General features: G+C 39.2%; 1 protein-coding gene across 1 annotated transcript; it reads right to left on the minus strand.

The window, feature by feature from the left end:
* Positions 1 to 4,306: 4,306 nt before the first annotated feature.
* On the minus strand, positions 4,307 to 104,126 carry PHEX (phosphate regulating endopeptidase X-linked). Its single transcript, XM_069874069.1, has 22 exons — positions 103,561 to 104,126; positions 99,344 to 99,412; positions 96,983 to 97,144; positions 81,520 to 81,606; positions 80,249 to 80,475; positions 77,151 to 77,219; positions 76,144 to 76,260; positions 70,900 to 70,983; positions 70,462 to 70,607; positions 63,339 to 63,432; positions 59,733 to 59,861; positions 56,256 to 56,357; positions 38,978 to 39,055; positions 37,290 to 37,393; positions 30,179 to 30,237; positions 18,035 to 18,089; positions 14,819 to 14,886; positions 12,955 to 13,085; positions 9,518 to 9,583; positions 9,297 to 9,401; positions 8,178 to 8,254; positions 4,307 to 4,635 (listed from the first exon to the last, which is right to left on the minus strand). Exons 1-22 carry the CDS (start codon positions 103,670 to 103,672, stop codon positions 4,533 to 4,535), a joined length of 2,244 nt encoding a protein of 747 aa, XP_069730170.1. The 5' UTR covers positions 103,673 to 104,126; the 3' UTR covers positions 4,307 to 4,532.
* Positions 104,127 to 118,939: the final 14,813 nt, after the last annotated feature.

Consider the following 118,939-nt stretch of genomic DNA (forward strand, 5'->3'; position numbering starts at 1 on the left):
TCAGCCATAGTCTCCACCAGGTACAAATGCTCCTTGCTGCTCACAGTCTTTATGCTGCCTTGGAGTGGGCCAGCACTGCTGCTTATGGGTGCCCAAGCAGTGTCAGGAGACTGGTCAGAGCCCAAAAAAATAGGGCACTTAGCCCAGAAAAGCCAAGCTGGTAATGCGTGAGGCCTTGGCACAGTCCCTGCGCCAGAACAGCCTTTGAGTAAATGCTCAGTTGGGCCCATGAAGTACACAGTGAGGAACAACAGCAAGATAAGCTAACTGCAGTCATACCTTACTCCTTTGTGCTGGCTCGGAAGAGATGTCGTTGAGCTGCCATTCAAACTCGGGCATGGCACTATGGTTATCCTATTAAAGTCACTTCTGGAAGCATTTGAAATGCAGATGAGGCTACAAAGGGTGGGCTGAGACAGGGGTGGACTGGGGCAAAAGGAGAAGTGTGAGTCTGACAAGCAGAGGTGGATCTTCTGCGACTCTGTCTTATGCTCTCATGACTTTGGTTGGGACAGCTCAGCCACCTGCCCTTCTGCAGTTTCTCCAGCCTCCAGGCATCGGCCACAGTAACCTGTCCTATGTTAATTTTAATTGCTTCCAGCAGACTAGTGGGGGCAAGTGGTTCTGGCTGAACTCTGGCTGAAGATGGCTAGACATCTCTAAAAGAGGAGGTCCTTCTAAGGCTGCAAAACAGTAATGGTAGCCTTGAGAAACTGGGGCCATGATGCTGTACTCTTTATTGCATTATATAAAGGTGATATTCTACAGAAGTAACATTGCGGAGTTTAACAGTGACAGGCCAAGCAACTTTTGCCATACTGCAACATAGGAAAATTCTTCATTACTTTAGCTTTTATTGGCTAACACAATGTTTTCCAAACAGTCAATCGACGTATTATGCAATGAGAAAAATTAAAATGTGCAATAGACTGACTAGCAAAATAAAACCCCAGATTAAAAAGATATAAACACAAACCACCTTTTAACTCATTATAGTTTTGCCTCTTATGCTGTCAGACTTTTAATATTTCTTTGGAGATATATACATATATATATATACACACACACATATATATGTATATAAAAGTCTGCTGTGAGATACACTTCTAAGCATGTTATTTGTTGAAAAATACTAAATGAAAAGTGATACACATAAACCCACTCAATTATCTTACAAATAATTCAAACATTTAGTGTCATGATAGGCTTCCTACCTAAAGAATGCTGAAATCCCTCTGCACAAGGCATGAGGCTAAGATTTATAATGCAACTGGGTTTTTTTAGGGTCTTCCAGCAGCAAGACCCAGCTTGGACATCATTTACATACCTAAGCAGTTTACACAGATGAATAGCACAGCTGCCTTTTCAGACAACTACTCGTGTGTAGAGCTAACTCTTTCAGCATATGATCTGCAGAAATACTCACAGTGTATAAGGTGGTTTAGCATTTTTGAAGATGGGCCGGAAAAAAAGAAGGTTTAGAATGGAACAAAACAGAACAGAAAATAAAAGAGAAGACAAAAAAGTTTACATATTTCCAGGACCAAAGGAAGGGGATGTAGGACAGGAGTAGAAATTTTTTCATTATGTCTACACAGTAGAAAAATAGCTGTTCAGATATTCACAGGTAAAAATGTTTTTTTTCATATGTCATCCTTCCCTTCTTGATTGCTGGAAAAGAAGGTTATTGAACCAACAAGAAGAAACATTTCACAATATGCTTAAAGGAAGAAGACTGTTGACATAATTACTGACAATTAAAGAAATACTAATTTAAAAGATCTAGAAGATTAATATACATTATGAAAGACCTGTTTGCATAGATACAATAAGTGAACCTGATATCAACACAGGAGGGTACGCCCCCTCTCAACTGGTAAATTCGGAGTCCAAAATTTGGCCATCTAAGGCCTAAGCCCAAGGCACTGAAAGCCTAAACCAACAGCAAGGATTTCCCAAACTTGAATGCTGCCAATGAATGTGCCACTCAGCCAATATCTTCCTCCCTCCTAGTGCATTGTCTCCAGACCCTCCAGCTCACCAATATATCCTCAGTCCAGGACCCAGCACTCTGCCTGCTCTAGGAGATGGGTGCTTGCTTTAGCAGGGATGAGACAGTTTTGCCGTGATTCCTGTGCCACTGGGAATATGCATACCACAATTCAAACATCCTTGGCATTAGTCATGAAAGACCTGAGCCTAGCAAGGAGCAGTAAGAGTGACATTTAAGGCAGTGAATATAAGACATTTGAGAAGGAATCGCTATCCAGTACAGAGAAACAACCCCATGAACAACAAAATGACAGAATCTGGAAAATAACAATGAGAGACAAGCTCTTGCAAATACATCTCTGACCAGAGAGATAAAATTAGATAATTCAGAACAGACTGTTGTGAAACCAGCTTTGGCTAGTCCAGTAATTTAGAAATCTGAGATAAGTGTTTGGGTTGTTGTCCTGACTTTTCTGAGGACAAGGACCGTATTGGTACTACCTTTAATGGGGTCAGGCTGACAGCCCTGAACTTAGTGCTGTTGATCCAAAGCAGCCAACACCAAGTCATGTCAGTGTTCATATAAGCACAGGAATGAACTTAGTAAAATACTTGATTTTGTAAGGAACTTTCCCATTAGTAGGCAAACAGTATCACTTTCCTCAAGATCCATACCTGCTTGTTTGAGGAAAGCCTCTATGAAAACAGCAATATCAACACTTAATGTGAAAAATATCTCCAGGAAAAAAAATTAGTAGTGGCAATTACAGTGACAAGCTGTAATCTATGGAACTCATGAACAGAGTGCTTTGTGAAAAGCATTAAGTGTTCTTCCTCTTAAGAAAACTTTGACTTTTTCAGGGAAAACTTGAAAAAGAAATACTTGGTCTTTTGTTTCTAGGAAGCATCAACAGTATCTTGAGTTCAGGAGACTCAGCTTCCTGGTCTCTGGAAGGTAGCTTCAGGTCCTGTCTCCCTCCACAAATTATGTTTCCATGATGTCTCCCTTCTTTACAAAGAAACATATGAAACTAACCCAACTGCAAAAGCTTAGCTTCAGTTGAACCTTTCTCTGCCTTGACTATTGGAAAACATTTGACCAATCCTTGGAAAAAAAGTTCATCTTACTAAAATTTCAATACCATAAAATAACATTTAAGTAAATAGAAGAACTTATATATTTTTGCATCTATCTATAGAAGTATATACACACAGAAGCATATAGATTTGCAGTAATTAAGTCAGTCTAAACAAACTCTCCATTTGGAACAATTCCACCACGTAAAGATGAATTTATGCATAAGGTATAAATAGAGACCAGTTAAATGTATCTATTTGTTGATGAAGGAAAGCTTGTTTTGATTTTTCCCCCTTAAGTACTAGTTATGTGTTAAAGATTTTGCTGCTGCAATAAAATATTTTTAATGAATATTCTTAGAAATCAAATGAAAAATTTAACTGGCTTTTGTGTATACTGTATTTAAAAGTCCTCTGCTCCTGAATTGCTCTTTTTATCCAGACAAGGCAAACGCTGCTGGTACTCTGTTTTTCAAAAAGATATTCTTTCCTTGAAATCACGAGTTACCTTGCCCTATTCAGAACATGAGAACAAGCATGCACACCATGAATATTCCTCTGTAAGACTGAGACATCCCTCAATTAAAACTGGAGTAGTGTTTCAGGCTTAAAAATAAATGTAGGTGAAGGTAAAAAATCTCCCTGTTGGAAAAAAAACTGCCCAAAATGTACACAGGAATAAATGTGATAATATTTCTGAGTATCACGGTGCAGGGAATTCCCTCTGCAAGCCTCCAATTTTCACCACACATTGAATTTATTGTAAGCTGTTCTAAAATTAGAAAAGGTCAGGATCTGACAAGTATCCTTCCTGTTTAGTCCTAGCAGATGGACACCATGAGGTGCTTTCTCATCTTGTAACTGTTCCAAAACCTGAGGCACTAATCTGACATACTAAACCAAATTTATATAAAGTCTCATTTCTTTACATCCTACAACGTCATTTATGTCATGCTGGGCAGTGACAGTTTAAGTTATGAAAATGCTGTATCATACAGCAAATCAGAGCTGGCTTTATAGCATGTCTTATTAATTTCTTCATCCAGAAAGAATGAATTTTGGGGGGGAGCATTCCGCATAGAACCCCCAAAGAGCAACAGATTAAAAATGGATTTTAGCATTTACCTCTTGCTCAACTATAAATCAGGAACTAGAATTGAATGTCAGCTGTCCATCAACAGTAATGCAACTGGAGATGAACAGAAGTAGTTTAATGGATAAAAGGTGTCCCTTTTTGTAATTATTAAAGAAAATTTGTCGTCTTCTCCTATTTCAAAAGTTTCTAGGCTCTGGATAGAGAGTGATTAGATCCACGTAGGTTATTAACATGGATAAGGAAGATGCGTTTGAAGTAACACATCTACAGATTGAGGAACATTATTCTGAAACTCTAACAGTGGACTTGAGTTCAGGCGCAGCAGTTCACATTGGAGATCCCTTTGACAGAAGACTGGAATGGATGTCTACCACAGCCGGCATGATTCTGCCCCTCGGTTCATTGTTGTATTTGTTGGGCAATTGAAAGCTTTACGAAACTCTTCAAAGTTGCTCATGGCACCAATGACTCTGCAAAGAGAGAAGAAAAGTGATTAATGTGCAGATTGTCTTCTGTTAAACACTACAAACCTGCAAGTATTTCAGTGTGTTCCCTTTAGGTTGAATTGTTCCATTTAGGTTGAATTTTCAGGTTTCCCATGTCCTTCTTTCACAAAACCCAAAAAGCTCAGGATAAGCACTCCCATTTAAAGTTAATGTGAAGATAATCTTGTTACACTCAGTGCTTTGAGGAGCATCGCACTTTCCTAGAAACTCAACCAGAAACAATTGCAGTTTGTGAATACAACGTCGTTTAGAACAATTTTCTAATCTGACCCTTGGCAGCAAAGGTGCAGCAAAGGATTGGCAATAGTCTTGCACAGTAAAATTCTTCCAGTAGCTGCCAAACCACTGCAGTCCAGCAGGCAGGAATGCATAGGCAGCTTGTTGTGCTGTACGTGATTTGATATGGCTCACCACCCATGAACACACACACATGCAGATTCCCTGAGAATTTGCAGCCTGAAGCTGCATGGGGGTCAAGCACAGCTTCTCTTACTGGCCAGCTCAGCATTACAACCATGAGTGTCTCAACTCCTCTGATAGTTCAGAAATATGTTTTCTGAGGCTTTTACCCTGAGTAGCTCCCAAGATCTTCTTCCTTCCACCACAGATGGAGTGATACTGAAAGAGCCTCACACAAGCTAGATTATGTGTCTACATTCCAGACTGGCACCTTCAGGCATAGGGAAAGAGCTCACTCTTTATATGTAGTCATCTTGGGCTCCTGCTTTCATGTCTGTATTGTTTCATGCTGTCAGAAATTATTATTCTACCATTGCTAGATTGGGATTGTGCTGTTTGCTGTTTTTTTGCTATGCTTTTAAGCATCTTGGAATTTACTAACCTGAAATTTGCAATGATATTAAAGAAAACAGCATCCTGAGTTAAAAGCAGAAAAGTGTCTACTGAGATATTAATTATATGCCTTTCCACGATCTTTGTTATGCAGTGGGAAGGCATTTTTCTCCATTGCAGACAATCAGTTTCTCAGCGTAGCTCAGTGTGGTAGAAAACTTTCTTATTATATTGATTAGACTTTCTGTGGGTAAGATAATTTGCAGTCGGTTGGCAGAAAAATGTCTAAAGGTCAGTTTTGTATGGAGAATTACAAAATGAGTTTAGGCTTCAAATAAGATATACAGCTTTACTGCGAAAACATTGCAAATACATGTTCAGGGACTGGAACATCAAGAACTGGTCATGCAGAACTGCTGCTGAAGCTGGTGGGAGTTCTGCCTGCCATGCCAGGGATTTCATTCTGAAATCAGCATTCAGTAATAACCAAGACACATACTAATACTGAAAACCTGCCAATCAAGAATAAATAAAACCAGAATCTAGCCAGCAAAAGATCATTATGTGTCCATGCATGTGACTTTTCTATCCATGGTTTGATATTGCTGAACGTTAACTGTGGAATGAGAGTGGGACATCTGGATGTCACCTCATCGAACTACAGTAGAGACACCTTCCCTGGGATCCCTTGGCAGTCAATAGGAAGACATACTTGCAAAGTCTAAGTAATCTGAATTTATTATTTAGGGAAGGATATACACTTTCAAAATTCCTGTTCTTTTTTGACTGTGTAAATAACCTGGAGGGATTAGCTCAGATATACACACCTACGCCCAGGTTGTGGGTTGCTCATTTCTATCATTTTTATAGTTACTTTTTATAATTACTTTTAAAGGTGCTGTTTGGGCTTTTTGGATAGCAAGAGCTGTCAAATTTGTAGCTAGTTTTACTGCTGTTATACTCATAATAGTCTTGGGACATAAAAGAAACAAAGTTAGGGGAAACAGGCAATATCATTTTTTAGCTCAGTTGATACAATTTGCAAGAAGAGGCAAGCACCACAGTTTCATTTCAGGTCTGAAACAGAAGCCTGTTTTAAGTATCCATACAAAAACAAAGGAAAAGGTTTGTCCATATTTTCTAGACCTCAAATTCATGTGATCTTTTCTGGAATTTTCTTTCTTAGCCTGATTTCTTCATGAGTTTCCCTCATGAATGCTCTGTCCTCAGACTTCCTTCTATATTTCGTGGTTTGCAGCGTCTGATGGGAATGTAGATATGTAATGATTCAAAACATGTCAATATACACATAGGTAAATAAATCTGAGGACTTTAAAAGGCAAGGAATGATTATTTTACAAAAATCTTAACAAGAGTAGGAAGTATTAAAAACATCACTCTTTAGGCCGAAGATCAGCATGATACTCCTGTCTTTATTACCATAATGTATTATCAATTGCTAAAAGGCATGTAGATTGGCATACTGCACTAGTTTTACCCAAGCTAGCAGGTGTAATAGGTATTGAAAAAGGTACAGTTGTATAGCTTTCAATGCAGAGTATAGAAGTCTACCAAGACCAAGCACATATAACTGCAGTGCTGGCTTATATTTGATTTGTGTTATCATGTTTTCAGCTATATTATTTCTTCATACATTCTGGTTAATATGCAAACCCAGGAGTGTTATGCATGCTGCGTTTATATCTTCAGCTTTGGTGTGGCTATGAGCAGGGAATATGTCATAGGGCCTGTGAAGCAACTTTACAGCTCCTTTGTGAAGATCATGTTGTTATTTTTACTTTCCCAAGAGAGAACTGAGGTAAAGGGGGCTCACATCACCTAAATTTAGCTATTGAAAAGGTGGGATCCCATCTCCATCTTTAGTCAGCAGAAAGCAGTAGGAATCTCCAGAAGACAACTAATCTAGTGTACCAGAAAATACAGGGGTAATGTAGTGCTTGACTGAGGACAAACACACAATTCTTAGTTAAGTAAATGCAATTGACATAACTCCCAACAGAAACAACTCGCTCTTGGTCACACAAACTCTGTGGAGAAGCAGAGCCATAAACTGTGGCTTCCTACTTCTTCTGTAGTCTTTAAACTTTCCCCCTTTTCCAGCTTCTCATTCTTTGAGTCCATGGGTGCCTGTGGTTAGGGGAGCCTGTGGGAGACTTTCTGGGCAATGATACAGACAGTCTATTATGGCTGGACTACCACAGCTCCTTCAACAAAAGTGCCTTTTGAAAGGCAACTGAAGAGTTTAATTTTAAACTGAACTTACAGGGCATTTTTTACTTTGCATTATCAATACAATTCAAGGTATTCACTTCAAAGCTTTTAATGAACTCAGGCAGATTAAATCAAGGACCCTCCTAATACACACTGTTTTCTAAATTAGAACTGTATAGGAGAAAAAGAAAGTGATAGGAGAGATATTTTAGATACTCAGACCATGATTAAAGGACATCACAGGGGTCAGAGTGTGTTCTGGTTCAACTGCTTTTGAAGGTACATGGAAGTCCCTCACCTTATCAGAAGAGTATTTTTAATAGCAAAAGTTAATAAAAACAGTTCTTTTTCAATCTAAGCCAAGAGCACCGTCCAATTTTGTGTTTGCTCTTAAACCCCTCTTAACGTGCTAAATTTCTACACTTGTGCACTACTGTAGTTGATTCTGTACGTGTACCAAGCAAACACATTATTTGCACTACCTGAACTGAGGAGGGCTGTGAGCTCCAACATATATTTGTTCTCTTGCAGACTCTGGTCTAAAGGAGTTGCATCTCACCTAATAAAAGATAAAAAGCAGAAATAAGTATGTTAACTGGGATGACTTTGTAAGTAAAGCAGAATGTTAAGTCACTGTTCTTAAGATGGCTATTACTTAAAGAATGCACAAAATGGAAAGACACCACAAACTCCTTTGTTTCACCTTTGCTAGCTTGCAGTTTTCTGTTAGTAAATTCTCTTGGTTTTCATATCCCTCAATGGATCTAGTCTCTTATTCTCCATCCACTCTTATTCTCCATCCACTCTTATTCTCCATCCATTCATTCCCACCACCTAATAATAGCCACTTTACTAATTCTTTTTTTGAAGCTCTCTGTAATGGTAGCTAGTATTTCAGCTTGTGCTGCAGCAACTCATGCCTTAATAGCAAGCATATTTCTTGGTCTCAGAACTAGGTAATTTGTATAAAAGGTACATGTAATGATGCTAAGCTCAAGGGCATCTGATATACACTGCTCTTAAGGTCCATGCATCTCCCCTCAGAGGGTTCACTGGACAAGTGATTCTCTCCCTTATTCTACTGATTTTCCTAAAACACTCATAATTCCTATTAAAGTTATCATACAGCTTATGTAGTGTAAAGCAAACATTGGAAAAAAATAAACTGAGATTATCTTCACTGCTTCTTATTTTCCTTGAACAACATGCACAGTAATGAGTGGTGGTGCTAAATTTGCAACAGGAGCCTGTGGTGGAAGCAGTCAGAAACAGCTGCATATTGCAAGACCAGAAGCTAAACTGGAAGGTGCTTAAGGAGTCAATACATGCAAGAAGGTCATTGTATCGGAGGGAAGCCATAAAACGAAAGCAAGGTGCAATACTGTGCAAAACCAAGAATAATTTCAGTAGTTCTGGCATGGATAGATGAGGACAAAGAGAAAAATAGAAAAGAAATAACAGTCCTGGGAAAAGGCTCTGCTTATACCTTGAGAAGTCCTGGTTTGGCTCATGTAGATTGTTTAAATAAAGCAGTCTCATCTCTGCACTGCACACTGTGCATGCTAATAGACGGATACTCAAATCGCATTTGTACTACTCACATGAGCATAACTCAGAAAGAAAAGCTGGTTGTGTGTGAACTCAAGGCCTGGCAGTAAAGGCTCCTCTTCTCCTGCCCTCTTTTCTGTAATCCATCTCCTGTATGCCTAATAAGAAAGAGATACTAAGTGCCTTTCAACAACAAGAAGCCTAACTACAGATTTCCTTTTATCTTTTTTTTTTTCAAACAATACTATGTTTCAGATGTTTTTCATCTACTTACCCTGAAAGCCTCTCGCAAACCTCCATTATCTGCAATGTTTTCTGCCAAAGTCCTCTTGCCTTTCACCTGGCAAAATGAAACATCATTTGACCCATTCCTGAACTTCCTTCTTAATCAATTTGAAGAAACAGGAGGAAAAATAAAACAAGGTGAGAACTGCCTCAGACATCATATATCTCTGGTCAAGAGAATTGGGTTTCACTGTGAAAACTATCAGTAAACAATTCACCATGGTGAGTTATCCTGGTTCTGGTCCTAGATCTCTCTAGCACAAAGTGTAATAGATAAAATGCACTCGAGAATCTAGTCTCTGATCTTCGATCTAAGCATCAATAATTTTCCCATGAAGATTGTTTTTATCTGGTTACATGTGAGATTCAGTGGTCCCTTTCTTAAACTTTAGATAAAAGGTTATATTTGTTTCTCAACATAACTTACTACACCACTGGGATACTAACTTTTAAGTCATAATATAATACAGCATAATTAAAAATAACTGTCAGAGACAGAATTTAAATTGATAGTATATTCAGTGCACTAAAAATATCTGCCAAGGAGATTCACATTGCTTTTCCCTAGTATTGATTCCAAGAGCAGGAGCCATAGCAATGAGAATATATTGCGCAAAGCAGCACTACATAAACTTTGTGAAACAGCCAGTCTCCTGGTATTACCAAGGGCAATATCATTATGAAGAAATCCTCATTTCTGCAAGTGAAGTATTATCTTTGATCTCCCAGCCTACTAAGGTCTTAGGTCTTAGAGTTACCAAACTCTCTTTGTAATTAAGCAGCTTTACACTCTACTATGCCTTGAATAAGCAAGATATGTGGGCACAGTTTTGAGCAGAGCTCTGAAGGTCAGTGCTGGCCTGCAGATCCTCCAATGAGAGGCTTTTTCATGCCGCAGGGATTAGTACAGGGATAGTGGTATCAGGACTCTCTTTGGATTCAGGATGGTAAAAGAGAGGAAAACAGAGGAGAAGAGGTAAAAGGACCTATGGGATATGGAGGTACGTGTGCACAGCGGTGCCACTGAGTGCAGATGAGCACCCAGAGATTGGAGTCAAGGCATCTTGCTTGATGCCTTGGGTCCACACTTACACCCAAGGGTGCAGTAAGGTGTACACTTTTCTTGCCAGCCCTCCTTCCCCTCAGGAGGCTGTAGATGGAGGTGGGAGAGAGATCATTAAGAGAAAAAGTGTTGGGAGAGCTGGGGTTGTTTAGCCTGGAGAAGAGGAGGCTGAGGGGAGACCTCATTGCTCTCTATAACTACTTGAAAGGAGGTTGTAGAGAGGAGGGTGCTGGCCTCTTCTCCCAGGTGACAGGGCCAGGACAAGAGGGAATGGCCTCAAGCTCCGCCAGGGGAGATTTAGGCTGGACATTAGGAAAAAATTCTTCACAGAAAGGGTCATTGAGAACTGGAACAGGCTGCCCAGGGAGGTGGTTGATTCACCTTCCCTGGAGGTGTTTAAGGCACGGGTGGATGAGGTGCTAAGGGGAATGGTTTAGTGTTTGATAGGAATGGTTGGACTCGATGATCTGGTGGGTCTCTTCCATCCTGGTGATTCTATGATTCTATGATTCTATGACACCAGGGAACGTGCAGACACACCAATTGCCTTTTTTTTGGCCTACATACTCATACAGTTTTCTTGTAGTGGGCTTGTGAACTTGACTGATTCAGAGCATAAGAAGAGCATAACCTAGCAGTGGCAGATGTGACATAGGTCATTTTAATAAGTGGAAGAAGTCTTTCTGCTGATCTCAGGCAGCAATGGGTCAGGTATCTGAAACTGCTCTGTACAGACAGTTCATGACAGGTCTCAGGGATGACAATAAGCACTTTATTTGATCAGATGACTTTATGTGATTACTGCAGTCTTGAAGCTATTTCTGTATCCGCTTTTTCTTTCATTATGCTTCTTTTCTGGAGACATTTTTATTGTGATGGAAAGAAAGAAGTAAATAAGTTTCTTGATCCATGAAAAATATCCATGTGGGGTGTAAAACCCACAGAATATTGATGTAAATAACAGACAAAAAAACCCCAAAAACCTCTTGGCGTGCTTTGCATGTATAGTTCTTTATACAGAAGGTAGAAAATATGGCATAATAATATGAAGATTCTTCTATAATCTAAAAAATGCTTTAGGTTATCCCATGGACATAGGAGGGTAAAGCCTTGCGGATGACAAGGCTGTTGGTAACAGGATCTCTCTAATAAGCCCATTTATGGACTTCAAAGGCAGTAGCTACACTGGAGAGGAAATTCAGATTTACTCCATATGAAGAGATACCATAGAAGGTAAAGGGAATGGCCAAGTCAATGGCAGAAGCATGGGAAACTCTCAGTCACATCCTTCGGGAAGGTTTGAATGACATTGTTTAAGTGGCATTTCAGTGTTGACAATTTTTATCCTACAGATATTCAAGAATGAGCCTGAGAGGTATTTATTTGTAAATAAGTTTATATGAAGTACTTAAGTCAGAGTAGCTGGCCTTCAGATTGGACTGCAGTATGGCTTTGTAATCTCTGAGACTAACACAAACAGCCAGGGGAAGTGTTAAAAATATTACTAAGCATTCAATGTGACCTCCCTATTCTCAAAAGGCAAAGGAATAATTGCATTTCTGATTTTAAAATGTAAGTAGAGGTCGTAGAATTGAATAAGCTGTGGTGTATGTGTTTTATCCTGAAAATTCATATTAAAATTGTGTCCCAGACAACATTACTTGAATTTTAGCTATTAATTTCTGAAGGTCTGGGATTTATCCTATTTATCCTTAATTTTGGACACATATAACACCCATATTTTCAGGGACACTCACAGCTCTGATAGACAATGAAACAGAAATCATTTCTCACACTTTCTTTCTCAATCCTTTTTTATGAGCTACTGCTATCATACTCCCTTCATTTGAGATACAAATTGGTTCTACATGCAGACAGAAAAAATAGCAAGAGCTGAATCTGAAATAAAGTAGAGTTTATGCATTCATTTTATAGCTGTAATAAATAACAGGTAGGATTGCTAAAGGAATCTATAAGACATGCTGTTATATTTTTCTCTTCAAAAAGAGTGACTGCTCAGTTTTCATTACAGACGTCATTTTCCAAAGACATTTAACATGCTCACAGCAATTAGGCCAGCCCAACTGAGTGGCTTCATCCTCTTCCTGTGATTCCAAAATTATGTGATGGGGAGAAGTGGTTTAACCCTGTCATCAGGGTGAGGGTTGTGGTATTTGACTGGCCTAATCAAATCTGACAGACAATTTTTATCACAATTATTCACTTCAAAAAGTGATTTGTTGTGAGAAATTAAGTTGGTAGCCTAATATCTCAATATCTTGGAATTTATAAAAAGATAACTTTCAAAAAAGCCCCAGAACTCCTAATGCACCACCATTTTCAATCACTGGTGTTTTACATACGTGTAAGCCAGCTCTTTTCCAGTAGTAATTGTTGTATTGATTAATCATGCATTTAGTCTTCTCTTTAAATTTCTCTTCAGAGTCATTTGTCCACCAGGGGTCTAAATTTCCATTTTTGTCATATTTTCGACCTTAAAAAGGAAAGAAAACAAACGTTTTTGTAGGAGAAAACCCCATACTTTTCCAGGTTTGGGATCACCTGCACGGAAAATAGAAGTGAATGCACTCATGCAAATGTGCGTGCAAAACGTGTGAGATTAGTGAGCAATATCTTGACCCCACTCAAGTCAGCGGTGAAAAGGTGGCATTCTATTTATTGTCATAATTTCCATTTTCAGAAAAAAAATTGCAAAGACTCATGGGTTCTATTGTACATTTTATAATTACCCATTGTAAGAGGCACATGAGATTTCTTGTAAGTATCATTATATTTTTCATCCTCAGCCCATATGTCTTTGACTCTGCAAACCTGATGATAACTAATTCATTATTAATTAATTTTTTGCTTGACCAGGAAAATATATCCATTTCATGGAAACTTCTGAAGTTTCCATTTTTTTTTTGGAGCAAACCCAGAACATTTGGATCCTATTCATGGAAGCAAGGAGAATATATACATTCCCAGGCTGATGATTACAGCAATGGCTTGTGGAAGATTCAGCCGTAAGTCACTGCTTCATCTCAGTTGTAGTAGACTACCTAATCTCCATAATGTTTCCAGCACAAGACATACTAGAACTACAGGAAGGAGAGGTAGGGAGCAACCAATAGAGATGATACCAAGTATTACAGATGTTTTCTTTAATCTTCTTATTTCCTATTTTTTTCACTGCATGTTGTCATGTTCAAGATGACAAATTCCCTAGAGTTGTGTTTATCACTATATTTTGAAGGTAAGAGCCTGGAAAAGACGTAGTGATTCACTTAGGGAATCAAATAAAATCCTCTCTGAGTGGCTGGATATACGATGGAGATTACATACTCTCCTGAAAATGAGATGGGAGTTTGTGAAGAAACATTTCTCCATTGTGGAGTGTTTACTGACACAAAATGTTTCAGAGTAGTGCTAATAGATACAAGGTTTGCCTTTTATTTTTTAAAGGGTATTCAAAGAAACACAACATAAGCAACCTAACTTTAGTTAGCCAGCCAGTTAGAAGCCTGCTTTTCCTTAAACTCCATGTATTTTCAGAGGAAAGAGGCTTCTCTAGACAGCGAGTCACAGTGGAATGTCTGTCAGACACTCACAATTTCTCCCTGAAGGAGGGGGCTTGCATTTCTTCCTCACACGTCTCCCTCTCAGGAGCCTGATTTTAAAAAGTATTTTCATGAGAAAGAAAAATTTAGATATTAGTAATGCCCCACTCTATCCAGTTTTTCAGGACAGTTGGTTTCACATTTTCAGATCACTTCTTTCTCGCTCTCTTTTTTCTTTTTTTAATATTTTGTAATACATGTTCTGTTCCACTTTTGTTCCATGGTTGTATTTTAATACTTTATGTAACTATCTTTCAAAAAAAAAAAGTGAAAACTGAAATGTAGAGTTTCCCTGGAAGTAATTTTTTTAATTCAGAAATTTTCCTTTTGCCCTTCTCTCTCTTCCCAGCCAGGACTTTCAGAATCTGTTGCTGATTTAGTTCCCATTCAAAATAAACAGAAAGCATCAAACTTTCGGCATTCCTTACCAAACAAAATCTAGTTCAGACAAGAAGAACTATGCATAAATAAATTTTTTAAATTACAATTCTTTCACAAAATTCACCATTGTTAAAAAACAAAACAATAAAACCCTAAAGCGTATAGAAGTCAGATAATTTGTCAAGTATGTAAAAAAAAAAGAAGTTAGCAACATATTGACACTTACCATTGCTATCAAATCCATGAGTAAACTCATGGCCAACAATTACTCCTATAGCACCGTAGCTTAATGACCTGTAACAGAAAGAAAGAGTTTCCTTAGAAAGCCCAGGCTCATGAATATTAAAGGACAGTTACACTCGGGAAATACCATCATTTATTTAGTTAAACTAGGGGATAATAGGTCTAACAGCCACACCTGCTTAATTTTGACTTAAAGTTGTCAAAAGTCTGAATGTTAAACTCTTAATTGTTTAAAAGTAACCTTTAATAGAAAACATTAAAAAGCATTGCAATGGTTTCCTCTTCTAATCAAATTCTTTAGCATCATATGAGCTCCAGAATGTCTCCTTCAGCTGACTCTGTTGTGGATATTCTAACTGAGAACAGGACAAAGTTATAGGTGAAATAATTCTTTTACGATTGTCATGAAAAATAAATGGATCAAAGGCTGCAATATCTTCTGTAATGCCAACTCCAACCATTTTTCACTGGCATGCAACAAAGAGACCTGGAAATGACTGACTCCAGTTTGTAAAGCATTAAACAGATCTCACTTCAGTTTTAAGAAACAGAAGTCATACAATTTCCTTGCACCTGCTCAGAAAAAGGACATGACCTACAGTCAGATCTAGTGCACTGCAGAAAAAGAATAGAAAGACATATCTTGTATTCCTAATTGACAATTAATTGTATTTTCTTTGTTATACCCAAATAAAACTGGGGGAAACAGGCATGAAAGAGGGAAAGGTCCAGGGCATTTTTTTTGTATCAAATGCAGTAGATATCATGATGCAAAACTGGTCTAGTAAATGCATCTTTCGTTTGTTAAGTTGTCATGTGATTTTAATTAGTTCAGTTATTGAGATGCCATACTTCGAAATAGCTTATGGTATTTCTAAGACATTGTATTGAAATGGGAGAAAGACAGAAGGTTTTGAGTAACATGTTATTACTGGACCAAATGATCCATAGCACACTAATTGCTCATCTCAGTCATGCCAAAAATGTATTACATCATTTCATTCCCCCTGCTCCCATGACAGTCCTTCACTTTGTTTTTTTCTTTCCTGAAAGGTAATTTGCATGTGATAAAATCTTCCCTACTGTTTTTTGGTTTGGTTTTTTTTTTTCCAGAGTGTTATTCCAAATCTTGACTAAAAATTTCTGGTTAAAATTATACATTTCAGCAATGGAAATATCATCCTTTTGTGTGACAAATTTTTAATCTTGTGTAGCACACAGTGATAATTATCCATACCAAATGTACTGTATTAGACTTGTTTTCCACATACAGGATCTGTTACAGTACGAGAAGTATAAGAGTAATGGCATAAAACCTTGCAATGGGTAAGAAGGACCAATAAGCTCTATTACTAAATTACTTATTTTCTTCTAAGGTTCTCAGTGACCACAAGTGGCAGAGACAAAGAACAGACCGGTGCCCAGTCAGTCCTAGGGCTTTCCCTGGCTCCAAAAGATGGAGTGAATTATGGGTTAAATTTTGGCTTTGGCTTCTGTGAAGACTCTTCAGCATTTTGTCCAGCTCAACAACATACTTCCAAAAAAATGCTCCCAGCTCTGTTTTTGCTCTTCACTCCTGGGGCACAGCTGGACAGAGATCGAGAAGATTAGGTGCAATTCAACAGGGACCATATTAGAAGGGAAATGGGACTGGAGAAGCTCAGAGCACTGTAAGGAAGCTACCAACTCAGGTAGTTTGAAGTCTCTATTACAATATATCTGGCACCAGAGACTCATAACTATGAATGATAGCTTTTGAAAGATAATTTCACATACCGAGATGTCAAGTGATAACTTAGCTTCCTCTTATGCAAAAAGATGCAGCTGTTTTATAATAGTTATGCTGAAACTGGACACTAAAACAGCAGTAAATGCTAAATATTTCCAAAATCAGTTTTCCAGCAAGTGCTGATGACTTTTTGATGATTTTTCTGTTCCCGTGCCATGTACTGTTTCTTTTAAGCAGACAGAAAACAGATCCAGACTATTTCAAGGACAAAAACAATCTGTTGTCTGTTATAAAACAGCTACATTTGTTTACTAAATTTCATTTTGATATGTACTCAAGCAAAACCAATTTAAGCAAAGGTAACCTTTAAAGAAGAGAAATGAGTAAAGTATAATTCTTTGAAAAAACACAATTTTGTCACTACGGCAGAAGGTCAGGGTACAGAGAAATCTATTCAGAAAGGAAGGATGGAAACAGGTCCACAATAACCACAGCAAAAAATAAGTTCACCTTAACAAGAAAGGATTTTCTTCTATCCCCAATTACCACTTACAGAGTCACCTGCCTTATAAGAATTCTCTTTGAATGTAAACCCATTTGTTCCTAAATTGAATTTATCTCTCTACAAATATTGCCAAATTTCCTGTTTACAAGGACACATCCAGTTTGGAAGACAGCAAACCCAAAATGTTTCAAAAGTTTGATTTTTTTTAACAGAGATCTATCAAGTAAACGTTTCATCAGTAACTGGCTTTATGTAACTGCAAAAGAACTTCCAGAAACTGCTGTCAGAATCTTCACACTGTCTTATCCCGCTCTAAAACAGAAAGTTATTGAACTGCACGAAAGCAGTGATTTTTTAAAAATTAAATAAGTGTGACCTATAATTACTCTTCTCCACCTGCTCAGGCAATCACTTATGCACACGGAGATATTCTCATGCACCTCCACAAGCACAGGAGAAAGCCCACAGTTAATCTTAGATATTAGCACAAAGTGAACAATAAACTGATAATAAACGGCTTCTCAGGGTATTCGCTTCTGTTCAGGAAGTGTTAGTTATCTGATTTACAGTTCCTTTTAATACCTGCCATGTGCACTCTGCTGCATCTGCACGCCGTAGCACTGAAACCCTTCCACCCAGGTGCACCTAATTAGCAACTCCAGTGAGAAATTAGTCATTGGTTTGGGACAACTGCAAAACATACAGCTCCCAAGGGTAAGAAAAGTTATTGCATAAAGCAGCAGTTTTCAAAGTCTGGTTTTTCAATAGTAAAAGCTGGACACAGTTAGGAAAAACGCACAATCCAAGGGCTAAGCTTTCCCTACAGAAGGACGACACAGTATTCCTGTGTGCTACTTGTTGGTCTTCCTCAGCAGAGTAGCCTTCTTCTCCAGGACCTCTTCTCTGTCCATGTGTATTTCCAGCACATTTCCCTGTTATTCCTCATTTCCAGGTGCAGTGCTTACCTAGGATATTCTGTTCCCCAAAAGAAAGGCTTTTGCAGTTCTCCTGCTGGGAATCCTGCAGTAGCAAAAACAGTAAGAGTGAGACCCCTAGTTCAACACAGCTAAGTAACAGTCACAAGGCTCATGCATTTGAAATTTATAACTTTTTTTAGTTTCAGTAGGTTTTGCTAGAGGAGCTTGCAAAGATGATAAGGTGCACGTGATTCATGTCAATTGATGTGGCAAGAAACATGTCCTCCTGGCTCACTCATCTGCTTTTTGCTGCTGCTCCTACCTTAGGCAAAGTGTGGTTTTCAAACTAATTTTCTGAGTGTTTTTTCTCTTACTTCTGCAGATGCTGCTTTGTTGTTTCAAGCATGCTATCAATCACTTGCTTTTCCAGTAGTACAATATAAAATTGTGCCAATGTCATAGACAAAGTTTTCCTGATCATACACTCTTTGTCTCCCAGCACGCACAGAAGACTGTTTTGTATTTATTATGTATGTTTTTAAACACCTTACACTAATGTTACAACCACAAAAACTGATAAAAACTGCTTGTTATTATACTAATTTAAGAGCTGCTGTTAAGAGCTGGAAATCTAGTCTGAACTACATTGCCTGGTTCTTTCCAAATACTGAACCTCAGGAAAGGTTTTTGGACATATCAAAGAGACCATTTGGTGAAGGAATCATTATGGCCCACTAACAGAATCACAGAAACACTAGGTTCGAAAAGACCCACAGGAACACTGAGTTCAACCATTCCCATCAACCACATGCCTCTCAGCACCTCATCCACTCATCTTTTAAACCCCTCCAGGGATGGTGACTCAACCACCTCCCTGGGCAGCCTGTTCCAGTGCCCAATGATCCTTTCTGTAAAAAAAATTTTTTCTGATGTCCAGAAACCCTGCATCTTCCTCTCTTCCCAATAGCAGATGACATGAACTGTGGCCAGAATGAAAAAATGAGCCTAGCTGAAGATGGTATGAACCAAGGTAGCTCAGTCACCCCTCCAAATCACATTTAGGGGTCACAAAGCCCTGTGTTCCTGTCACTGCACCAAGTGGCTACCAAGATCTTGTAAGAAGCTGCAATTATTTTGTCCATGTATAGACTTGTGTAGTGAATTTGCATTTATCTGTGTGCCAGGCAGAGGTAACAAATATTATTTACAGTGAACTAGTTGCAAGCTTTCACTCAGGTTCATCCATCTAAGAAAGAAAATCTGAAGTGTCTTCATAGGACACTGCTGAAACACAGTGAGATATGAGTTAAGCCATAAGACAAGGTTTTCACTGAACAAGTTACGTGAACACATGGGAAAAAGCTCCAATCCTGAGTCCATACAGTAGGTTGATAACTATTTTCCTCAAAGTCAGGATCCATTTTAGGTAAGATGTGCCTGAGCAGACAGCTTGCTAAAAGAGTGGTTTCTTCTTCTGGGCAGCTTTGTAATTTGAATATACTGAAGGAAGCTTAAGAAGTATTTTCCAGCCAAAGCAGAGTCAGAAGCCACTAGAAGGTAAGACACATTTAAGGAAGACTCAGGGAGCTGAAATGTATTACCCACAACAGGATTTTTTTGTTTCTTTTCTTTTTCATTCTAGGCTAGATAGTAAAGCAAAGTTGTCTTGTTCTGAAGAGATTAGTAGCACTAAATGAGTGTGGGTGTTTGGCCCCTTACTGCAACACTACGAAGGAGCAGATTTAGAATTAGCAACACAGAGCATCCCTCTGTATGCAATATCTCCCTCAGGCAAGCATCAACCAGATCATCCTTGGAGCGAATGATGATAACAGTGTCCTAGAACTAAAATCTCCTTGAAATTTTAACAGGAGATAGATCACCTGACAGTTTCCTATTTTGTGCTGTTTTGAATCCCCCAGTATAGGCCGTTCCCTTGTGAAATCTGTCTCTTTCTTGCTTGGCATATTGTAGCTAAAAAAATTAAAGACAAAACTCAGAGAGTTCCTAGCAGGCTGAGAAGCAATAAATACTAATGGGATTATATATATGTCACTGGATTTCAGGTGAGCAAATCACTGATCAAGAGAGGCAAGTCAGCCAGACTTCAGTTTCGTATCTTAGGGAATAGATATAGGCAATGGGAAAGTACTTTAAGCTAACTCTTCACCATAAATTATAGCCTGTAGTGTATCTATTCATGTTTACTCCCTCTACACAGCTCCAGAAGAGGGATATGGGCTGAAAGCCTCTCTCTATATACACTTTATTGCTAGTACAGGCTCAGAGCTTACACTCTAGGCCATTGCTCACCAACAGCACATGGAGAGCACTGTGTTGTCTTATTACAGACTCCCCACAGATCTATCTGCCGTATATAGGACCTGGACTTGAAGAAGCTGCCTTGTCTACCTTCTCACAACTTATTTACCTATGGAGCAATGTCATAGGACTGCAGCATCATTCTGAGATGGACACTGGTGTCACATGCCACAAGAGCACTGGAAGTCTGGAGACATCTGAGTTCAATCTGTCACAGAACAGCACTGGTATCTTGTATCCATGCATCATACAGATGGCCAAGAGGGATATCCAGGCTAGATCATCCCCCAGATGGAATTTGTGTCTTTGATCACACTTTAGAGTGAGCCCAGCAGTTCTGAACGCAGTCCTTTAAGCCCAGCAGTTCAACCAGTTTTCAGTCCACCTGACTATCCACTTGTCCACTTATCCATTTTTCAGACACTTGTATTTCAGAATGTTATGGGAGAGAGTGCTGAAAGTCTTGCTAAGGTCATTCACGGCTCTCCCTTCATTCACAGAGCTAGTCATCTCCTTGTAGAAGGCTGATCAAGAAAACCGTTTCTAGGATTTACTCCATCATGTACACGGGGACCAGCTGGTAGTTCCCTGGCTCTTCCTTCTTGAAGACAAGAATGACATCTGCCTTCTTCCAGTTCTCAGAAACCTCACCTAATCCCCACAGCCTTACAAAGATAACAAAGAGTGGCCTCATCATGACATAAGCGAGCTCCTTCAGCACTCATAGGTACACCCTGTCAGAGCCCATGGATTTGTGCCTGCCCAGTCTGATTAAATATTCCCTAACCTTTTCCTCCACAGAGGGTATAGCTCCTTGTTCCAGACTTCCCCTCCTGCTCTCAAGGGCCTGGGATTCCCGAAAGTCATACCAGTAAAGACTGAGGCAATGAAGGCGCTCAGTACCTTGGCTTTTCCCCTGTCATTTGTCATCAGGTCTCCTGACCCCGGTCAGCAGTGGGACTACATTTTCCCTAGACTTTCTTCTGTTGGTGCTACACTTGCAAAAATGTTTTTTTCACACCTCCAGGTGAACTTTGGTTTTTCAAAATCCTGTGTCTCGATCCTTGAACAGTGACTCTGCTGAACTATCCACTTACTCACCCTGCTGCTCTGGAATGCTTGGGCATTTCAAGCAGTGGATTAGATCTGGCTTATTTCAAATATTTTACTCCAAATTTATGCTGATCTTGAAGCTCTGACAGCACTCTTTACCTGCTTTTAACTTTCTTGAAGGTTTCTAGCTTAATTTTTCTGGTAAATAATTTTCAGCCTCTCTCCACAGTAAGGTGCTATAAAGCTGCTTAGAATGTATTTCAAATTTTAAACTTTTTTTTTCCAGTTTTACAGAGGCTTTACTGTCATTAGTGAATCCATTTACCAGCTAATACCTTCATGGTGTTATTATACACATTTTGCAAGTGAATGCTCTGACACTCGGAGTAATATTGTTACTTCACCAAGGAGACACAAGCAATCGCATTTCATTTGATGGTTCACTGAAACAAGGCAGGCTAATAATAGATGAAGTAAACTAAAAACATATGAGAGGGCTCATCAAATCATGAGGAAATTTGGAGTTGAAATATAAATATGAATTCAAACTCTATAGTTGAGTTACATTATACAGTTATATTGCATGACATTTTTAACAGATCTAGACAAGATCTAGTGAAGCCTTATTCCGAGTTAGCACATTTACAATTTCCAATAATTATTTGGTTTAGTTAAACCAACTTCTGACAGGCTAGTGAATCCAGTATATAAATTATGGACATGGAAACAGCTGTGCTAAACTGTGTGATACACAGGGTACTCTGCTGACTGTTGTACTGGCAATCCTTGGATGTGTTTAAAAGCTATAACTTGTTTTTCAATTGTCATTGAATGAAATCAGACAGAGTTTTAAAGGGGAAAGATATAAGCAGATTAACTGCTAGCCAGTAAACAAAAGCTATTAAATTCACATAAGGAAATATGATGACTGAAGATGACTAAGTTGTTGGTTATTGGCCTAAAAATAGCACGAAGGGAAAGATATATTTGTTTAAAATGGTTTCACAGACTTCAGTTTGGACATCTGAATCTACTCCTAGTGCCTCTTGAGATGGCTTTGCATGACCTGCTTGGGCTGTAGCTGCCAATCTCAATGAGCAAGGGTCTCCTGCTAGTTCTGTCTCAGATACATTGGACGTGAGGAAACATATCAGATGCTGTAGTGAATCCCAGACAGCTTTGAGCACCTATATGAGCTGATTAGGATCAAACTCTCTGTCATAACATGAACCTGAATCCTTAATTTTAAGTTCTATCCCGTGGACAAAGAGGATAGAAAGTATAAATTGTGTAAGGCACAGTAACTCTTATGTTTGTACAGGAATACAAAGCTTAACTTTCCAAGGAGTAGTAAATAAATTCATTAACAGATAAGTGATGGTCTTAAAGTAGAAAGCTCAGCAGCTTCTGGGTCAATTCTTGGCTCAGTTTCTGCTTCCCCTGACAAGAAGCTCTTTGCTGCTCATGAGAAAGAGAGAAATCAGCATTTCCCAACCTCAATGGGGCAACATGAGGAGAAACGTGAGATTGTTTGTGAGGTGTCAAGGAATACTCTGTGCTAAGGGACTAGGAACACTGTGAAAACACCTGTTTTTACAATAAACTTTAATCTTTATTAGGTAAACAAAAAAAGTATTAGATTCCCCAGAGAGGGGAAAAAAAAAGGAACACAGAATAAGCAGAATAATTTATATTTTTATATATATTTATGGATGAGAATTTTTGGAAGAAGAATTAAAGAATGGATGTAAGGATCATGGTAAGGGCCCTCCACCTGCTGCCCCAGGGCATGCCTGGGATGCTGCAACACAGTTGAAGGCCTGCAGAGATGAGCGGGAGGTTCCTGAGGTAGCAGGTGCCAGGAAGGATTTTTTAGTAGAATACCTTAAGGGAAATAAGGGGTTGTCCCCTAAGAAGGCAATGCAGCCAACAGCCCAGCTGAAGTGACTCTATACAAATGCAAGAAGCCTGGGCAACAAACAAGAGGAGCTGGAAGCTACCATGCTGCTAGAAAACTATAATCTGCTTGCCATTACTGAAACTCTGTGAGACAAATCCCATGATTGGAGCATGGCTATTGATGGCTACAGGCTGTTTAGAAAGGATAGACCGGGAAGGAGGGGTGGAGGTGTTACCCTCTATATCAAGAAATGGATAGGGTGTGAAGAGCTGTCTTTGAAGAGTAGCCATAAATAAGTTGAAAGCTTGTAGGTGAGAATAAATGACACGGGGAGAAAAAGGAACCTTTCTGGTAGAGTAGACTCCAGGTCACTTGATCAAGGAGAGCTTCTTCTTCCTTCAGCTACAGGAGGCTTCACACTCACAAACTCTCATCCTACTTGAGGACTTCAACCACTCTGACATATGATGGAAATGTAGCACAGCAAGCTGTAGGCAATCCAGAAGACTCCTACAATGCACTGAAGATATTTTTTTAATCCGGTTAATAGACACCCCCAACTAAGGGGATGCTATATTGACCTGATGATCACCCTCAGCATGTTTGCAGATGACACCAAGCTGAGTAGTGAGGTTGAGACCCCTGAGGGACAGGATGCCAACCAGAGGGACCTTGACAAGCTGGCAAAGTGGGCTTGTGAAAACCTCATGAGGTACAACAAGGCCAAGTGCAAGGTCCTACACCTTGTTTGGGGCAATTCATGTTTTCAATACAGGATGAGGGTTGATGTGATTGAGAGAAGACCTGTAGAGAAGGACTTGCGTTGCTGGTTGATAAGAAGCTTGGCATGAGCCAGCAATGAGTGCTTGCAGTCCAGAAGGCCAACCATATCCTGGGCTGCATCAAAAGAAACGTGGCCAGCAGATAGAGGGAGGTGATTCTGCCCCTCTATTCCTCTCTTGTGAGACCTCACCTGAAGTACTGTGTCCATTTCTGGAAGCCCAACATAAGAAGGACATGGAACTGTTTTAATGGGTCCAGAGGAGGGTCATGAAGATGATCAGAGGGCTGAAGCATTTCCCATATGAGGACAGGCTGAGAGAGTTGGGGTTGTTCAGCCTGGAGAAGACAAGGCTCCGAGGAGACCTTCTAGCAACCTTCCAGTACCTGAAGGGGGCCTACAAAAAAGCTGGGGAGGGACTTTTTACAAAGGCTTGTAGTGATAGGACTAGGGGGAATGACTATAAATTGGAGAGGGGAAGATTTAGACTCGATATTAGGAGGAAATTTTTCATGATGAGGGTGGTGAGGCACTGGCACAGGTTGCCCAGGGAAGTTGTGGGTGCCCCTTTCCTGGAAGAGTTCAAGGCCAGGTTGGATGGGGCCTTGAGCAGCCTTGTGTAGTGGGAGGTGCCCCTGCCCATGGCAGGGGGTTGGAATTAGATGATCTTAAAGATCCCTTCCAACCCAAACCATTCTATGATTCTATAATTCTATGATCATCTCACCTGTGACCATAATTAAATAAAAGAGAACACTGGTCATTAGTAAATTTGGAAAATTGAAAATTAGGGCTCACTTAAGAACTCTAAAAGCTAACTTAATAACAGGGCTCAGAAAGTGTTCAGTCCAAATCTGTTATGTTCATTAACCTCCTAGAAACTAATGGCGCACTTGAAACTACTTCATCAATAACCTTCCAATTAGTCTAGTTCTTAAGGGAAGAGAAAGTGCCCCTATGTGCAGTCCCCTCATCCTCCACCAGCTACAGCACCATGTGCTATTTGCCAGCACTTCCCTGGATCCTGGCAAGAAAAGAGTTCTCCTTTACAACTTACAGCATCAGCAAGCTGTCAGAATCAATATCTGCATGCTGCTTTCTATAAAGATGATACTTATTGGCTAATATGAGCTCTCATCTGTGGTTTTCTCAATGGATGCTAATTCACACATAATTTTAAAATTCTGGTTTAGATTATATCTTCTTCCTGTAATATGTAATGAAGCAGCTTTCTAAAGAAGCCTCTTGACTTTTACTAGAGAACTGCAGCAGAAGCGCAAATGACTTAGAAGGAGCATGGGTATAAATTTACAGAGATAATATCAACTGTAGTTAATTATCCAATACATCTATTCAAGCATACACCTCATGAATGTGTTGCTTATATTTGCCTCAGTTCACTGCAAATCTCCCTTTCACTGCTGTTCACAACCCACAAATGTTACTTTTTCGATATAGTCTACAGGCATACATATTTACAGTTGGAAAGAAAATTAAATACACCAAATGTCTAATGAGCAGTTTCCTTCTATTCTCAATATACTCAAGGGCTAATTTTTTAGTGTTGTAATGAAATAAAACCTTTTCTTCAACAGAAGTATGCTAGCATACTTTGATCATCACTTGTGTCTGCTTTCAGCACATATTTGTTGACTGCTGTAGAGCTCATTAAAATAAACACAGCCTTTCTGAAAGTAGTTTTGTGTTCCAACGATTGTAACTAAAAGATATTATTCATGCTACTTAGATTCTATGAAGTGCACTTCTTAGTTTCTTTTTCAGAAAGACAATGACATGTATCTGTTGTCCTTGTTAAGTACCTATAACTGAGAGTAAATTGACGGGTAAATGCCAACAAAACTGAATAATGGTCCAAACAGGGATTGAAAAATGATTAACAACCATTATAAATATGCATGGTTGTTAATTTAAGACACTATGAATTATGGAAAAAGAAGAAATAAATAAATAGAGCTCATGTAAAGAGAACATCAGGAGTAAGTTTGTATAATAAGATAAATTATATGTACCGTATTTTTTAATTCTGCTCTTTGCAACTCATCTTACCTTGATAGAACTACTTATTTCTCCTTTGGAGATATTAACAGAATCATTGACGATTCCAGTTATCTATAGTGTAGTAATGAAAATTAAATGAAGCGATAGCAAACATAAGGATGTTTTCACGCAAGAGCAGCAAAATTTGTTACAATCTTCTGTATATACAAGTTTTGCTATATTATCCCAAAACTAACAATTTTTAAATCATCTAGTTTTTACTCTCTATTAATTTTCACTTTTAGTAAAGAAAGACCTTTTCTTTCAAGTAATTGGGTACCCAAGTAGTTAAGTTAAAAACACTAACATTTTGCCCATGTATGAAGATTGTGTGGACTTGCATGCAGAACACAACAATTTTTTGTTGAATGTGACTGTCAGTGATACAGTCTACAGAGACAAAAGAAGTTGTAAGCCTTCCATCAGTAAGAGACTTCCCTGTGCTCTGAGCATGGAAAGCAAAAGCATCTTCCTTATGGTCAGAAGCGATCAGGTCTTCCATGTTCTCCTACACTTCTGCAGGTACAAAGCCTTCAGTGACTTATTAGGCTTGGAGTTGCTGTGGTTATGCTGATAACACCACACGGTACATTTTATTTCTAAACTGAATAGTCTTAATTTTTAGGAACAATTTTGGAACCAAGTATTTTCCAGTTAATGTAGAAGCTGCTTTCCAGAAACAATTTCTATTATGCATTTTAGAATTAACATTTCTCAAATTCTCCTTCCTCTTAAACTCATTTACTAAGAGCAAAAATAGATGGGCCTTGAACATAATAAAATCTAATTTGCTTGCTAAAGAGCAAGGACATTCAAGCAGATGAAGAACCTATCCAGTTCATTCTCCTATTTCCAGAAGTGATCAGTAATAGATGTGTAGGAAAATAGCTCCAGGCACCTATCTTTGAAGCAACTCTTCTACTAGTATTGCTTTCTACCTTCCAGTAATCAGTAGCAAAGGGACCTGTCCTTCTGGACTGAGTTTATATCTGTCTGGTTTTTCATTCAGAACAGAATGCCCTCTTTTTCAGAATATCTAATAGTGACCAGCACAGATCCTTATAACACAAACCTCCAATTATTTTGAAAACAGGTAATTTGTTCCTACCTCCTTTTCTTGTCTCTAATTAGTCATTAATTTATGAAAGGGGCTTCTTACTTGTCCCATGACAACTTCCAGTAAATAGCATTGGGAAAGAACCTCATCAAAAGTGTTCTATGGAACTGAATGTAACATGTAAAGCTTACTTGCTTTCTGAATTTCATAAAACTCTAACAGACTAACAAAGCATAGACTAAAAGAAAAAGAAAAAACTAAGTCACATTGACTCTTCTGCATTGTATCATATGCTTATTCACTCTTGCTTATTCACTCATGTTGTGGTCACAACCAGTTTCCTTCATATAGGGGCTAAAGTGACTTTCATGCTGATCTTTCTGGAAAAAGGGGATTCGACACTTGCCACAGCTATTATTCTTGAGCTAAGGCCACTAGAAGCAATAACCTGAACACCAAAGCTGGTTGTTTGGGAATTTCTTGTCTAAGACTTTTTGAAATATATGAGAGAATGTTATCTGGTCCTTATATTTGTCACAGTTCATTTTATGACTTTCTTCTAAAGTACTTTCTATTGACACTAAATTTGAAACACTTCTTGGGACTTACCTACTGTAAGAAAAAGCTCCACAATAAGAACGTCCCAAACTCTTCTAATGCAAAGAATTATCTTATTTTTATTCCTTAAAGACTCTTTTCTTTCAGTGTACTTGAAAAAGGGCATTATTATTAGTTATTATGCTCTTAGAAATTTGGTCCTCAAAATCTTTGTGGGTTTGCTGTATCACCACTTTACATTTAACTCACTAGAGTTCATGCTTACTTCTTATTCTCAAATGAATCTCGTTTGTAGAACTTCTTTTCTATTGTTTAACTCATCCCTTAAAAAGGTCACTGTATCACCAGCCCCCACAGAACTTTGTATGGATTGCTACTAAAAACATAACTGCAAAGCAGTAAGGTAATAACTGCTGAGCCTGAGATTTGCCCAGCACATACACTATACAATACAAGCATGCATAGGCTCACAAACTTAAGTCTCCTGCAGTGCAGTTCTTTCCCAGCAGCATTAATGGGAACTCAGTAGTGATGTGTCAAATATTTATCAGCAACTTCAGACATGAGCTTGTTCCTTCCCCATCTCACTGGGCCTCTTCCCCTGCATATCACAACAGCCAGCTTGAGAGACTGGTTGTACTGTGCCTTTGTTTGAATCTTTCCTCCTGCAGTCCATCATTTTGAGGGCATGATTGCATTGGTACCTTTCTCTCAGGTAGGAGAGGGTTTTGTTCAAAACCAGCCACCTAAATCCTTTTTGTCTTAGGAACGTACTACAATAACAGTGAGCAGTGCTATCCAACTTCAAGGTCAGATGCCAGTAGTACAACTGAAGGTCAACAGTTATAATAGAAAATACAATTGCTTCTACACCCATGACTGATTGGTTACATTTGACAGCTCTCTGCTTTGTGACACTGTTAGACACAGTGAATACAAAATTTAGCTTCAGTGACTCCAGCCTCTAGTTACAGTTTTCTTTAATGTGCCACAGCAGAGGGGCTGAGAGCTGAACACTGGAGAAACTTGAAAGGACCCAATATTAAAAAAGACATAACAGTGATGGTTCTCGTTTTGCAATGACTGATCTTCCTCTCCATTCACAGGGTATATCTGAAGCAGCAGTAGTGGCTGGTGCTTAGTTCAGCAGGAACACTAGCTATCATGTTTCATATGCACCTCAAGCTGTGATCAGCTCAGGGAAGTCTGCCTCAAGTGCTCCTTCAAATGATCAACAAATACATGGCTGCTTAATGATGGCAGCCTTCTAATTAAGATAGAGCTGTCCGGGCCAAGAACTAATTTTAATCAAAAGAACAGCCTAATTGTCACACATACTTTACAAATGAGCTCACTTAGACACAAAAGAATTTAAGTGAGTGGTTTGAAGGCAAAAACTGTTTACAGGAATTGGTAGGAGCAGGTACTGGCAGACCCAGATTATCACTCCTCTGCTGTAACCTCTTCAGTGTGATATATCCATTTTGTGTCTTTCAAAAACTACTTCCATCTGTGACCAAAAGAGATCCAGGAGAAGAAAGAAGAATCACTCAGGTATTTTTGACATGCCTGCCCTTGGGGACTGAGACCACAGAAGTCATGTCAGGCTCTGACAGCCCAGAACAAGAAAGTTGATTTAACTTGCAAAGATAATAACATCAAAGAGAAGTGTCAGGGTAAAGATAACACTGTTGTACACAGAAATACATGTATAAGCTTCTAAAACCAGTTAGAACTTTTCTGTGCAAAATCTCGTTAAAGCAAATGTGAATGAACATCAAAATCCATACACATCTTTAAAATTTGTGTCTTTTACCTCATATGCCTCCCAACCAGGATTTATGCCTCTAAAACCAATCAGTAACTAAAATTAGCATAATTTTGTGCTAATTAGGTTGTGCTGTACCTATAAGATAATTTCATAAAACTATACAGTTAAGAATTTTACGTTAACTACAGATAACACTCCTTGTCCTTGAAGGTATTGAACAAATCTGCTGGACATCCTTTCTTAGGTTTTCTGGTCTATATCACAATCTCCTCTGGTCATGTTTATTGCTACTTATTTATTAATACTAAGGACTGAGTTGCTATTATTTAAAGAGTTACTGTATATTTATGGATGTATGTGTACACATGTGTTTGCTACAGAAGACAGAAACAGTAAGCTTTAAGAAAAGTGATTAAAGGTAATATTTGCAATAGACAGAATACATACACAGCCAGTCACTGCAATTCAGCTGGCCCAGGATAACTCATTAAGAAACAGTGTTTCAAATTTTTGGGAGACTTTGATTTTCCAGAACTATCCTCTCACTTAAGATCTCTTACAGTTGAATTACCACGTTCAAGCTTCTGATTTTCAGTCACAAATACATAAACTGTACAGATATTATCAGAATATTGATATATTCATTTTCCAAACAGGCATTGTAAAAGGAGGCTCAGAAATAAGATACTCACTGATCTGGTTGGTAGATGCACTATAAAAAGCATTTACAGTAGTAGGGCTTGTAAACCACCTGTAGTAAGAGCAAAAGAAATCAGCTGTCAGTAAACTTTTACACAGCTTTATGAATAAAAAGAGCAAACCTAATAAGTGAATTAAGTGGAAGGAAGCAAAAATGTGAAAAAACTAGAATACATTAAAATTTAGGTGTTTCTTAATTTCAACACGTGCTACCTACATTTTCTAAAATGTTGAAATTTACTGTTTATTGGCTTTCTTTTAAGTGCATACAGTCAACGAATATTCAATAGGAGCTAAACTTCCTGTTACCCTACTCTGTTACCCTGTTACACTTCCTGCTACCCTAATTTTATTTCTGAGTGACCTTTGTGCTTGTGAGGTCTGCCATGCTGACAAAATGAAGTTCACCCAGCAGAGGCTCCAACAGTGATAGCAGCTGTGAAAACTCCCTTAGGTGCCTTTCAACTATGTGTGGAGAAACTTCCTCTCAAAATTATAAAATCATAGACTCATCAAGTTGGAAAAGACCTCTGAGATCATTGCATCCAACTGTACACACCTGAACCATATCTTTAAGAACCTTATCTACTCCTTTTTTAAATACCTCTAGGGATGGTGACTCAACCACCTCCCTGGGCAGCCTCTGCCAGTGCCTGATGACCCTTTCAATGAAAAATATTTTTTACTGTCCAATCTGAACCTCCCCTGATGCAGCTTGAGGCCATTCCCCCTTGTCCTGTCACCTGTCACTTGGGAGAAGAGACCAGCACCCACCCGACTACAACCTCCTTTCAAGTAGTTGTAGGCAGTGATAAGGTCTCCCCTCAGTCTCCTCTTCTCCAGGCTAAACAATCCCAGTTCCCTCAGCCACTCCTTGTAAGACTTGTTCTCCAACCCCTTCACCAGCTTTGTTGCTCTTCTCTGGACACATTCTAAAACCTCAACATCCTTCTTGTAGCAAGGGGCCCAGAACTGAACACAGTATTCGAGGTGCAGCCTCACTGATGCCAAATACAGGGGCCAAACCACATCCCCAGACCTGCTGGCCATGCTGTTTCTGATACAGGCCAAGATGCCATTGGCCTTCTTGGCCACCTGGGCAAACTGGGCACAATTAGAGGAGAGTCTTTTGAAATCAGTAAAATGGCTTCAGACCCTGCAGACCCTTCAGACCCAACTACTTGAACAATTAGGATGATGTCAGCAACATGGGCAGGTGCTTCCTGGGAACCTAAATTAAAAATAAACAGCTTCACATTGTCTACCCTACACAATGAATATAGCCATCAGTGTGCTTATAAACCAACTAACCTCTTAGAAGGCAAAACATTTTTTAAAAGGAACATTTCTTCTCATGGTTAGATTTCTCATACATACTGGAGATAAACTAGATTTGAATAGCAAATAGGATTTGTTATCTCCTTAGCCTAAGTTCATCTACATTTACAGTGGTTTCACCATGTGAGTGGAAAAATCTCAGCTGGTTTCAGCAAGATCCAGATCCCCTCAGATGAAACTTTGAGTTCAGTGAGTCCAAGATTTCACTTTATGATTTTATAGGGAAGAACTGATATAAAAGAAAAAGATTATGAGAATTAGTGGTTAATTCATAATAAATTCAAAGCAATTCTAGTAAACGCCCAAATGGGAATATCCTGATGTTTTCAGCAATGCATTAATTAGAAGCTTAGTAAAGCCAAAGGAGTGCAATGCAATTGCTTTGGAAAATTTCTTTCAAAGAAAAGAGATGGAAACTGCAAAATGAAAAGTAAAACAAAGGAAGTTCTACTAAAACATGGAAAATGTGTGATGTTGGTGAAATTTATGTACACAATCTGTACTTTAAGACAACACCATCAAATGAATAAGTTTTCTGCAGACTGACTTTTTCTGGCAACTGGTGTCCCCACATAAACCATGCAGCTAAAGGGGAGAGTTTTAGAATGGCAACATTCTGTCTCATACCAATAACTTTATCTGCTTCTCTCATCTTCAAAGCTGAGTAGCTTATTCTACAATGCAGCAACTAGAAAAAATAACCAGTGAAAGCAAAGGCTGATGTCATGTAAATATTTTAACTTTCCATCACTTTATAGGCTCTAATCACCACAAACAACACCCCCCGTTTTTTTCACTAGGAGATTCTGAAGGAGAGGAGCAGGGGGAAGCTGTTTCCTGGTGTGTTTCCTGCTTCTTCTATAATAAAGACAATAAATGTTAGAGGCAATGAAGGCACAGAAAAGTGAAGAAAGAGTGCTTATGGTGAGAGAATAAAGAAAAAATAGTGGTCTTAATTAACTACATTTCAATTTCAAGTTTTTTCACAGCAGCAGTCAGCTGAACTGTTTTGAAGGTTGCAAGCCAGCCACTTGTGCAGTGGGACCTTCTCTCTGGGACTAGCAGTAGCTCTGGTGGGCTGTCTTTTTTTTTTGACAAGGTGAGAACCCATCTGAAACGGACCCATCTGAAACACTCAACACTTTAATTTAGATTTTACTGTAAGTTTGAACAAAGACAAACAGTGCTGTGACTTCCCCCTCACTGTCAACTTGTTCTACTTAAGATGTGCCAAGTGACACCTCTTTAACAGTAGAAGTTTGCATCCTTTTTTATTGGGGAAGGACCTAACCAGTAGTGCACAGACTTTTCACCACAGGATCACCACAATCTGCCAAAAAGCAACTGCAAATACTGATGCCATTTGGTCCACAGCTACTGAGGGAGGACATCACACTGCTGCTGGCCACTGTTTTCATGCCTATGAACTCATAGACTCATAGTTTGTTGGCTAGCTGCTAAGACTTACCACAACATTCCCAACAGAGATTGGTTTGTTCTTCACAATCTACCACCACAATAACAGAGCCCAACCTTTTTCCTGAGCTTGGGATGAGCCAAAGACAAATAGCAGCCTTCATTTTCTTACTGTAAAACTGTCTTTCTAAGTCACTTTTTCATAACGAGGCCTTGAGAATGATCCCCATATGAAGTTTGTTATGTTTTTAAGCAGCTTGGAAGAGGAGACTTAGCAGCCATAGCGAGTAGCCAGGAAGAATAAGAGTTCTCTAGTGACAAGTAGAGTATATTGCTAGATTTCATATTTGACATTCAGACACTCAGCAAGGAGCATATTTATACTTCAGCATTCTGTTGTATCATTCTGAACCACTCTCAACAAGATTTAGGAAGCATTTTCCACAAAAGAGCAGAAATAACTGAGAATGCTTCCATTTAGATTAGTAGAACAACATCACCTCTCATCTGTCATCCTCTTTCGGTGGTCACTTTGAAATAACTGAGCCTTCAGTAACAGACCTTTACTAATAAGACATCAAATTGCTAGATGAAGGTCTGTAATAAATAGCAGTCACTGTTAAATTTTAAGGTGAAGTAAATTTAAAAATAGTGCTCTCATTCCTCTTTGAAGTCAGGTTCTGCTCTTCTGGTACAATTTCAGCGCATTTAATCTATTAGCAAAAGAACAGAAAAAAAGGCAGGCATAACAAACTCCTGGCTTTCTGTTTCTTTACAGTTTTCTCTAATCTTCCTTTAAAGTCAAGAGTAAAGTGTGCTACATTGTTAGTAATGAAGAGGGGTGACTGTGTATGTTTAAAATTTAGGGAAAAGCTTTTTAATTTATTTAATTGTCTGTACAGCACAAACTGAATTTTGCAATTGGTTCTCTCAACTTTTTGAGTTAGAGGAAATCACTTAGGTAGGGGGAAGAATTTAATGTATCAAGTAGATTTTTTTTAAAAAAAAAAAAAACAGGTAAGTAAATCAAATGAACTTGTGAAAGTATCACTCACTTAAGCTGGTTAGAAGTGAAAGATTGTACAAAGTTGCTAACAAAGCTGGAATCTTGGAAAATCTCTTCCTAAGAAATGACTATAAAGAAAAACTTCTGAAGGGGAGGCAGTCTTCAAAGTGACTTTCAAAAATGCATTTCCTCTTCTCATTTTAAGTCTATTCTATAAATTTCCCATGTAGAAACAGAGGATTATTCTCCCAGGCCACGCTGTCATTTGTCTGCTCTGGGGCTGGGCAAGAAACTGGGATGGCAAGGCTGGGTCCAGCCTCTGGTGCCATGTCACTGCTTAAAATAAGGTTCAAAGACCAGGAAAAGGCTCCAGGAGGCTCTTTTCCAGCTTCTCCTCTCCAAGGAAGGTCCACCCACAGGATTTCTGAGCTCTCCAACAGCATCTCTCCAACAGACAAGAGCCTGCCCAGTGCCTTTCATTGCTGCTTTTCCCTTTTTGCAGAAGGAGCTTTTGAAGTGTTCTTAATGGCATCCAACCCAGCATGTCTCAGAATTGCCTTCCCCTGCAGTGAACCGAGAGCCAGGGCTGGAAAACAGTAGTGTATGGGCAAGAAACTGGAATAGTTCTTGGAGAAGTCCCAGGAATATTCCTATGGTATACTTCTTCTGTGTCTTCTTATAGGGTTATTAGATTCCTACATCTCCAGCCCCGAAAGTTAAGTTAAATATGAGGAAAAATTTGGCCAGGGCCAGGTCTAAAAGTCTTAGAGGAGATGGGCCGACTCCAGAGGATAAGGATTAATAATAATGAAGTGTTAGACCCAAGAACTCTTCTGATGCCTTGCTATTTGCAAGTATAATATCTATGTTAAGAAGGATAGACTCAATCACTGTTAAAAAAAGTGCAGGTCTGTGATTATATATAGGCATACGTGTGTATGTATATTTGTATGAATGAATGTATATGCCTCTATGGATTGAAAAGCAACCACCACCAAAACACTGATTGTCCTTTCTCTCTCCCTTCCATGTGGCCATCACTTCCCCACACTCTGCCTATCACCTCCCTCTGCTCTAGTCATGTCTCACCTGGGTTACAATTGTCTTCATACCTGGTCCCCATCCTCCCATACTCCCCCTTCCAGCCTCACCTCCTCCATTCAGTCCTCTCAATCCCACCTGCTCAGTTTGGTGCATCTGATTCTTCAGCTCCTGCCCCAAATCTCTTCTGTACGTCTCTCTCATGATACCTGAGTACTTTTTCTCTTGTTAGACAGAGACAGCTGACAGGCTCCTCCCCAGCCACTGTTAGGACTGCAGGTGGCACCCAAAGTGGGTGTTGAGGCAGCAAGTTGCACCTCCTGCAGCTGTGGTGTCTACAGGGGAGACTTGGCCCCTGGATCAGCAGAGCAGGCAGCTCCAGTGCCCAGATGCCTTGTCACAGCTTTGTGGTAACAGCTGGACCAGGTACATCCATCCATCCATGCCCTGAACAATGCTTCACCTGACTACCTCCATGATCTCTTTTTCCTATAAGGCAGAGAACTGCTAGGGAAGGAGGGAGCAGAAGAGAGGACAAAGAATTTTGAAAATTACTCCTGCTTTGGGGGACTTTTTTACCCTCTTTTTAGTTTACAAAACTGTTGAATTTTCAGAATAGCTTATTTTCACTTTGATAGCCACACTCCTTTTTGCTGTCTTTGTCTTGTACCTCCCAGCTCCTCCCTCTGGCCCCTGATAGTGTTTCCTTGGTGCTTTCAGTGAACCATCATGGGTTTTTGTTCCATTTAGTTGACTACACTGAAGAGAGCGAGTCAAGTTTGAAACAATTTTGCTGAGAAATCTAGTCTGTCTGCTAAATGAAGATAGTGTTTTAACTTTGAGGGTTGTTAGGGCTTTACTAGCTGGTAACTTACATGCTTAAATACTCATTTTCTTATTGAACTTCTCCAGTACACAGCATGGATTATCTTACAATATATATCTCTAAATATAAATGCTATGCTAAATGCTACTGAAGTAGAGAAAAGAGGAAATTAAGCAAATAAAACCCCAGAGGTAATTCTCTATTAACATAGTGCCAAGCTTCAGTGAAGAGCAAAGATCTGTGGAATTCTATGAAATGTAAAAGTTAAAAAAAAAATAAAGGAAAAATTACAAAAAAAACAGGAAAAGAAAATAAAAGAGGGAGGGAAGGGGAGGTGAGGGGAGGCGAGGGGAGAAGAGGTCCAGTTTGTGAAGGTCCATCTGGATGGCATCCTGTCCCTCAGGGGTGTCAACCTCACCACTCAGCTTAGTGTCATCTGCAAACATGCTGAGGGTGCACTTGATCCCATCGTCTATGTCGTTGATGAAGACATAAACAACCCTGATCCCAGAACAGAGCCCTGAAGGGCACTGCTCATCACTGATGTCCATCTGGACATCGAGCCATTGACCACTGCCTTCTGGGTGTGACCATCCAACCAATATCTTAGCCACTAAATAGTCCACCTACCAAATCGATAGCTCTCCAATTTAGAGAGAAGGATGCTGTGGGGGACCAAGGCAAAGGCCTTAGAAAAGTCCTGCTGACATCCTCTACCTGCCTTGCAGACAACAAAGAGCCACCCCTGAAATGAGGTATTCTTTAGTTTGAGTAGGAATTTCTGGAGCCCTAAGGAAATAAAACCACAGGAGCTAAGCAGTGGCACCAATTTAAAAGTCTCTGTGTAGAAGGAGTCAGTTTTAAGTAGCATGATTACACTAATTAAGTTCTGTTTAGGTTTTAATTTGCATTTTAAGGATTTGATTACCCATCAGTAAGAAAAGAGACTGATTCTTTCATGTATTTTATGACAATATGTGACACAATCTGCACTCTCATGTTTAAAAATAAATAAAAAAATATGTAAATTAAATTGTGTTTTATTCCATATCATTGCTATCAACAGCAGGTAACTAACAATGCTGATTGCTATTATTATTAATAGTATTATCTCTTACTAATGGTTCCATTCTTAGAAAATTTATTTCCTAAATCCCTGCAGTACCATTCCAAATTCTAACTGTGACCAAGAGACATAATCCATTTTTAATTGAGATTCAATTATCTCTTTTTTTCATTAAATTAAGTTTAAGCTGCAAGCATATGAGTACTGTGCATCAGAACAGAGTTACTTAGAACTTACAAAAAAAAATATACACGGGAGTTTCTGAATAACTGAGGGGGCTGCCTATAAGTTTTTTGTATCATAATACATTGCTGTGCATATTATTCTATTGAAATATAAATTGTATAAATTAAATAATATAAATTAAAATAGTATTAGAAGATAACATAAATTTGCCTTTTTTCTACTCACTCTGTTTTTGGAACTTCTTTTCTAAGCCAGTAGAAATCAGACTGGGCTGCATATTTGCGAGTCTGCAACACGTTCCCAAAATAGTCATTTTCTGTAAACTTCAGCTGTATAGACAAAGCACAAACATATTAAATAGCATGTCCAAAGAAACAAAATAATCAGAACTTTTATTTTAAGCCAGATAATCAGCAAATCTTTTAACCATTATCAAAGCAAGCAAAATTTTCACACGTGGTAAAAGGATAAATATTTCGTGAGATTTGTTAAATAAACACTGGTTGAACAGATGTACACAATGGACAGGAACACTGGAAAAGCTCTTCCCCATGCAGAGAACAGCCAAGGAAATCAGAAGTACCTAACAACAAATTGCAGCTTCCACATTTCTAAGGCTATTTACTCCCTCCCACAAGTAAGCAGGTCTGTTTTATTTTCAAAAATGCATTTTAATTCTACTTTCAAAAATATAGCAAAGCTGCTTTTTCCAGTTTGTTTTGCATTTTATTATAAATACTTCATAGTGTGTGCCCTCTGAGGGTCCTGCCACTGCTTTCTTACTGTTTGTCACATAAGCTTCCAAATCTAATAGCAGCCCCACACACACATGTGCACACACACACACACATATGCAAGAGAAAGGGATATTAATATTTTACAAATAGAGCTGATATCCTTGGCACCAGTTTCAAGAAATCCTACAACTTATGAAGAAGTTATACTTTGGATTTTAACCATGGTTTTGCAACTCTGATTAACAATGTTTTTCACTAGACATTAACACTTATCTGGACAAATAATTCCATACACTGGGTGGTAATTTTGTCATACCCTCTGTCTCACTACACTGGCTTCACAATATCACCTCACCCTACTCTTTCCAGGAACAAAGATTAGGCTTGTAGTGTTGGTTCTTCAAATTTTCCCAATAAATTATGCTTCTTTTCAGTGTTCTTTCATGTTCTCTGACAAAGACGACTATGACTCTTGTATTTTACCAGTTCAGGACTGAATTTGCAATTCTGCTTTGCCTGTGACTTTCAGTAACACAATTCATCACAGGCATGCCACGGCTGGCCCTTTAGAAAATGGTAAAATACATTATCTTCATCATCTGCCTTCTTGTCTTAGGCTGAAGAGATACTGGGCCAGAAAGGAGTCCACCCCCCCGCCCCCACATAGTATCCTTGACCAGCAGCCAGCACAGTAGGCACATACATTGGTTAGGACCTCTACATACAACCATCACTAACAAGCATAAATAAATTCCTAGCCTTGAGAGGTGGGGAGAGCCTATATAAGGGACCATAAATTGTGATATGCTGAGGAAAAATGCATTAATATTCTTGAAAACTCCTACTTTGAAGAGAAATGTTTTTGTTTCATTTTTACAACCAAATGCAAAATTTACGCCAGCATATGTTTAGTCTTTCAAATGTTTAATACCAAGAAGGTTCTTTGTACCCAGGCACATATTACTCCCAGCAGGCCTCATGGTCATCTCATTTAGACACACCAGCATTGACAATTTAGACATAGCATACTTAATTCAATGTCTAAAAATAACTAGGCAAGCAGAACGCCAGATGTATGCCAAAACAAAAGAAGGGCTTTGATTTTAGACGGCAGCAAAACAGAGCAAAGAATGGCTGCAATATGTTAAAGAAGAAAGCTGCAAGTCTGACACTTACTGTTTTGATGTCTTCATTAACATACGTGTCATTCATTATAAACTGAGGGTAACCCACTTTTGCCATAACTGCTTTTGCCTTTGAAAGAAAAAAAAAAGGAAAAAAGATTGTGAGCAGATATAACCATTTCTCAGCATATTGGGTTTTTTTCCTACTCTTCTTCCACTTTGTATTATTATGCCTCCCTGAAGGCATCCTAATTTAACTTCAAACTAACTTGCCTACAAGGTAAACTCGGTGCCACAAATAAGCTTTGCATCAAAATCTGGAGGGTCCAGGTTCTATTGTCAGATTATCACAGTGAGTTTGTTGTTGCCCGCAGAGATTTTGCAGACTTACAGCAACATGTTGAGTGCAAAATCTTAGCTGATTTTCCCTACTGGTTTTTGTGTTGAGATGGTCAAATGCCTGTTTTTACATTTTTTTCCAAGTGATGACAGGAAATGTCCCATTTTGCTATGGCACAGTAGCTGGTACACATCCAACTCTTAAAATAGATTTGATACACAGATACGGGTGAACCTGAGTTCCAGTAAGTGCGGATTGGTGTATTTCCACTGAGGGTCACTTTCGTTCACACCTGAGGATTGGTGCACACTTTTCTGAAGGACACTGTACTTTCTTAAAGCCTAAGGACTAATCTTCATTTTATTCTCTACTTTCATCCCCCTACTTTGCAGTCTTTGCCTTTTTCCTTATGCCAGTAAAGCTGTTAAAATACAACACTTCATTTTTCCTTAACTTTGTTTTTTTCCTCTCAGTCATGAGCTGGTCCCAGTGTTTATGTACAATCTGTATAAACACTCTGGTGTGAAGTGATAGTAGCTGTATCTGAGTATTCCCGCTTTGTAAATGATGGCATAAGTATATAAACAGCCTTAGTGATGTCCTCACAAAAGCACCAACAGGCCACACAGAATCTCTGTGGAAAAAATATGTTTCCAGAAGAAAAGCAGAAGGATACAAAATCATAAGGCAATGCACCAAGAACTGACATATCACAAGTCCATAGAATAAATTAAAGCCATGGTGGACTATGATACAAAGCTTTAACTTTGTACGTTTTCAGGATGCTGAATGTAGTTTCTCCTTCAGTCTTTAGAATTTCCCCTCCCCCTTCAAAAAATGTTCTTCTGGAAATTTGTTCTTCAAACCCAAATGAATATTGCATAAAGTGCAATAAATGGATGGGCCTTTCAACCAAATGCAGCCATACCAACCCTCCACTCTGCTATCTGCAAGCAGAGTCAGACCTCTCTGGGGGCCCACCAGATTCTGCTTCCCTCTTCTTGCATGGGGTGGTGTTTAAGGCAACATTTCCCTTCCTCCATAATGAAATCCTTACCCTTTCCTTCCTCTCTAAAGTGTGTCAATTAAATAGGGCCTTTTGTGAAAGCAAGAACTAGAAATTTCTGTTCCACAACTGTAAGAAGAAAGCTGATGGAGGACTGCCTTGGTTTAGCCAAAATTATTTTTCTAGATGAAAGGCCTCTCTGCCTTTCAAAACTCCTTCAATTTCTCAATCTCATTTCCACCCAAAATCATAATCCCCCATTTGTGACACCACAATTAATTTTAGTACAGATAAAAAAGATGTCGGAAATGGAAGATTACAACTTCAGGTAGGAAATTAGCAGCAGGAGTAGATGAAATCAGAAGCAAGAAAGATCCCATTGTCATGCAAATATCCCTAGTGATAAAAAAAAATAAAAACAATGGAAGACAAATGCTGAACTGAAAATATGAAATGAGCCAAATTAACTCTCAATAGAATGTTTTCTCAGTTTTCCAGAAGGTAGAGGAACCTTTCAAGATATCTTAAATGCTTGGGATGTATAAAAAGCAGGGGGGTGGGGAGAGCACAATTCATCTGGAAGTTCATATAATCAAGATCATCTGAGGTTTTTTCCTGCTGGTGTTGGCAAGTCCAGCTAACTTAACTTTGCGAGGAAGTGGAAAATTTCTGTTTTCCATGTCAAATGTTTCAATACTAGTTGTTATGCCAGTCTTGAGAAAATAAAGAATAAAACTCAACAGTTTTAGTTTTTACTAAGCCAGCTGCTTAAACAAGTTCAGTGAATCTGGTATGCTCTGCATGTGTTCCAGGGTAATCATCTGAATTACTTACAGCAGACTTTGTGTTGTATCTACTTAATTGAGCCCCTTAGCACTTTGATTAAACAGATTTAATTTTAAAACTAACTTATAAGACAAAGAATAACCTCTTTAAAAACTATCTACAGTGCAACTTGCAAAAAATCAAGCGTCTTTTAAAGAAAAAGTAAGGATCAACTATGTCAGTACAACGTCATTTCACTAATGGCCAGTACATTGTTGATAAAAAATTGTTGATTGTAGTTTGGCAAATGAAAGAACATTTTTGTTTTTGAGCTGGATTATATCCTTTTAAAACGCTCTTAAATTCTAGACTGCCTTCCAAATGAAAGCAAATAAATTCACACAGCCCTGGCTGTAAATGCAGAGTACTATGAAGTCAACCTAAATCTGGCAGTGCTTATTTGTTAATAGAAGCAGAGATGGACACTGCCCTCAAACCTGCAGTGCTAGTTGTCTCCTTGTGACCACAAGAAGTTTACCTCCACTTCACTGCATGAACATTTTGAGGACTTTGCAGAATATCTGCCACATCCATTTCAATCTCTTCTTTTACAGCAGATCACTGAAAGAAGCAGCTTGGAACAGTCAAATTTTGGACTTCTTAGATCCCACTCCTTAACAAAATATCTCTAAGGATGATTCCTTCAGGCTTCCTGGTAGCAGGTCATAGGTTGACCTAAAAATCATATATAACCACATAATATAATAAAAATCACATAATTAGTATTTAACATTATTTTTTCACTTTAGTGACACTTTAATCCTTCAGTCTTTTCATGACCATGAGGTATTAGGATAAGAAGATGGGAAGAGTTATCCCAAACTGACTGCCTCAGGAGAACTGGGCTCACTTGCCCAGCCACCCTTACTGTTGCTTTGCAACTTTTACAATTGATGTTGTGAGCTTAAGATTTCTGTGCATAATGAAAAAATTGTTAGACATTACTGAGATATTTTACTACAAAGGCTATATAAAATCCTAGTAAATAACAGAGTTTGTCTCAAAGAGATTCTTGAAAGTAAACTCAAAAGGTAATGCTGCTTCTAGTACTTTGATGTTTTATCAATGGATAACGCTGTCTTTTATAAGACAGAGAGAGATGGAGAAAGTGTCATTTATTGCATTTCTTGCTTAAAAGTTCTTACCAAAATATTTGTATTTTGGAAATCTGAGAAAATCAGAAAGAAGACTATATACTCTGTAATGGCTAAACTCTAGGGTAGACCTTGCCAGCACAGTAATGCTGATATGTTTTTAAACGTTCCACTAATCATGTAGGATAACAAAGATTCAGAAAAGTACACAATGTTTATTATATCACCAACCTAATTTGCTATTAGAAAACATAGGTACATGATTAAACACCATTACAAAGGTTCAAGGCCATCTAAACCCACAAATTCACAATATTGTTTAGGAGCCTTTCTGGGAACATTTAGAGCAAGAGCTGGTGGAGAGCAAACTGGTAGAAGGTTGTCATGTGCAATATACATCTTGCTATACAGCTTCTTCCAGAAAATAAATGTCTCAAATTGTTCCTAGTTTTATCTACAGTGGAGCCAAAAATTTAGGTGTGCCAAGCTCCCCTGAGGTCCTGCTAAGCAAGTGGCCCATGACCACTTTACCTCCACTGTGTGGCATGTATTGGTGTGGGAGGAACAAAGAAATGAGTTTTCTTGATCTGAAAGCCTAAATGCATCTCGCCTTTTGAAGGGCTGCCCCCAACATCCTGACTCCAGCCTAGGATGAGGTCTAGGTCTGCACAGCCCATACAGGCACTTAAGGCAGGAAATGTGGGTGGCAGACCAGAAGGCCATGGCATACCAATAAGTTCCCTGATGCTGACAGTGAAGGACGTGGCTCGTGGTGAAGGAGACTGTTGCTTACAGGCAAATAAAAAAAAAAAACTGTGAGAGAACATAGGAGACCCTCTGAAGTCCCCAGGAATCCCTCCAACTGGGATTCCTCCCAGGGGCTTTGCATTAGGTCCAAGCCTGTTCAGCTGAGCCCAGCACACAGCCCAATTTATTTACACAACAGACAAGTTTAAAAGCATTGTATTAAGAGCAGGTTTCTACATTTGTATGTTGGAAATCTCTTGCTTCCTTCGCTACCTTTTCTGTTCACTTGAGTAATATTTAACAGCAGTTCAAAGGCTGCTTATTCATACAGCACAAGAAAGTGGAAAACTCTTCTACGACTGGCTTGCTTTTTGATAATAAAGTTAATATTTTCCCCTTGATAAGATTAAAAGTACATTTGAGAGACCAGACTTCCAAGAGGCATGAAAGCAAATGAAATGTGATAAATGGACAGGAACCAACCATGTGGTGATTGCACATGAATCTGCCATAAATGCACCATGCACAACTTTTTATGGTTTAAAGGTTCATTTAATTCCTATCTCTAATCTGCATATTAAGTAACCATGTGTACAGGAAGAAAAGGAGTGATGGGGAATTTCTCTCAGCTAGTGTTAAGTAGTCAGCCTACCTTAGACTGTTGGTAAATTAAGAAAACTCGTCTCTGCAGGATTCCTCTCCTGCCACTGAGAGCAAGAAGCTCTTGCAGGGGCTGATACAGAGTAGTGGCATGCTTTAGAATAAGCAATGATAACTGTTTTCTGTTCCAGCAGCCAGAGAACAAGCTCCAAGGCAGAGGATCTGGAGTGAGACTACTCCCTCCATAGCGGATTACACAAGGAAGTTCCCTCACTGACTTCAACACAGTGAGGATTTTATCACGTGTCTTGCTGTCACCATGAGAGCATTGCAAGTCAGTTTACTACAGAGACAAAATAACAATGTTTCACTCTTGGCATAACAACTTGCCAACATGGGAACTCACACATGTGCTTCAATGCTACAAAGCATCCCAGATTCCAGTCTAGTCAAATTCTCACATGGCAACCTTGGCATGTGAGCCTTCTGAGAGCCTTTATTGCCCATCAGAATATGATTTAGATATTTTGCAGGCCTGCTAGTAACAGCAAGTACTGATGAACAATACTTATTGTAAAAGCGAAATAAAACATATATCTCAACCCGACAGAGTTTTATGAGTCTGACACAGATCTTCTGTATATCAATTTGACTCACAATAACTTTGTGAAGATCATATTCAAGCTTCTAAAAATATAAAAAATTAATACAATTACAGTTCACTGAAAAATTAGCATGAAATACATTGTGAAAGCTAAAATCATTCACTGCAAAGTAATGTTCCATTTAATTACAAAGATTAATTCAGCCTGTATGAACGTGTCTGGACTTTTCATATTTCATTGAAAACAGATGATTCAAGAGGCATCTGGTAAAATTGCTGCATAAATATCACTGCATCTATTTAGGTTTTACATATAGAAAAACTTGGAAAATAGAGTAATGGATCTTGCTAAAATACAGAAAAGTTCCATCACAAGGGTAAAGCACTGTACTACAAATATCAGTAGGAAGTGACCCACCACCTTGAGAGGGAGGATTGGGCCCATGTTAATGATGTATTTTATTTCCTGTGCAGGGGCCACATAAATGTCAGGGATTTGCACATCATCAGCTGCAATCAAAAGTGAAGTGGCAACTCAAACACGAACACTTGGCCTGAAATGATGATTTTTAAGAGTCCTTGATCTGCAGTGAACTGGCTATAATCCATACTCCAGAATATCACTAATCATGCAACTATTTATTTTTAAACTTTGGCTTTAACTTTCCTCTTATTTTTGTATATTACAACAATACAAACTGTGTAGACTTTTCAAGATTTTTCAGAGGTAGTGTTTCATTTAACAATATTTTATATAACATCACCTCTCACTGCACCCTTTCCATATTTCAATAATTGTTCTGAATGTTCTACATTAATCAGTTATGAAGATGGAAAATACAGATGTTGCTCCAGTATTGTAATAGCTTCAGCCCTTGGGTAAAAAAAAATAATAACTCAAGTGACGTGAATAATCACATCCACGAAGTACACATAAAACTGTTTTCAATTAAATAAACACTGTGGGTTCAAAAGTAGCTGAGTCCATTTAACAGCTTTTTACTGACAAATAATAATACAAAAAAAAAAAAGTGTCATAGTCTGTGGTCTTGTCCCTTGAGTCTCTCATTTCTGTCTGTGCTTCTGCCCATGACGTTTGCCACAATCTCCATGAGCTGCCTCAGCTCCTTGCCACATCTTTCTGGGAGATTACTTAGCTCACTAACGTAGCAGAAATATATCCAAGCATTTCCCCAGCTAATCTTCTGCCAGATCAGTGACCTGAATAACTACACAGAGAGACCCAGCTAGTGCTGGAACTAGCACAAGACAAGTACTGAAAACACATAATATGTGAAAGTGGAGAACAGCAAGGGGATTGTGTTATCTTTGTTTACCCTGTCCTTTGAATTATCTTTTGAAACCCTCACTCAAAGAAAATTTCCCGACAAGAAAATATTAATTAGTATGCTTAAAAAGGGACCATACCATCAGCTTCCTAGGAAAAGGAGGGTTTCCCCTCAATAAAAATTATAAAATTATATAAATTTTATGTAAAAACAAAAAAAAATTATAAGCAAACTGTTGGTTGAGGTCATATTTTCAGCTTTAATATCTACTCGTTATCAAGATAGTATTATTATTACTAACTATAATGTTAAAATGTTTAGTAGGACTGCAATGCACAGAAAAGAATCAGAAAAAGCAACAATGTACTTTTGTACCACTCTATCCTGTCTTAAAACCCTTCTGCTGCTGTCTTTCTGGAGGACAAAGATTCTATCACTGTGATGGTAATTTCACTGGAATTCATTTTTTCAGTTTCAACTAATCCCGGATTAATGTTTTTAGCAATAGAACTGAACTAAATCACACAAAACCTGAAAGAGTCTTATTCATATAAAAATACAGATTCAGTGTGATATTTTCACAAGTATAACTCCTTAGTTCAGTGTAGCAGTATAAAAAATAGACCTAACTCATATTTTCTCCTACCAGCTTGATTCCAAATTCTTTTTGCTGACAATGCTTTAGTTTTGCTAAGGAAAAGAAATCCTTTGTCCATTTCATTTTAATTCCATTTTCCATGTGTAATCTCATTGTGACAGCTATCATGATTCTGTTATTTTATACAGAGAATATTATAGATGACAGACATAAACGCTGTCTTTCATGAGTAAAACCACAGCTCTATAAATTAAATACTTTTCTTCATGACACACAGCAAAAGTCTTCCTCTGTGATTATATAATACACTGACGCACTTAAACGCAGACCTGCACAACTGAGTACCTGGCAAAAGATGTATTTATCATCTCTCCATCACTGTCCAAGGCTCCTCAGTCAGTTTTAATGGCCTCTGGGTTCTCAGTGCAACAGGAATCATGCCTGCAGACCAGAAGAAAGGATGGTGCACACGTATGCAAACTGACTTAGCCTGCTTCAGGTCCAGCATCACATCACTATGCCGGCATTAGAAGGTCCACTGCAGCATGGGGATTTCTGCATGAGATTCCCCTCTATGCACCTGTGGATCACTTAGGGCATGACTACACTGTGGGGTGTGCAGACAGCTAGAAGTACCTCTAGCTGCACTTCAAACAAGCCAGAGGCAAGTGTTGCAGTCTGAAGACACAGACCAGAGTTAGTATCATGCTGGTACATACATGCCCCATAGTATATGCTGATAATCTGCCTTTGACCTGGCTCTAATAGCACGTACATCTGCATTAAGCTTAGACAGATCCTGTGTTTTCCAATACAACTGTCTCTGAAAGCAAACAAACAAGAAACCCCAATCAACCAAACAAAAAAACCAACCACAACTCAAAATTCTCTTTATCTGTCTTTTGAAATCACATTAGATGACCTTACCCAACAAATTTTGCATCAGAACCCTAAGGATTTACAATGACACAAAGAAAAATCCACCTTTGACTGGCCTTTGGCACATGAGTGAGCTGCAGAAATTAGTATGGTGTATTTTTTTGTAGAAACACCTTCCTGGACTCATTTCACTGCTAACTGCCAAACCCCCTCATCAGTTGACCCATACTCCCACTGTCATGCCACCTTTTGCCAGAGACACACCCACTTTGCTGCAAAACGTTTTCTGATGGTTTTGTTTTAACTCTGGGAAAACAGCAGGTTGAACAAAATCCACTGTGCTGACAAAATAAAAGACTCTGATGACCCAAAAAGCCTGGTGTGCTGAAGAGACCTCTGGCACCAAATGCCAAGAGAAGGACAGTTTCAGCGATCAGGAAAGGGCAAGGAAGCTTGCTCTCCCCATCACAGCTGCATGGGATATGAGTGTTTCTTTTGGTAGTTTAATGCAAAACTTTGAATAAACTCTTCCAGTGAGAGAGAGCTTATGACCTTAGCCTCTGTTTGCATTAATTCATATTTATTTAACATTTTCTATGTTATCTTTGCTTAGTAATTTTTTTAAATAAATTATTAGAACACAAAATTTCTCTTTTCATTTCTAGCCACAAGTGAGCACCAGTCTAGGTACAACTGAGATCAGGCAAGGCAGAAACTCATTCTTATACTGCTCTAAAATTGAAATAGGGACTGAGGAACTAAACACAAGCATTGTTTGGCTCAGAACTTGCAGGTTTTCTCTCACTCTGGGGTAAAATTCCTTTTGCTTGAATGGGGACTCCAACCAGCAATGTATCAGTAAGCATGGCACATCAGTTGTATGTGCCAAATAACAACTGGGGTGAAAGCAGATGCATACACAGACAAAAATGTAGGCTGCAGAGTAGAGAAAAAAACATATGCAGGAAACGTCCTGCTTCCTTCCCAAGACACACTATTCCAAATCTTTACATATTTTATACCTAAATAAATTATATTCATGTATTTATTTCTACATTAATGGAACTCATCACTTACCTAGAAAACCGAGCACAAGACAACTCACAGTCTCCTCACAAAGGAGGGCTGCTGGAGAAGACGTTATTCTTAGACACACTGACCTGGTTTCTGAAAGGCCACTAAGGGAGCAAATTTCTCGGTCTGATTACCTCCTTGTGATAAAGCTCGTCTAAAATTAAACTCCAGAAACAGCAGTACATGAAGCCATTTAAGCATTTCACAACTTTGCTTCAGACCTCCATGACTAGTACAACACCTGAGCAAATTGAAGTGTTGCTAAGGTTCCTGGTCCTGGACAGCTTGGTGCCCAAGTCTGAGGGTCCATGCCAGATCCCCAGCCCACACCCCTGCCTTGCTGTGCTTCCTGTCACACCAAGCAAGCAAGCAGCTTTCCTCTCAGTGGCTCAGGCAGGCACGTACAGGACAAGGAAATCACCACAGCCAGGAAATGCACGTTCATCGGAAACAGAGCGGGAATACCAAGTAGACACCTGAGCATGACCACATAGACTCCTCCATACAGAGGAGAGACCCATCCAATCTCAGTATCTGTTACTGTTGAGATGGGGGACTATAAAAGTCTTTGTAAATGTTCCACTACAGAAGGTAGTTTTATTTAGTAAAACAGCAAAGATAACAAAAGTTAAAGCTGAAACTGTTCAAGACTTCCAGAATGTGGTGGAGGACTTCCTGCCCTTTGGAAGAATTAATCTGTCTTCTCACATACCAATGTTTTCATGTTGCATTTCTGCTACAAAAGCTTCAGATTCACCCCAATCCCCACACATCTGCAGGTGTGCCCATCCATCTGTCTCCTTTCTCCTACTTCAAGCATGAGATTTGTCACAAGTGTTTTGATGTCACACATGCATTCTGGCCTTATGGAGTCATGGAGGAGTCTGAAAAATGACACCTGTGAGATCAGGGTTAAATACAATTTCCTCTCCCTTCACCTGTTTTCCACTGTCTGTTTGCAAAGTGCTCAGGTTATTAATGGAACTGACATCACTGCACAACTGAGTGAGCAGTAGCAGCAGACAGATAACAAGGGAGAAGCTGACAGCAGCGATCTAACCCCAGAGATAAGAGATAAGCAAACATGCCATGGCTATTAGTTTCATCTCTGGCCAATGGAGAAGAACACCTCCTACGTTTAGCAAAGAGGAAAGCCCAGTCCTCTTGAGAAGGTTAAATTAAATTCAGGAAGTGACTCTTCTTTGACTTCAAAAATTAGAGTTTTGGATGAGAAATAAACATTTGACTTTAGGGAAGGAGGGAGGGAGGGGAGGTGGGAGGGGAGGTGGGAAGGAAGGAAGGGCGGAAGGAAGGAAGGAAGCAAGCAAGCAAGCAGTGTTTTTAATCTGATGGAGAGTAAAGACCTATTTTTAATCAGGGGAAAGTGTGGAAGACTTCTATGCTAGAAGGAAAGTACCTTGCATTCTCTGCATCTCCCAGGTGAAAAATGTTATTCTAACCACTGTCATTTTCCAAACAGCTATCTCGGGGATGGTGTGGGAGTGATAGCCTCAATGTTCTGATCGAATTCCAAACTAAGTGAGTAGAGCCAACTTTTCAAGTCCTCTACATCATTTCTGAGCTGCACATCTACTTTACTTCCTGCTTCCTGTCAAGTTGTCCAATTCTTTTCACTTGTCTGCATACAGGGTAGGATAAGGATGAGTTACACCATAAACATAAGCTCCTGGTGATACATTTAATGCCCAAGAAAGCTGTAGATGTGCAGGAAAAGAGTTAAAATGTGACTGCCTCTTCTAAACTCCAACATGTTTCAGCTGTATCAAGAAACGTGCTCTTTGCTCCCTGCAAAGCAACTGCTAGAATATAGTCAAGACCTTAAATTTTTGCATTCAGAGAGAGACTACACTAATTTCAGAAAATTCACTTCAACAAAGGAAAAGTGTGGCCAAGGTTCAGGTGGCACTGAGCAGAAATAGGCTATCCAATTTAGAAACAATGAGGTATTTTCAAGAAGATCTGTATCAAACTTAATAGTAAAACCAGTATATTTGAAAGTCAGCAGTCACCCGTGTTGGCTTTTTGAACAGGAATGAAGTACTTAAATGCAATTAGAGCCTTTGAAAATTTCTCCCTTTTCCTAGTTCTTCTGAAGTGAGACTGGCAGCTTCTGTTAGTGCTCTGAACCAGTTTTGCACTTAGTGAAGTTCCCTGAGATACTTGAAAAAAAAGATATAAAATCATCTTAAAAAAACAGTAAAAGGTGTCCTGGTATCTTCAGCTTTGAAGCTCCATGCACTTCTTCTCTGAAGTGTTGTTCTGTCAGTCTTGTGCTAGCCTTCATTCCAGAGATGAGCCACTTGAGATATGGTAAGTGTGGAGACTCAGGGCTGGTTCTGCTGTCATATTCTTGCATTATATGACATAGGATGGGTCCACGGACCCCACAAGGAACAAAAGGCATTTTTTTCTTTTTATAGAGCACTCAGTGACTGCGCTGAAGATTGGATCCTATGTCATCTTTGTGCAAAATTAGCACAGCATCAAGAAAGATTAATTTCAGCTGCTGAAGCTGTAGCGTCTGGCCTCATTGTCTGGGTATGCCTCAGATGTTAATGAGAAATTATTTTTTAGAATTGTATCTAGTGTACACCCTAGACAGTGTATGTGAACAAACACAGGAGGCTCCATACTCCCAGGATGTGTTCCTGTGCCATGTTTATACAGAAGCAAGAGTAGGCACTAGAAAATAACAGGCAATGATGATTCTCCAGTTTCCCCTCTACAAGAATGTAGAAAGGGAAGGTGACATTTTCCAAGCAAGCAAAAGGAGATGATTTCTCACACAGAGCACAGTGAGAGAATGGAACTCATTGCCTTGGGAAGTGGCAGATGATAAAAACTGTTATGGGTTCAAAAAGTCATTAGACAATCTCACAGAAAAAAAATATGAATAAATACAAAGACACCACTTCTGGCTCAGGAAGCAAGTGAGCTGCACATTGTCAGAAGCCAGGAGAGGATAGCGGGAATATGTCCCTTTGTGCTTGCCCTGTCCTTATGTTCATCTCTAAACACCTGCTAATGTTTGGCCACTGTCCGAGCCAGACATCAGACCTCTGGTCTCAGCAGTATGGCTGTGATGTTTGTAGTGAAATCATCCAAATGTGAAGAGAGAGGACCACAGAGAACTGGGAAAGATAGCAGGGGCTCCACTGATTGACTGGAGGGCTGGATATGACCATTAAGTTCCAGCTGAGAAGTGAATGGCTTCAGTAGGATAACCCATGGACACCTACCTCATTTTAAGTATCTATACTTTGTTAAATTGGGACTGGTACAGATAGCTCTTGATTTCCTAAGGGCTATTGGCCTGAATTACACTGTGTTATCAAGAGTGGTTTGCTGTAGCTCTCTGAAGCAGCAGAGAAAATGCTGTAGGCTAAACAAAGGTAAATAACACGGCCTGAGAGAGATACCTATAGCTAGGTATTGTCCTTATGTTTTCCTCTGGTTCTCTTGACTTAGTCTCCAGACTCAGAGAGATGCAAAGGAAACAAATGTTGTGTATACAACTTCCTTTGAAAGACATAAAACCAAGCAGCAGGCAAGTTCTGTAGACAAAAAGTGATTGCCCAGTGACCTTCAGATTTGTGCTCCATGACCTGAAGATGTTAATAATGTTACAGAAAAATCTTATTAGAGGAAAAACAAGCTTCCTTTGGCTTTTCATCTGTGCTTTAAAAATAGTACTGCAAACCAAAAAAATAACTTCCTACAATTCAGGCTATTTTACAGGAGAATTGCAAACTTTCAGAAAACAGGCTTTTGTGTAAAAATCTCTTTTTCAAGCCTCCAGTTAAACCCAAGCATAAAGAGCATTTCAGGGAGGTAAAAAAAAAATATCCTCTGAAGAGCACCAGCAAAAAATCACCATTTTAAAGATGAGAGTCCTGATCACACAAGTCATGTCAATAGAGTTTCAGTTACAGGTTCTCCCTTTTCCCTGCCCATTGTTAAAAACAGATCTGTCAATACTATTTGGCTGAAGCAAAACCTCCTCCTCTTTCCCACCCTTCCTCAGCTGCCATCCTTCTCAGAGGATGCAAGGTGGCCCAGGGCTAACCAGTTGCCCAGGTGGCCGACACTGGATCTTTCTACATGACTTATGACTTCTGTAACTTGCCGACCATGTACTTGAAGACTGTTGCAAGACACACTCTTAGAGCTGCACTCGTTAGAATAATTTCTCTGTTATTCAAATGAGAGCAAAATTTAATGACCCTTACAAAAGAGAGAGGCTAAGAGGGCAAGAAGAGGAACCTTTTGCCCTTTTTTCTTTTTTTTTTTAATCAGAGAACTCCATTGAAAATTCGGGGAGGTTAACAGGCATAATTTAAGATACAGAGCCATAAAGCAAGGCTTGCACAGACCAGAGAAGGAAAGACAGGGCAGAAAACAGCATTACAGCACAGAGCTGAGTGCTCCTGGCTCGGATCTTCGGAAACAGCATGAGCTCCATCCAGAGAGGTAGGTGAGAACTGCATGTGAACACAGACCAAGTCACTTAGCCCTGTTGAAAACGTTCTTTACGAGACTGGATTCCATATGATCTGATTTTGTTTAAATCTATATTTTGATCACAGAAAGAGAGAAATTGAGGGAAGATAGGAGAGAAGGAAATTATTAGATGTTATCTCACTATATTGTTTTGTTACAGACGGAAAGTCAAACCTTAACTCTAAAGTATACAAGGGCTAAAAGCATGATTCTCAGAAATCAAAGCTGCAAGACAATTTCCTATGTCACATGGCCTAGTTGATTTGATCCGTTTAATAAGGTTTGGGCTCAACAGATTAGTAATGTCCCTCTGAGTAACTTAAAACAAGAGAACAAGCTCAAAGAGAGACAGACAGAGAAACATTTCAGTGATTAGATGGAGCTGATAGGCTGCCTAAAGCAAAATTCAGGCATCGATTCTACCAGGGGGCCTTTTGTAAGTTCTTCCAAGGTCGATGGTCCCTTTGATTGCAAAGAATCAGACTGACAGCAGCGTATATAAGTTTGGCCTCAGCCAAGTGCACAAGAAAGGTGGGGGGATCAGTCAGAAAACAGGCTGCAGAAAATTCACAAACCAGTGATTAGCTGGATCAAAGGGAGGATTGCAGTTAATTCTCTTTAAAGCCTGCCAAGTCTTTTGCATTACAGTGTTGTCATCTAAAGACATAACCACGAGAAGGAACAGAAGAGTAGTCTAAGATGAGATGTTTTTCTAGAAAAGCTCTCCATGCTTACAGTCCAGACATTCAGATTCTGCATCAATCTTCTTCTTTCATTAAACGAGTAAAAATTTTGTTAATAAGTCAAATATGTCTGAAGTTAAAGAAAAGACTAATGAAAAATAAACAGATGACACTGAGCAGGCCCAATAAACAAAAACACTAGATTTCTACAGTTCCTTTCTTTCCAGAGCATTCAATGAATTCAAGAATTCAATTAGATTAAAAATACAAAGGAGAAGCAAAATATATTAATAACAGTCATTTACATGCAGCACATGGTCCTGCCATATATCTTCAGGCAGGAGCACTACTCTATAAGGGACAATGTGATAGCTACTGATCAAAACATAAAAGATCAAGACATTCTTTGCCTAATAATTGATAATTAAACTAGACTAGACTAGAATAGATGGTTTTCAGTAGGAAGGGACCTACAATGGTCATCTAGTCCAACTGCCTGACCACTTCAGAGCTGACCAAAAGTTAAGGGCTTTGTCAAAATGCCTCTTCAACACTGACCAGCATGGGGCACTGACCACCTCTATAGGATGCCTGTTCCAGTGTTTGACCACCTTCTAGGTAAAGAAATGCTTCCTAATGTCCAGTCTAAACTTCCTCTGGCACATCTTTGAAGCATTCTGGCATGCCCTATCATTGGATACCAGGGAGAAGAGACCAGCACCTCCTTTTCTACTTCCCCTCCTCAGGAAGCTGTAGAGGGTGGTGAGATCACCCCTCAGACTCCTTTTCTCCAAATTAGACAAATCCAAAGTCTTTAGTTCCTCATAGGACATTCTTTCCAACCCTCCCACCAGCTTTGTTGCCCTCCTCTGGATGCATGTGAAAATCCCCACGTGAAAATTCCCATTGTCTGTGCTGATTTATTAAAGTATAAATATTAAAAAAGTGACAGCATAATGTGTTAGGCTTATGAAAATTAAGTGTAATCACACAACAGATTCTGAAGGCTCTGTTGTATTATAAATCTTAGAATTCCCCAGTGAATTATCTGACCATACATGTACTGAAGCTATCTCTTGAATTAAAAACATGCTCATCCAAATGTCCCCACACAAGCCCAATACCTAGCATTAGCAATAAAGAGTATTTTAAAACTGCACAAAAACTCCATGTCTGGAAATCTACCAAAATATCTACCTAGACTGCTTCCTTCTTGTACCTGTTTCTGTGAATCTGAACTTAAACTTAGAGTCATAAGTCCTACCACATAATTGTTGCTGCAATGTCTAAGTCTTTATATAGTAGTTATGTCTTACAAGTTTAACCTTGGTCTTTTGTCAGTAAACGGTAAAATTGTTGTTCAAACCAGTGAGAGTGGATTTAAACCATTTGCTATCCTTAGTACTATGGCATGTAGTATTATTTTTATTGGATGGTTTGAATTTAGTCTGTCATGCATTGGTAACCCCATTAATTTCAGAAACTTAAAGGAGATGCCTGAATTGGGAGCAAAGTTCCATAAGCTTCCTAAATATGTCAACAAAGGGAAACACGCATCTCTGCCTACGAAAGATCTAACCTACTTTCTGAACAAACTTCTCCCTTAATTGAGGAAGAGAGAGCTTTTTAGGGAGTTTATTATTCTGCATTCTGTATTGTTTCTCTGCTGTAAGGCAGGTGGCAAATACTAAACAAAATGGTTAAGCAGGTTGTTTGCTAGGAAAATCAACATCAGACTTACATATGCCTGTAAAAGCTAAGAGAAATATCTCTATTAAGGAAATAATTAGAAAATCTTCCTGGTCTAATTTGGCACCAAATTTGTTAAATATCTAGATTACATATCATTATCTTTCTAAGGGTATTTCTAGTAAAAAGACAACCATAACAGCCAGCAAGGAGTAATTACTCCAGTCCACTTACCATCAGATTTGCAGGAAACAAATGGCATCTCACTATTGTTCACTTACTACTGATTTTATTGGTGTATTTATGCAGCTCTATTTCATTTGCACATCTGTGAGGAGTACCGCTGTATAAAATGTAAATAAGCTGTATATGGAATTTAAAAATTTCCAATGATAAAATGTTTCAACAGCCTTTTCATCAGAATTACCAAAAAACTCTGAAGTCCATATTTGTTTTTAAATCAAAACAACACTATTTTTATTTAAGCACAGCAAGCAGGAACACTTCAGCTGCACTTGTGTGTCAGTTTATTCAAAGAGGGTATTTACAAATTCACTGAAACCCCATTGTCTCAACAAATAAGGAGACAGTCCTACACACTGCCCTCCCCACTCCCTCTTTGTTTACAACTCCCCACCCCCCCAACGGCTGATCTGGATGCAGAGCTCTTCAAGCTCCTTTTCCACGTATGACATCCTCTAAACATGGGAATTGAGTGAAAAGGGAGCTTTGAGCACCTTCTCCTGCCTTCACCTTTACAGCCTCCGTTTTGTTCCTCCATATGAAAGTAATCAGGACCAGTAATGCCATTCTTGAATATAACACTTCACAGCTGGCATTATTCTAATGGGAGATGGGTGTTCTGCTGGGATGGTGATTGCACTCCTGGAAGATGGCTTTCCAGGTAGTCCTCCCACCATGTCACTGGAGAAGGTACAAGACCTGGGCTATTCTCATATCCCCATCTAGGCTGGATCTTCCATTTTTACATAAAACACACTCAGCTGTCCCAGATGTTTTAGACACCATTTTCTGTTTGTAGGTTGGCATGTACCACACATCCCAATAAAGGTTAAGACCTGGTCAAGAAAAGCTACTGTACAGGGATGTCTGAAATCAGCTAACAATCTACATCAGCCAGAGTCAGATGGAGAAAGATGGGGGCAAGGGAGGAAGAATAAGGTAACTAAAATAACTTCAGCAGAAAAGTAGGAGGTCAGATGGCTCAGCTTCTAGCAAAACAAATGTGGCACATGTCCCTTCACAAACATAACGATGGGTAAGTAACTGGAACTGCAAATACACTTCATGACATTCTGTTCTCACTTGTCAAATCTTCACTGTAACAGGATTTTATCCATTCTGCATTTGTATTTGTTACCTTGTCATAAGCTTTTCTTTTTGTTTCAGAGTCCATCCAGTCATTTTCCTTTTCCAACATGTCAATAAAAGCCCAGCGAATTCCTTCAGTCAGCTCCTCCATCTGCAAAATATTTAGTAAACCCCTCCACAGTAAAATATATCATAGCAGAATCATTATACGAAAAGATCTGGTGCATGCAGGAACAATGGATTTGCTTAGGTCATGAATGATTCTTTCTCCAGCCCTCAAACGGTTCTTCTGGAAATAAGTTTCTTCCCATTTTCTTTTCCTTCAGGTGTATCACACACCCTGTTCACTGCTGATCCTTTCATGTCACAATTGTGAGAATGTCTGTCTTGAAATCACAAAAAATACTAATTTTGCTGTGATTAAGTGAGATTTCTGACAATTTGGTTCTAGATTACTAGCCCATACAGAAGAAGGAGCCAGATGCAAGGCAGTTGCACAAATAACATCTTTTCTGCAGAGAGCATCTGTAGCCTTGTTTGGTTGACGTCAGACTAAGACATGCCTTATAAATACTGCCAAAGGACTGAGTTTGGGCTGATAGTATCACAATCCAAATACAAAGCAATATCCAAATATTTAGCCTGCATTAACTATATCTGTGACGCATCCCTACCCTTCAGGGAAACCTCCAACCATTTTAGCTTGGCTGCTTCTTCAGGCATCTACACAAAGCCACAAGTTTGTCACAAGCAAGTAAAAAAACCCTAATAATAACAGGAGTGTTTAGTGAATATGCGCACAAAGAAAACCCTGAAATGACAGAAAACAAGAAATCTAAGGCAGAGAAATCTCTTAGGAGATGCATTGTATCAATCTAAAGAGCAGAAATGTCCTTGTGTATGCATGTGTCTGGCATACACTAGAAAGGTGTATGCAATCAGCTGCTTCCATTTATATAATATCAATAGGTGAACTTCATGACAGATAGCCACTGAGAATACTGCGAGAGAGGAGCAACTCAGGGGATCCAGTCATCTCTGGAGTTCTTTCGCACAGACTAGACCAGAGTTGAGACAGCAAAAGACATGACAGATAATCATTGCATGAAGACTTATTGGATCTTTGTGTCATCGGTTACGTTACATTTAAAAAGGATGAAAATGTCAAGTGCAAGAGAGTTATAGAATTTTATTCTACAGAGCTGGTAGCTCTGCAATATCATTAAAAGTGAGGGCTAAACCCTGGAAAGTAATGTTACCTTTAGCTAAATCATCATTTATGTATCAGGTATCAGATGTATATTTTAATATGGAACTGTTATCTATTTGTGGTGCAGCCAGTCAAAACATGGCAAAGCTCCTTTGATTTTCCTTTTTTTCTACTTTTTTAAAAAAAATTTTCTTATTTTTAGAGACAGTATGAGACAACTGGAACAGGTATGACATTAAATATCACTAAACAGTCAACATTCACAGTAAACTGCATCCCAGGGAATAGGGCAACTTAAAGATATTGATGACAGAGCACTGACTCAATTAACTTAGTGCACTAATGAGGTGAACTCTCTGTATTTGGAGGTTACAAGTTCAAACTCAAGCTCTGCAGCTGGTCTCTGGTGTATACTTAGGCTTTATGCACAAGCTGTAGCTCCAGGGGGCTGGGGGAGAAACCTATTCCTGCTATCAAAGTTATTACTGAAACTGCTCAGGCGTAGCTGTAAGAAACACTGCAGGCACTCTGGGTTAGAAACAGTGCTATATTTAGGCACAAATAATGTCTTTCTTGATAAAAGGAGAGAAGTATCTAAGGTATGAAACATCAATGACAAAACATGGGGGAAAAAGAATCCATATTATCCATAACTCAGGATTTGCTTCTTATAAAGAAATATATGCCATGAGCAAGGAAAAACAAAAATCTGTACAAATAATAATGCTTTTTTTCAGGTTCTTTCTTACTGCTTAAGAGAGAGAAATATAATTGAAAACCAGTGAAATGAAAATGATAGCACCACCATTTCAAGTTAAATTATTAACTTGAAAATCACATTTATATGTGGATTGCAACAAATTTCACCTGCATCTAATTTCAGTCTCCATGGGCAGTTCATTTTAAGTCTGAATCTTGTGATCTACACTATAAATTTTATCTGCATTTCTTACTGTGGACATTACTATGAACCTGTATAATTTTTCAAATATTTAGTATTAAAGGAATTTTCATGCTAAGAAATATTTTTAATTAGGTCACATATAAACAGAAAACCATTCTCTTATCAGCTTCTCATAATTACCCTCACAAATAAAAACATGAAAATATGTTTGTCCCTTCACTAATGTACATGTTTCTTAAGTCCTTCTTTTCCCACTTAACCTGCACATAAGTCATACTGTTTAATATCCCAGAAACATTGTGCCACTAAACTGCCCAGTCACGTATCAGGGAACTCAAAATCTAGATTTCAGAGAGGAAAATACAGCTGAAGCCAAGCAGAAAAAAGAAATGCAGAACCTGAGGGAAACGCACATCACAAAGAACTGGACAAGCCGAATCAAAGTGTTGGCCCATCTGAAATGGAGTCCTTCCCTGGCAAAAAGAGTCCAGCAAGACAACATCAAACAGACAAACTCCAAACTCAGGCTACAGAGCCAGGGTTGTACAGGACTATCACTGTGCTATAACTCCCAGTGCAGGATGCTATTTCACATCTTTCTTAAATGATTATGCCTCTCCTACACTGAGAGCTAAGTTCAATGACTAGATTAGTTCATTTTAAACCAGTTATTGCTGGAAAATCAGTGGCTGGAAAATCAGATATTGGAAAACCCTATTAAAAAAAAAAGACTGTAAAATAAGTCATAAATTATTGTGAAGGGCACTTAATCATTTGAATATGTTATTAGGGGAAGTCATAATGTAGCTATATTTGAAGTTTTAAAATGAGTGTCTAGCTAAACCCTATTCTCTGAACTCAGCAGTGTGGAAGAATACTTTCCTTCACTGTTGAGCAAAAAAGATTCAAATCACAAATCTAAATTCTCACTACGTAGCTCTAAGCTTCCCTTAATTTGGGGTGGACATCAGCTACACTTTCTTGCTCAGACTACAGGTGTAGCTTTAAAAAGGTAGCCCTGGAGCTGAGAGATCTTGACCAATCTTTTAACTAATTAGTAAAAACTTTAAAGAGTTACACAAGCTGTACTAAACTATTTCTTATTGAAAGAATAAGACTCTGTTCCTGCGCAGCCTGATTGATTATTTAAATAAATTAATGTTGCATGGCTTGTTTTTTCATCTGGCTACATATTTGACTGAAGGGTTGAGCATGGAAGGAATGGGCAGCACCTAGATGGACAAAAAGGTAACATTTCTTCAAATTTGTTCCATTTTATCATTTTCTTGAATTAAATTAAAGCATTTTCAAGAATCTTGTCTCTTTTTAAACTTTGGGCTAACATTAGAGGTAATCCGTGAGGAGGAAACCGTTGATTCAAAGTTTCTAGACAGAGGTCTTAGAGGACTCACCATCTCTTTCTTGTCTTCTTGAAAATGGGCTTTCACAAACATCTTACCCACAACGTAAGGGAGCGCACTTTCAACAAGGTCCACACATTTATCCCACTGAGGCAGCAAAGTTGTAGTTCCATGGATCACCTGTTGGCAGGTGCATGTAGATCGTTAGATCATACTATTTAAGAATAACAAATCTGCGTCCACATACCTTATAGCCTAGAGCATATTTCTCAAATAGCTACCAAAAGGAAACAATAATATACTTTATGGTTATTGTTTTTTCATCAAGTGCTATAACAGATCTTTTAACTCCACAAAATAGCTATAAGATTTTAGACTTGGAAACAGTACAATGGTAATGACTTAGAGAGGCTGGGCTTTGAAGGTTAGTTATGGGAAGGCATTCCCATGTGCCAGTTTTAGAATAATCTTGGTAGTCTTTCTGTGTTAGGCAGAGAAACACTTCTAGAAACACCTCTAGAAAATCCCTGCTCTGAGATATCTCCCAAAAAAGGTTCTCTCTCCACTAACCAGGTGAGAAGCCTTAGGAGATCATCCTCGTGAAAATTAGATCAGTCCTTATGACTGATTCTACAAAAACCTCCACATTGTGAACTCATCTGTGCTAACATTGATAGGTGCAGGTCCATACGCTTTTGTTGTTTCCCTGTCTGTTTACTCTTAACACAGACTGTTGCTTTCAGCCTGTTCCCTTTCCACTTAAGGAACTTCTTAAGCTTTTCCTCAGAGAACAAGAGAAATCCCAGTCTGGTAATAAATACCTGCCAGCTGTGTAAAAGCAGAGTACAGTCAACACCAGACTAGGTCAGGCAGGGTAGGATTTTGGCCTCTCATAGAATATACAAGTCTCTTAAGCACTTATCTAGCAGTTTCTGAGCCTCTTCTTTTCCCCAGTCTTCTCCTTTGAGATCAAGATTAAATTTCTAGCAAAACTGAAGGGTTTGGATTCATTGGTTTCCAACACAAAAAGATTTCATTGGAAAATTCCACAGTAACTCAAACCTCAGCTATTGAAGGTCAGATATTTTGGTAGTTCAAAGATTGATTTTTCTCCATCATATTGTCTGTAATTAAGCTTAATCAATGACTCATACTTAAAAACGCCAGTGAACTGCATTTTCAAACACTTTTTATTAATACTGTATGTCATTTTCAATGACAGAGAGAACACTGCTTCTACAAGAAAACCACATTAGGCAAGCAAATATATAATAAGGTAATAGTTCCCTAAACAGAGCCAGATTTGAAAATAAACTCCTTTTCCAAATTCTTCAACCCTCCTATATAACACAGCACATATATACACAGAAGAAAATTTCTCTCTGTGTTCCAAGCAAAACCACCATGGAGCTTTTCCCTTATGCAGAGGAAGAAGGGGAGTCATGGCATTAGTCATCAGAGCGTGAAATTCCTTCCAAAATCTCTTATGTATCAGCCACAGAAAGAGTCAGGAGACAGAGATGGCTTTTAGACTGTGACATATTATTGTTATTATTATTACAACATAGTAATTACCATTATTTTGACAGAGGCTTGACTGTAAGGAGGACAGAAAAGCAGCACAGGCTATGAGACCAATAAAAATAGAGCCAAGAGGAATAGATTATATCTCACAGCCAGTTTATTCATATTTACATTACAACAGCCAACTAGAACTCCCTCAAAATGGTTCTCCTAGTATTAATGTACCACTTTAAAACACAGTGCTCCAGGTAGTAACAGGAAATATAAATAGCAGGTTCCAAGCCCTCCCAGTCAGTTTAGAGCTCAACAACACAACTAACTGACGTCTTCCCCAGGTGCCACTGCACATTTTCTAGGACTTAAAGCACCAGTGCAGATAGTGGCTAATGTGGTAATCAAAGCACTTTCTATAGCATCAGCAAGTTTATCCTGTTTCTCAACTTGAAGTTTTTTGAAGTTTCATCATGTATTTTCCCTCCCTTTGCAAAGAGCATCCTGATGCCAAGATTTCCACAAGTAAGATGTAAAAGCCATCAATAGAAAGTAAGAACTTGGTGAAGTACAGGTGAGGCTGATTAAATTAATAAATTAATAAATAAGATATTCTTCAGTTTAAGGATCACTGTTGCATCTCGCAGTAATGTCTTTTTAGTAGTTCAATAAAACCTTTGCCTTGGACTCCATTTCTCACATTCTTTCTACCGACTTGTGAAGTCTGTTCCTCTAAGCTGTTTACTGTACTTAACTTTAGCTGTTAAGTATTAGCTATTGTTGTTTACTGCACTTAACTAGCTCTCTGCCTCCAGGCCCCAAGGGCAGATAATGGAAAAGAGCTGCTGACTCACTGTTCTTCTTGTGCTGTTCTTACTTTTTCACAACCGCTTATATGAAACCTTTGATGATAATGTTAACAAGCATAGAATCAACTCAGTTTAGATTTCTCCCTAAGCTTCTGGAGAAAGTACCCACAAAGGTGATAGCAGCTAGTTACCATATCAAAATGTGCTGTATCCAAAGCTTAGAGTTTTCTTCCAAGGTTTTTTCTAGGCTTAATATAACTCAATATAACTTAGTTTTATGCTGTAGACTGGCTGATGGCCAGCATCAATCTATTTTACCTGTCTAGCATGGAATGTCCCAGGAGGGGACACACTTACAAACTTGTTACTGTGGTTCTGACAGCCAGTTTCTCACATTTTTGCATGAAGAAAATGGCATCTTTAGCAAGACTAATTTGAATATTATTTCAGAAGTATGAGACTGCCTTTCTTGTGTAGTTTCCATCAAGCTACTGCAGTTTATTTTTAAGTATGTGATCAACTCAGAACTATTCCAGTACTACTCATGGAAAGACATTATAAGTACTTCAATTAGGTACCTCCGTGCCTTACCAGGGAGGACAGAGGACCCGCTGGTAGCAGCATGCCATCCTCCTGTTGTCATGATGTCACAAAGCAGATGATTTTCACACTGATAAACAAAAATTTTGCCATCTAAACTAAAACGGCTTGGAAACCAGCAGGCAAAGCACCTTTCAGATTCAGTTTCATCCCTGGTTTGTTTAAAAAGCCCACAGGATTATCAGGGTTTCTATTCAGGGTTAATTTAATCAAATATGTGTGTTTCACAAATATGCCTACTGTCATAGCTTGGGGCAGTGACAAATGTCTTCTGGGGTTTCTGCAGCCCCAAGATGGAAAGCACCTGATAGGCTTTTCTGTTGAAATGGCAGGTGTATGGATGTGCTAGAGCTCATGCAAAGCTGGCACTAAAGTATGAGGAAGATTTGAGCAAGCTTAGAAAAGCTTAAACCTTAGACTTCTGTTTTACCAGAGCTATATTGACATTTCTTCATTTCCAGCTTTCAAGTTTCTGCATAAGACAACTAAGTTTTTTAAAGGGGAGGTCTTGAAAACTCCTTAACATGTTCTAAAAGACATTTTTCCTTACTGCCATATGCAAGAATACATGTCTTAATTGTTTTAGAGGGAGCCTTCAACAGAAGAAGTTTATTCAAGAAATGTATCCAGCATGAAGATCACATCGTGTTTTGCAAAGGTATAAGTAACTGTAATAGACACCAATAGTGTCAATATTAGTACTGTTGTAAATGCTTTAAAAACTCTAACTTACCCGAGAAAATTCCAGCCACCGGTACTGAAAACGTCTACTGAGGTTAAATAACCTTGAATAAACCATCCTCCACACCACATAGTTGGCAAGAGTCCTGTTAAATCAGACATATTTTTATCAGACATCTAAATGCATACAATGTACCACAAAGCCCTCACAGAAATATCTCTAAAAACATTTCAACTGAATGGTGGAAATTTCGCCTTAAAAATCAATGAGCAATGACCAAATTGATAAATTCCTATTGCACAGAAGAATCTGTATGATTGCAGCCAGTTAATATGTAATTGCACTGCGATAACCATCTTCTAGGGCATAGCTTCTAAGGCACAAGTCCATCTCCTAGTATGTCATTTTTAGCTAAGATTTTTTTTTTTCAAAAGGCAAATTTGTTTAGCAAAAACTGTGTCACAATAATAGTTGCATGAAAGTTCTCTCCAAAGATAAGAAAATAAATGATTTTTTTTTGGTAAATGAAAGTGAACATTATCTTTCTTCATTTGTAGGGTGCATAAATAGTGACTGTGAAACAGAATAGATAGTATTCCATCCCATATATGATATCATTATCTCATATTTTTATCTTTCATTAGACGTTATCAATATGCTTTTGAAATTCTTACTATCCACATATTAAAGTATTATCACTCTTATTTTGCAGATGGATAACTGAAATACCACAAAAGAAAAATGTCAGGAACAAGAATGTCATAAGAACTGAGACTGAGAGATCCAGAAAGAACTTGTTCAAACTTCCCGCGAGATCTGACACCCATCCCCTTTTTCTAAAACTTCAGGCACTTTACTGGACAATTTATCTAGTCTAGATTTTGTTCTCACCGTGCTCAGCAGTGGCTGTGTGTGAGGTGAAGGTGTATTGCGAAATATGCAATTCAACTTTGAAGAGTCTCAAAACAAGTCCATTCATGGCCTGCATTTACTATTCTCATCTTGTCTTATACATGACATATTTTTCAAGGACAGTCATTGCTCTAAAGCTATGGATATCCAAATTTTGTTTGCTGTACTCTGGGATATAGATAACATTTTGGGCAGGCCATATGCTTCTCCATAGGGAGGAAAATTGCTCCTTTGCAGCTGAATCATGGAATCATAGAATCATAGAATGACCAGGTTGGAAAAGACCCATCGGATCATCGAGTCCAACCATTCCTATCAAATACTAAACCATGCCCCTCAGCAGCTTGTCCACACATGCCTTAAACACCTCCAGGGAAGGTGACTCAACCACCTCCCTGGGCAGCCTGTTCCAGTGCCCAATGACCCTTTCCATGAAAATTTTTTTCCTAATGTCCAGCCTGAACCTCCCCTGGCAGAGCTTGAGGCCATTCTCTCTCATCCTGTCCCCTGACCCCCTGAAGATGCTGTTACGAACTGTCTGAACATCTAAAAGACCCATTTCTGCAAACTCCCATTGCCATAGCTGTCAAGAAGCCTAGCTATTGCTACAATGTCACTCCATTAGCTTAATTCAGGAACACATCCCATACTGTCCTCTCCTCTGAATCATAACAGGACATAAACACACTTTGTAGCCACATTGTCTTCACAGCAGCATTTGCCTTAGCCATAACTTGAATTTTGCCTACTTCAGTCGACCCCTACAAAGCCTCATGCTCAAGATATGTTGCTTGCTGCTGCAAGCTTACACCTAAGGCTGCAAGAACAGGAGGTGATAAGGAGATGAGAATAAAGAGGTTTAAGGCAAGCTATAGCTGCATGTAGTCTATTAGTGACCAAGCACACGATAACTCGGTAACTCCAGCAGTGTGCACACTTTCTAGTGGGACACTATGCTGAGAGCAGAGGGGTAGCTGTGCACTCTCCAAGGGTTGGCCAAGACGCACACTGGGAACCCGTCTGCTCAGGCCCAGCAGTCAGCAGGCAGGGAAGGAACACTCTGCTACGCCACTGATTTTGGCTGTCTCTGCAGGCTGCTCCAGCTCAACTGAAGCTAGCACAAGTGTACAGACTCACATGAACCTGCATGGCAGTTGTCCATCCCCGACAGCCTGAACAAAGCCTGTGCTTCTCATCAGTTAAGTCTGCGTATGCTTATAGGTTAGAAATATGGTCAACTCCTCCTCATCTCTCACAGTGGAGAAAGGGTTTCATAAAGCATCAATGTAAAGTCTTTCCCCAATTTCATTTCCTATGCACTCACGTCTGAATTCATCCCATACAACTTGGTGTAACCTTATGCATGCCATGTAACCCTGAGCATATTCCCTTTTGTGATAAACAGATATATCGTATTATATACATAACCACCCCACCCCTCAATAATGGTAAAATGTGTCTGCTATTTATCATTAAGTACATGCACAGCACACATTACAAAAGCCAAAACAGCTCTAAATAGATGATATAATCATTTTGAGATATAGTATAGATTTACCTCTTTACAAGGTTTTGACAACGTGAAATTTCCTCACATATTGGCAATTGAAGCACCCTAAAAGTGTTCAGTTCTCATTTGTTTTGTAATTGATCCAAATTCCACAAGTCTCACAACTATCTGCCTCAGGTATTTCAGCAGAGCTGAATAGCATCCATGTTCCTACAGTAACTACTCTGTGGATCAAAAACAGTATTTATGCAAGTTCTGCAGGTTAAAAGGTTTAAAGGTTTTATTTTGATCAAAAGTCTTAGGCAAAAAATCTCAGCTAAATAAATCACTATCATAAACCTGTTACAAGTTAGAATTTGGTACTTAATTGTTACAAAAAATAAATTCTCCCTTTTGTGTGCTTCTTGTTCTCATCCAGTAGTGTTTGCCCTTAACGTTTGAGTTGGGAAACCTCTGTTAAATTGGAAAAAAAGTGAAAGATGGAAATTTGTAAAGGATAAGTCTTGAAAAGGTGATTTATTCAAAGATGCTAATATTAACAGGAATTCAGAAAATTTTGTAACAGGCATAAGTAATGAAGAGAACTGTCAGTTTCAGGAAATATCCTACAATTAATTGAGGTTTGCTTTAATTTGGGAAGGAAAAGGTGGCTGACATCCTAATCTCAAACTGTCTGATGAGATTGTAATAATTCCTGATCATAATCACACTAGGATCCACTGATGTACCCAATCCATAAAACAAAAGGAAGGTTTCACTTCAAAGGCTAGAGGTATGCTTATTTACTGGGGAAGACAAGGGGGAGAAAGGTTGAGAAGTTTCATTGTTACTTGTTTGAGGGGTGGTGATCTTTATTTTGGTTTTTAAAACAAAACAAGACCATATTTTATCTGAATTTGTTTACCTATTTGGGGAATGATTATTTTACCTTTTTGGCTAATTATACAAACTTAAAATCAATTGGTCATTTTCATCTGGCTTAAAAACTTACTCTTTTAGGTGATTTTCATCCTAATTTCACAAATAAATTCACTGAGGCCCAGAAAAGTTCACCTCTTCACATGGTATGAAACGCAGCACATACAAATACTCTCTGTTCTTTTGATGAGACCAGAGCTCTGTTGTTGTAACCTTTCAGAAGAGTACAGTAAATAGTTCCCTAATTTAATTTCAAAATAACAGTTACAGAAAGAAGCATAGGCTTTTTCTTAACCAATATGACCCACTCTTGTGACACACGCTCCCAAAGGATGTGGTAGAAAGCTTGTTTGCTGGGACAATTAAAATTATACCAGCACTTATGAATATCTGCTAAGGAACTCTCTATAGTTCTGGGGAATAAAGTAGGTTGCTTAGGCAAAACTCTGAGTTTGTAATATTTTAATCAACAGACATAATGGCAATTAAATAGGATAGATTTAATATGAGATAGAGGAACAAATTCATTTTTTAATTTTAAAGAAAAAGATGCCTTTCACAAATTTTGTGATCTGTTTCAAAATCGTATTCATAATTGAGTCGTGAGTCAAATTATGACTATTGAAAAACTTCAGCCTCTATTGCTAGAGGCACAAGTTCAAGCCAAATTATTTTAACTTCCCTCTCTAACTAATTTTTCAGAGGCAGGCTGAGACCAGAAAGGAGGTGTAGTGCCTCCATCCATCTCTAAGGAAAATTTCTCTCATGAAACAGGAATTACAAAGTACTTCTCTTTAAATTGTCCTGTACTGCAAAGATGGAGTAAGGTAAGGCAAAGGAAACCGGTTATTCATTCTGATATCCATGAGGACAAGAAAGTTACTTCCTTCAATAGCCGCAAATGTCTTCAACGAGGACGCAATTTACTGTGTTCTATTTACAGCTCACTCAAAGCACCAGCACAGAGGTAACTGGAAAGGGATATAAGTGGCTCCTAACTGCTGCCAGCACAGTCCCATATCTCTCCTCACATGGCAGAGCTGTATTGGAGCTCTGCCATTATCTCATTTATACCACAGCTACAACTATATTTTCAACATACACATCTTCTTCCTGTAATAGATATAAACTCCATTAAAAATTAGTACACAAAAAAACCTGAAAGAATCCCTGATGTTACTTCAGCACCAAACACCTGACATGACTCACGCTAGCTAGCCCAGGACTGTAAACACCTTCAGGCTAGTTACTCAGCCTCTGGGGCAGCTTGCTACACAGAGCTGTGCTGCTGGGCTGGGCTCACAGCAGTGCCTTGGCTTGGGAATTTCAAACAGATCTCCAAACTACACTGCCGCACATATTTCAAGCTCCACACAGAAATTCAATTACATGCAGCAGGGCTGTCAAGTAAATAACAGCCTTATTCTACTAAATTCACTCTACACCCTGCCATTGTGTTATTTTCTAGTAACATTGCTTTGTGAACAATTTCACAATCCGAGATTGTTCAGCAGGTTCTCCAAGGGAGCAGTTTTTAATATGGTGATTATGAGTCCATATAACTTGTCACTTCCATCACTGAGAATTGCTTTTGTAACCAGACTTAGTTTTCGTTCCATTCTTTCCTCCATCTGAAACAAACTTCGCTTTACTTTGCCAGATCACTGGGGCATAACCCAACTATTTTCAGTAGTGCCAGCAGAGTGCTCATCTGGGAAGGGGACACACAAAGCATTGGAATAAAAGTATGATTTAGGTATAGATGGCTTATAACTGAAAAGAATATGATCTTGGTGAAAGAACCTGCTTCTCCTAATGATGCTGCCTCTCCTGAAATTATGAGAAGTTAATTCACTTTCTAATTATTGAAGTAAATCTGAAATTTTGGAATGTTTTACTAGAAATTTCATTGCTCTGGATATTTACTGTAACAAACCAAACTCACATTGCTAGCATTAATTCAACCTTTAAAATATCATATGGAGAATGAAAAATGAGATTACTTAAAAGAAAATATCTTTGTTGGGCTTTCAGAGTTGACTCTATAGGGAACTGTTAAGACCTCATTGTTAGAAGTACACATTAAGATGATTTCCTGATTTTCTCAGGCCAAATAACGAGGTTACTTCTGGAGCAAGCTTACATTTTAAGTGACAAACATTATCATCTGTTAGGTAAACATGAACTTTGTTATCATGCAGTGACTATTTGGATGGATTTTACATACAAGAACTTGGAGGCTGCTTGTGTGGAGTTTAGCGCTATTTGTCATTTCTAACATTTTATGATGCAAATTTCTTAGGGTAAGATTGAATAGAAAGTGCCAAAATCATTATCAACTATGAGATACAAAGGATGAATATACTGGAAATTGGACACTGCTTTTATCCCCTCTCCCAGCCTGTGAGAATCCAGCAGCTGGTCTCAAGCTTTGCTCAAGACAGGTTTTGCCATTCTTTATTGTCATGACTTCAGCCTCTCCCTGCCATGACATAAAAGCTGGCTTAACTCCTCTTGAATACTCAGAGTTTTCCTGAATAAGACCTTAATAGGAAAATGCCTCCAGGTATTTACTCTGTACTTACAGAATATATTTGTGTGTAACTGTATTTATACACGGGGAACAACTAATTCTCCATTGTCTTGCTTCATGTGCATCCTTTAAACCACCACTTTATCCCCACTGATGTAACTAACTTTGAGATACAAAGCACGGACAACCCAAACCATTTAGGAGAATTTCTTCAATAGATTAAGATCAGTGGCACACTAGCAATATTTGTCTGTAGGCAGATCAGTCATTTTTTCTTTTTATTGTTTGATTTGTGTGTTATTTTTAGAGGTACTATAGATTCATTTAAGCGAGTCCAGATGAGGGCCATGAAGATGATCAGAGGGCTGCAACACCTCCCATACAAGGACAGGCTGAGAGAGTTGGGCTTGCTCAGCCTAGAGAAGAGAAGGCTCTGGAGAGACCTTATAGCAGCCTTCCAGTACTTAAAGGGGGCCTACAGAAAAGGCAGGGGAGGGGCTCTTTATCAGGGAGTGTAGTGATAGGACAAGGGGTAATGATTTTAAGCTGAAAGAGGGGAGATTTAGGTTAGATATTAGGAAGAAATTTTTTACTGTTAGAATGGTGAGACACTGGAACAGGTTGACCAGAGAAGTAGCGTATGTCCCAGCTCTGGAGGTGTTCAAGACCAGGTTGGATGAGGCTTTAAGCAAACTGATCTAGTGGAAGGCTTCTAAATTAGTCTTTTTTTCTGAAATGTAAATTTAATTGTGGCCATACTGTATAATCAGCAAAGAGTGATTTTTGGAGACAAGAGGCTAACAATACTTTTTTTAAAAGTTCAGCAACACACCTGAGCAGAGAGCAAATTATTACAGAAATTGCTTAGATAACATCAATAATGATACTTTGAAATGGGATGCCATCTTCACAAACACTTTTTCATCTATCTGCCCAAAGCCGTCTCACTTCCCTGTGCAAAGCACACTTACTATGTTTAATCTGAGCTACCAGCATTTTTATAACTGTGTTCTGCAGGTGTAAATCATTTCACAAGGTACAACTCTATACAATTAAGAGATGCTGAGTGTATCAAGGAAGAACAGCTTTACCATTTTCCATAAAAAAAGAAAGGTGTTGAAACTGCATATTCTCCTGCTACACACAAGCTAATATCTATATTCTCATTTAAACAAAGTCAAACAGACCTTTTGCCTAGAGGCTTGATTCCAAGAATATCTGAAGCACCAGAAAAAAAAAAAAAAAGCCCAGCATTTGAAGCCCCCTCATAAATGTGGATTAAACCATCATAGAATCCTTACTTTTTCCTTTCATTTTCTAGTATCCTGAACAAATCTTTGAAGTACTGGGGAACACGGACAATTACATTTTCTGAAGGACCTATATCTTTGAGCTCAGGATAAAGTCTGGTGTCAATCACCTTCTTGATGTATCCCAGCCAGTCAAACTGCAATGACAAAGAGAAGGCTGGTTAAAGCAGATTATGAAGAGAGATGATTTATTAACTACGTTGTACCATTGAGACTAATGGTTTCAAAGCTCTGCTTATTAAAAATTTATAAACTATTGCACTTTGTAAAGTGCAGTAAAGTTAAAATGATTTAAAAGATCGTATATTGTTAGTTGAGTACACACATTTCTAATTATATTCCTTTACCATGCTGCTCTGTGCATTAAAGGCAATTTTCATTATATAGTTCAATGTTAAAGGAATAATTTTGCAGTTATCCCCAACCAACCTGTGGAATCATGGCACTAAGCTCCGATATGTTCATTTTATTGTACATCACCTCACTTGTTCGATTTTCATATGGAATCATGATCTGAGGGGGAAAAAAAAGCAACAAAACCATCAAAACAAGGATTATCTTGCAGGGACTTGCTCTTATATCATTACTGTCCATCATAATCTCAGTACAGAAATATCTCAGCACCGGTTTTGCAACCATTCATGGCATTATCTTGCCTTTCTGAGGATGGCATTTAACTAGGAGGAATGGAACACAGTTCATTGTCGGTTTAACTCATTACTGGGGAATTTAATGAGCTGTATGTCTTCTTTGAACATATTAGACCAATGTTAGCTCTGATTATGCTGATGGAATGGATGTTGATTCTTAAGAGATAAAAGTACACCTAGACCATGAATACTTACTCATCCCGTTATATCAGGTAGAAGCTGTCTCCAAACAATACAGTTTAAAAGGTCAAATCTCATATTGGTATGCAGGAAGCACATCTCATTTCTGGGATTTGAACATATTCTTGCTATGGCCTGACTCCATCAGAGAGAAGAGCCAGGTACACAGAGGTTTCTCCTCATTTTATCCCACCATCCTAATTTCCATAGCAGAAAACCTGGGTCAAACATGAATTATTCTTCAACCAGACTGCTCATCTAGGTGACCATAGGAGCCAGAACTCAGGATCCTCTATAATGTCAAAATCCAAGGACAAAACAAAATAAATCCCAAATATAAAGCAAGTCCTTTTATAACTGACAAGGGACATTCTGATTCTAAAATGGCAGTATAGCTCAGAACAGAAAAACAAACCAAGTCCATGATATAGCTTAAAATTTTCTCAATGTTCAAGAGAAACAAGTGTCAATGGCAGTTCCAGTCCTCCTCTAAGGTGAATACTATACAATAGGCTGTACACTGTACAGTTTAAAGAGGTCAGAGACTGATATAAGACTAGCCAGACAGCTGGTATCTCTCCAACCAAAATTCTTAAATAAGTGTCTGCGGTTTTAGTATTGCTTAAGTCACACTGGAAAAGAAAAAAATACTTTCTCCCTTTCTGCAAATTTCATTTATCTGATAAATCTTTAAACTCTTCTTGAACCCATTTGCTCCCTTCCTCTCACAACTTTCTCTCTTCCTCCAGTAATTCAAATGTAATTGAAACCTTCCTTGTACACAACAAGCTCTCACAAAGCATGCTGCTCCTTCCAATACCCAAAGTATCCTCCCGTTATTCTTGCTGTCTCTTCCTGAGCAGACAAGTTCTCCATTACATATATTCACTTAAAATGAATGCAGAGAAACACAGGTTACAGTCAAAGTAACAAACAGGACTATCTCCTTCGAAATCACAGTAAGATGTTTACATAAACCATTGTGCTCATTAAGGAACATGCAGCAATCCATGTCCCTGAACTCATGCCTAGTATCTGGATATATTAGGAGGATTATTCATACTAAAGGGAAACTAGGTAACTGTGAGCAAGTACGGCTTTGTTGTATAACAGTGTGCATTACTGATCCTGAGGGTTGTTACATGATGCATGTCATCTTATATGGCAAATTCATCTATATACACTGCAGATTAAAGATCTGTAAGACCTTTGTTAAGTCAAGTTAAGTCAATTTGTTAAGTTAGAGCTACTAGAGGTAGTGATGCATGTTTTTATCACATTACCAATAAACAAAAGAAATATTTTCTCCTTTTCAAGCCTACTGGGTAACAATGAAGTATCTGCTCATTTGTCTGTCCATGACAGCTACTTGAAGTTGAATATTGAGCTTTATTTACAGGTATGACAAAATTTCATCTCTTTCAGCAGAGAGATGGAAACACTGATTTACTACCCTTGGGGATGGCCCTCAATTCTGCACACACACACAATTATGAAGCACCACAGCCTTTCCTCCTGCAGACTGTAACAGCAGAACCCAGGGAAAAGTCATCTGTTGCATCATCTGTCCTGCGCAACAGGCTTCTCTGTTAGCAGGAGACCCAGCGTTTCAAAGGGGATAGCTTCTTTCCTTGGCAGTATGAAGAACTGCTCAGCTCAGCTGTCAGTTCTACAATTCAGCATCAAGTTTGTAGCCCTAACATTTGCCGGTTTCCCAGGTCTGAGGCTAACTCTTCTCTCTAGCTTTAGAAGTGAAAGTGATAGTGGACTTGCAGCTTCCAGGAGCAGGATTCCTGCAGTATCCACACTGGAGCAGAGATACAGGCAAGCAGAAACGCTTCTTCAGCCTGCAACAGTCCTAATGCATAAATCAAACTCCATAAGGGGCAAGCATGTCACCACAGAAACTGGCCATAACCAAGTACCAGATTTAAATCTTTTTAGCATTATTAAATTCAGCTGGTCCCCTAAATTAAAACTCAAGGAGTTTCTCATCCTTTCTCCGAGACTGCCCCATGAAAGCAGCTCAGGAGCTAAACATGGTGCTACAGTAACTATAGCCCTCTTCACTGCTGAGTGCCAATATGCCACCTCAGTCTCGCATTGCTTTTAGGCTGTTCTTCAGAGAATCAGCCTAATCTGCTTCTTGAATACACGGTAATAGATTTATAACACAGGAGGGAAGCAAATTCTGCCCAACTTCAAATTTATAGAATCAAAGAACAATAGAATCATTCAGGTTGAAAAAGACCTTTCAGATCATCAAGCCTAATCATAAACACAACAATGCCAAGTCCACCATAAAGCCATGTCCCTAAGTTTCACATCTACATGACTTTTAAATACCTTCAGGGATGGTGACTCCAGCACTTCCCTGGCTTCTCTCAAGCAGATCAACACTGCCACCAAACCTGGTGTCATCTGCAAACTTACTGAGGGTGCACTGAATTCCTCCGTCTAGATCATTGATAAAGACATTAACCAGAACAGACCCCAGCACTGAGCCCTAGGGAACAGTGCTTGTGACTGGCCCCCAGCTGGATTTAACTCCAGCTTCTACCACTGGATGGCCTGGCCATCCAGCCAGTTTTTTACCCCATGAAGACCGAACCTGTCTAAGCCATGAGCAGCCAGTTTCTCCAGGAGAATGCTGTTGGAAATGGTGTCAAAAGCTTTACTAAGGTCTATGAAGACCACACCTACAGCCCTTCCCTCATCCACTAAGTAGGTATCCACTTGTTATAGAAGGAGATCAGGTTAAATCAAGTAAGACCAGTTTTTCCTAAACCAATGCTGACTGGGTCTGATCGCCTGGTTGTCCTGTATATTCTATGTGATGGCACTCAAGATGATCTGCTCCATAAGCTTTCGTAGCACCAAGGTCAGGCTGACAGCCCTGTAGTTCCCTGGATCCTCCTTCTGGCCCTTCTTGTAGATGGATGTTACATTTTCTAAACTCCAGTCAAGTGGGGCCTTCCCAGTTAACCAGGACTGCTGATAAATGATAGAAAGTGGCTTGGTAAGCATTTCTGCCAGCTCCCTCAGTACCCGTGGGTGGATCCCATCCAGTCCCATGGATATGGGCATATCTAAATGGTCAGGCAGGTCACTAACCATTTCCCTCTGGAATATGGGGGCTTCATTCTGCTCCTTGTCCCTGTTTTCTAGCTCAGGGATCTGGGTACCCAGAGAAGAACAAGCTTTACTGTTAAAGACAGAGACAAAAAAGGCATTAAGTACCATACCCTTTTTTTTGTTCTTTGTCACTGTGTTTCCCCCAACACCCAATAAAGGATGGAAATTCTCCTTGGCCCTCCTTACGTTGCTAATGTGCTTATAGAAATACTTTTTATAATCTTTTGCAGTGCTAACCAGGTTAATTTCTATCTGAGCTTTGGCCCTTCTAATTTTCTCCCTGTGTGATCTCATAACATCCTTGTAGTCCTCCTGTGTCGCATGCCCCTTCTTCCAAATGTCACAAACTCTCTTATTTTCTTTTTTTTTTCCTGAATTCCAAAGCTGTCTATTCAGCCAGGTCAGTCTTCTTCCTTGCTGGCTCACCTTTCAGCATGTAGGGACAGCCTGCTCCTGCACCTTTAAGGTTTCCTTCTTGAAGAATGTCCAGCCTTCCTGGACTACTTTGCCCTTCAGGACTCCCTCCTAAGGGACTCTGGCAACCTGTAACCTAAACAGGCCAGACTGTGCCCTCCAGAAGGCACAGTGGCAGTTTTACTGACCACTCTCCTCACTTCTCCAAGAACTGAAAACTCTCATTTCACGATCACTGTGCTGAAGACAGCCTCCACCTGCCATATCACTCACAACTCCTTCTCCATTTGTGAGCAACAGGTCCAGCAAGGTGCCTTCCCTAGTTGGCTCACTCACCAGCTGTGTTAGGAAGTTATCATATTCCACACAATCCAGGAACCTCTTAGCATGTTTCCTCTCTGTTGTATTGTATTCCCAGCAGACATCTGGGAAGCTGAAGTAGGGAAGTCCCTATGAGAACACAGGCTAGCAATTCTGAGACTTCTCCCAGCTGCTAGTAGAGTATTGCATCTGCCTTTTCATCCTGATTGGGTGGTCTATAACAGACTCCTACCATGATATCTCCCTTGTTGGCCTTCCCCCCGATTCTTACCCATAAACCATATGGTCATCATCATTAAACTCTAGACAATACACACTCTCCCTAACATAGAGAGGTACACCACTGCCTCTCCTTCCTTGTCTATCCCTTCTGCAGACTTTACAGACGTCCGTTTTAGCACTCCAGTTGTGTGAGTCATCCCACAGTGTTTCCATTATTGCAACTGTATCACAGTTTTCCAGCTGCACAATGGCTTCCAGTGCATTGATGTAAATGCACTTCACTTGGGCTATTGATCTTGCCACTTTTTTGGGGAGAAGTCCTAATTTCTATGTGACCATTATCAGGCATTTCTGCAGTTCCTAAAATATCAATTACCCTTGCACCTTTGCTGTCACATGGATTTCCTTCCCCTACGTCCACTGAGACAGCAGATCTCGTAGCACACCATCCCTCAAACACTAGTGTGTTACCCTCAGTAACTGATCTACAGTGAGCCTCGTTGACAATTTAAAAGACCAAGAATAGTTGGCTACATTTTTTCCCCTGAAAATAAAATAATCAATTTAATAATTAAGGGATGAATATTGTTCAGCCCTTATTTATCAGGTTCCATTTCTTTCCTTCTACTTCCAAAACCCACTTTTGCTAGTGCTGTTAATATAAAGGCTTTCCATCCTGAAAAAAATATTTCTTTTGTTTGTTTGTTTGTTTGTTTTAAAGCTAGCTTCAATCCTGCACTAGCTTACCCACCTCAGCTATTTTAACTTCCAGTCTTAGAACCGACTTCATATCTGATTCAGCTCTTGAAGCATTTGCTCCCAGAAGCACTGCTGTATCAACCATGAACTGCAAAAAGGCATCTCGGTACTGTAAAGAAACAAGAATAGTGAAATGATCAGTGGATTTTCTTTTAAGCACAGCTGTAGCTGTAGACCACAAATGCCCAACTCTAGTAATGAGTATAATATTTTTACGCACAAGCAACCACCTTTGTGCTTTCTGTACTGCAAACGCCTGCTGTCATTGAGGAAAAAAAGGAGAAATAACACTGTAAGCATACTCTATATGACACACAGAGATATCTGCTGCTGTTCATGGAGCATCAGTCTCAAGAAGTGCAAATTACACTTTGGATTAGATTGACAACATTTATAGCTCTTACAATAGGATTACAACGTGTATGGTGTACACCAAGAGTTTACACCATCTCATACAATGGTCAGCATAGGACTGGATGTAGAGAGGGAGTAAAGAAACAAGACAGCCTGACTTTCCAGTGGTGCCCACTAACAGGACAAGAAGCAATGGCACAAATTGTAATATATGAAATTCCATGTGAAAATGGAAAGACACTTTTTCACTGTGGAGGTCTCACAGGCTGCCTGGAGAGGATGTGGGTTCTTCAGCCATGGACATATTCAAAATCTTACTGGACACTGTCATGGGCAAGCTGCCGTAGCTGACCCTGCTTGAGCAAAGAAGTTGGACTACATGAACTCCAGATGCCTCTTCCAAGAGGGAAGACAAGCATGAGGTCCCTAAATCTTGCAAAAATCTTCACTTGAGATACTTTGCAAGAGTGTTTGTGATAGTGGTGTTTGTGGTGCTGGTGTTTTTTGATAGACATTATCCTGAAAAATTATAAACCTAAACAAACCACAACCCTTTCTCAGTTTGGAGTTCAACAAAACAAAAGCAAAAATGAGAAAAACTGAGAGGGAAAATGGCCACTCTGTGTTTCAGTTAGTAATACTTACAGATTTAGCTTCTGTGGTGTTTTCTAGGTAATCCTCTCGAGATGCAAGAGAGAGACTTGCTTGATCGAGCTGTTAAAATAACAAGGAGCAGCATTTAATACTTAAAATCATCAGAGTTCAAAGATGGATCTATAAGCAACCTTGGAAGACTTTGCATTTTTCTGGCAATTACAGTAGATGTGTATAACTGTCTTATACATAATAGACTGCACCAGTCTGAGTTCCACAGGCTTTCCAAACAACAGAAAAACACTGTTTGTGCTGACAACTGTTCATGCTATACATATTTCAGGGCCATAGGAGTTAGCCTGAGGAAAACATTAGCGTAGCGTATGGATAAAACACCCATTAGGTGCTGGAACACATTAGCTGCTTTGTGCCTCAAAAGCAGTGTTAGCCTTCTTTGACTGAAACTGAGGTCATACCCTTGAGCTTCACCCTAGACCAGCACAGTGTTGTATTTGGCTTTTTGAACAGACGTACTGAAACAGCTGGATACCAGCTACAGAGATGACCGCATGGAAGTACAGGAAATTGTTATGCCTCCAGTACATTATCTAAATCTTTTTGAACTAAACATGAATGATACTTGTTGGTCTACAGTCACCCCAATTTTGGAATAAGTTCCTCATAGTAATTCCTAAACCAGTCTCAAAAATTCATTGAGGTCTGCACATAGCCTCTTGATTGAAATGACTGGATGGGAGTATTTACATATTGTTCCTAATTCCTAGCAAGGCAAAAATCACAGTACAGCAGATATCTTAAAATCACTACTGGAAACTGAGATTTCCCAAAATATTTCAATGTGAACAGGTTTGGTTAGGATGTGGAAGACTAAGCTGAAAGCATAATTCAATCAGGTTCCAGATTCTGAGTAAGATACTAATGGAAGAATAAATAATAGTTTTGATGTTTTAAAATTATCATTTTTATGCTGTATTTGCTTTTAAAAAGATAAGCCTAGTGAAGAGAGATTTTATTTATTCATACAATTTCCCCTAAGTCTTTTTTAATCTAAATCCTACACCATTTCACATTTTCTACATTTATTAAAAGGACCTAAATAAATACAACTAGAATCTTAAATCAAAGAAGACATTTCATCTTTTCCTTCGCTGACTGATATTCTCAGCCTTTAAAATATGCCATAAACAAAATAAAACAAATCATCCAATAAAAGGAGAGTAGCTGTAATGCTCAGTGCAACTCTGATTCTTAGAAAAATAATATCACCTTCTTTTTTTCAGCATATTGAAGCAAAAATAACATATTCCTGTGCTTCACAAATGTGTGTCCTGGTAATAGTTAACTTCAGATGATTTGTTCTATTTTAATTATATGGCTGCTGCATGAAATGCTCATCCAGATTTCCTGGCGTAAGAGTTACATTTGACAAGCCATTGAAATCAAGAAAGCACAAATATGAGAAGTAAACAAAAAAGTTAACCAAATACTTCAGCCCTCAAGAAAAAAAAAAGATCATATTGAATGCTGAACAAAGTTTTATTTGGAGTTTCCTCCTTTTTTTCTGATCCATTCATGATTTTGCAATCCTGAACAAAAAGAATTTTGTAATGAAGACACTTTCACAAGCAGACTGGAATATTTTGTGGTACATCCGTACCTCTGGGAATTTGTTAAAACACAGACCAAGTAGAACACTGGCTAATGCATTCTAGAGATCAAGTTCTTAATCAAATTAACAACAACAAGAGTATATCCTATGGAATAATATGTTATTCATAGCGTGTAGCGCTTCTGTTATTTAGACATCCAATTCTTAGGTACTACTAAAGATACTGAGTGCAGATACTGCTAGGTAAAATTCATTTCCAAGAGACCAGCAATAGGGGTATACGTGCCCAACCTTCCACTGGCAGGTGATTTGGACTGAAATATTGTAACAGGAAATACTAAATATCGCTCCTGATTGTACTGTTTCAGTTCTTTTAAGCAAATTTCCATCCAAAGCAATCCTGAGAGGATCTGAACAGCATCTTAGCAGAATGACATCTTTGACAGAGCAAATCATTGATCTGCTATTGACTTGACTATTTGGGAAAATGTCCTAGAGATAGGGAAATGTTACCCTTCAATTTAATTCCAGTTAAATGCCTCAGTTAAATAACATTTCAAAGAACTAACTCAGCACCAACATCCACTCCAGTACTACTACAGTTAAGTGTTCTTTGATCCTCAAATACAATTTATTCTTGGCTATATTCTACAGCTAGCCAAGATGCTAGCAACCATAGATTCTATTTTGCTGTGATGAATGGCATCGTAACTTTCTTCTCTGCCCCTTCTTTCTTGCCTTCATAAAATATTTTCTTGTAGCACTGGAGGGCTAGTCTACTCTGGCTAGTCATCTCTACTTCTCAAACAACAACAATGCATTTGGCCCAGACACTCAGTCTTGCCACCATGACAGCTCACAGTAACAGTTACAACTCTCTCTGGAGTTTTGTCAGACTATGGTGAGGCAACATTTCTTGAGTCTTTTTCTCACTAATCTAAACTGTTGTGTAATGCCATGCACTGTTAACAAACTGGTAACGATTTGGTACAAAAGCAATAGCATTTCAGTAAAAGGTAAATTCCTGTTTAGAAGTGTTTGGGATACACCTGTGTTGTAAGGGGCTGTATAAGCACAAGGTAATGTGTTTCCACCTCAATAACAATAGCTCAAGTTCAAAATAGCTGCTAATGATGCACCATCCTTCATCTTCACAGACAGAAACCATCCTTCATACAACTGATGAGTCAAAAGGAGCACCCAGAACACCTCCAGAACTGGATATCCATCTCTCTCATTTTCACAAACATAGACCCTGGACATTGGTGCACTGGGAACGTATTTAATCTTTGGGTTTGCTATTAGATAGGAGAAAATTTCCTGTACAGAAATATTTTTCAAAGCATGTGGTGCCTAGTAGCTTCTACAATGCCATAAATTGGCACCTATGGACATTTCTAAGCCAGTAGATAATAGCAACAATAATCAATTGTGACTACTTGGCATGTCAACAAGTTTTTTAAAAAATGATACCACAAAATACCATTCAAAGTAATCTACTAGCTGTGTTATAGTTTACCTTCAGGATATACTGATTGGAGATTTTGTCATCAGCAGCCACATATAAACGGATGAAGACAGAGTTACTGTATTGACCTCGAAGAGTTGCCAGGGCTTGGACTAAGCTAAACCTCCTTTCTGACCACAGCCCTTCAGGCCCAATGTTTGATTCCAGCACAGGCCAGCGGAAAGGTGAATGCCTCAGTATACTTAACAAGGGTTTCACATCAGCTTTTTCAATTTTATCTGAAATGTCAAAGCGTGACAACAATTACATTCCAGACAATTCAAATCCAGCAGCAGCCACATGAGACACAAAGGTTTATTGGCATTGATTGATTTCGAGGCAAGACAAAACACAATAGCCGAAACCCAAAGCCTCTGCTCTGCCTGTGAGCACAGAAGCTTGGGATTCTAACACAGTTTATCTGAATCAAGAATAAGGGAGGTAAATCAGTGCCTTTCAAAAAAAGGCAAAAGGCTGGAATTAAGCCAATTAAAAAAAAACATTCCTCACTTAGGAACTAGCATAGAAATTTCATTGGTTCTGGGGGGAGGTTATTGTACGTAATCAAAGCTAGAGGGGGTCAACATGTCAGCATCAAGGCTGCAGAACAGGCTGTCTCAGTAGCTGATAGTCAGTCTCAGGCTCTGCTGGACGAAAACTGTTCAGGAAATAAAGTCTGAAAGAGTCAGAAAGACAAAGGGCACTTTGAAGGACAAAGTCCACTCCCTCCCAACTTATCTTTCACCCATTCAGCTATAAAAAGGTAGTGATGTGTCCCAATCTACTATATCACTTAAGCACCATTTACAAGCTCAGGAAAAGCACTCTGCAAAAGTGTCTGTAGGGCTCCCTGTCCAAACTTGCTTGACATCTAGATAACCTGAAGCTTAAGAGTCCATGGCTGTCTATACCCAGTCCTGTGGAAGTGTTTTGATTAAGGGGATATAGAGAAAGGTAGAAGGTGCTGAGCAACAGACTCTTGAAAATGGCAATATGAGAATGTCACCAGAGGGCTTCTCTGATTTACCAGGCACCACTCCCACACCCCTGGTGCATGGCTTTGGCATCCTTTTGCACAGATATCCCTCCACAGTTCCCCGATAACCACAGGTCTCTGTAAAACTGACAACAGCCAACTTCTAAAATGTGTAAGGAGCCTTTGCATTCAGCTGAATCCAAATCAGCAAAGCCTGTGCATCTCCACAGAGCTCAGCAGACAGAAAAAAAGCCTACCTTTATAAACTCAGGTAACATAAGCATCCCCCTCAAGTCAGGCCACTTACTCTCATTCATGCAGGATGCGTAAAGGATCTTGGCCTTCTGTACAGCTTCACTGTCTCGTCTTTTGCTGATGGGTTTCTCAAGTAGTGCTGAAAGTGAAATGACTTTTTTAATACATTGGAAAATGTAGAAAGTATCTGTTTGCCTGTCTCAGTGTTTGTTTTAATCATTGCATTCATTTAACTAAGGATGAGGTTCCACATGTGTTTTCTTAAATAGTAACACACACATAAGATGTGTTTGTGATTTTTTTCCACCCTCAACAGAGAAGGACTTTTTATTTACTTGTATTTAAAGGGACTACTTTAAAGCCATCTGACAGATTGATTATTGCTTATCCTCACAGCCAACTTGAGCAAACTGGGGAGACAGGGAACCAGCATCCCGGGCAGGGACTCAGGAATTCTTTAAAGGAGCTCAGCCTCTGGTGCTAGTATGTTGTGAAATCAGAGTCTAATAGAGAAGCTGATAGGATCCCAGGAGCAAAACTGCTGGCATTCCCTTTTACTGGATCTACTGCTGCTAAGAACTGGGTAGAGAACTGTCCTGTTGTCCATCAAATGCACAGAACCTCGATATTGTAAATGATACAGAGGGACAAGTATCTAACTACTATTTGAAAAGCTGCATTATATGGGTCCCTCTCATTATAGTTGTCAACCTTCTTGGTGCCTGAAAGCCAAACTAGCTCTTCTACAGCTGTCATCTCTTTGCATCCCTTGCATTCCTCATATTATGTTATGTTAGTGAAATAGCATGAAAAGTGCATCTGAATCTCAGCAGTCTGCACTCAGTTGCCTTGAGTCATTTTATCCAAGTTGTAAATCAGCCATGATGCAGCTGTAGATACACAGGTAAATGTAGAGGCAGCTTAGCTTCAATGACATCTATCAGCTCAGGTGCAGCACAGCATGAGCACTTCCATGGCCAAGAGAAGCAGGGTAGTACTTAAGCACAGCACTGAAGCAAGGCTAGCAAATCCTGTCAGATCTTACCTGGATTTGTAGGATTATCTTATTGTTACTGGGACCATTGGAGAGAATGGCTTTGCTGGAACCATCCCAAGTCCCTCCTGTTGAATGCTCAGCCAGAGATATAAAACCTTGAAAAACTCAAGAGTGCCTTCTCTATGCCATACTCCCTGCTGCTTTGGACTTCAAACAAGCAAAGGCAAAGTGAGGATTTGCCCTCTGTGGTGCTGTGCCTGAGCCAAGAATCATGCCCCACACAAAAGGGGAATCAAAGTGGAAGAGTCCCAGTGACCTGCCAAAACAGAAGGCCACTGGGACTTCATAAAACCAGCCAAAGCAAAACCAAATCATTCCCACATGGAGTTTAATCAGATGTCAATTCAATGTTGTTTTCTCTGCCAGTGCTGGCTCAGGTGTTGCAGAGTACTGAAGAAGCAGTGGTGCTGCCTTTCAAATGCAGCACCTTCCTGCAAACAGGCAGAAGCTGCTCAGCCTCCAGCCCCTGCCCTTTCCAGCAGCTTGCCAGAGTCCTCTCTTCAGTGCTAGCTTTCATGGGAGGCAGAAGTCCAGCTGGGTGGTACCACTAGATTCTGCAGCTGAGAATGGTCTGAGTTTGTCCTGCTCCATCCAGTATTAGGAGTTCACTGCTGGAGGTAGGATCTGAAGACAGTTATTTCCCAGGATTTCCCTAGTACCTTGCAGAATCTGTCATTCCACACCTCTCAGGTATTCCCCACCTGTGCTCATGTGGGCACTCAGTGGACCATATTGCTGGCCTCCAACTCTGTTAGTCAAAGAATACTCTACTGATGAGCAAATACCACTTATTCTCTCCCTCCAATTGCCTTAATAAAAACCCAAAACAAAACAAAATAACCAATCGATTCATTTCCTTGGATGCTTGAGACATGTAATGAGATCATTCCTTTCAAATTATGGATAAGATTTTCCCTAAAAATACTGCTGGACAGGATTCCCAATAGCTGTGGTTTCAAATCCTCAAAGCGTTAAGATTTCTCAGCTTGTTAAATATGATATACTGCCAATCTTTGACACATATCTTCAGCGTGCATAGTTCTTAGGAGAATAATCAGACCTGTTCACATTTTAAGAATAGCATTTTAAAACAAATTATAAATGAAACCTACATAAAACTGCAGATGAAAAAATACACTCCTATTAAAGCCATTGCAATAACTTCTGTTCCTTGCCAGTGAGCTGCACAGCCATGAAATTTTGAAGGTAATAAAAGTCAATGGCTAAAGCCTATCTAAAGCTCAGGAGAGATACAGAGGATGAGAGCCAATAAAATAAAATCAACTCTAGGAATACACCTGCACAAAGTCCTTTTAAAATCAGACCTGGTGTTTTCCCATCAAACCATCTTATTACCTGGCGGAATGAAGCTGTAACACTCCCTACAGTACTGCAAAGAATGAGGTGGAGTAAATGCTGCCAATTTGCTCAGAATTCATTTATGAAGAAAATTCTTGGTTCTGATGACATAAAATCCAGTGTTCAAACACAAAAACCTTAATAAGGTGGTTGAATCCTGTGGATGTTGAAATAGGGGTTGTGATCCATAAGAGGCTATAGAGACTCCTCAGCCTTAACCTCAAGCTTTCAGAAAGATTTAGAAGCTCAAACCTGGAGCCCTGGTCACATCCACTTCTGCATTATCTAATATAAAATCCAAATGCATGGTATAGAAAATATCTTTTTATTTAACTCGCAATTATATATAGATTTTACATGTCCCTTAATATTTAAATTCTTCAAAGAAGTACAAGAAAAGGCAAGAAACAATGTATACTAATCAAATATATGGGTAACAATTTGGTCTGATACAGGTTGCTGTATCCATGGAAAATTCACTACTGTGATCGAAACCAACGCAGACATATCAATCTATCTCTAAATCACCAATGTCACATACTGTGAGTATCCTGGACATAGTAGCAGGCTGTAACAGCCCCCTTCCTGCACTATCTAATGTGTGTGTTGGTGCACACAGAGCTCCCCAACACAGTAAATTGAAGGGCTGTAGCCCAGAGTCTCTGCTCTCTGAGAACCTCCACAAGTTGAACAGACCTGCTTCAGAGCTATCCTGAGCTCTCATCACTGTGGAGAGGCACACTCTGAAAAGTGCTCCACCTCTAGATGTGTGAGGAGGCACTTCAGGCTATCATCTGCACTGAGGGAGATGCCAACCAGTGACCAGCAGAGAGCAAAACTAGCCCCTCTAAAAAAAAATCAACCTTTAACTACAGCTGTCTGGGAAGACTGTCCTTCCACCTTGAAAAATTTTAAATGGCTTTAGATATCTTCTATTTGGATACCAGAATAAAAGCAAAAACTATGAGTTCTTTCAAGGGATAGGAAGAGAAAGACCACTGTAGACCAGTTAATGTTCAGCCTCATGGAATACCCATAGACCTGCTGTTCAGTTTCCTACTCTTTCCAAGCACGTGTTCTCAGCCCTCACTAAGGGGTTGTATGTATTCATACAAATCCACTGAAAATAAGTTCAGTCTAGTACATTTTTCTGAAGTCCAGTCTGGAATTAAAAATGATGGCCAAGTTAGGGAGATGAGATTTTCTGGCATTTTGGCTAAAACAGTTCACTCAATGCTGAGAAGAACATAGAGTTTGGGTTTTTTTGCAGCTTTCTTTTTTTTAAAAAAAAAACAACTTAGTTTTCTTGTTTCAAAATTAAAAGCTCCAACTTCCTATAAAAATCTTCCATTTAGGACTCCAAACATTAACTGAATTCAACTTGAATCTAAAGGCAGTTCCAACAACCAAAAAGCCAAATCCTCCACCAGAGATACTGACTGTGAAAGAAATTTTTTCAGCTTCCACCAGTATCTTTTAGATTCATCTTTAAATAAGAAGTGCTGGGAACAAATGGCTTTGACCAGACTAGGAAACATACAGCACTTCAACAATATTAAAATAAACCCCTTGAAATAATAGGTCATTCGTTAGGTCCCATGTAAATTTTACAGTGCTAGAGATGGAATAGCAATCTAGCTAGAGAGATTAAAAAAAGCACAACAGTCTAAGCTGATTTACAACTCTCTGAAAAAGCACAGGATCATTATTAACAGCAACCACAACTTAACAACTTTTCCCTGTTCTGCCTTAAATCACTAGCCTGCTGCAAATGCAAAACTGAATATCATAGACAAAAAACACCAGGGCAAGCAGAGTGAACCAGCATAGCTTAAGCCACCTTGAATATAAAGTCTGAGATCATATTTCTCCATGTACATGTTTGAATGGCTGTTGTAGCAAAGCAGCCCTTCTTTAGTCACGTCTTTTGTTTCCTTCACATTCAAATTAATTCCAAAGCAATTCCCTTTGGTATTAAAGGGATCTTGGCCTATGTTGCTAAGCTCAGCACCTCATTGTCCATGTTTGCATATGCACAGGTTGCCCAGATGCAAGATTTATGTTTCCCTTCACATAAAATTCAGCTATGGCAAGTATCAAAACCTATTAGTAATTCTGCTTTACAGTGCTGAAATAACATAACTCATCTCACTATGCAGCTACAACTTGCACAGTCAGAAACAGGGTGAAGGTGTTCGTGATATCCTAAACTTTCTGAGGTTGCAAACTGATTCATCATTCATTTCCTTCTACCAAGGGCCTGACAGTGCAGAGGTTCCCACTGCAAATCAAAGTACTTGTGCTTCTGGAAGCCCAGGCTAGATGAGCTTGCATCATTGCTCTCCCTGGCTCGTGTACAAAATGCTCAACATCAGCAACAAAAAACATGCCATAGCTGGCAATGATCCTCAGTTCTTAGATTTGTAGATGCTCAGCTAGACAGTCAAGGAAAAAAAAAACAACCTAAACTGCAGGGTGTTAAGGAGCTGGGTTTAGGAAGGAGGTTTATATTAAGGTGCCTTCAGATAGTGCTTTTCCAAGGCAAGAGGGCTAAAAAAGGCCAGCTTCCTGTGGTTCACTACCCTACAGTAAATAGCAATCATCTGCTGTTAAAAGTGAGAGCAAGGCACTTTACAAAGTAAACTTTGCTAGTATGTGTGGGTTTATTTAACTGCAGACTATTCTAAAGCTGCTAAGGATAGTCTTGTGACTGAGTGTTACCTTTAATCTTACTTTCCATTTCTAGCCCTTGTTGATTTTCCAGCCTACTGTCTTACACAGCTTCACTTTGGTTTTCAACCACTGTATTTTATTTATGGCACTGAGAAATTCTGCACCTTTGCCTCTTCTGACTTGGAATGCATGAAAAAGTGACTGTAGAGCCAGATTTGCAGGGAAAAGAAAGGTGTATACTGTTTATTCAGATTAGGAATATTGATTCACTATATCAGTGTACTGATCTGTAGATTGTATATATTCTGTATGCTATCAGTTTTCTACACATACAGTTAAGCTACATTTCTTAGAGCCTCTATGTGATTCAGTAAGCTTATTTCTTGTTCTAGAGGGAAAACTAAGTTTTCTCCACACTTTGCAGCCCTAGATATGGAGAATGTATTGTGCTAGTAAAAGCAGTAGCAGTATTTTTTCTGTTCATATTTGTCTTTATCCTTTTGCAGACATATCCTGTATGTGGAAAATACAAACTGAAGTGTTTGCATGGTTCTGCTTGATCATAATCTGATATGTATTATAATGCTTTGTATTTTGAAGAAAAACAGCTGCATCTCTAAATATCCCAGCGGGAATACATTCAGATTTAAACAAAAAAAGAGCTATACAAAAATTCCAAGAGAACATTCCGTTTCCTAGAAGGTTGTAACTCTGGAGGAGTGAAAAGCTAGCAGCAGACAAGTAGTTCAGCATGAGCTCCTAGGGCAATGCTAGAGCAAACAGCAGTGTTGGAACACGAAACCAGACAAGTATCAAAGTGGAGGGATGATCCTATTATTTTACACTGACTGATGAGATGGACTGCAACACTATCTGCCCTTTGGCTGCTGATATTTTGAAAACAATGTTGGGCAACTAGACCAGGTTCAAAAAAACATCACTACTATTTGGGCTTGTCTTTGGATGGAGTGGTTTCAGAAACAAAAGGCTGGGGAGGGAAGGAGGAGCTGTGCAATGAGAGAGCATGATTTGTCTCACAAAAGGTGGCAGAAGGGTGAGGGGATTACAGTATGAAAGTATTTTACCATTAAAAAATACTTGATGCCAAAGAGGTCTTTAGTCTATTGAAAAAAGGCACAAAGCAAGCCAACAGCTGGAAGATGAAGACAAATCCAGAAGTGACAGTGATTAACCACCAAGCAACCAGAGGAGATAGTGGCTTCTCTGCCCCTTAACATCTTCAAGACTTGATGCTTTTCTGGAAGATAAGTTTTACTCAATATGAATTATGTTTTATCCCAGCGCAAGCTACTGAGCTGCATTACATGGGTAATGTTATTCTCTGCGACACAAGAAAGGTTGCAGGAGATAATGTAATTGTTACTTCTCACATTGCACTCTATACATTTAGGATAAGGTTCTCAAAGTACTCTTAGACATGTGAGATCAAGCAGATACAGTCATTATCCATTGTAGCAGATAAATAAAGTGAGCCACAGAGAATTAATTCCTCCTTATATGTCAGAGTTCCACTGATGGGAACAGTTCTTCTTTATGAGCATAAAGATTGCTGAACCTGATGCAAACACTCCAAGAGCTTGATCGTTGAGATGGTGAAAGACCCTTAGTCCCTTTAATGTCAGTGACAGTGGGAGTTGCTTAGCATTGCCCAGATGTTGTTCAGTACCACAACTGAAAGCAATTTGTAATGTATTGTTTTCAGAAGCAAACAGAGAAAGCAGCCCAGGGGCTTCTCAGAGACCAGTGCGTACTTATTCACTGGGCCAAAAGCAGAAGGTGTTCTCTCATGAGCTACGTCTGCAGCAAGGGCCTATCAAAGCCTACCACAACAATATACTCTCCCTCTGGGATGGGTAGCAGTAGCTAGCAATCAGATATTGGCTCCATATTGCATGTTTATGAGCTTCAGTTTCTTAGACCAAAATGCAAGAACTCTACTTGTGGGAAGGGAGTTTCTTAGCAAACACCTGATAACAGAGAAGGTGGACTTCTCTTGCAGTTCTTGAGCAATGAAGACTATTCTTCTCACTCCCCTCCATGCTGCTTTACAGTGATGGGGGTCAGGTTTCTAAACTGATGAGAAGAATAATGAAAAGAGCTGTTCACCCATCTCCAGCTATCAGTCACAAGTTTTTCTTCCTTCCCAAGTTAACACTATTACGTGCTACCTCCTTGAAGAAGCAAATTCTAAGTTATCTTCTGAAAACCTGCAGAAGATCCTCTGATGTGAACAGTGGAACCAGACTGAGAGCAGTTTCTCCCACCACACACTCCGATGCAGCCTGGAAGCTGTCTCCGTGTACTCCTGAGAATTGTTGCTGCGTCGATGTGGTGAACTTTTCCTTCTCACCCTTCTCTCTCTTCTTGGACACCCCTTGGGACTTGGAGCGCCATCACCTGCACTGTGACCGAACCAACTGCACCTCGCTGGATTTGCGTTGGTGGTAACTAGCTGCGCCTCTACTGTTTCCTTGCTTAGGGATTTCTGACCTTTTCTTTCCTTTTCTTTCTGTCCTGTAACTGTTATCAGTTGTTCCAGAAAATAAAGCTCAAAGATTGTACGGCATCTGACCTTATTTGTGTCTTAATCTCACTCTTGGGATCGTTTTAAGAACCCTCCCCGATATTGGATCGGGACATTTTTTAAAAACAGCAAGATATTTTATTTAATCCTGTGAGGAATTCCCACCTAAAAGTAGAGAAAAACCTGTTCAAACCTTGGTTTGAGTTTGGCAATCAAATCAAACATGCAACACTTGTGTGCAGAATGTCATTCCCTGGACCATAAGATAATTAAGAACTATGGCAAAAGAGATCCTGAAAAGGAACTGTGGCACCTAAAGCTCACGAAGCCAACTGCACTTGTGCCATGTAAAGTCTCCAAGTGTGTCATGAAGGCACTGCCCTTTCTTCAAACTCCCAGTGCAGTGGATTTAAGAAGCCAAGTTCAGTATAGGTCACAAAGCATTGATTTGACCAGGAGGTCAAAGGGCACACAAAAAATACTTCCAAACCCTACTACTTTTATAGAAATCACAGTTAGACAAAAGTAGTCTTAATTACAGTAATGTGAGCTTACATGTTCCAAGAGTTACTATTTCAGAACGATTTAGGGTCAGCTGATGTTCATTTAGAGTATCTGGTTTCCAATTCCTTTTTTCAGAGCCTGAAGTTAAGTGAAGAAGAGCTCATAGTCATAAGTTTTATGGATGAAGGCCTATGAGGGGCACAGTGTTCTACCTCAAAATACAATCACTGGCCACAGCATCTAAAATTATACACAAGACTGTTGTGATCACTCGACCAATGGTAACTTCCCTATCTTTCTACTTGAAAGCAGGAGTTAACAGTTCATGACACAAACAGTCCAGGTTACAAAATAGTTAAAGAAGACAATCTGAAATTTATTTTTTTTTTCTCATCAGTTTGGAAAAATGACCCTTATATGTTGAGAGGGGTATAGAGAGGAGGATGAAGAACAAATATACAAATTTTTTTCCTAAAAGGAAATCACAGACTTCATTGACATATTTTTAAGCTGTATGTATTTCTTGGAAACAAAACAAGTAGAGTCAAACCAAGATTATTCTTAGAGTCAAATCTGTTCTCTCAGAGCACTCTACTGAAAAAGACATGGACATCTGCTGTAGGATGCAACGTTTAATGTTTCAATACAACTTTAACTCTTTTAGTAAGTTTATTAGCAGAGGTCAAACTTCTATATGAATCCACCTGCCTAGTTTCCATTTCAGAAATTGCCAAGTTTCCATTTCATTTGCATTTGGAAGCCCCAGGGGAAGAGCAGAGTGAGTTCTCACCTGACCAAACCTCAATGGAGGGTTCAGAAGCCTACTTAGAGCTCTCTTCTGAAACTAGTGTAACCCAACTTCAAATACATAATTTGAAGGCCTAATTAAATTCCTTTATGCCTTTAAAACATGTGTTCTTCAGAGAATCTCTCCTATTGTGCAACTTTATCATACAGTATAATCCATTTACTCTACTAACAATTGATAGTGATATTTAGGGTTTTGGATGCTTCCCTTGAATATGAACTAACTTGAATTTATTTATTTTTGTAAACTACCAGGTCTGCTAATTGTTCTCAGTGCTTCTTTCTAGTTCAGGCGTCTGGTGCACAGCACAATGTGCAGCCTGGAGTTCTCATAGCCACCAGACTCCTTACAAGATATGAGTTGCAAATGATTTGTTTTTAAATAAAATTTTACAGGATCCTAAAGTAAGAAAATACACTGTTTAAAGATATAATTTTCATTCCTTCACATCTAAAAAGAAAGTGAAAAATTCTCTCACCATTGTAGTTTTGTTTTTGTTTTTTTTTAAATACTAGAACCTTACTGACATTAAGGCTCTTCCCTTTTTTACTTCTTGGTGGTTGTAAATATTGCTTAGCTTCAGAGGACTGGAAGGGAAGCAATCTGAGCCAATACACTACAAAAATTATTTAAATGCATTTTACAAACACCTGTTTTGAATTTCTAACTCATTATGGCCCAGATCTCTCTACCGTTTGCTAAATATGCGTATGGGTAAATGAACTAGCATCAAAGGCTTGCAAAAACCCTCTCTGTATGCTTAAAACTTTCCTTGCTTAAATAAAGCTTTTCCCTTTGAGCCCAAAATAAAATAAATAGCAAGTCAATACACTTTTCTGGTGCTTCTAATGTGGCTTTTAAATTTTACCAAAGCATATATTATTTCTACTTTCACATATTTTGTGTTCCCTCCTTAATCAGCTTTCTACTACTTTCTTAGAATTTTTTTCTCTCAGTTCCCCATTGTAAATACTCGAGTCACTTACTAGCATACATGAGGACTCCCAATAATCACTCCAAGCAACTTTCACAACAGCAAACTCCTTGTTCACATGGACATGTGAAACAATGCAGGGCATTAGACACAGACCAGATTGTCTTACCACCCACCACATTGTACATTTCCACCTCTTTGGAAGGCAGAAGCATCGAGGAGGTGAATGGGGTTATCGGTCCCTTTTGGAAGGCCTTGTGTTATCTTACAAAGCCTCAGATATTCCTTGAATATAATAGTTTCCATATTTTCAAACCAGTAACTTTTTTTTCTTAATAAAAACCACCAGTGTATTCTGCAGCTCCAGGAGCTCGTTCCTCAGAATTGTCTTTGTGGACCTGATATCCTAATCTAGCCTTGTTTTGATAAACTGCGTCTCCTCCACCCCTTGTTTTATTTCGTGGATTTAGAGGAAGAGGGTGGGTTGTTTGTTTTAGTTTTTTTAAAAAACATTTAATGATGATAAACACATCAGTAATTAATTCAGGCAAACGTATTTCATATTTGATGCAAGTAATGTCCATCAGCCTATTTCTTGATGACATCGTACATCTCATCGTGGTTAGACTAGCGACTCTTGAAAATAACCAGCCTATTGTTATTAATCCCTCTGACATTCTGATAGAACATTTAATCATTATGAATTAATTATGTATTAATGAGGATGTAATTAATATGATATACACAGGAAGTCATGAATAGTAATTAACCAATTCATATATGTTCTAATTCCCCAGGAAGATAAAGTAAATCAAACAAATGTTCTCAAACATGAAAGGACACTGTATTTATTCAAATAAAACCAACTAATATAGTGACATTTTAGGGTTGTTCCTCAAGAAGAAATTCTACAATCCTTTTCTTCAATATCCATTTTACAATGCAGAAGTTGTCATAGAAATTCGAGAAACACCTACATATGTCTGTACCTTTGACAGGAGATCCATTTGTAGTAGAAAAGACCGAGCAAAAAAGTGTTAAGCACTGTTGTTGTTTGCTGCTATATTGTTATCCAGAAACAGCTGTCCAACAAGAAGATATTGGAGGCCATAAATAAATGTCCTTTGGTTTTTGTGGGGTTTTTTAATTACTGCTGGTGTTCTCTCTCCTACTTGGGACAGCTCTCAACTAGCTACCTCTGAAGGAAGAAATCACCAAAGACAGATCAGCTAATGCAGAAACCTTGGGATGTCAACAGCTACATTACAGATTTCATGGGCCACATCCAAGTCATCCTAGTGGTCCCAACCAAGCCCCTGTTGAAGAATGGGAGAGGCCCTAAAGAACCCTCTGTGCAGAACACTCAACCCCAACAGCAGCCACACAACATCATATTCTGGGATTTGTCTGAAAGGACTATACAATGGTCAAGTAGTATAAATTTCCATACTGAAATATTTTTACCTTACTGGTTCTGCTTAAAAAATTATTTATTTTATAAGAAAACCACTGCAGATTATCTTGGGAAAATCTGTCTATGCTGCCAAGTTATTTTGTTTGCTGTCTGTCTCGTGCTTTAAAAATCCACACACCATATCCTCCTAAAAGGCATCAATTTCTTTCTCTTTGCCACATTGGAAACTCCTCACATTAAATTGACTGGCATTCACAAAATAGCCACGCTAGAAAGCTTAGCACAGCAAGCTAGTCTGAAGTAGGTGTCTCACTGGGCCAGAATCAGTACAGAGACTTAATCTGCAAACTGGTTTCCACAGATATAAATTAAATTTAAGAGGTCCGGAAGAATCAGCTCCTTTGCTGAGATGCAGGAATGTTTGCATCGTTGGTTGTTTTGTTAGGTTTGGGTTTTTTTTTATTTATTGCTTCCTGCATGGTCACTTGAAAAAAACCAAAACAAAACAGCTGTATGTCATTGTTCTGCAGACTTCAGAGAAAGGAAAAGAGACTGCTTGGTTCATGATCAACATTCACAACAGGTAATAGGCACTGATTTACTTGCCTCAGACTTCCAGTTCTGAATTATTCAGCAAAATCCACTTACACTTTAATGGTAAGGCAATAGTGCTCTTAAACTCTTAATTAAGGTCATCAGTCAAAATGGAAAAACTCAGCAGGAACACAAATAGCTTTGCAGGAAATGTAATGGTAAGTGAAAAATATTTATTAACTCACAGACACATTGCAATCTCAGTGTGACATAAGGCTGAAAGAGATGCAGTTTGAAATGGGTTTTGTTCATGCAACAGGTGCCACAATCAAACCATTTTTTCCATTTTGAAGGACTCCCAAGAGATTCATCAGAGGCCTATTGGTCCTAAAAGAGGTGACTCTTAATCAGTGAAAGTCACTTCTTAACAAGCTTGCAGTGTATCTGCAAATGAAAGGCTGGCTTCAAGTCAGAGAGGGTCTGATCTAGCCACAAACGTTTAAGTGGAAGTAGAACTACCTTGGTCCTCCCCAGGACAGTTCTATAAGGAACCAACAGATTTTAACCTAAATATTAGATGTCCATTACCTGGATCTGGGTAAAAGCAAAAGTGTCTGCCTTTGTAATTTTGTTGACTATCTACAATTGTCTCCTGTACTTTCCTCTACAATATGTGAAATTCTGCTATTGTTGATGTTCAAGGAAAGACCTACCATTGCTTTTATTAGGGTAGGATTTTGTATAGCCAGGAGATCAAAGTGAGTTACACATATGGTTTGTGGATTCATCTGAGAGCAGAAAAATAAATCCAAGTGAACCTCAAACAAAGGATGGAAAAGAAATTAAAGGGGAAATGATGATATAATTTTAGTTTGAATCTATCCTAAGACAGCTAGCAAAAGCCATAGGGGAATAATACGTATGGGGTTTTTCCTAGCACATTATAAACCCAAATCTTACAAAAAAACCAGGATTTTTAACTATCACAGTAATTTTCATAAAACTAGAAGAACTCTGAAATAAATGTTTCTTGTTCTGTTCCTCCAATCAGCCAGAGATATGTAGACAAAAAAAAATCTACCACTTAGTAGTTCTCAGCTATTTTCCACTGACCCATCGCCATTCCTTTCTGGCATTCCCAATTAAAACACCAAAATCCTTCACTGATACAGAAAATGTTCTACCCTTTAATCCAACACCTAAATTCAAACCTGACAATATTTAATGCAGAGTTCTATACATTATACAGCTACACCTACTATTTTTTTGGTAAGGCAAAACTAATTCTTACACTTGGTATCCATTTTCAACTGGACGGTGCTACAACCTTCTGTAGCCAAGTGTCCCTGCACGAAAAATGAAGTTTCCAGAAGATTGAAGATACTCTTGTGTGACCACAGCCATATACATGTTTTTGCACAAATACACAAATTTTTTCTGCCTAAGGCTCAGGAACATTCAGGGACCAGAAACAGATTAGATGTTCAAATCATTTAAGTAACAGCATTTTTTAATATATTGCCTGAATAAATACTTCCATCTGTATCACACCATCAAAGAATATCAAATATGAAAAATGAGGCTCTCTGGACAAACAATTTTATCACTTTAAGATTAATAGTTTTCTTTAATATGATAAATATGATATGATAAATATTCCAGAACAGGGAACTTGTGTAATAATCAGCTCTTTAAATACTGGGGCTTTTTTAATCTACTGAGTGTCCAATAGGGACATTTACAATGAAGTTCAAAGTTCCACTAAGAGTTCTTTAGGAAGGAGAGATTAAATTGGCTTGCAAGGTCTGATCTGCCGTATATGTTTCTCTGTGCAAGAGATTTTTATCTTGCTAGAACTTTCGATTCCACAAAGGAATAACTGAGACCATCAAGTTCATTTATTGGAGTGACTCAAGTTAAACCACGAGCATACATCAAGGCTGCAGTTATGCCTTGCAATTTCAGCTACCAACAGTGACAGGTTTTTTTCCTTTTCCTGTTTTAATTACCAAGAATACATTTTGGAAACCTATTAAGTAAAAAGTTAACTGGGAGATGACAAATGTTATATTAAATAAACCCCACTACACCACTCCACATTTCACATCCTTGTCCCTGTACCACACCAAGGAGCAGTTTAGGCCTCCTATTAAAGCAGTTATCAGTCATTTCATTACATTGCTTTTTTGATATGGAGTTTCCATTAAGCAAATACTTCTCACTTAGATGTTTCTTTCTTTGTCTTGGATTTCCTAGCTAGGGATTAGCAACTTCTAAAGGGACTGCAGTAAGAAAACCATATAAAAATGTGGCTTAACATGATGTCCTTGATTACGCTCTGTAAAAAGAGGAAATTAAGGATGAAAGTCACAGTTTGCTACTCTATATTCAATTAAGACTGGCTTCTTTGTGGTTCTGGTTCATGCAGGATATGCAGTTATCTAATATAGCCTGATCCCAGCAGCAGAACAATTAAAATGCAAAGCATAATTTGAAACAGGCCCTGGCAATATTTTTTTTTATTTGGCTGTGACATCTTCAGCAGTCTTAAAACAGCAATCATCAGATGATAACCTACACTGAAATTTCAAACACGTATTCTGAAGCTGAATGTAGCTTTTCAAATCCTTAATGATGTGAAAATCAAATACAATATGACTGAAAAAGCAAGTAGAGAACGGCTTTGATGCTTACACATGCACATATGTACAAAATCTAAGAGAAAAATAAATGCTATGCAAGGTCCTAGAACTGACCTCTGTTCTGTGGTGAGCTCAAAGCAGGCATTTATGTCAACTAATAGGTCAATAACCTGGTCAAGGTGTGCAGTGCTCAAGCACACCACCAATAATAATAAATCTTGCACATCTCCCTTCTTTTGCGCAACTCATTTTTAGGGAAGATGATTATAAGAATCTGGCAGGATTTTTCTGCCTAACAACAATCATTACTCTTTCTTCCTAGTTGGTCTGTAGAGCTTGCTGATGAGGTGGCCTTGCTGCAGAGCATAGCTCAAAGTCAAGTCACACGCAAACTAAAATACCTCTCTTCCTACACATTTCCACCCTGAGGCTATTTTTTCCTCCACATATACATTCTTAAGCAGCCTTCTATTTCACTGATGACAGGTCAGGTATTCCAACAGCAGCTTGAATGGCAGCCTGAAGGAAACACAATATCCAAACAACCTCTGTCTACAGAAGTCTATAAATTGCTTCCTGCCAAGAGCTAGGTAAGTATACTAGAGAATATCACACTGTTTTTACCGTATTATATGCTTTTCCTGATATTGACCACTGTTATAGACAGACTACTGTCCTAGGATGCTGTTTGTCTGATCTGGGACATTCTTAAACGTCTGTGCTCTCATCTACCCATCTACTGCAAGGGGGAAAATGTTCAAATCCTGCCCCCTGGTATAAGAAGTATCCTTTTGTTCCTCAATTCTTAACTCATAGAGTTGCCAGCAGTCATATTCTTCCTTCCAAATTCTGTTTAAGTTATGATTCATTATCTCTCAATATTACTTTCAATAAAACCCAACAAAAATGTAGAATGTTAAGTCGGGCTGTTGGATATTGTCCAATGATGAGAAAGGAGCGTAGAGTCTTTATTCATTTCAAAACCAGCCAGTTAACAAACTACACTGACAAGCCAACCAATCGTTTCCAGAAATGACATACTTACCCTTTAGCTTGAGGTCTACATTGTGTCGCAGCCAAGGATAAACACCATAGTTTGACATGTCTTCAGGAATAGGGTGATTATATATCCAGCCATCACATGCAAATCGATAAAAGTTCTCACATGGATCTACAGATTGATTTATCTTGCTTAAGATGGCAGCAGCTGTAAAAAAGACATTGCACGGATTTTGTGGGACACTTTTTCCTAAACATATGATTACACAAGCCCACAGTCCAGAAATTATGATTAACATTTACCAGTCTCTGCAACGTGATGCTGACCTCAATTGCAAGCTACATCTTGCTGTTCTAGGACTGATGTGTGCCCCATTCTCTGCCATCTTTTAAAAAGCAGCAAGAATGCCACCCAGTTTCTGTAGCATCTAACAGTGCCTACATGAAAAGCAAAAAAAACCCACCCAAAATATCCACAATGAATGTTCTAGAGCACCATACAGCAATGACCACTGAACCTAGCAGATACCTGAAGACAGGCTCTCCGCTGTTGCCCTGACAGAATTAATTGCCTGAGGAATTTAGTAGCAATATATATCAAGCAGATTGTAATTAGCATTCCAGAAATTATGCAGTGTTTACCTTTAGCTGAATAGCTGCACAAGAAAACAAATCAAGTCTGATCTACCATTCATTGCAAAACATAAATTGTAGTATTTGCAGATTCATTTTGTGACTGCATCCCCACAAGCTATGCAGGTGAGACTGGTAAGAGAGAGATCAGTCTGACATGCCAGAAACTTAATAACTTTTGAGTATCTAAGCAAATAATCATGAATTATTGGTATTGTGGCATAAATCTGCATGGGTTGAATAATACAGAATATGTGGATATAGGACATTTTTTGGCTAAACAACTATGTGTTTTGAGGCTTATCCAATTAACTGATTAAAAATGGTAGCAGGTAACGTGATAAACTTTATAGACCTCATGGTACTACTCCTAGCATCCAGTAAGTCTTCTTTAGGCACTTAGAGTAACTCTTCCTATGACAGTTCTATGTCTCAGCTGTAATTCTCTTTCTCACCTTAGAAACTCTCCTACTGACTATATTGAACACATTTTAGTCCTTGACAATTTTCTATCACTCCTGAAAAGCTGTTCAGCAAGGTAGAGCTCAGGTCTCAAGACACTATGTAGTCACTACACAGTCCACTGAGCTAAAACAGTCAGGTCATGTAGGTATCCAAGTCTGCTTTGGTGCAAAATCCCAACTTCTGTGGAGCTTCCAAAAAATTTCATGTTGTTTTGTGTGAGAAGAAGCCAATTCAGATTCAAACTTTTTAAGTCACATTTTTGTGTTCAAGAGCTCAAGAAGAAGCCAACAAGCTTTTGGGGATGTAGGGGTAGGGGTGGTATTATGACTAGTCATCCCAATTTACTTAGATACTTGCCCTAATTCAAGAATCAGTTCTGGAGGGTGGTGCCCATGGTGGCCAAGAGCACTGCCAGTGCAGTGTAGGGTGGAGTGGAAGAATAATGGCAAGAAATATTCTGTTAATGTTGAGATCTACAAAGTTTTCAGTTTCTAGAGCTCCGCAGAACTTGTCAAGGTTTCAAATACATGACAAACACCTCACAGTATCATCTTAATATGGTTCGGAATGGAAATAAATACTCTTATAACTTCACAAAATGACCACTTTTTTTGCAATAGAACAACTCTGGGGCAGACTTCTAGATGTGATAACTAGATGTGATAACTATCATTACATTAAATGATAAAACTCTCCTTTATATAGTGTGGACAAAACTCTCTCAAAACTGACCCGTGCAAAGTAGGGCTCTTTCAGGTCCTACCAAGCCTGGTTCCTTTAGCTTGCATTTAATATTAATGCATGTCACAGCTCTGTAAGGGTTACCACATGTGACTGTGTGGGGGAAAGCCTCCTAATACGGAAGTAGCTGCAGATTTTGTGTTGTAATCACCATATTACAGATGTGCAAGTCTATGCGAGACCTGGCCCTAAAGCTTCTCCGTGCTTAGTGATTCACTTGTTCATTTTCTGACTGCTGGGAAGGACATAAGAAAATACATCTGAAGGTCAATTTACCCAACATTTTGCTTCCTATGTAAAAAAATAAATACAGCCTATGGGAAACTTTGACTTAACCTGGATAGGAGAGGGTTAAAACAATTTAAAACATGAATTTTAACCACAGAAAGTAAACAGATCTACAGCAACTTAAACAGTGACTTTTTTAAAAGTTTGGAGGTTGTTTCCCTCCTCCTTAATAATGAAGCTTTCTGAGTAAAATGTATCATGGAAAAAAATTAAAGCATATAAATATCTCATTAACATGTTATAATCATGATATAATAGAGAGGATAAAATTGTTCCTTACCAGCTTCAATGCATTCTGAGGTCAAACAGTACTGTTGCTTTGGACGAAACTTTATGAGGCCTTGGCTAACTGCAAAATGGAAAACCATAATGAGATTGCTCGTAACGAATTTTTACCATTGCAGCCAAATGTTATATTGTTGATCACTTAAATGTCAGTGAAAGCCCTGTCCCTAATGCATCTCTGACTGCACTGATTTAAATCAGTTAGACTGTATATTAAGCAAATAATGCAGCTCATAACAAATTATTTTCCCTTTCTGTGCCTGCTTTCTCCTTTCTCTGTCTTTGCTCATGGGCAGCATGGAGTAAGGGCTGTCTCTCCCTGTACATTTGCACAGTGACTGGAGTAATAACACCTGAGCCTTACTTGCTGACAGGGAGCACCACCATGATACAAACAATTGATCATTGTTGCTATCATCCTCCAGAGATGCACCTTTCACAGCTCGCAATTGAACATGGAGATATCTAGACACCTACGGTTTCCACAGCTCCTCATGGGCTGCAGGGCTCACACTACCCTGCTGCACCTCCTCCTGAAGCAGCACTGCACTGCCTGGCCCTGCTAGCATGATTCAGCCCCAAAGGGATGCTTTCAGGATCCCATTATTCCAGCTTGAAATAAACTAGATATGATTTTATAAGGCACAGTGCCATTCCCGACTAAACTGGCTCCAAGAAGTATTGTGTTTGCTTCCAAAATCCTTGATGATAAGAACTATGAAATTGTCAAATAATTTTGTGGATCTTTTAAAAATGCATATTGCAGCCACCACTGAAATATAAGCATAAGAATTGCCAATTTCAGACGTTGCTGTCAAATAAGCAGATAACTGATACTTGGGATTAGGATGGCAGAGTCCCAAAGGGTACCTGAAATATAACGCAGTAGATGTGCTCGGTAGACATAAAGAAATGTCTCATTATATCCGTTATCTTAATAACTCAGTCCATGACAAATACAAAAAACAAGAAAAAAAACCCAATAACAATGTAATATATAAAGGTACTGTAGCTTTACCAGTGCTGACAGTTACAAAGCAATTTCTCATGTAGCTATATAATGTTCAAAAGGGATAGGAAAATGGGAAAATTTTACTAGGAAAAAACTAAAGCTACAATTTAATATAAAGGTGTTTCATCTCTTCCAACCTCATAGATTTAATGACAATTAATGTCAGAAATGGCTGGATTTCAATCAATTTTTCTTAGAAACTGAAAATGTAAACCTATTTCTGGACTACTTTACCAAAGCTTACATTGACCCATTGGAACACAACACCTCAACTACCTTTGTAAGTTAGCCAAGAAATACATGAGATTTTGAGGCATATAAAGATTGTAATTGGAGTATTGAAGAATAGCAGAAAACAGAGGCATGGAAGTCTCCAGGACATAATTTTGAGGGATACGGAGTACAAATAATAGATAATGTTCCTGTTAATTAAGGGTTGCACTCCTCATGACTCACCTTTTCCCTGCTTTAAATTTAGCCTTTTGAGAACCAATTCAGATCTCGAAAAGTCTGTTTGATTAGTTTTCTTAACAAAGCAGAGAAAAGATGGAAAATCTCAGACACCATTTAATTCTTTTGCACTTGATGGAAAACAAGGAAGTACAAAAAAAGAATAAGCAAAGAACCTGAAGTAGTCCTTGAGGCTCTGATGCTTGTAAATAAAAGCAAAATAAGATTTCAGCTGGGTTTGTTTCATTTACAACTTCATCATTACAGCAAATTAAAAATAAATTATTTGGCAGTAATATCTCCCTTTTAATTAATGGCTTTTAATTTAATTTTGATTAAAATCTTTGCCTGGTTTTGTTCTCTTGCCTTTTTGGTTTTGCTGCTAAGAGAACTAACCATTACATTATTAGTTACAGTTGGGGTTATAACACTCAGTGTCCTGACTTCTTCCTTTAGAAGCCTGTTTCCAAATTCTTAAGCAAATATACATCATAATTAAGTTCTCAAAATAAATCTTAAAGGGAGAAAAGCATACAAATATGCTGACACATATAATGTGGACACTCCTATAATCTGAGAAGTCCAAAAGGATAAGAAGTCAGGAGGTAAGGCTACTAAATTGAGGTTCAAAGATGCCTGACTTTTTCCCACAGGGAACTGGAAAGAGATGTGCAAATTCCATTTGCTCTGGCTCCAGCTTCCCAGGAAAGGTAGCTCCTGTCCTGCCACAGCCCAAAGCACTGTTGCAGGCAGGACCCTACATTATGCCAAGTGACTCCCCTGGTAGCTCCCCGCTGAAGTCATTGTATGGCTACAGCCACTACAAACAAGTAACAATAGATAAAAGTACATGATTCTCCCAGATTCCTCTTAGAGCTGAAGGAGCTCTGAGAAGAAGAGACAAGAGAGGCAGAAGGTGGCTGCATTTCATGACTCAGACAAGAAAAATGAAGGGAAACTACATCAGATCTCTAGAAACGGTAAGTTTTGCTGATTGAAAGAAAACTGAAACAAAGGTCATCTTGAGGTGCCTGAAACATTTCACATGTCCAGAAATAATGGTCTCCTTTTGTACAGTTTAACAAAACTAAAAAAGAGTTAAACTCGAACTTGCAAAGAAAACACAGTGTCACAATGAAACATGGAAACATTACACTGAAAAATGTTAAACCAAAGTAATTTAACTTTTTCCTTTATTTGTTTGGTTGAAAACCTCAGATAATTTCCAAACCAATTCTAAATATATTTTTGTTGACCCAAGGCCAGCATTTTGTGTTTCTTAGCAGTTGTGTCAATGACAATTTTGACACTGAAATCCTGGCTACGGAATAGGCCTCAGCACACTTAGAAAACTGTTTCTAGGAATTAATATATCTGCTTGAATTTTCAAGTCTGGTCTGCAGATAAAGCACTTCTATCTCTGACAAAATATGGTAGCAAATGTCTATTGCTTTTTAGAAACAATAAACAATCTAGCGCTAAAAAAAAGAATAAATAAGGTCTCTCCATTACTCTCTGGTGTTCAATATTGTATTCTTTATTTTTCATCTAGAAAAAAATTTTGCACTTAGAAGTTGAAGATGCAATCCCGCTCACATTTATAAAGAATATTGTTGAATTGAGTGGGATTACCCATACACACACAAGTTACCTGCCTGTGGATGTTTGTAGAACTTGCTATAGAGCAGAAAAGCAGTAACCAAGTGTGAGCCTGATGCTTTAAGTATTCTGTGGAAAACCTAGTGCAATTTTTCCTGCTATTATAAACACAGCAGACCTTTCAAACAAGATCACAAGATCCTTAAGGATCTGAGGAAAGAAAATGATATGCTTAGAGGTTAGGTTCCCTTCCGTCCAGAGAAATCTGTGTTGCTCTAAAGAAATGAAAAGTTAGGCTGAATTATTCCAAAAGAGGATCTGTCTCTGCAAGGATACAATGCTGCTTTCTCTTCTTTGCCTTGTAATTTCCGAGTGAAGTTATACTTCTACACATAATTTTATAGGTGTAGCTATATGCTTCCGTGTGATATTCCAGCAAAACCAATCTACAGATTATTACATATCCAGACGATTCCATATCCAGACAGAAAAAACTAATTCCTTCTCTATTGTGTTCAGTTACAGCTTATAAATCTGAGCAAAACATTTTAATTTCATCACTGATATATTCCTTATGATTTTTGCAAGGAGGACTTTGCAATTCACCATAGAAGAACAGAAACATCTTAAAAATGTGCAAGCATATGCACTATTGAAGTCTTCAACAGGAACTTTAGTCAAACCCTAAATGAAAACCAAATGAAGGAAAACCCAAAAGATTCCATAAAATGTGTGCATTACAGATTCATATTAGGAAAGGAAGAATATTAGCTGGCATCGGTCACAATTGGCAAGTTCGCAATTAGCATCATTAATGTGCATAATCTCACCCATTTCTCCTCATTCTGCAAAGAACACAATTCTGCCTAGAACACATCCAACTGATCATCCAAATTCAATTAAAAAATCAAATTCATTTAAATTCAGCAGTCAAAAGTTATATGAGCTCACATTGCAGTTTCTAACTTCTACGATCCCACAATAAATCCCTTTCCTAACACATTTCCATTTCAGGGTAAATATAAAACCGGGGAGGGGAGAAGAAAAAGGGACCAAGATTTTCACCAAAACATTTTGTAGAACACGCACACACAGAGAACGGATAGGCTGGGGAGGGCTACATTCAGGTTAGCTTTGACTTTTTCACTTACCCAAGAAAAGCATCGTGCCAAGTACAACGGTGCCACTTACAAAGATGCCAAGGGCGATCCGTGTGGCTTTGCTGGCTGCTCTCCTAGCCTCGGGTACCACCTCTCCTTCCATTGTGATGGCTTGAGATGGGCTCACTCTTGCAGAAGTCTAGTTTTCCTCTGCTGTTGTGGTATCAGTATTTCAACTGTTCGCAAACTGCAGCCATGAGCTCTCCTCCTCCTCTCTGCTATTTACAACTCCAGGTTTCTGCCGTGAACCATTTCCTAGGCACTTCCTGCTCTCTCTCTCTCTCTCTCAAAGGAAAATAATGTGTAATATAGTAGTTCTCTCCTACGTTTTCCTCTGACCAGGAGGAGGAAAGGCAAGCAGCGGCCACTGTACAGCCCTTGCTGCCTCTAGAGGCTCTAGGAGCCAATCATTCAGCAGTCCCCCTTATCAGGGGTTGCGAACAGGAGGATTTCACAACATTGCTGAACAGATGTTTTAGCTATTTAAACATATAGCAGTAAACCCTTTACAAACAAAGCAGGATTTCTGAAAACTTTTACAAACAGAATACTGATGGAAGGTTTTCTTTTTTTCCCTTGTGCATATTTAAAAAAACTGATTGTCTGGTAAGTAAAGTTTCCTGCGTTTATACTATTCCTGCTGCATCTATTGGCTTCACCAGAAGAGATACCCATTCAGCGGACAAATCCATTCTTAAAGCTTCCTAAAAGCTCTTAGAATATCATGTAGCATTTTATTTTGGGAATTTGGTATGTGACACTGTGTGCCAAAAATCACAGCCATGCAGCACAAAGCAATAATCAGCACAACCTACAGAATAGTGCTGCTTTAAAAGCCAGTTGATTTTTTTTTCAGGCAAGAAATTTCAGTCCTTGTGGATACACAATGAACCTTAGAAGATCATCCTGTGCTTTCAAGCCAAGTACTACTATGAACTTAGTGGAAAGTATCTACTTGGCACTTCAAGTTGGTGCGGAATAATGAAAAAAATAAAAAGCCTTATTTTTATGGATTTCAGAAATAAGAAAAAAAAATACCCTCATTTCTTATTTCCATTCCTCTTCAGCAGCAAGATCCAGGAGGGCATTCTCATCCCTGCTTGGCACAGAGCAGGAAAAAAAGCATTTGTTTATTTTCATTTGCCTACTTGTCCCACATTTAACCCACAATTTTTGGCATCCATCAGCTGAGGAAGAAGACTGAAATGATAACACAGAACCAGAAGGAACACATACCTAAGTGGTACAAAAGTTACTGTTCATGCATGAATGATTCTATGGGAGTGTGCAGATCCCTGATTATAAACAATCCACAGCACAAATCCATTACCAGCACAGGTTTGAGAAGGTATTTAAATGACCTTTATTTTAGTGTTGTTGAATCTTCATATCAGAAATCACTAGCAGTCTCAAAGGTGCTGTCAAAAGGGCAGGGTGTTGACACAGAAAATGCATGGGCATGCTGTGATCTCAACACTTAATCAACTTTGCCCATGATCCAAATGCTGAGTAAATCTCAAAAGGACTTTTTCACAGGCCTTTGCTGTTGGTTGTCTGATGGTTTTCCTTCTATGTCTGTGTTGAACCACTGACAGCACAAATGCTCAACAGTTATTAGACCTATGCATACTGTCCATCAGCTTTATTTCCCCCCCCAACCAACATTAAAAAAATCACACCCCTACTCAAATTCTCCATATCTTGTAATTTTAAAGTTTTGCTCACTAGAGAAGTACTAGTATGTACTGAATATCATGCTCTATTAGTCTTTTACTAACAATAATTAGCATTCAAGGTATGATCTCTTCCTAGGACAACATCAGGCCAGAAACCAAGAACAGCTGTCAACAGTGCAAAGAAGCAACCAGTTATTTCCCTTAGAAAAATTGTGGGGGGAAGAAGGAAAAAGGAGATAGGGAAACAAAAAGAGGGAGAGGCTGGACAATTCAGTCCCTTCTGTCAAACAGCCTAAGAGAAGGGTGAGGGCTATAGGAACATGGATAGATCCCAACAAGAACCAGCAAGCTTCAAATACAAGACTCCTATAGAGAGTCAGCCCCAAGCGGCGCATGGTCTTCCTGCAAGAAAATCACAAATCTGCTGCCAGCAACACAACGGCTTCTTTAAGTTTGGGGTTGTGCACTTACTTACACTGTGGCATAGTGTAAGTGCCCTTCCTTCTGTCTGTAGAGCTTGGTTGTGGTCAATAATTCATTCAGCATGTATAGAACTATCAAATTAGTGCTTAACCACAAACAGCTGCAGGCACAGCTGCAGAGGTCCACTTCTGGCAGCATTTGAAAAGGTGCACAGAGCACATGTGAATCAGCTTCTGATACTGCTGATCAGTAACAGAAGTTTGCAGAATTTGATATGTGTTTCTAACAAGCAAGCTAGGATTTGGTTGTCCTGCTCATCGTAACTCCACTGGTTCTTTGGCAGATACAAAAATCATGGCCATGCCTAATGCTGGAACTATTAACAGCACTCCCTAACTACTACAGCCCAATAAGGCACTTAACAGGCTGTGCAAAGACTCTTAAACATTCATACAACACTACATGGACATAAGGAGTGAGAAAGTAATAATTAAATGCAACAAGATCTAAATCATTCTTGATTCACACAGAATTGCCTCTGACCAAAATCCCATTCAAACAATGGGATCACTCTGGCACTTATGACAGTGCTAGGACAATGCACAAACATTTCCACCCAAACACACATGCAAGAGCCAGCAAACACTCTGGAACATGCTCTGGACGGAACCACAGCAAGAGTGGTTCAGCTTGTAGAAGTTTATCTACATAGAATCATAAAATTGCTTGTTTGGAAAGACCTTTGATATCGAGTCCAACTACTACTAAACCATCTTCCTGAGCACTTCATCTACCCATCTTTTACATAGCTCCAGAGATGGCACATCAACCACCTCCCTGGGCAGCCTGCTCCAGTGCCTGAGAACCTTTTCAGTGAAGAAATTTTTCCTGATGTCTCATCTGAACCTCTACTGGTGCATCTTGAAATCTTTTCCTCTCGTCCTATCACCTGCCATTTACATATGTAAGTGTCCATGCATGCACATGAATGTATCTCACAAACAGAAGCATGTTCATATTACATTGGTTCACAAGCAGATGCAATTCTGTCTTCCATCAGTTATGCCAAAGTCAGGCAAGAGTGCTTGATCAGAGTTAAAATCAACAGCACTACGTTAGCTTTTCCCCCACACAGCTTGGTTCAAGGAAATTCCCATTTCTTGAGGCTTCATTATTCAATAGAGCCACAAACCTCCATGTTTTGCCTAGTTTTCACTGGCAACAGTCAAAATCAGAGTTACATTGGTATCACTGAATGTCTGGAACAACAATACAGCTTGAGGTCGGCACACATTCAACTCAAGCTTGCTGAAAGACCTGAATCATAGAATCATAGAATCACCAGATTGGAAGAGACCCACCGGATCATCGAGTCCAACCATTCCCACCAATCTCTAAACCATGCCCCTCAGCACCTCATACACCCGGCACCTTAAACACCTCCAGGGAAGGTGACTCAACTACCTCCCTGGGCAGACCGTTCCATTGCCTAACGACCCTTTCTGTGAAATATCTTTTCCTTATGTCGAGCCTGAACCTCCCCTGGTGGAGCTTGAGGCCATTCCCTCTTGTCCTGTCCCCCGTCACTTGGGAGAAGAGGCCAGCTCCCTCCTCTCCACAACCTCCCTTCAGGTAGCTGTAGAGAGCAATGAGGTCTCCTCTCAGCCTCCTCTTCTCCAGGCTAAACAACCCCAGCTCTCTCAGCCGCTCCTCATAAGGCCTGTTCTCCAGCCCCCTCACCAGCTTCATTGCTCTTCTCTGGACTCGCTCCAGAGCCTCAACATCCTTCTTGTGGTGAGGGGCCCAGAACTGAACACAGTATTCGAGGAGCGGTCTCACCAGTGCCAAGTACAGAGGGAGAATAACCTCCCTGGACCTGCTGGTCACGCTGTTTCTGATACAAGCCAAGATGCCATTGGCCTTCTTGGCCACCTGGGCACACTGCTGGCTCATATTCAGTCGGCTGTCAACCAACACCCCCAGGTCCCTCTCCTCCAGGCAGCTTTCCAGCCAGACGTCTCCTAGTCTGTAGCACTGCATAGGGTTGTTGTGCCCCAAGTGCAGGACTAAGCAATTGGCCTTGTTAAACCTCATGCCGTTGGACTCTGCCCAGCGGTCCAGCCTGTTCAGATCCCTTTGCAGAGCCTCCCGACCCTCCAGCAGATCGACACTTCCACCCAGCTTAGTGTCGTCCGCAAACTTGCTAAGGGTGCACTCGATGCCTTCATCCAGGTCATTGATAACGACATTGAACAGGGCTGGACCCAGCACTGAGCCCTGGGGAACCCCACTTGTCACAGGCTTCCAGCTGGATTTCACACCATTTCCCACCACTCTCTGGGCCCGGCCATCCAACCAGTTTTCCACCTAGGAGAGTGTGCGCCTGTCCAGGCCAGAGACTGACAGTTTCTGAAGCAGAATGCTGTGAGAAACTGTGTCAAAGGCTTTACTAAAGTCCAAGAAGCTGAGTCACATCCAGCAGCCGAGTCACTTTGTCATAGAAGGCGATCAGGTTAGTTTGGCAAGACCTGCCTTTTGTGAACCCATGTTGACTGGGCCTGATCACCCGGTTCTCTTCCATGTGCTTCATGATAGCACTCAAGATCACCTGCTTGCAATGAATCTGAGCACCATAAAATGTTTTGTCTTTCTTGCATTTCGGTAACTTCAAAACATATTAAAACAATTACTGATACTTTCAATGCACACAGAAAAAGAAAATGTTCAGTTTTAAGTGTGAAAAACAAAGTAGTGTGTGTAAAACATGTTAGGTTACACTAATACATTATGTACAGAACATGTCCTCAGAAGATGCTGTCCTCATGGTACACATTGAAAACTAGTCCTGTCTGGGATACAACTGATGGGTTACCTTAGAGGAATTAGTTAAGCTTGACAGAAGCAGTTCACAATCAAAGCACCACAGCTTTGATGATGCCCTATTGAGCATTTTTAGTTCATGCTGAAAGGAAGAACATGGCCACTCCCACGCTGCTGGAGACAGAGACACCAGGTACAGCTCGAGCAGCTTTGGGAATAAAAACACAGAAGTAGAGCCTGTGAAGTTAAGGGTGCGTTTGAAGGGAGATGCTGGCTTTGTCAATAGATTAATTAGCATGGGTCAGAGTAAAGGCTGTATTTCATTTCAACTGTTCCACTATGCAGCCTTGAACTGTTTTTTCAAACTCTACAGCTGTTGTACCCAGAACTGGCCAAACAGACTTTACATGATGTGCTTGAGAAAAACCCAGCATGTTGCATTTGAAGATAGCTTGACTACTTGTCCTCAGATCTCTGAATCTTATAAATGATACTTGCTCGGCTACAAAACTACCTAAAGTTCTGCACTGCAGCCAGTGCAACCACATTTGGGGACAAATTGGTCCTCTATTCATGCAACAGATACAGCTGGAAATAACTCCATTGTTTTCCACTGGTACAGCCACATCACAAAAGGTCTCAGTGCAGCTGTGAGAATGTGGGCCATTCATTAAGAGCCAATACAGAGCCAACAGTGTGGGAGACTGAACCCGTGCAGGTACCCCGGACAAGATCACAGACAATCAATATGATAGGAAATCAAGTTGTTTATTAGCAAGCAAGCAAGCCTTTTGTACTTTTCTGCTATCTTGTCTAATGTTTACGTAATGCTTGGCTAAAGCCCGAAGTTTCCCCTAGTAGTTTTTGTATAAGTAATCTTGCACGTAAACTGCCTTCTTGTTCTCATGCTGTAACTGCTTCTCGACCTTGATGTATTCCAAACTTCTCCCGAGCAACCTGATAAGGCCACATCGTTAGACCAGCATATATTTGAACACAACAGGCCTTGCAAAGTTCTCAACATTGCTGGTAGCAAGCTGTTCCACTAACTATAACCACAACTGTGGAGAGAACACCCTGTAAAACAGAAAACTTTGTCCTCTAACACTTAATTCCCCAAATAATTTTTTTTTCCTCTTTAATTCCAAGTGGGCTAAGCCTTTCTCACTTCTCCAAGAAAAACTTGTCCCTGTTACAGGAAACATTGCTTTCTCTGACCAAAATGTACTTGTATCTAACACAAACAGTAACTCGCTATGAAAACCAACATCTGAGATAATTAAACCACTCAAGTTTTCAAGATTTTTTAAAGCTGCTTTTGAAAAAGCACTTTAATGAAACAACACATATGTTCTTAAGCAAAAAGAGCTTTTTCTTCAAGAAGTAGATGAAGTTATAACTAAAAAATCCCACGGACTCTAGAAAGGCATTTAGTGGCAGATTAAGAAACATACAAAATGCTCTGGAGTAATTTAAGACCAATTTTTTTGCTTTTTCCACATGATCTGTGAACAGAAGCTGAAAAGGCACTGAGAAATACATTGCCGGGTATGTGGCATTTGCAATTGCCACAGCAGTAGGTGCAGATAGGACACAACTGTTTTCTTTAAAATATTGCATTAGGGCCACTAAAGCTTTACCTATTTATTTTCTTCTGTCTAGAAGGTCATTCACAGCCATCCAAGAATATTTATATGAACAGTGGAAGCAAGGAAGCCTGTTTTCCACTGAGTTTGTCTCTCATGGACAAATTTTCAGGTGTATAATGAGGCACATATTCACCAATGCTTGAAATCAAAAGGTGAGAGGCACCAGACCCGCATGTGGGTGCTTTCAGCCTCTACTAAGGAGCTTCCCCTACTGTGACCTCCTCTCTCCAAGAAGCACAACTGCCTCTGCAAAAGCAAAGGCTCCTATCTACTCTCCCACTCAGATCTCCAAAAGCAGCAAAGCTCAGATATAGCTTGAGTAAGGAGCAGAGAAATTGCTCCATAAAGATGCTGCTGAGTGGGTAACCTACCTCTCCTTATACTGTGAGAGAGTATCTGCTCACTTGCTCATTCTGACCTTTGTAGAAAACCTGCAAAAGCAGACCAAAATCTCCTCCATGTGCTTTACTATCTAAGGCAGTAGAGCTCAGCAGCTCTGTAAGGTACCAGCTCTAGTGAAAGCTTTTCTCACACAAGGGCCGTTCAGTCACATCCCTCTGTACAATGGATTGTCCTGTGCCTAGCTATGGCTTACGCCCAGTGCGGCCTTTGTAGCAGAAACCAGAGGCCTTTCCCCTCTGGCAAAAAGTTGTGAGACCTTAAGAGCTTTGATCTCACATGCCCTCTGTCAAATTTTGTTGAAGTTGCTGGACAAGGTCAAGGGTTACCGAGCAAGGCTGGGCAGAAGGGAGCCAGGGCAGAGCTAGGGAAAGCACAACTGCAAAATATCTACTTTCAGAGGAGAGCCGGCAGGCTCAAAAAAATTCCCTCTTCTTCCAGAGTATTGCTACAGCCAGTTTAGGAACTTCCTGAATCTGGTTTTATTTGAATGCATTTTAAGCCAAGGGATTTTATTTCTTTTACCTCATCTCAAAATAAGATTACAATTAACTCTGCACACAGTTAAAAGCTAGGAAAAAAAAAAATTCCCACACTAAATACGGTGTCCTAACTACAACGTCCCATGACAACATGAGACTTTGTGTCTCTTTCAGCAGAGATATTTCTAGGTATTACCTGCTTTGGTCCCAGTCATAGTGCTACTCCAGGGATTACGCCCTGATATACAGCAGCACCTCAGAAGGGTTTAAATACACTTGGTCATCAAGTTCTCAGGAAAGAGGAGGCCAGAGACAGATCAGGTTGAAACCACAACATGAGGTTCCATGGGACAGAATTGGCAAAACTAAACAGTTGCTTTCCTGAAGTCACAGAAATCCTCAAGTACCAAACTAAATATAATTATCTTACAAGCCAAATTGCTATGTATATGACAGTCCTTCCCTGAAGTTTCCAACATCTCTATTTAGAATAAAGCCTTCTGTGGCTTGGGTTTTTCTTTTCCCTATTGACACAAGGCTATAAAACACAGAGAGATTTGTCACGGCCTTACATTTTTTTTGATTTATTATCAAACCTTATTAAAAATTAAACAAAACTTTGTGTAAAGCCTGTGGACACTCACATGGACTATTCACTGTACTCATGTATTTCTCAAAGTCAGTGCTTCAGATTTTCACTCAATTTTAAATGAAGAGTGTGCTAGCTTCAAGCTTATTGCAGTGCTCGTGTAGAGGATTTATCTAGGACTAAAGAAAAACATGTAGTAATTGTCTCTTTTTGTGACTGATCTGCAAACACTGGAGCAGGAAAGTAGGTGTTCTGGATTACTTGGTTTCCATTTCCAGTATCACAGAAAATTTGCATGAGGAGAGCATAAATTGGAAAGGGGTTTAAGCAAAAATATCGAACAGTGTTTCTGCTGCTCTGAGTAGAAAAATAAGGAAAACCACTCATAATTCTGTTTGTAAAAGGAATAGAAACTGAGCAATAAAGTTAAAATAGCATTAGAAAAGGTACGTGGTTGAAGGCTGTAAGGGGATCCAAAGACTCAGGAATGTTACAGCACTGAAGACACCCACAATTTTGCCCTTTTAGCTATCACAGGCCAAAAGAAGTATAAAGGCACTAAAGACAATTTGAAGGGAAGCTCTGACAAAGGTGACATATCCCTCCACCACCCCCACTGCCCATACCAATGCAGCTGTGCAGAGGTACATCATAACTGCAGAACAAAAACAGAGACTCAGAGGTGATCCTCAAAACAGAAGTATTAATAAGATTTGTGAATAGAAATGCTATGAGTTTATGTGATGGAAACATCCTGATCTACGACCTTGGAGTTCTCTGGATTCCTACACATGGGTGGGGGTTGCACTGCAATCCACTGTCCCCCCCTATCATCGGAGCCACTGACAAAAGGGAAAGGAAATTGGGCCAACTGGCACCCCAGATGTTACCAAGAATGAGAGGAGCAAGCACAAATCGGAGCTCCCTCTCAGCTGGTCTCAGACGCCCACCATCGACAATCCATGAGCACCAGAGCGTTTGCAGAAACTTCACTCGCAGTAGCTTCGAGGAAACATCTAAAGACTCTTATCGCTGAACTCCATACAGGTCATATAGTCCTTTTCAAACCTTATAGGATGCTAATATTGGCCTAGACTTAAGCTTATATTCTTGACTTGGAATTATAACATTATAGGTAATAAACTAAAATAAACTAAATGTTTAAATGCAATCTGGGTCCTACCCTGTCTTCCTCGGGCTGTGACAAAAGGTGTGAATTGGCAGCTGCTGTGAAGCTGCTGGATGAAAAAGTCAGTGGCTGAACATTGTTACAGTCTTTACCTACCCGTGAAAGGCAAAACGGTCCACAGAATAAGGATTTCTGTATTGGGCTTCGTGTCAAATGCACCCAACCAACTTGTTGCATCCCAAAAGTCAGATCAATAGGTCACATTTCTCATGATAAGCTTTTGCTAGGACCCAAGAACAAGTAACTGGACCAGGCACGCTCGGATGGAAGTACCTCAGTAGGTACTCCTAGATACTTACATAACCGTGCAATGAAATTAGCAATATGACTAGAGAAGCTAATAACAATGACAAAAATAATCATGATCAAGCATGCTCACAAGGCAGGAAAATCATGTTGACCAAAACTAAATCCTTTTTCTAAAGCTTGAAGAAAGGATCACATTCTTCTATTTCCTTAGATTCTTCAATACGCTGTTCTCAATTAAATGACAGAATCTCAGTCTGCCAAAAGACACAGATGAATTCAGTGATCTTTAACAATTTGATGTTATTTCTGCTCGTAGTTCCTTGAAATTATTACAAACATGATCAGTCACTTCCTTGGTTGACTGAAATAGAAGATTCATTACCCAATTTTACAACAATACCCAAGTCAAATTTTCATGAAAACTGTGCATTTAATAGAAAGTAATAATCATGAAAGTATCTTGCAATTTGCACTTAAAACAACCATTGTAAGTATCTTACAATTTGGATTATGAATAGAAAGAAGACTGGCCAGAATATACTAACAGTAACTGCTTTCCTAGGCAAAACTCTACAGCCAGGCAATAAGTTTCCAAAAACTAACAAGGAGTATTATAGCATTTAAAGCAGCAATCAATGAGAGAAGAGCCTCTGTCTGGGGCATTTTCTACCTTCCCAACCCAGAGAAAGAGCGAGCATGTGCACTTGCACCCAGACTACATCTGGATTAAGACACACAAGAAAATTTCCTACTGACTTCCCAAACATGACCTGACTCCACATGTGGCACAACCTGCACCCACATTCAGAGTGGCCAGGGACAAAATAACATTGATACAAGAGCTTCATGAGAATCACAACATGTTAGGGGCAACAGAGAGTTCAGGATCCCAGGCTGCGCTGCAGTCAGACAGGATGTGGTCTGGTAGACCAGGCTTTTAAGTGAAAAACCTCCTTTTCCTTGCAGGTTTTCTAACAACTCCTAGGCTCTAAGATATACTCCTCTTACACAAGCACTTCCTAACTTTATCTGACACCAAACATTACCCCAGAAAAGCAGTCTGAGGAAACACAGTGTCACATTCCAGCTTTTCATTCAGCTGCTGGTCTTCACTGGAGTTAATTCATTTCCTTCACAGTCACTACTCCGGCCTATCAGAGAACAAGAACAGCTTATTCGAAATGATGCAAACACAGTTCGTTTCATTCTGAATCAACCAGATAAACTTAGAAGCCCATCAAAGCTTTCCTACTGTAATACCACGACTGCATTTTCTTAGGGTGTTCCAGCACTTGCCCTCAGAAAACAAGCACTTAAAATGAATCATGTGTTTTCAAATTAATTTAATAAAATTATTTCTGGCTTGCTGATTTTAAGCATCTATTTTTCCTGACTATATCTAGGGACAAAAACAATTTTAAAGCATTGTTTTAAGTTACATAAAATACTGAATGAAAAACACATTCACAGTTTTATTGATACAACACGTGGGAAGTTTCAAAAATATTTCAAAGTGGAATATATCAAAGTGGAATATTTTCATTTAAGCCAAAGTACAGTTACATTTCATCTAAGCAATTGTGTTCTTTAAAAATTAGACACAATGTCCCTCTGGCAGCATGCTTTCTTTAAAATGGTGTTTTTCTCAGGCACTGTTCATTCTTTGAAGATGATAACACCTTGTGTTTAGTATGAACTGCGCTGAACAGATGTCTCTTCTGTAATCGTCTCCATTTGGAGTTTCTCCATATCTTAAATGGCAAGGTCAAGCAGAGAGCTGAAACCAGCTCCAACTTAGCAGGAGTTTTGACTCTTGCGAAGTTTTATAACATTAAAATTAGACCTTGGAAAGTAATATAATATGCATAAGATTTCTGGAAAAATTTATACATATGCATGTGAGTGGGAAATTTTCCCTCTGCACATGATTGATGGAGATCACTCCTACCTGATAAAGGACACTTGGTTTCTAAAACTCCAGAATGAGTCTTAATGAATTTTATTTGCCGGCATTTTTTGTATCGGTATGAATTTAGAAACACTATAGTATTTAAAGCTATTAAAATTCATTTTAATTGGCATGACATAAAATGTATTTTAGTGCATCTGAATTTCAGAGGTATTTGAGTATCATTTGTTGACAACTGAATGCTCAAGACAAGCCATATTTCTGCCATTCACTGAAAAAATTATTCACCTGCTGCCATCAGGCAGCCAAGCAGGGTCAAACAAGCCCGTTCACAAGACCTACCCATGTTCTGCTCTCCCAAATAACACACGTCTAGGATGGAGAAGCACTTCTGTTAGATGAAGGAAATCACCTTGGAGTGCTTCACTGCAGCACACGCAACTCCCGTCATGCCTGTAGCTCACTCAGCAGGATCTTACCCTTGTAATAACATACATTAATACTCCTTCTGCACATGGATCTAAAACCCCAATTCTGATTTTTCTTATAGTGAAAATAAAATGAAATAATAGGTCTTGTATTTCTTTCTCTTCAAAGAATGTAGTGAAGTAGATCAACAGACAGGAAGTCCACACTGGATGAAATAGGGTCTGCCCACAAATTTTTTTTTTAAAACAAAACCCTTGTAAGAAAGCATTTAAAACTTGAGTGCCATTATAATTTTTAACCTAACCTCAGGAAATAGAACAGCATCAGTCTATTTACCCAAAATGAACTGGGAAAGTAAAATTACTAAGACAAAGTTTCATTAAATAGTTATGAAGGTATGAATGGCAACATGTAATTGAAAACCACACACATCTACAAAAGCTATACCCAGAGTATCAGCACAGAAAAAGCTCTTAATTTCCATTAAACCATAGACCAAGGTGGCATGTGGTTTCTGCTCAACCACTGTTTAGCTGCTCTCAAAAATTCAACGTATTCATAACTACTGAATGACTGAAACCATAGAATATCTCAAGATGGAAGGGGCCTGGGGTCATGCAGCCTTGCCATGGTGACTCTGTGATCTCAGGATAAGCTATGCACATCTGGAGAAAAATCCCATTATGTTTTGGTCTTCATTCCAAGTGCAGAGAGCTGGGATGAAGACTGGGATGTTTAGGAACTTCCTGACCAACCACCAGCTGGAAGTCCCGATACATGAATCTTAGCCAGATCTGAATTTCATCAGAACTGTACAATCTGGAAAATCCTGGAATTGTATCATTGGTAGGAAGTAACATAGTTACCCATCCCAAGTCTGGATCAGAACAGAAAAACGCTGACCAAAGCCAATCACCTCATGGTCCTATAAAGTGATCTGAAGTGAGGCCCTTTGAGCTCTCCTGGATCACATCAGGCAGTGACCAGCAGCCCCCTCTGAGTTGGGACACACCTCAGGGTAAGACTTCATAAGGGTCCTTTGCCAACAAAAGCCAGTGAAGAAATGAGATTTCAAGGATTCAAAGATTTTGAGGCTGAACAATCACCCATTAAGGAATGCGAACACATTAAAAGTGAGTAATGCACTATACTCTAGAAAAGAGGTGATTTTTGATCACAGGTTAACCTCTGTGTGTCTGGATATCCATGTATTTTTTCTGTCTGTATGATTCCATTTAGTATGTCTTGTGTGAACCTTGCTGTTCAGATCTTTAATTAAGTTGCTGCTTTGATTATAATAAATTCTGTTGAATCACTTTGTTAAATTGCCTAATAATTAAGTGCTGTTAAAACTCTAAACCCCAATCTTGTGACCTATCTCAAAACTATTAATAAATCTTAAATTGCTGATAAATCAAAGTTGTGCAAAAAAATCAATTTGCAGCAAATTTGTGTAGTTGGCAGGACACTAAATTGGGATCTGTGACAAAGTGGTTCTTTAAGCAATCTAAATCTCCCATTTGGAAATGGACCCAACAAATGGATCAGATGTGGTTAAAGAAAAATAATAATTAAAAAAACCCTAAGGGTATCTCCCTAAACAATTCCTCCTCTGTACTTCTAAAACAGGCATGAACTATGTTGTTACAGCCTTTACTTTGAGCACTTTCCCCTTATCCTGCACCTTCCTAAACTGCTCCTCCCATTGCCAGTTCCTGTGCCTACATTCCTCTCAGGTCTGTCAGCACAACTGCTTGTCTGGCAACACGATGAACCACAGGTCCATCATGAACTCGGATTGCTTTGCTATCCAATCGCTTCCCCATCTCCATTTAATCTCTGCTGTCCCAATTTTACCCCAATTGGTTTGCCACAGGAGATCTGCAACTCCCACAGAAGAGGAGCTAATGCAGGGTGAGAATGAAGAGGTGGCAGTACAGAGAAGATAGCTGGGACCATTTACATGGCATAGCTACTGGAAGAAATGCCTTCACAGCAACCCCTTCACACAAGCTGTAGTGCTGAGGAAACTAGGTTGAATAGATTTTAGGAAGCAACTCAGTCAAGAAAGTTTGAAATACTTTTGATCTCTGAGAAGTTATGGCTAATTAAATTTTCATACATCTCTGCATATTCATGTGCATTTGCAGCATATCTAGAAATAGCAGTTCAAAGAGAGGGAGTAAGGGTGACTATACTTCCTAGTCTCAGCAAACCTAGTAGTCCTGTCTCATGAGCGACCTCTTACAATAATTCTGGCTTGACTCACAGGTTAAAGATACATGCTACATATAGGCTTTGGCAACAAATCAGCTCAGGTTGTACTCAAGCTGTCGGTACTTTCACGCATCCAGGCTAAGCAGCTACAGTTTTAATGAGGCTGTCCCTTTATCTACTTACCCTGAAGAGCACCAAATTCCTTTATTGTCTTGCCCTAAGTCTTCCCCAATCACTCACATCTAAAGTAGCACTTGATTTTGTTTAGCCCTTTCTTAAATTTTTGTTCCAGGGAAGTACTCCTCTAGATCTCTACTTTCAAGGTACCTTCAGCAGTTCCTCGCTCACATCCTGTAGCGTTCCAGGACAATTTGGGTTTAGTCAATTAATTATCAAAAAATGTCTCCCCAATAAAATCTCAGCCATCTTTCCACATTAAGTAACTAGCCAGTGATTATAAAACATCATTTAATACACTTAAATGTTACAAGAAATGTCAATTACTAGGATGTCCCAATGCGAAGCTTCAGAGCACATTTGGACAAAGCAGAGAGTAAAATAAAGTAATTTACAAAAAGCAAAATCATGAGTTTTGATAGTCCACTTAGGAAAATCTAAGTAGGGAAGTGTTGGGTAACATGAGCAGCTACCAGAAGAGGAAAAGCTCCACATAGCAGCATATACTCCTCTTTGTCACTCTCATCTACTACAACTACTGTTTTGTAATTCAATTGCTGCTTGCCTCTGTATGTACAAAACCTAATCCCACTAAAATGTTTCCATTATACATCAATAAAATACTTTTGTCTTTCGGTCTTTTAAAGCAAATCATAATAGTGCTGCAGACAATACAGAAGACAATGTGATTGTGCATCCATCACTGAGGTAATGAAACCTATTATTCCTCTCTAGTAACATACAGTGAAGTTATGGCACTTGAAAGTCAGATGAAAAACCCTACAATGGCCATAGCAGTACTTTTTTCTGGGGGGGAGGGGGTTTATTCATCTGCCAGTTCTGATCAGTCTTCCCAATTCCACAAGCTGAGCATAGCAGAGATGCCACTGGTGTTCTTCCACCTTCTGTCCTTCCACACTCACAGTGACAACCCACAACAGTCAAATCTCACAGTACCCTTTCATCTGGGCTTCATGAAGTTTGTCTTTGTTTCCCTGGGTTATCTGTTCACATGAAACACTCCTTAATCTGACATTTCTTTCTGGTCATAATTTCATTTCCAGCAGCTAAGTTCTTTGCTTCCTAAAACACTTTAGAGCCATTTTGCAATTGTTAACTCCATTAAAAAATCCCAAATATTTCCAAGATCTCTTCTTTCTCC

This window comes from Phaenicophaeus curvirostris, chromosome 1 (assembly GCF_032191515.1).
Source record: "Phaenicophaeus curvirostris isolate KB17595 chromosome 1, BPBGC_Pcur_1.0, whole genome shotgun sequence".
NCBI classification, from domain to species: Eukaryota; Metazoa; Chordata; class Aves; order Cuculiformes; family Cuculidae; genus Phaenicophaeus; species Phaenicophaeus curvirostris.

Coding starts and splice junctions, on each gene's coding strand:
- PHEX (XM_069874069.1), bottom strand. CDS start 103,672: ATGGAAGGAGAGGTGGTACCCGAGGCTAGGAGAGCAGCCAGCAAAGCC. Junction 97,145..99,343: donor CTCAGAATGCATTGAAGCTG/GTAAGGAACAAT, acceptor TCTTTTTTACAG/CTGCTGCCATCTTAAGCAAG. Junction 63,433..70,461: donor CTAGAAAATGAAAGGAAAAA/GTAAGGATTCTA, acceptor CTGATTTAACAG/GACTCTTGCCAACTATGTGG.